Source organism: Uranotaenia lowii, chromosome 2 (assembly GCF_029784155.1).
Source record: "Uranotaenia lowii strain MFRU-FL chromosome 2, ASM2978415v1, whole genome shotgun sequence".
Lineage (NCBI taxonomy): Eukaryota > Metazoa > Arthropoda > Insecta > Diptera > Culicidae > Uranotaenia > Uranotaenia lowii.
In genome coordinates this window covers 104,146,811-104,290,989 of record NC_073692.1, presented here as the reverse complement: position 1 = coordinate 104,290,989, position 144,179 = coordinate 104,146,811, and the positions used below count along the sequence as shown (strand labels likewise).

Sequence of the window (144,179 nt, the reverse complement as noted above, 5' to 3'; positions counted from 1 at the left end):
AAAATGACAAAAATGACAAAAATGACAAAAAATGACAAAAATGACAAAAATGACAAAAATGACAAAATGACAAAAATGACAAAAATGACAAAAATGACAAAAATGACAAAAATGACAAAAATGACAAAAATGACAAAAATGACAAAATGACAAAAATGACAAAAATGACAAAAATGACAAAAATGACAAAAATGACAAAAATGACAAAAATGACAAAAATGACAAAAATGACAAAATGACAAAAATGACAAAAATGACAAAAATGACAAAAATGACAAAAATGACAAAAATGACAAAAATGACAAAAATGACAAAAATGACAAAAATGACAAAAATGACAAAAATGACAAAATGACAAAAATGACAAATATGACAAAAATAAAAAAATGACAAAAATGACAAAAATGACAAAAATGACAAAAATGACAAAAATGACAAAAATGACAAAAATGACAAAAATGACAAAAATGACAACAATGACAAAAATGACAAAAATGACAAAAATGACAAAAATGACAAAAATGACAAAAATGACAAAAATGACAAAAATGACAAAAATGACAAAAATGACAAAAATGACAAAAATGACAAAAATGACAAAAATGACAAAAATGACAAAAATGACAAAAATGACAAAAATGACAAAAATGACAAAAATGACAAAAATGACAAAAATGACAAAAATGACAAAAATGACAAAATGACAAAAATGACAAAAATGACAAAAATGACAAAAATGACAAAAATGACAAAAATGACAAAAATGACAAAAATGACAAAAATGACAAAAATGACAAAAATGACAAAAATGACAAAAATGACAAAAATGACAAAAATGACAAAAATGACAAAAATGACAAAAATGACAAAAATGACAAAAATGACAAAAATGACAAAAATGACAAAAATGACAAAAATGACAAAAATGACAAAAATGACAAAAATGACAAAAATGACAAAAATGACAAAAATGACAAAAATGACAAAAATGCCAAAAATGACAAAAATGACAAAAATGACAAAAATGACAAAAATGACAAAAATGACAAAAATGACAAAAATGACAAAAATGACAAAAATGACAAAAATGACAAAAATGACAAAAATGACAAAAATGACAAAAATGACAAAAATGACAAAAATGACAAAAATGACAAAAATGACAAAAATGACAAAAATGACAAAAATGACAAAAATGACAAAAATGACAAAAATGACAAAAATGACAAAAATGACAAAAATGACAAAAATGACAAAAATGACAAAAATGACAAAAATGACAAAAATGACAAAAATGACAAAAATGACAAAAATGACAAAAATGCCAAAAATGACAAAAATGACAAAAATGCCAAAAATGCCAAAAATGCCAAAAATGCCAAAAATGACAAAAATGACAAAAATGACAAAAATGACAAAAATGACAAAAATGACAAAAATGACAAAAATGACAAAAATGACAAAAATGACAAAAATGACAAAAATGACAAAAATGACAAAAATGACAAAAATGACAAAAATGACAAAAATGACAAAAATGACAAAAATGACAAAAATGACAAAAATGACAAAAATGACAAAAATGACAAAAATGACAAAAATGACAAAAATGACAAAAATGACAAAAATGACAAAAATGACAAAAATGACAAAAATGACAAAAATGACAAAAATGACAAAAATGACAAAAATGACAAAAATGACAAAAATGACAAAAATGACAAAAATGACAAAAATGACAAAAATGACAAAAATGACAAAAATGACAAAAATGACAAAAATGACAAAAATGACAAAAATGACAAAAATGACAAAAATGACAAAAATGACAAAAATGACAAAAATGACAAAAATGACAAAAATGACAAAAATGACAAAAATGACAAAAATGACAAAAATGACAAAAATGACAAAAATGACAAAAATGACAAAAATGACAAAAATGACAAAAATGACAAAAATGACAAAAAATGACAAAAATGACAAAAATGACAAAAATGACAAAAATGACAAAAATGACAAAAATGACAAAAATGACAAAAATGACAAAAATGACAAAAATGACAAAAATGACAAAAATGACAAAAATGACAAAAATGACAGAAATGACAAAAATGACAAAAATGACAAAAATGACAAAAATGGCAAAAATGACAAAAATGACAAAAATGACAAAAATGACAAAAATGACAAAAATGACAAAAATGACAAAAATGACAAAAATGACAAAAATGACAAAAATGACAAAAATGCCAAAAATGACAAAAATGACAAAAATGCCAAAAATGACAAAAATGACAAAAATGACAAAAATGACAAAAATGACAAAAATGACAAAAATGACAAAAATGACAAAAATGACAAAAATGACAAAAATGACTAAAATGAAAAAAATGACAAAAATGACTAAAATGACAAAAATGACAAAAATAACAAAAATGACAAAAATGACAAAAATGACAAAAATTACAAAAATGACAATACTGACAATAATGACAAAAATGACAATAATGACAAAAATGACAAAAATGACAAAAATGACAAAAATGACAAAAATGACAAAAATAACAAAAATGACAAAAATGACAAAAATGACAAAAATGACAAAAATGACAAAAATGACAAAAATGACAAAAATGACAAAAATGACAAAAATGACAAAAATGACAAAAATGACAAAAATGACAAAAATGACAAAAATGACAAAAATGACAAAAATGACAAAAATGACAAAAATGACAAAATTGACAAAAATGACAAAAATGACAAAAATGACAAAAATGACAAAAATGACAAAAATGACAAAAATGACAAAAATGACAAAAATGACAAAAATGACAAAAATGACAAAATGACAAAAATGACAAAAATGACAAAAAATGACAAAAATGACAAAAATGACAAAAATGACAAAAATGACAAAAATGACAAAAATGACAAAAATGACAAAAATGACAAAAATGACAAAAATGACAAAAATGACAAAAATGACAAAAATGACAAAAATGACAAAAATGACAAAAATGACAAAAATTACAAAAATGACAAAAATGACAAAAATGACAAAAATGACAAAAACGACAAAAATGACAAAAATGACAAAAATGACAAAAATGACAAAAATGACAAAATGACAAAAATGACAAAAATGACAAAAATGACAAAAATGACAAAAATGACAAAAATGACAAAAATGACAAAAATGACAAAAATGACAAAAATGACAAAAATGACAAAAATGACAAAAATGACAAAAATGACAAAAATGACAAAAATGACAAAAATGACAAAAATGACAAAAATGACAAAAATGACAAAAATGACAAAAATGACAAAAATGACAAAAATGACAAAAATGACAAAAATGACAAAAATGACAAAAATGACAAAAATGACAAAAATGACAAAAATGACAAAAATGACAAAAATGACAAAAATGACAAAAATGACAAAAATGACGAAAATGACAAAAATGACAAATGACAAAAATGACAAAAATGACAAAAATGACAAAAATGACAAAAATGACAAAAATGACAAAAATGACAAAAATGACAAAAATGACAAAAATGACAAAAATGACAAAAATGACAAAAATGACAAAAATGACAAAAATGACAAAAATGACAAAAATGACAAAAATGACAAAAATGACAAAAATGACAAAAATGACAAAAATGACAAAAATGACAAAAATGACAAAAATGACAAAAATGACAAAAATGACAAAAATGACAAAAATGACAAAAATGACAAAAATGACAAAAATGACAAAAATGACAAAAATGACAAAAATGACAAAAATGACAAAAATGACAAAAATAACAAAAATGACAAAAATGACAAAAATGACAAAAACGACAAAAATGACAAAAATGACAAAAATGACAAAAATGACAAAAATGACAAAAATGACAAAAATGACAAAAATGACAAAAATGACAAAAATGACAAAAATGACAAAAATGACAAAAATGACAAAAATGACAAAAATGATAAAAATGACAAAAATGACAAAAATGACAAAAATGACAAAAATGACAAAAATGACGAAAATGACAAAAATGACAAAAATGACAAAAATGACAAAAATGACAAAAATGACAAAAATGACAAAAATGACAAAAATGACAAAAATGACAAAAATGACAAAAATGACAAAAATGACAAAAATGACAAAAATGACAAAAATGACAAAAATGACAAAAATGACAAAAATGACAAAAATGACAAAAATGACAAAAATGACAAAAATGACAAAAATGACAAAAATGACAAAAATGACAAAAATGACAAAAATGACAAAAATGACAAAAATGACAAAAATGACAAAAATGACAAAAATGACAAAAATGACAAAAATGACAAAAATGACAAAAATGACAAAAATGACAAAAATGACAAAAATGACAAAAATGACAAAAATGACAAAAATGACAAAAATGACAAAAATGACAAAAATGACAAAAATAACAAAAATGACAAAAATGACAAAAATGACAAAAATGACAAAAATGACAAAAATGACAAAAATGACAAAAATGACAAAAATGACAAAAATGACAAAAATGACAAAAATGACAAAAATGACAAAAATGACAAAAATGACAAAAATGACAAAAATGACAAAAATGACAAAAATGACAAAAATGACAAAAATGACAAAAATGACAAAAATGACAAAAATGACAAAAATGACAAAAATGACAAAAATGACAAAAATGACAAAAATGACAAAAATGACAAAAATGACAAAAATGACAAAAATGACAAAAATGACAAAAATGACAAAAATGACAAAAATGACAAAAATGACAAAAATGACAAAAATGACAAAAATGACAAAAATGACAAAAATGACAAAAATGACAAAAATGACAAAAATGACAAAAATGACAAAAATGACAAAAATGACAAAAATGACAAAAATGACAAAAATGACAAAAATGACAAAAATGACAAAAATGACAAAAATGACAAAAATGACAAAAATGACAAAATGACAAAAATGACAAAAATGACAAAAATGACAAAAATGACAAAAATGACAAAAATGACAAAAATGACAAAAATGACAAAAATGACAAAAATGACAAAAATGACAAAAATGACAAAAATGACAAAAATGACAAAAATGACAAAAATGACAAAAATGACAAAAATGACAAAAATGACAAAAATGACAAAAATGACAAAAATGACAAAAATGACAAAAATGACAAAAATGACAAAAATGACAAAAATGACAAAAATGACAAAAATGACAAAAATGACAAAAATGACAAAAATGACAAAAATGACAAAAATGACAAAAATGACAAAAATGACAAAAATGACAAAAATGACAAAAATGACAAAAATGACAAAAATGACAAAAATGACAAAAATGACAAAAATGACAAAAATGACAAAAATGACAAAAATGACAAAAATGACAAAAATGACAAAAATGACAAAAATGACAAAAATGACAAAAATGACAAAAATGACAAAAATGACTAAAATGAAAAAAATGACAAAAATGACAAAAATGACAAAAATGACAAAAATGACAAAAATGACAAAAATGACAAAAATGACAAAAATGACAAAAATGACAAAAATGACAAAAATGACAAAAATGACAAAAATGACAAAAATGACAAAAATGACAAAAATGACAAAAATGACAAAAATGACAATAATGACAAAAATGACAAAAATGACAAAAATGACAAAAATGACAAAAATGACAAAAATGACAAAAATGACAAAAATGACAAAAATGACAAAAATGACAAAAATGACAAAAATGACAAAAATGACAAAAATGACAAAATTGACAAAAATGACAAAATTGACAAAAATGACAAAAATGACAAAAATGACCAAAATGACAAAAATGACAAAAATGACAAAAATGACAAAAATGACAAAAATGACAAAAATGACAAAAATGACAAAAATGACAAAAATGACAAAAATGACAAAAATGACAAAAATGACAAAAATGACAAAAATGACAAAAATGACAAAAATGACAAAAATGACAAAAATGACAAAAATGACAAAAATGACAAAAATGACAAAAATGACAAAAATGACAAAAATGACAAAAATGACAAAAATGACAAAAATGACAAAAATGACAAAAATGACAAAAATGACAAAAATGACAAAAATGACAAAAATGACAAAAATGACAAAAATGACAAAAATGACAAAAATGACAAAAATGACAAAAATGACAAAAATTACAAAAATGACAAAAATGACAAAAATGACAAAAATGACAAAAATGACAAAAATGACAAAAATGACAAAAATGACAAAAATGACAAAAATGACAAAAATGACAAAAATGACAAAAATGACAAAAATGACAAAAATGACAAAAATGACAAAAATGACAAAAATGACAAAAATGACAAAAATGACAAAAATGACAAAAATGACAAAAATGACAAAAATGACAAAAATGACAAAAATGACAAAAATGACAAAAATGACAAAAATGACAAAAATGACAAAAATGACAAAAATGACAAAAATGACAAAAATGACAAAAATGACAAAAATGACAAAAATGACAAAAATGACAAAAATGACAAAAATGACAAAAATGACAAAAATGACAAAAATGACAAAAATGACAAAAATGACAAAAATGACAAAAATGACAAAAATGACAAAAATGACAAAAATGACAAAAATGACAAAAATGACAAAAATGACAAAAATGACAAAAATGACAAAAATGACAAAAATGACAAAAATGACAAAAATGACAAAAATGACAAAAATGACAAAAATGACAAAAATGACAAAAATGACAAAAATGACAAAAATGACAAAAATGACAAAAATGACAAAAATGACAAAAATGACAAAAATGACAAAAATGACAAAAATGACAAAAATGACAAAAATGACAAAAATGACAAAAATGACAAAAATGACAAAAATGACAAAAATGACAAAAATGACAAAAATGACAAAAATGACAAAAATGACAAAAATGACAAAAATGACAAAAATGACAAAAATGACAAAAATGACAAAAATGACAAAAATGACAAAAATGACAAAAATGACAAAAATGACAAAAATGAAAAAATGACAAAAATAACAAAAATGACAAAAATTACAAAAATTACAAAAATGACAATACTGACAATAATGACAAAAATGACAAAAATGACAAAAATGACAAAAATGACAAAAATGACAAAAATAACAAAAATGACAAAAATGACAAAAATGACAAAAATGACAAAAATGACAAAAATGACAAAAATGACAAAAATGACAAAAATGACAAAAATGACAAAAATGAAAAAAATGACAAAAATAACAAAAATGACAAAAATGACAAAAATTACAAAAATGACAATACTGACAATAATGACAAAAATGACAAAAATGACAAAAATGACAAAAATGACAAAAATGACAAAAATAACAAAAATGACAAAAATGACAAAAATGACAAAAATGACAAAAATGACAAAAATGACAAAAATGACAAAAATGACAAAAATGACAAAAATGACAAAAATGACAAAAATGACAAAAATGACAAAAATGACAAAAATGACAAAAATGACAAAAATGACAAAAATGACAAAAATGACAAAAATGACAAAAATGACAAAAATGACAAAAATGACAAAAATGACAAAATTGACAAAAATGACAAAAATGACAAAAATGACAAAAATGACAAAAATGACAAAAACGACAAAAATGACAAAAATCAAAAATATAAATAAAAATGATCCTAAAAAAACCATGGTTTAAAAAATAATTATAATTATTTTAGATACCACCTGAGTCTTAACATTAGCATTAGGGCAATTTTCGAATATTTTTGTCAAGTAAAATTGGTAGATGATTTAGAACACTAATCAATTTTGGTTTAGCACCAGACTGATAGGCACAAATGGAAAACGGTAATTTACATCCATTTGAACGTGTACAGTAGATTATTTTAATACCCATTTCGGTTGCACTGTTTACTGTAATGCAGGAACAAGGGTCAGTAAAAACTTATCACCCATTTCGTACAAAGTGCATACCCCCACCGTGTATTTAATTATTTATAACCTTGTTTTAAAAATTCTTTGTTAAAATTTCACAAATACTTATCGTTTTAGGTGCCATAATTACAGATATTTCCAAATTTTTTTTTATAATTTTTTGTAATGTTTCATTGACTCACTGTACCTTTAATGTCCAAAGTTCCCCTTTCACTTTATCCTTCAATTTTGCCATCCTTGACCCCATCCGGTTTACGGGCAGTCACAGAAATCATAGTACAGACCCCGTTCGTTTTTGGCAACATTCGATTTTGGCAACATTCGATTTTGGCAACATCCGATTTTGGCACATGTGCCAAAATCGAACGGTTTTTAGAAAGAACATTACCTTTTGGTTTCTGTTATAACAGGGTCAATTTAATTTAGAAAAACACCATTAATACATTTTTATGTTCTGAAATAATGATAAATTGCAACAATAAAAACAAAAATTTTTTAAAAATTTTATAAAGCACTCAAAAATGACAAAAAGATGAAAAATTCAAAATGTTAAAAAACAAATTCAAACAAAAGAATGAAAATGACAAAAAACAACTAAAAAATGATGAAGAATGACAAAAACAGCAAATATGACAAATGAAAACAAACATTTTAAACAAAACAAGAAAAGTTCAAAATGTATCAAAAACATGATGAAATAAAATAAAAAATTACTGCAAATGGTCGGAAATTGACTAAAGATAACGTTTTTGATAATAATAATAGTTATTTTGGAAAAATAACTGAAAAAAAGTTGAGAAAAAAAACCGTTCAATTTTGGCAACATTCGATTTTGGCAACATAAAATGTACGGGCGTGTTGCCAAAATCGAACGGGGTCTGTAATAACATAGCCATGCATGAAAAAACACATTTCCCTCTGCAGCTTTATAGCAAAACGGAAACCGTTCCATCCGAAGCTTAACTTTTTGGGCCAGATTTGTTGCCAGTTAGCTTCCTGGCCAAGGAGATGCATCCGAAAATACATTATAAATGAAAAATGCGGTTTCATTCAACACAGAGAAGAACCAAAACGAGCACTGGCATAATGTAAGCCCAAGCTGTTGTTCTTCAAAACATTTTTCTCTTCATGTGATTTCTACGTTTTCGAATAAGGGTAGGTATACGATACACATATCCCAGCTAAGCTCCTGTTCCCTTCGAGTACGAAACGAAGCGAGATGTTGCTTTTGCTAGTTGCTTGCCCTAGTTCTGTTGGGCGGCGATCTTTCCTTGTCGCAAAGTATATACGAAACTTGCCTCGTTTAAGCAAATTCCCAGACTCATTTTGAAGAAATTCAAGTAGCAAAAGCTGTAGGAATAACAACAACAGCCTCAACAGGGTAAGAAGAAAGATCATACAGAAAGCTTTCGTTTTCATTATAAGACTTTCCCCGGGTGTGATTCTACTGAACTCAAGAACGTGTCAGAGCTGCTGTTATTGAATCGTCCTTGGCTTTTGGTGCAGTGGTTCATAAGAATTTTTACATTTTTACATTTTTACATTTTTACATTTTTACATTTTTACATTTTTACATTTTTACATTTTTACATTTTTACATTTTTACATTTTTACATTTTTACATTTTTACATTTTTACATTTTTACATTTTTACATTTTTACATTTTTACATTTTTACATTTTTACATTTTTACATTTTTACATTTTTACATTTTTACATTTTTACATTTTTACATTTTTACATTTTTACATTTTTACATTTTTACATTTTTACATTTTTACATTTTTACATTTTTACATTTTTACATTTTTACATTTTTACATTTTTACATTTTTACATTTTTACATTTTTACATTTTTACATTTTTACATTTTTACATTTTTAAATTTTTACATTTTTACATTTTTACATTTTTACATTTTTACATTTTTACATTTTTACATTTTTACATTTTTACATTTTTACATTTTTACATTTTTACATTTTTACATTTTTACATTTTTACATTTTTACATTTTTACATTTTTACATTTTTACATTTTTACATTTTTACATTTTTACATTTTTACATTTTTACATTTTTACATTTTTACATTTTTACATTTTTACATTTTTACATTTTTACATTTTTACATTTTTACATTTTTACATTTTTACATTTTTACATTTTTACATTTTTACATTTTTACATTTTTACATTTTTACATTTTTACATTTTTACATTTTTACATTTTTACATTTTTACATTTTTACATTTTTACATTTTTACATTTTTACATTTTTACATTTTTACATTTTTACATTTTTACATTTTTACATTTTTACATTTTTACATTTTTACATTTTTACATTTTTACATTTTTACATTTTTACATTTTTACATTTTTACATTTTTACATTTTTACATTTTTACATTTTTACATTTTTACATTTTTACATTTTTACATTTTTACATTTTTACATTTTTACATTTTTACATTTTTACATTTTTACATTTTTACATTTTTACATTTTTACATTTTTACATTTTTACATTTTTACATTTTTACATTTTTACATTTTTACATTTTTACATTTTTACATTTTTACATTTTTACATTTTTACATTTTTACATTTTTACATTTTTACATTTTTACATTTTTACATTTTTACATTTTTACATTTTTACATTTTTACATTTTTACATTTTTACATTTTTACATTTTTACATTTTTACATTTTTACATTTTTACATTTTTACATTTTTACATTTTTACATTTTTACATTTTTACATTTTTACATTTTTACATTTTTACATTTTTACATTTTTACATTTTTACATTTTTACATTTTTACATTTTTACATTTTTACATTTTTACATTTTTACATTTTTACATTTTTACATTTTTACATTTTTACATTTTTACATTTTTACATTTTTACATTTTTACATTTTTACATTTTTACATTTTTACATTTTTACATTTTTACATTTTTACATTTTTACATTTTTACATTTTTACATTTTTACATTTTTACATTTTTACATTTTTACATTTTTACATTTTTACATTTTTACATTTTTACATTTTTACATTTTTACATTTTTACATTTTTACATTTTTACATTTTTACATTTTTACATTTTTACATTTTTACATTTTTACATTTTTACATTTTTACATTTTTACATTTTTACATTTTTACATTTTTACATTTTTACATTTTTACATTTTTACATTTTTACATTTTTACATTTTTACATTTTTACATTTTTACATTTTTACATTTTTACATTTTTACATTTTTACATTTTTACATTTTTACATTTTTACATTTTTACATTTTTACATTTTTACATTTTTACATTTTTACATTTTTACATTTTTACATTTTTACATTTTTACATTTTTACATTTTTACATTTTTACATTTTTACATTTTTACATTTTTACATTTTTACATTTTTACATTTTTACATTTTTACATTTTTACATTTTTACATTTTTACATTTTTACATTTTTACATTTTTACATTTTTACATTTTTACATTTTGCTTATTTGCTCTTTTGCTCTTTTGCTCTTTTGCTCTTTTGCTCTTTTGCTCTTTTGCTCTTTTGCTCTTTTGCTCTTTTGCTCTTTTGCTCTTTTGCTCTTTTGCTCTTTTGCTCTTTTGCTCTTTTGCTCTTTTGCTCTTTTGCTCTTTTGCTCTTTTGCTCTTTTGCTCTTTTGCTCTTTTGCTCTTTTGCTCTTTTGCTCTTTTGCTCTTTTGCTCTTTTGCTCTTTTGCTCTTTTGCTCTTTTGCTCTTTTGCTCTTTTGCTCTTTTGCTCTTTTGCTCTTTTGCTCTTTTGCTCTTTTGCTCTTTTGCTCTTTTCCTCATTTGCTCTTTTGCTCTTTGCCTTTATGCCCTTTTATCTTGTGTTTGTTTGAATTTATTCACAGTTTAGCAGCCATAGGGTTTTGAGGATCTCTGACAATCAGTAGAAAATTATTAAAACACCTTTTCCGTTCCTTCTCTCTCTCACTCTATGACAATCTTAGTCTGCAGGAGACAATCCGGCAACTTTATCGTGTTGCCATAATCCCCGTATATTATTTTCTCACTTTACTGATGAGCCTCAGGTATGTTGTAACTTGTATTCTACATGCTGCTGCTTCTCGAGATGATTGTTGCATCTCACTTTAATTAAGTAGAGATACGACGACGACTGCCAGTGAATGTGTACCTTGTAAGAACCTGTCGTCTGGGTCGCCGTAAATTCAATCCCATTCAGACGTTACTGCCATAGGTACCGACTAGCTACCGTTTTGTGTTTCACTTGCATGGTGCTGCGGAATTACCAAGGCGGGGGAGAACAGTTAGTCGTTTTAAAGCATTTCTCCCACTCGAAAGGACGTCGGCATCATCCTCGTCGTCATTGAGAAGGTTTAAGAATGCTCATGCTGCACAAGCTTGATTGAGTTACATAAATGTAGCTATCTACCAACCAAACGCTCGACAAGCGTGCCAGGGCACCTCAGGTGAACTTGGGCAAAATTGAATGAACAGGTGGAGCGCAATAGTTTTACGAGCGTGTTTAGTGGCGTGCTAAGAATTGCCATTCGGTTGAAAATGCTTCTTCGGAAGGATAATGGGAATCTGTCCGGGTTTCTAAATGAGCTTAAGGTCCTTGTTTCTGGATTGCTAGACAAGGAGAAATGATTAAACCGAGAGACTCACATCGAATAGTTTGGGTTAGTTGGTCTTTAAAAGTTATTTCCAAATAAATTTTAGTAAAAAAATTGGTTGGCTTTATTATAAACTTTTTGAATCTTTACCTCAAAACATTTTAATTTAAGTTGATATTACCCCATGACGAAGAGCAAAAAAAAACGTATCCATAAACACTAAGCGAACTCTCAAAGCGGGTTATTTGAATGCCTCAGGGGAAATATTCACTTCTGCATATGCCGCCTAATTCTTTACTTTCGAAATAAAACAAAAAAATTCATAAAATTGAATAATGAATATATACACTTTTCACTCACAAAATATTCACTGTTACCCCCAAGAATTTCACTTTCACCCCATTTGGGGTAATTTACCCCGGTTCCCCGACCGCTGTTATAAACGTTCAGAAGAACGATTCTCTGGAAGAGAATGGATAAAATTCAAAAAAAAAAACTTTTTTTTTTAATTATAAAAATTTTTCAAAAGCTCCTCGAACCATTTTTAGACCATTTGTTGAAACTTCAGTCTTACATAATGAGTCGATTTCTAAAGATATAGCTTTCAGATTATCGAGAAACGAGTGTTTATCTTTACATTAACGCCCGGTTTCATGGACGACGTGTGGGTATCTGTCATGATTAATTCATTACCATCCGTGAGCTTAGGATACCAACATGCCATTCTACGAATTACCCATTTTTGCATTGTTAAATACTTATATGGGGAAACAATTCATGGGGTTTATTTACCATGGTTGGAAGGTTCTAAAAAAAATTTATGAAATTTCTTCGAAAATGTAAACAGCGTTTCATTGGAGCAGAGCTCTATAAAAGATGCAGAAGGAAGCAGTTTTGTTGGTTGTTCTGAAAAGCAGAAATGTACCAACTACGTTTGGCTATAACCTGTTTTATAATTTGTTTTAAATTATTTATAATTTGTTTATAAGATGTATCTAGTTTGAATACAAGTGGATACAAACGGTTTACCCTGCATCCAATAAACGCAACACTGTCGATTAAATCAAATGACGAAACAGTGATGATGTGCTCGATTTTGTCAAGAGTTGTTCAATTAAGACTGTAAGATACACCAGTTTCATGAATTCAATAAATATAACTCTGAAAGCTAATATTTAAGCTCTTAGCTCAAAAAATTTCAACAAAATAATTTGTTGGGTTATCGAACTTTGTTAAAAAAAATTTACGGAATGCGACTTGAAAATCTTTTTTATCACTTTAAAATGTTTCTGACATGAAAAAATTTAAACAAAAATATATATTCCCATAAATAAATCGATAGTGTAAGATGAATTTGACAATACCATGTTTTCAAAACAATGGTAAACTTTCAACATTTTTCAGATAAAATTTTCTAAAATGTTCATTATGGGTCATTATGGGTCGATCCCTAGAGTTCAAAATGGGTTTTTTTTCTTCTAAAAAGATCGTGATCATTGCTGATTACAAGATTACGATTATTTATCCAATAACTGATATTTATTCAATAAGGCCGGAACAAATTTCAAATCCTTCTTTTGTCACTCGGAGTTAGAACATCGCGAGGGGGGGACGATAGAAAGTAATGCGAAAAACAAATAAATTAACATAAACTGCACGAAAGCTTGCATGCAACAACATTGGATACAATATCATTTCACAAAATCTAAAATCAAGTTATTTTTTATCGAAAAATTCAATAAAATAAAGAAAATAAAAAGTGAAATTACTCCCATCTTTAAATATTTGTTTTTTAGTTTTGTAATCTTCAGGGTATTTGAATTTTGTTTCGAAATTTACATAAAATACTTCAAACTTTATTTATTTCCCCCTTCGGATTTTTTGAAATTTCGAAGGACGGGGGGGGGGGGGGGGGGGGGATGACAAAAGAAGAAATTTATATTTGTTCCAGCCTAATTGTCTGGCAAAAAAGCTAAAAAAAAAGTTGTTTTCATATAAATTAAAAAAAATAGCGCCTTAAAGTATGCAAGGCAATAGGATTGAGACATAGTTTTGGAATTTTCTTCTTCTGCCAATTATAAATTGTGAAATGAATAAAAACATTACCAAAATAGTCAATTGAAATTCTTTTCTGAAATTTTGTTTGATTTTTTCCAAGGAATAGGGCGCCAGGAATGAAGGATCAAGTCTCCTTTAATAAAGGATCAAATCTCCCTTAACTTCAAAAATATCGCAATTCTTTTACTTCCTCGAAAATGCTTCTTGTTTATCTATGGGTCCATGTATCGTTCAAATTTTTTTTGCATATAAACTAGAAATTACACGCTGTCAGAAAAAGACGGCGAGTTGCTAAATGTTGAAAACGCAGGTTTCAGTGGTGGAATAAAGTAAATCTTTATTCAGTTTCGTTCGTCTAGTCACTATAATAGCAAGCTTACGAATTTTGATTTTTTTTGCCCGAGTCGATTTTTTCTTTAACTCCATCCTTTTGCTGCCTGAGTTGGAAAGAGAATCCGCTCAAGCTAAGCCGGACAGATAGTACTCATTACATTAGCGATAGCTATTTGTCACTTTCCACTTCTCGTATTCCCTAACCGGGAAAATACTCATTTCTCAATGAGTACTTTGATATTTCTACTCATTTCTACCTGCCAACACTGCAGTGTAACTGCTAACCACAGTTTGGGTAGTATTGGTTCACAGTGTGATGATGTAAACATTTGTACCGTGTACATCATCACCATCTGTCATCAGCAATCACCAATGATCAATCGCTATTGTTCTCAATAGACGAATTGAACAAAAACAAACGGAGAACCAAAACAAGCTGGTTCGTCGACGGTGCAGCAGAATCTTCTGCTGCCGGAATACTTCTTCCGAAAACCGTAAGTTCAACACTAATTTTTCCAAAAAGATTTGATAAAAATAAGAAAAGTGGATCAAGTATCCCCATTCTCCCCTTTTGTTTTCTGTCGGATTATGGCGATAAGAACAGTGAACAAGTTAAAAAAAAATAACTTGAAAAACGCTGCGAAAACTACCAACACTTTTTCTAATTTTTTATTTATTTTGTTAAATTTGAAACTCAGCATGTTTGAAAAACTTAGAGCATAACCACAAGGCAGGTAGGTTATAAGAAGCACTTTTAAAACCATGTCATTCAAAAAATAATAATTCAAATTATAACACTGTCCTGAAATTAATCTGAAACTTGGAATCAACCAAAATATCCAAAGAATAACATTTTTAGCCAAGCTATATAAATTTTTCAAATCCATAGCAAAGAATGGTGCACCCAAAATAATTTTCACTTAAAAAATAAGTGACATCTGTAGTAAATTCTCGCCATACGTAATTTCATTTGAATTTTAAGTGATGGATCAAGTGAATTCACTTAAGTGACCGGTCAAGTGAATTACACTATGACGTTCGAGTGAAATTTATCTGAATTTCTAAGTAAGTTTCTAGTTGATTATCTCTTGCGTTTTTTAAATAAAAGAACATTTATAAAACACCACTTCGATTTCAAATACTTACATTACGCTTTCGCCATACATTTATTGATCGGAAAATTCCATCGTTATCCCAAGGCAGATCGGTTACTGCGGATAGTGCGACTTCTTAATCTTCCCTGCTGCAAACCGGAAAATCTGTCCGGTTCAACCCACAAACTGAAACATGATAAGTTATCATGTTTCAAGAAAAAGTTATTTAAAGGTGTTATCATTGATAACACCTTTAAATAACTTTATCTTACATCACGTTTAACACAAACTACCGCCAAAATCGCCTAGTAAAGAATTGGGAAAATCCAAATCCAGCATAAGCTTTAAACGCTGCTCTTTAGAATTTGCCATTATGAACTCTGAAAATGAACACAATTACAACCCGACATTCACTTGAAATTCAAGTGATGGAGAAGTGAATATTTTTTCTCACTTCAAATTCAAGTGACGCCTGAAGTGAATGTGGATGAATTCACTTGAAATTTAAGTGACTGCCAAGTGAAATGTATATGTCGCACTTGAATGGAAGAAAATCACTGGATCCTTGTTTTTAAGTGAAAAATCATGTGTATTTTAAGAGTGAATTTGGGTTCAGTCTGATATAAGTAACTGCTTTGTTGAAGTTATTTTTACAAAAAAAAATATTTTTACCAAACAATTAATCATTATTTATTGACGATTGAAAGGGCTTCGTCAGTCAATTGTGGGAATAAAAACAAGTGAATTTTATTACTGTAGACATGCAGTATAATTTAACATTAAATTAATCTGGGTAGTATTCAATCAAGAAAATTGACTGCTTCTATATATGACATCTATATATGTAAAAAGCAATTTCTGTATGTTTGTTTGTCCTCTATAGACTCAGCCGTCTTAAGAGCTAGAGATCTGAAATTTGGCATGGATGCTCATTAGGACCAGGAATGATGAAAAATGTTTTCAGACTTTCGGATGGCCCCCTCTGAAGAGGGTCGTCCATACAAGACAAATATTGCTTTCGCGATATTGACGTTATTTTTCGTCGGATTACGTTGAAAATTTGATCATGAGTGTTTTGAAAGACGAGTAATCGATTTCAGGTGTCAAATTTTGTGTAAGGGGTCAGCCAAAGGGTCGTCCACATTAACTATTCACTGTTAATGCGATATTGTCGTTATTATACATCGGATTCATATAAAAATTGGTACACGAATGTTTTGAGGGACGAGCAATCGATTTCAAGTATTGAATTCAGGGTAAGAAGCCGGCAAAGGGGGTCCATATCAACCTTTTAATATTTTTGCAATATCGTCGTTATCATATGTACATCGTATTGGGTTGAAAATTTGCATACGGTAATTTTCAGGCATGGGCAATCGTTCTCAGATGTCAAATGTTTTGTCAGGGGTCAACGAAAGGGGTCGTCCATATTAATTATTTTTTCACTACTTTTAGCGGCTTGTGATATAGCTCAGTTGGCAAGTCTGTTGTCTCCTGAGCCGATGTCCGCGAGTTCGAGCCCAAGAGTAAACATCGAACACAGTTGTACCGGATAGTTTTTCAATAACGATCCGCCAACTGCAACGTTGATAAAGTCGCGAATGCCATAAAGATGGTAAAACGACTATAATCGAAACAAAAAAAAAAACTACTTTTAGCAATATTTACGTTATTATGCAATGGATTGCTTTGAAAATTTGCACACGGGAGTTTCGAGGGCAGGGCAATCGATTTCAAATTGTATAAGAAGCCACCGAAAGGGGTCTAACTTTTTGGCTTTAATTGCTTTGTTATGCAACGATCGAGTCGAAATTTATACACGTGGGTTTTTTGTTACGGTCAATTGATACCGGATTTCAAATTTGAATTCAAAATTGAAAGCGAAACGGAGTTCGTATGGGATCAGCTAGTTCTAAATAATTGTGAAAGATTTTTCACTATCGAAAGAAGTGTGTTTGCTAGATTTCAGGTTATTTATCATATCTCTTAAAGTTTGTGATAACTATCCAATATTTCTTAAAAGTATTTTTTTTTGTCGATTGTTATGCTAGTGCCAACAGTTTCCGAATTGGAAGTTCAAAATGATGTTTGTTTTGCAGTTTTGCATTTAGAACATTCCAATGCATCTCGTTGCATTTGTTTATTGAAATTTTATTATTGTCCATAATCATATAAATTACTTGCTATTATTCCCACAATAGACTGACGAAGCCGTTTCACTCATCAAAAATTAAAAATAATTCAGTCAAAAAACATAATCTTAATTTATTATTATTTTTACAACTTTTTTTATTTTTATTTTGAATTTTAATGCAAGGTTTTGTAAATTATGTTTAGTGATTATTATGTTATTAAATTTTGTGTGAAATGTATACTCAACTACAAAAATCAAACTTCTGTCAAACTTACCACTAGCACCATTGGATATCGAACCGTCCAGTCGGAGGAAACATACATATATGTATGTTAATGTATCAAGCCAAGTGTAAATACGATGGCCTTCATAAATACAGCATCCGCACATCAAAGATAAATCGAGGAAACTGAAAACAGCAAAAAATGAAAAGCAAAACTCTCTCCCGAGCGCTCTTCTCCCCATTCACGAACGTAGGCGCGTTGCTGTTCATTCATTGATACTAACTTTATTATTGCATGACCAGCCTGGCAGCAGCTGGAAAGAAGTCCAAGGCAAGTCATTGCTGGTCCACGTGATTCTCCGTTTGTGATTTCCAAACTCCGGCGGGATGCTACACATTCGGTGCCCTGGCAACGGCACTCATTCTCTGTTTACATTCGGTTGTACTATGATGGGTGGCAGATCCGTGACGTCATGGATTTTCCCAGAACCACCCACCACCTTCCGTACGAAGTGCTGGTGTGCGCTGAGGAACTACGGCACAATTTCTCCGGTTAGACAACCTTCACTGGAGCTGTTTTCCAGTGGGTTGGATTCATGCGCTCTCCATCTTCGAGCAGTGCGTCCAGTCAAATGAAGCGATTAACGTTTTTATGATAGACAATGCAGCTGAAATTTAAACGTTTTCCTGAAAAGTTATAATGAAAAAAAAAAAAAAAAAAGATTCATTTGTTTGAAAGCTCAAGTTATTGATTCATTTATGTTAAAAAAAAAAAGTTAAACAAACATCAGAGCCAAAAAAGGTTTACTCGATCAGGTAAGAAAAGAGATAATTAAAAAGTAAAATTTCTGTGATGCTCTGTTAATTGGTTTTTGAGATAGTGTGCAATTAAAAAAAAATTTCGACTATAATTTTTGGGCAACACATGAGTCATCTATAATTTATAATATGAACAAACCATTTATCAAATTAAGGCTATTTTCCAACATATAACTAATAAATAACTAATTACGGAGATTGTCTGTAGGAAAAAGGTAGCATATGGAGGCAGTCTTCTTAGTATTTATTCAGCCATGTTTAGCCATTCATCGTTTTAATCGTTTTGAAACACTGAGTGATTTGTAGTTTCCACTGATAGTAAGCCTTCTTGAGTACTAGACATGAAATTCTTCAATTTTTTTTCCTTATTTATCTTAGCCTTGTTTAGTTTAAGCCACCTTGAACGATTTACCTTAAAAACTTTGGTCGAATGATTGATTTCTAGGTTTTTTTTAGGTCTCCCACTGGGACTTTCCTGGATTTTTCGCTACCCTGCACATAATATTTTGTCAATGAACTTTAGTGTTAGACGCTATTTCAGAAACCACTAGACAAATAGTCACTCAATTTTGAACACATTCACATTACATTACAAAACAAATGGTTGCATTTTTTTCGAATAGATTCCTTATATCGAGTTGAGAAGTTAAGATATTAAAGTTTTCCATCAAAAAGAGTTACTTTACAGTACCCGTAAGATGTAAAAATATCTCAGATATTATCAGAAATCTACACGACAACCCTAACATAAGAATAACTTCTCAAGATATGAATGCTTCGAGCATGATATCTAATGGAATGTCTATAAATCGAATCATTCGCTTAACAACGCCTATTTCTACATTTCGTTTTGGGATTTTTATTTAGAACTAGCTGATCCAATACGAACTCCGTTTCGCTTTTAACTTGGAATATGTCAGTATGAAAGTAAATAGTTTGTATGAAAGTCAATTGCCAAGCATTTTCCAGATGCACTTCTGAATTGATTGTTAAGTAATGCTTGCAAAAATGTTGGACGATCGCTTTTTTCTGTCGTCTGCTACTAAATTTGAAATCAGAAATCAATTGACGGTCCCAACAAAATTGACGGTGTATAAATTTTGACTCGATCGTTGCATAACAACGCGATTATTGCCAAAAAGTTAAACCCCTTTGTGCAAATTTATACAAATCAATTGCATGAAAACGTCAATTTCGCTAAAAACAGCGAAAAATAATTAATACAAACGACCCCTTTCGTGGACCCCTGGCAAAAAATTATGATCTGAAATCGATTGCCTGCCTGAAAACAACCGTGTGCGAATTTTCATCCCAATGCGATGAATAATAACGTCAATATCGCAAACACAGTAATTATTTTTATATACGATCCCTAGCCCTAATTGGGTTAATTAGAATCAATTGTATGTTTCCAATAACTCTATATACAAATTGTCATCTCAATCCGACGAATGGTAACGACAAAATCGCAAAAATACTGAAAAATTAATATGGACGACCCCTTTTGCCGGCCCCTTACACTAAATTTGATACATGAAATCGATTGCCCGTCCCTGAAAACTCTCGTGTACCAATTTTTATCTGAATCCGTTGTATAATAACGCCAATATCGCAAAAACAGTGAATAGTTCATATGGACGACCCCTTTGGACGACCCTGACTTAAATTTTGATTAGTAAAATCAATTGTTTGTTTGTTATAACTCGTATGTGCAAATTTTCATCCCAATCCGATGTATAATAACGACAATATTACTAAAATACTGAATAGTGAATATGGACGACCCCTTTTTCCGGCCCCTTACACTAAATTTGATACTTCAATTCGATTCCACGTCACTCAAAGCTATCGTGTACCAATTTTCAGCCGAATATAATGTATAATAACGTCAATATCGCAAAAACAGCGAACAGTTAATATGGACGACCCCATTGGATGACCCCTTACACAAAATTTGATACCTGAAATCGATTGCTCGTTTTTCAAAAGACTCATATGCGAATTTTCAACATAATCCTACAAAAAATAACGTCAATATCGCGAAAACAATATTTGTCTTGTATGGACGACCCCCTTCAGAAGGGATCATCCGAAAATCTGAAAACATTTTTCATCATTCCTGGTCCTAATGAGCATCCATGCCAAATTTCAGACCTCTAGCTCTTAAAACGGATGAGTCTATAGAGGACAAACAAACAAACAAACAAACAAACAAACATACAGAAATTGCTTTTTATATATATAGATTTGTTGTGCAAAACTCCTGGTTGTCCACATTGGGCCTTTGCACACCCGATCAGGAGAGGAAAACGAAATTATATCAAGATGAGATATTTTGATACTCAATTTTTTCTATCAAAATGAGTTGAAATTCAGTACTCGAAGGATGTTAAAATATCTTAAATTATAAAATATTATAATCTGGTCGGGCAATGGGCAGAAAGTATCAAAAACTGTGATAGTTTCACTGCAGGATGATGATTTTGGGCGATAAGGCTTTCTCAATTAGATTCCAATGATATTTACATAACCTAGCCTTCAGGCATGCCCTGAGAAATCTTTAAAACCTGTTGATTTAAATAAGCTTTTATGCTCTCATACTGCCGTGATATGCCGAAGTGACGTAAATGCCATTCCCAGATCTCGGCATTAAGAGTGTCTTTCTCCCTTCCCCCACTTTCCACTTCTCCACGACTAATCATGAAATGTGATACTTTCTTATCTAAGTTTATGGCATTTCGGCAAATTGAAATTCTAGTTAGAGAGCAATTAAGACAGAAATGAAAATTGATAGGTGGAAAGGTCAAAGCTAGAGCGCTTTGGGTAGAAGAAACGAATAGATGGTGAAAAATGTGAGCAGGGCATTGTGTTATCGACAGCTTTACTGCTTGTGTGATTCTTTACCCAGCAACAGCTGGTTGTATTTTCATTTCTGTCTTAATTGCTCTCTAACTATAATTTCAATTTGCCGAAATGCCATAAACTTAGATAAGAATATATCCCAGCGGCGATCAAAATAAGATAACGAAATGTGATACTGTATACAGATCACATTTTATGAGGGGTCCCGGAGAAGTGGAAAGTGGGGGAAGGGAGAAAGACACTCTTAATGACGAGATCTGGAAATGGCATATACGTCACTTCGGCATATAACGACAGCATACCCCTCTGACTGTGAGAGCTTCTTGACCCAAAACAAATAGTGATGGCAAATACAGGATCAATAAAGCTGTAAAGTAACTTGAACACTTCTTAACGAAGGAATTGATTTCTAGGATATAAGAATTGCTTCAAAATTCAAAGACTTAGAAAAATCCGAAAAACAGCTTTCCTGGACAAATAAAATTTTTCTTTAAGCAGTCTTTTCCGAAACATGGTTTCTGATATAAGTGTACCAGGTTGTCAGGATTTATCTGGATTTTCCCGGATGTTCAATACAAATTTTTGAGAAAGGCCCGGTTGAAAACCTAGGAATACCCCTGAAAAAAAGTATTATAATCCGGCTCAGTGGTCATTTCGAGATTTTCTGATTTATAATTTTGTAATACTCACAAGTTTTGCAGAAGAAGACAGGAAGATGACTTCAACCATCGTAGTCCTTCTTCCTTTTTGCCATTAATTGTATAAGTTGTGCCATCTGGATGTATCTGATTTCATCATCAAATATCTCCTAAATTTTGAGCCGATAAAAAAAAAATTCATGCCACTTTTTCCAAATCAGATTTAGCATACAAGTTCGATTAACTGACCACTTCCATTTGTTAGGCAAAAAACAACTCTTTTGCGAGCATACTGCATAACATTTGCCGTCATTTCGGATTTTAAAGCAGTTATTCGAGCACGTAGACTAGCTTAAAGTTCGACAATATTTTTTGTATCGATTATAGTAGTTTTACCATCTTCATGGCATTCGCGACTTTATCAACGTTGCAGTTGGCGGATCGTTATTGAAAAACTTATCCGGTACAACTGTGTTCGATGTTTACTCTTGGGTTCGAACTAGCGGACATCGACTCAGGAGACAACAGACTTGTCAACTGAGCTATATCACAATCCCAAAAAATAAAACTTCGTCAATGTTTTTCGGTTTGAAAGCGAAAATTTTACTTTTTGGATATGCGCACAGGAAAAAGTGGGGTGCCGTTAAATTCGTAGAAGGAGGACGCATGTTCAAATTTCCATATCTTGAAACAACGATTTTTACGATAAGCATGCTCAGTATTCACAATTGAACGCTCGTTGTCGATGAAAAACACTGCAGTTTAAGCGCATTCTTTGGGTCTTTATCGACTTATAATTAAAGTGTCATAAAAATGCTGAAAGTATCGTGTTTATTTTTTAGAAGCGGTTGATAAACTGAGGACTGGGAAGTTACTCAACGTTGAAATCGGATACATCCTTATGGCCCCCTGTATAGGAAAAAGCTGGAATACGATTGAGAGGAGAAAGAATTACGCTTAGAAAAAAACTGAAAAATTATTTTTTTGGTTCGATTATAGCCATTTTAACATCTTTTGTGTCATTCGCGATTGTATATCGACGATGCAGTTGGCGGATAGTAGTTGAAAATTTACCGCGTAGGTTTGTTTACTAATCGATGTTTACTTTTGGGTTCGAACGCATGGTAATCGGCTCAGCTGTGTTCTGCCAACTGAGCTTTATCACAAATCGGAGGATTTGTTATTTGATTGTTATTTTTGAGCTTGAGCGTGTTATCAACTACGGCTCCTCCTAACCAACCGCATAATGGTTGCACTCCGTGATTGATTCGAAATAATCAACATTGCTCAATAAATCAAGTGGAAGATTGTTGGGATCATGGTTGTCCATTTCTCCCCGAGCGGTTTGAAAAATGCAACTCAGTGAACTTTTCGTTCTGAAACACTTGCCCTGCTCTGTTAAGACGCCGGGCGTACACCCAATCAAAGAGAAGAAAACGCTTCGCCAGTGTGAGAGCAAGAGAAAAATATCATCACATTAAGTGAGTGTAGAGGAGCAGCGCTAAAGCAACGCAGTAGGCTTGGTTCTTTCCCAACAAGAAAAGGAAGAAGAAGAAGAAGCAATATCGTTTCGTGCTGTTTGTTTGCCTACTGTGGTAGGAAGAGAAGGAAAAAAAATACACTTCAGTTGTGTGTTTCGGGATTTCTCCTGCTCACACAGTAGTGTTGCTATCGTAGCACCAGTTTTGCTCGGCACTTGGCTTCGGCTGTACTCGGAAACGAGTGTAGAGCATTTCGGAATGAAGTGTGGTGCTCTACAAATCGTAGAAGATAACGGTGTGATTTACACAGCGCACTGTCGGATTTGAGAAGTGCGGACCAACCATGGTTGGGATCAAGCAACACAATCTTACTGTACATTTTTGAGAATTTCAGATTTTAATATGAACCAATAATGACGCCGGCCAAGTCCGTTTAGTCGATATGAGGAAAGGAAGTGTAGCACGTGTAATGATTTGATTAGCGGAGACCGGCTGTACACCATCCCTCCACAAAACTCACGCTGAGTGTTAAGGGGGTAAGGATAGTATGGCAAGAATAGCACCAACTCACACTTCAACCACGATCAACCATACCCAAATGAAGCTCCACAACACAACATCTACCAGGAAATGAATCAACTCGCCAACAATTCAACAACTTATAACCCGGACTCCAACCAACCGTCCACCAGCACAAATCTCCAACAAACTCCACAATCCGATCCATCCGAACAAATTCCAGCCAACAATCCTCGTCCTGATAACATCGAGACATCCAACGATCCAGCATGCCAACCAGAAGTATCATACCGATCAGTACCGTATGTACCGCTGCTCACCGATCGACAGATCCAATGCTTAGCTGCCTACTATCCCAACGTCAGAGTAGCGAGCAGAAAAACATGACAGTGGGAGACTTGTTCAGCAGAGTGAAGGACCCAAAACCAATCGGTAAAAAGTCCAACTTAATTTACCAAATTTTTATGCCAAGAGCCCTGCTCAAGCGTGTATATTGGTCTTACCAAGAACACACTAGATCAGAGGCTTTCGGGCCATCGTAGTAATATCAAAACATTAAAGGAAAAGAGATACAAAAACATAAACAAACCAATAGAAACAGAGAAAACCAGAGAGAAAGATAATACTGCTCTCATCGACCATATCATCGAAACAGGACACACATTTAATATAAGCAACACATCTGTATTAGACACAAGTTACAACAAACACACACTCAATTTCCTAGAAATGTGTCACATTTTTAATACACCCAACACCGTTAACCAGAGAACAGATTGCAAAAATCTCATCACAATTGTTGCCTATGTTCTAAGCATATTACACGAACACCACTCAGAAAGAAACGTCAAAAATTTGTCAAAAATATCGAGAGTGATAAAAAACCGAAAACAACGCAAGGAGATTCGATAGGGTAAATGATCTTGAGCGGAACTAGTCAAAATCTGATCTTGAGCGGAACCATTTACTTTTTCTAAGTTCTAGGCAATGAGTGTTTATGAATCTTACCAAATTGTTAAAAAAACACTTTTTCAAGATCTTTTCATACAAGCATTGACATTTTTGTGTAAATTTATTAACTGAAATAATGTTATTAGAAGATTTAAAAACATACCCATTTCTGCTGCTATTTTCATAAATCTACGCTGACTTTGAACGTCAATTTATGTCACCCTTGATCGTTGTAAACTGATTCTCAATGATTAAAATGGTAGAAAAACTCATAAAAAAGCATTATTCGGGTTTTTGTAACAAGTTTTCCATCAGAATATCAATAAATAGCGTAGTTTTTAAAAGTAAAATATGATCTTGAGTGGAACCATCTTTGATCTTGAGCGGAACTACTAGCTTCCGAAATAGACCGCTAGGTGCGCTGCCTTATGCCTAATGTCTCACACGCAGTTTTTACCCCTGAATGTATGCAGCACATTTGTATATTTCTTATTCTATCAACTTTAGGGAAAGAAAAAAATGTAAAATAAGGTTCGAATTGAACAAAAACTAATTAATTGGTGACACAGCGTACCAAACAAGGTACACAATCTTTCTTTCAGAGGGACGACGAGAAGGAGAAGAAAGGCTTTCATACATATTTTTGGCATAATTCGAGAACTAATGAAGCCAATAAAGTTAAGTCATTATTTCAGAATAAGAATCAATCTTCATTGCTATTACTATTCGTACTTTATGAAGTAGCTTTCTTTTAAAGAGATTGTTTTAGATGTTCGCATTCAAATTAAAAACGATATACTACTTAATAAACAAAAATTCAAATTGTTTTTTACCCCCATTCTTTCAGTTTTACAAAGTGTAGCAAAGCACACCGGGTTAGCTATTTTATAATACTTCACGATTCAATTGGTGGCCTGGTATTGAAAACCTATCCGATTCCCTTGTCCCTTGACTTTACACTTGAGCTCGAACTGGAAATCGGTTTTAGAAATAGTTTTTTTTTTATCAATTGAGATAAATAATTAATGTTTCCATAAATTTTTAATATAAATAAATGTTAACGTGATTCATAAGAAACTGGAATTTGTAATGAACTTTATTCTATGAATGAGTTGCTTACAGCAAGGTTGTCGAAATCACAGTAAAATCTGTTATTTCACAAAATTTTGAGGAAACTTTTATCACAGCATCTGTGTCACATAACACGATATTTTGAAATATTTACAGATTTCACAGAATTTTTGAATTCCGAATGGATTTCCAAAATTATAATTTTTTTGATCAATATAAAATTAAGGTTTCTTACTTTGAATTAGAAAACTATGAAAAGATTTTCAACGTAAACTGATTTTTCTCAACTAAAATATAAAAGAAAAAGTATGAAAAGACTTTCAACGTAAACTTATTTTTCCCAACTAAAATATGAAAATGACCCAATTTATCATGAATTTTCAATAAAATTAAAGGAATTAAGGGAATAGGGATTAAAAAAAATAAGATTTTTTTCTCAAAAACATTGATTCAGAGCAATGTACAGTTTTTTTTACCAAATCTGTAATTTAAGGCATCTTCTTTTGTTTTACTAACTTTGTCGTTACCTTCAAAAGTTGTTCGGGGCAGTATGATCCTAAACACGCTCATTCAAAAAATCAATCAAATATACTAACGTATTTAATTTTTGAGATTTAAAAAAACTAAAATTTGAGTTTAGAGAATCGATTCTTTCAAAATAGAATACAGTGCATCAAAGGGAAAATTGGACTTTTTTTAAGCAAGAAATAAATTCTAACGGATATTTTGAGAACAGCTTTGGAACGCAGAGTTTCTTTTTTTCACGTAAAAACATTAATTTTTGAACTTTAAAATCTTCAAAGATGAAATTTAATTGAAGTTTTCACAGTTACACAAGTATTAGGAATAAGAGCTATTAAAGATGTTGACAGAAGAAAATGGTTCCGCTCAAGATCATATTTTAGTTCCGCTCAAGATCAGCGTGGTTCCGCTCAAGATCAGAATTCTTACTTCAGTAAAACAGCTCTAGAGTTATTAGGATTTACTCTAAAATATTTTCAAAATCACCATTAGAAAGCAGAAACCAAGATCTATCCGCTGAGCAGAAAATTTTTTTGTTCGGTTAATATCCAAAGCCATACCGCTTGGTCAACTGTTCCGAGTTGCATCGAATTTAGCCAATTGGTTCCGCTCAAGATCATTTACCCTACAAGTACCGCCTGAAAGTTGATTGTTGAAATAGCGAGAACTCAAATTTAAATTATGGGCCCTATTACATAAATCGAGTCGAGTAACACGACTCGACTCCAGTCACTTTCGAGTCGAGCGAAATGTCGTATTACGGTAGTCGAGTGAAAAAACCGCGTCACGAACATTCAAGCAGTCGACTCAGTCGAGCTAATTGACTGGAAAACGACTCGACTCGACTACTGTTATACCAAAATGGCTCACACGAGTAAAATGACTCGTGACTCGTCTTATGTTATAGGGCCCTATGTGACAGACGCCTTTTTTAGTTAAGATGGAAATTTAAATTAATAGTATAATCCATTCACAGCGAAACTAAACTCAAACGCAAAATCCAGATAGTACGCTTTCACATAAAGCACAGATACAACGACCATTTTGTGAGTACAATATAACACTAATTAAACCAACAAACACTATTTTTAATTTGTAAACACATTAATACACTTGCAGAATCCCTGAGGATGGTGTTAAACGACACCGAAACGTTGGAGAATAAATAAATATCGTAAGTTCCTAAAAACTGTGACTGATATGCCGGAAAAACATGTACAGTCGACATCTCAAAAATAACATTTTTTTTTATGTCAACCAGTTTCAGGCTCGATGTTGCTCATCTACAGAACGATGTCCGGACTTTGGCACAAATCTGCTTAAAAATAAGTTAAATAAATACCTATTTGCCATTTTTACTTTAGACTCCCGTGCCTATCGAATTTTGCCAACTCTAGAAAAATTTATTGATCTTGCTACATTAACATATTTTTCGGATTTAAAACCAAATTTCTTCCCATCAAAACTCGTGAAAGACACATTAATGATATTTGTTCTTTTATCTTTGTTTTTCTTTTTTGTCGTTTCTATTATTTGGCAAAAGGTTCGTTTTTGAGAAAGCATTAAGTTTAATATTTACTTAAACAATTGTTTAAGATGGACCATTTTTTAAATATGATATTCAAACATCGCTTTTAATATATTTTTCACTTAAATAGTAAGAAACGCGAGATTTTTGAAACTCGCCTACATTTCAAAAAATTTGATAATGTAATAAGTAAATATTTCAAAAAGAAAGGTAAGATTACAAATGTAATCACATCAACCTAGAATATTCTTACCAAAAATGTATATGTATATTACTTTAACTCTGTAAACCCGTTTTGGTTTCTTCGAAAATCTGGGTACAAAATCACCCCGGCCATCCACGACAAATCCAACTAAATTCCACGTTGTAATTGCCAACTCTATCGGAACTACAAAGATCCTCTATTTTTAGAAGAGGCCAATAAATTCAGAAAGTCAGAAGGCAAGAAAATAAGAAAATCATAAGTCGTTATGTCAACAAGTTAACAGTTTACTGATAGTCAGAAAATCATTCCACCAGTGAATAAATCAAAAAGTAAAACGGCATTTCATGATATTGCGCATCTATCGAGTTCGTTGTTGATTGAAAACCTTGATCTATAGTACACTTGTTTGTTGACTGTAAATTTTTATTTTAAAAAAAGTAATAAAAATACGTAATTTAAAAAGTCATACATACAAAATGGAAGTTCAAAACAGTCCCTACTTATTCTAAGTTCAAATCTTTCATTATGAAGGAAAATTAAAAAAATGTATGAGACACATGTTTGATTCCTTTTCAAGATCTGGAAATTTTATAAGGACAAATATCCTTTTTGAAAAATCGTACCACTGCGATCTGTAAACATCTTTTTTCCTGAGTAGCCGCCAAATCAAAGTTGATTTTTAACACCATAAGGTATCATTTGAAGATTAAGCCTCCAGAATTCCAAACGAAGTGCAATTTTTTGCCACCTTGATCAGCATTCATTGAAACTTTTTTTAATTAATACTAAGTTGGTAATATTTTTACAATTTAATAATATACATGAATTAGAAAAGCACTGAATACTCCGCTTTGCATCCTCGAAAATTTAAAACTAAGACCTCCTTGGACTCCTATTTTCCATGTACCTACCAGTAGTGAAACTTGACGCAAGGCAATTGGAAACGATTTTCCGGTAAATAGAAGGATTTTCTACTTATATTTACTAATTTTCCAATTTTGAATCTTGGAGACACGTCTTTTTTGGAACACGCCTACTTAACTTCCGATTTGTTATTTTTCTGTATGTATTTTGTACATATGTTGGTTATTCACTATGGGTACACGGATTCACCGCAGTTTCTGCCTAAGTAAATGTTCACGTGCATTCTTTAGATTATTAAGTTCGATGAATCTTCAATGCAACGCGTTCGCTATACCCGGACCCCATGCCTTAGTATGAACTATAATGGAGTGAATGTTTTGTATTGATGTAGGTATATTTTGGAAGAACGAGTCAATCAGGTGGGTTTACTTACAGGTATTCCGGCATCCGTGTATATACCTGGCCAGCTGGCAACTGATTGAACATTCTTGTTATATATAGTCAGTTGTAAGAAGAAACACATCTTACCTAACGGTCATTTATGGGTTTCGAACCCAAAAGTTTTCTTGCTGATACCGGGAATCGAACCCAATATGCCTAACATACCAAAACCAGACTCGCACCAGCCTATCTGCTAGACCACATCAGCGCTTATTGTTATTTTTCTCTACAAAAAACCCCTGGAAAAGAATTTATTTCAAACTAACGTTGAGAACGATTGTTTAAAATTTGTTCGTCTCAATCAAATAAAAATAACCGGCAAATGGCATCGCTGCCAATTCCGAAATTGCGAAAGAGAGAAATTTTCCCATCGGATGGATGAACGGAACTTGGTGGTCACAGTTAATTTTCCTCGAGTAAACAACCCACTGAGTACTGACTGGCATGAGCTCTGGCAGCGATCGCGTTTCGTCATACCCTTAGTAGGTAGGGTCAGCTTTCTTCGTCAGCAGAGAGAGTTGTTAGTTAGGTTGCTCTTCATTCGAGGAGAGTGTGGTTCCAGCGCGCCAAATGAATGGATGCACAACGCGACAGACCCATCAAGAAGAGTGTACGAGGGAGTACCGATTTTCGCACCAAACAACCGGGATGATTCAGACAGCAGAGGGTCGCTGCCAGTCTGGGTCGAACACGGTATTGTACTCTGGCAGGATTCATCTCCGGTTCAGTTCTTGCGGAACCGTCGACGGGATTGGATTGTCGGAATTGAGCTTCTAGCTTCAGAAGTAGCAGAAGTGTGGCCGTTCATGGGCGCTCCGTTTTGAAGCTGGGATCAGGATTGAGTTGTGGATTGCTGAAGGGGGACACAATCTTCTTCTTCTTCTTCGGTACTTGTTGGGTTGGGTTGTTGCAGATAACCACCGAGGAGGAGATTTTTCCCACCACCCAAAACCACCCACGACGAGGGGGCTGGTAAGGTTTTTTTCTTGCTTTACTGCTCGGTCACTAACTATGGCTGTGGATTACAACTTTTACCTTTCTTCGGATGATGTTGATGCTGCACGGAGAGGACTCTACTGCTCTAGTGAATGGTGTTATACTTAGTGTCCTTGCTGGGATGCGTACTCTGGACCCATATCATATGGAATAGCTGCGTTGTTATTCAGCACGTCGATGGAGGATTCCCTGGTGAATTGTGATGCATTGGCGGGTATTCGATTACCTAGTGCTCAGTGTTTGGATGGGTGAATATTGACCGAGATCAGGGAGGGCAAGTGAGATTGATTTTTCGTTGACCTTTGGTGGTGCTACGCTATGATTGTTGACCTTTCTAGGATCACGGCAGCATCTGGTGTTAAGGGGATAAGTTGAAACGTGTTGACCGAGATCAGGAACGCCACCTGTTCTTGACACAGCAAATAAGGAAAACTGAAAGCAAATTCGGAAAATTATTCGCAAGTGAAACAAGACTGATTTGTTCGTGTCCTAGTCACGGTTACCCAGATACCAACCTCTCAAAAAGGATTTCATCAATAAAGGATTCACGGCACGTTTCTCCAGTGTTAATTCGTTGATTTGTATTCTACCTGGATCGTCCGGTTTGTCACTGCTCCGAGATTCGGGCTATCAATTGCAAACAACAGAAGTGATCCGGCACAAAACGTGGGACAGTGATGTTCTAACCCTTGGGCTCCCCTCAAAATTATAGCCCTCTGCTAAATTCCGTCAGCCTACCGCGACAACTGACACCGTGCCATAAATTAATCCTAAACGTTTGTTCGTTTAAGTGCACCCCCTTTTCGTGATTCATTCAGGAAACTGTCCTGGATTTGTGCAACAGCTCAGCTCCCAAAAGTTATGGTGTGTGATTGGTGCATCCTGCTAGTGATTTGAATGTCGAACGTGAATTGCCAGCACCCACATACACACATCAGTCAGGCGTTCAGGAAGAGTCGAAAATTATGCATTTCCCCCGGTCACCATCATCAATTTCGTTATAGGTTGTGATTGTTTGTGCTTCAGTGTTGTCCATTGTGTGATTCCGGATGTTTGTGGAAAAGGGTGAGAATAAATACCCCCACCATTAGCCAGATGCCATCGACAATTTGGCAATCGGCACGTGGAATGCGTGGATGATTAATTAAAAATTTAGAACCGTGCCTGGAGCGGCACACTTCAAGTGGTTTTTGGCGTGGCGTGGCATTGCCGGAATAGTGTTATTGTGGATAAACCGCAGCGCGCAGCGGAGTTCAAATACGCAGCAGCATCCAGGTTGGTAAACTTCATCCGCTTTGATTTATTGTTGCCCGGTTGGTTTGGTTCAGTTTGATGCGGACACTTCAATATAGAACCCTAGAGGAAGTGATTTCATAATTCATAGTGTTTGCCTCTCGCCCGAACAAAGTCAAATATTTAGTCAAGAACATCTGTTTTGCTTCCTCGTTTCGGAAGCGTTTTGAGGGGAAGTTCTAGCGATTTGGAATGATGAATTTTAGAACACTTGAGAGGTGTCTCGAAATAGTTAGATAATCCGCTCAATAGCTGAGAGAGCATCAGGAGGGAATTATGTGGAATCGTTTTCCTTCAAAATTGGGAGTACTTGACCTTAGAATGAGGGAGCTCGCTGGAGTAACAATTATCACATTGATCAGTTCTGATAAAATCAGCACTTACCAAGCAATAAATAATCCATAAAAGTATTATTTCTTAATCTCGTTCGATTAATTACGATTATGTAAGTTTTAAAGAATTATTTTTAAAAGGTTTTGGATGTTTCGAAAATTTTATCTCGAAAATATTTAAAGCATTTTAGGGAATTTTGATAAAATGGATACCTTTCTTTTTTAGTCTCATCGTGAATGAAAATGTTGTTTTTAGAATACTATGATCAATTGTTGCTCGCAAACGATCCTTCACATTTCAATGTTTAATACGAATTCAAGAAAAATGCCACAGCTTTACGAAATTAGCATTTGCTTCGAGTACTTTGCATCAAGGGTGTTCCTAACTTCGCATGTGGGCCTAATGTTAACACACCGTGTGATTTGGATTGTTTGCGACGTTATTTTCGACCTATCACAACTAAAAATCAATAAATTATATAACGGATCATTTGAATTTAATCATACTTACAATTTAGTTTTCTTATTCCTAAGATTTGGAGTAAAGACTGGATTGTTTAAAAGTATGTCCAAATTGAACGGGATTCTTAGCATGTTTCTTAAAAAAAACACGATTTTAAAAATGGAAGAATTAAAGCTAAATTTTTCAACCATTTTTCTTAATGTTTTGTCAGATTGTTCATAATCATGAATCATTATGTATAATCATGTAATTATTATGTTAAAATTATGTTTTTTTAAAGTTAAATCTTTAAAAAAAAATGCTATGTCCATAACTAGGAACACTTTTTCCAACGTGTTCCTAATGTTGAACAGAGTCTAGAACACTTTGACTATATCGAAGTCAAAGCATGTTTTTTAAATGAATATGACTGACGTAAAGTTGATAAAAATAATCTTATTTTAACTTTCGTTTCAACGAACTGTGAAATAAATTGTTTTAAGTGAAAAAATGTTAATGTTGTTTAGCTTAAGTGCATTTAGAAGCTATATCTATATGTTTAAAATATTTTTGAAAGGTTTTATGGAATGCTAGATAAGAAACCCGAGGAAGTCTCGGAAATAGACCAGAAGCTTAGGCTCGTGAGAAGAATTTGCCCATGGGGAAGGGGGTGAGGGGTTCCAAAATTTCAATTTAGCTAGAAATTATAACTATACCAAAAATGCACAACAAGTAAGAAAATTGATTCCTATAAACGTTTTTATCTCATGACCATTAGTCTGCTAAAAACCAAGAAAACCGAACAACGTCACATGTAATTAACGTTGACAGTCCAAAGCTTCTCAATTCATCCTAAAATTGAAAACCAATCTGAGAAACTTTCTCGCGATAGCAAATCACTCGAAGGCATGGTCGTTAAAACGGGGGGGGGGGGGGGGGGAGTGCGGGGGAAGGGGATACCCCCACAGCAAGCAAAGTGTTCTACTCTACACTCAAAATTTTAAACTTTTAATGAAATTTTGATGCTGGAGTAAGGTTATTCGATAGAAATAATCTCGACTCAAAAGTTTTGAAAACTGATGTCGAAACCTCTTAAAAAAAAAATTTTTTTGTTTTTGTTTGAAAAATTTTGGCTTTATTCTTGATACATCCCATCGACCGGCGCACACTTTTTTCAGTCATGATATTGATCAGTTTTTCAAACTTATACTTCGTCTGAGCGGTATTTTAGGTGGCTGCATCCTTTTCCTTCAATTTCTGCTACTTTTCGGTCCAATATTTCTCTTTTTGAAGAAACTGAGGGCAGTTTAGTAGATACAGCAGTATGGTAATTAATATAACTTGATTATTTTTGAGCCATTTGAAAGCGTTTTTAGTGGAATTTCTAATGGCAAAATTTGACAATAACGAAGCAAAACCACTACTAAAAGTAGATTGAACTAAAAGTATAATCGGGTAGTATAGATCGTGGGTTGCGAAGGGTACATACAAGATTACTCTTTTTAGGCTTTTAAAACAGCGAAAACCAAAGTTTTCGGTTTGAAAATGGTTGTTTTTTTCACCGGAGTAGAATTTTTGCTAGTCATTAAATTTTATACAAAACAACCAGCAAATACATAATTTAATCTGCTAGGGACCTTGACACGAGCAGACATGGTAAAGGATTCAAACGCTGGAATTGGTTTGAAATAGGGTTTTTCATAAGTTTTGTCGTTCATCAGAAATCATCTGTCGCAAGCCTCGGTACCGGCTATACAGCTTACAAAGCTCTGAAACTATCAAATAATTATTGTTTGAGGTGAGATTTGAATAACTTATATCTAGATTACACTTTCAGCGTATTGGAGAAAAAAAATTGAACATTTCAGCGATTTACACTTAGTTTTTCGCTTATTAAAAATTAAAAATGCTGGTATAAGAGTTAACTTCCATGATGACCCTTAACCGTAGTAGCCGTTCATGAACTTCACTCCAATGTTTGATTTGAACTTTGTGGACATTTTTGACAATGTTTGCATACTTTTCCACCACTCTCACACAGTAATTCTTTGAATAAACAACGGTTTTGTCAGCTATCGATTTAATAATGATGGATTTTGAAGAAAACTGTGCAAAATTATTTTTTTCCTTTTCTCTTGCCTCGTAAATATCTCAGAAACGCGTAAATTTTAAATTTTGGAAAAAATAGGACGGAAAGTACTTTTTACATGTAGCAAAATGCTGTCAAAATTTTTAATATCCGATTACTAGTAAATGAGCTATTAGCAAAGGAAAGTGTCCCATTTCTAAAAGAAATAAGCTTTAATCTCAGGTTCAAAGTTCTGCTACAGATATTTCAAATTTTCTCGCTTATAGTTGGTAATTTTTATCCTAACATCAAATTTTATTCTGGTTCCTTATAATCAATATCGAAATTTTATTTGTGTTTTTAAATTTCGGATTTTGTATCCAGTTAAAGACTCTTGATTTTCGGTTTGAATCATCATTAAAAATTTAAATAAAAAGCTGTGTTTGAAATCGTCGTATGAATTTGGTATTACTATTCCTTCATAATTTGATTCATGATTTTCGAAACTCAAACGCCTTTTTTACATTTAGGGTGATTTGCCAATCGTTGTCCTCTGCCCCATCGTTGCACAGGATGACAAAAATTGTTAATATTTCAGCCGTCTTTCAAATTGTACCCAAAAATAATACTGAATGATGTTTATTTGAATGTTTACTGATAAAATGAGGCTTTTTACGATATTTTCTGCTGTAAATTAGTTGTTTGACAGTTTTACTTTTACTTGTTTTTTTCGGGTGGTTTTGGGCAAATTGTTAACCAAAACCTGAAGATTCCTTCAACGGCAAATAAGGTTTCACGTCAGAACAAAACATTATTCGTATTGGTTTTCTTTATGAATCGTTTGATGGACTATTTTGATACCATGATTTCTAAAAAAAAATCACGATCCCTGTAGAACTATAGAAAATATCAGATTGTGCAACAATTGGCCCGCTCAATTTTCTCTTGCCCAATAATTGTACATCAATTTATTCTCTAGCTGGCTGCATAACTAAAACGCTTGATAAGATGCAATAATGAACTTATTACATGCATCTGATAAAATTCGAATTGTCTTTTGGGGATCCATATAAAACCTAACGCGTCTAGGGGGAGGGGTGGGAGGTAAGGTGAATAATAGCTTGTAACTATATGTTGAATTTGGTTATAAAATTTCACACGGATTTGTTACCTAGGTAGGAGGAGGATCGAAAATTATTGCATTATATTTGAACGGCCCCTTAACATGGAATGATTTCTTTTTCAGCTCAATAAGTGGAAAACAACGTTTAAGAAATGATTTTAGTGATTTCCGTGCTCTGGTCAACTGTTTTTCACTCAGAATTTTCATATTATTATCACGTAATGTTGATTTTCAATATTTAAACTTTAATTTAAAGACACTTTAAATATGATTTGAAAAAATTAATGATATTTCACAAATTCTTTTTAAATTAATTATGATGAAAATTTCTTTTCATCCAAAAATATATTTTGTATCGTCGATCCTTCAAATGGATGTTTTAAATTTACACAAATACGGTAAAAGCTTAGAAGTAGCCTTAAGGCAATTTAACTGCCTTGGTTTTGAGGGAATACTTCTATATATGATTTATCTTGAAGCCTTTCGTCCCGACCATTAACTTAAAATTTTATTCAAATAATTTAAAGATTGTTCTGCATAACCGATTTTTCTCACACTTCGAGATTATCTGCTGCATCTACTACGCAGATTGGAAGATCTGAAATACTTTTTATCTCTTGGCCTATTTTCTCAGAAGTTCAAATCAGTTGTCGAATTAGACTCACTACTCAAAAACACAGTCATTACTTCGAGAAACTGAATTTGTTCAAAACAGTTTTTCAGCTGAAAAGTTATTGGGAAACATTTCAATGTGGTGTAAATGTTTCATGAAAATTGATGAAATACTACAGGAGCTACATTCATTACAAATTATTTCATTTTCACGTTTAAAATATTTTAATAAATTTAATTTTTCTTAGACAAAACTGCATATCTTGGGCATAAATCGGTCGATTGGTTTGAAGCTTTGGACGTAGCTGAGAGCATCCTTAAGCTTTTAATTGATATTCAATATGTTAAAATAAATCAATTTCTAAGTGATACAAAACGCAATTAAAAAAAAGGCATCTTCTTCATACGGGTATAGGGGGCAATACAGATCTTGTCGTTTTATCCTTCCATCAGCAAATAGTTCCTTAAAAATATTTTACGTGTTCAAAAACCTTTTAGTTCGTTTTATGGAATAATTTAAAATTTCAGGTTGCAATAAGAAATTGCAATAAGAAATATAAAATTGAAATAAATAATATTCGTTGACAACCAAAACATCCGAATTATTATTATGGATTCATGATTGAGGGCTTCGAAACTGATTTCAATTCTTGGGCCGTATTTATAAATTCAGAAACCAATTTAATGTAAATTTCAGAAAACGTATTAAATTTCCGAAACAGATTGAAAATTCAAATTTTTATTTCAGGTTCTCAGTTTGTTATCATCGCGCTTTTGTTACATCCGGGGTTTGGATGCGAAACAGTACGGTCGATAGTCTAATAGTGACCTATCACCGATGCTATGATGTCGTGTTTTTTTTATTTTTGTTTTTTGGCCAAAGTTATTTTAATTTTATGAAGGATTAATCACCCTAATTTATACTTGTAGATTTAATTTATCTATCCACCTATATAAAAAAACACTTCATAATCTTTAGATGTCCCTACTTAAAAGGACATCACTTTTCACCGCTAGGCTGATAAATTAAATCTACTAGTATAAATTACGGTGATTAATCCTTCATAAAATTAAAATAACTTTGGCCAAAAAGGAATAAAAAAACACGACATCATAGCTTCGGTGATAGCGATAGGTCACTATCAGACTATCGACCGTACTGTTTCGCATCCAAACCCCGGATGTAACAAAAGCGCGATGATAACAAACTGAGAAACTAAACATCGATAGATGTATTTCAGGTTCAAAATCCAGATGCAGACTCAGCTCAATAATGAGTTCCATAATAATAGATAGATCGCAGGGTGAAAGTTCTGATTACTAGTTCGATTTTTAAATTTAACCAAAGTCAGTTCGATTGCACAATTCAGCTGAAAATGACATAAATTCAGAAAAATTATAGTTCATTGTGCGAAAAATCCGTTCACTGGAATTGATTTTCTATGAATATTTATTGATTATAAAGGAACATAAATCTTCTTTTACAGCAATTCTCTTACAGAGGGAATTCCATATGTTTTGGCGTATTGTTCAACATTATTAATATTGCAGGATCTTCAAGAACCAAATTTCAAACTAAAATATTTAACTTGGACCGAATTTGCATAAATCCGATTTGTACTCCAAATCTTAAATCATTTACCTGTACCTTGGAAAACTGGATTTATCTTTTGGATTTCCTTTCGAAATTGACTTATTGTTAGTTCATTTCTTTACATAAACTTATTGTCAGCCCCATTCAAATAAGCAAAATGAAGCTGGCCAGAGTACTCAGTTTTACCCGGACTTGCCCGGTTATATAATTTAAAAAAAAATGGTTCAGCCGCCCAAATTTTGTTAAAAAAAACTTTGATTTTGTTCAGATACCAAGGCCGTGTGAACGGGAGGCGGAGGGGGGGGGGGGTTAACCCCTCCTCCCCATGGAGGTTTTTTCTAATTAAAATTTTCGTGGAGTATCAAAAATTACTTGACCTTAAAAGGTGTTTTATAATAAGTGTTGACAAGCAAGTCCCTAGGCTTGAGACATTTCATTTTACGACTTTTCAAGGCGTTCACAAATAAAAACTAATTTTTTATTTAAAATTGCTCTTTAATTGACCTTTTGTTTCGAAACTCTAAATAAGACACACAAAATTGTTCCTTACCTTTATAATAGGTTTTTATTAAGAAGTGTTACCAATAAAGAACAGAGTTTGAAACGATCCATTTTAACTTCAAAATCAATTAATCGAATACTAATTTTATACATCGCCATGTTATAGGCGTTTACTTATCACGATGCTCAACAGAATTATCAATACAATTCTAAAATCTAATATCCTCTATCCTATTACAAAAAGTTTTGATTCAAAAAAATATTTTTTTAGGTGCGATGAATTCAAAACGTAATTTTGACTTATTCAAGTGCCCTAAATATATATATGCCATTTTTTTAACAGGTTTTTTTTTTATTGAAATAACTTTTCAAAAAAAGGTTAAAATTATTTAAAGAGCTTCTGCCGCTTGATGACAAAACTTGAAAATAAAAAGATTACATTTTTAAGTAAAAGATTTGAGTCATTCATCAACTTTCTTTAAGACTTCAAATAATTTTGAGTTCGACGAAAAAATTTATATAAATTTTCTATTTGATTACTTTTTCTCATTTAACGAATTTTTAAAGAAGTTTTAAACCTATTAAAATTTTAGATACTTTTTAAGCATAAAGCATCAATTAATTGAACAAATCGGACAAAGTTAACAAATCTGACAAAATTGACAAAATTGACAAAATTGACAAAATTGACAAAATTGACAAAATTGACAAAATTGACAAAATTGACAAAATTGACAAAATTGACAAAATTGACAAAATTGACAAAATTGACAAAATTGACAAAATTGACAAAATTGACAAAATTGACAAAATTGACAAAATTGACAAAATTGACAAAATTGACAAAATTGACAAAATTGACAAAATTGACAAAATTGACAAAATTGACAAAATTGACAAAATTGACAAAATTGACAAAATTGACAAAATTGACAAAATTGACAAAATTGACAAAATTGACAAAATTGACAAAATTGACAAAATTGACAAAATTGACAAAATTGACAAAATTGACAAAATTGACAAAATTGACAAAATTGACAAAATTGACAAAATTGACAAAATTGACAAAATTGACAAAATTGACAAAATTGACAAAATTGACAAAATTGACAAAATTGACAAAATTGACAAAATTGACAAAATTGACAAAATTGACAAAATTGACAAAATTGACAAAATTGACAAAATTGACAAAATTGACAAAATTGACAAAATTGACAAAATTGACAAAATTGACAAAATTGACAAAATTGACAAAATTGACAAAATTGACAAAATTGACAAAATTGACAAAATTGACAAAATTGACAAAATTGACAAAATTGACAAAATTGACAAAATTGACAAAATTGACAAAATTGACAAAATTGACAAAATTGACAAAATTGACAAAATTGACAAAATTGACAAAATTGACAAAATTGACAAAATTGACAAAATTGACAAAATTGACAAAATTGACAAAATTGACAAAATTGACAAAATTGACAAAATTGACAAAATTGACAAAATTGACAAAATTGACAAAATTGACAAAATTGACAAAATTGACAAAATTGACAAAATTGACAAAATTGACAAAATTGACAAAATTGACAAAATTGACAAAATCGACAAAATCGACAAATTTGACAAAATTGACAAAATTGACAAAATTGACAAAATTGACAAAATTGACAAAATTGACAAAATTGACAAAATTGACAAAATTGACAAAATTGACAAAATGGACAGAATTTAAAAAATTGACAAAATTGACAAATCAGGATAATTCAGGACATTTTGAAGACAAATTTTCGAAAAACAGGACAATTCGAAAGTTTTTGAAAATTTGGACAACCTTTCGAAAGTTAGAACAAATCCCGAAAAATCAGGTCACCTGGCACCTCTGACGTGCATTACAATTGTTCAGTTGTTGTTGTTTTTCTTGTGCTCAGAGGTGCCAGGTGCCCTGATTAATCAGGATTTGTCCTGATTTTCGAGAGACCGTCCTAATTTTTTTAAACTCTCGAGTTTTCCTGATTTTTGAAAATTGGTGCATAAAATGTCCTGAATTCTCCTGATTTTTATGAGAACCTCTCAAATTTAATCGAATTTGTATTTAAACTATGATAAAATCTAATAAATCTATTATAAAATAGTTAAACCAAATTAACAGACGGTAATCTTCGGTTCAGATGATATTCAAATGGTGTATTTTTTTTTTCAATATGAACTGCAGACCAGCCAAAAAGCTGCGTACTGTTGTTGCATAAATCAAGGCGTTTACAGTACCTGTATTGTACCTTCATTAATGAAATTTAAGCAGAGCTGCATATTACTTCCATAAATCAAGAGGTGTCCTGAAAAATCCCGATTTTTAGCTTCGCGTTGTCTTGATTTTTGACGAACTCACCTGGCTTGTGTTAAGCTTGAAGATAATTCCCTCAATATCCAAGGTAACTGGATGCTAGGTATACTATTCCGTTCCTTGCATATGCATTAGTAGGCCAATCAAAAAAAGTTTAAAAAATTTCATCTTCGATTTTTGTAAGATCAACATTCATTACCAGTTGTAACAACTCTTAATAAACGCGTATTTTTTTAAAATGATTAGAAAAAAGTTTGGAAATTCCAATATTATGCTAAAATACTATCGATTTCCGAAAAAAAACTGTTGTCCGAGTGCTAAAAGCTTTTGAACATAAATTTGACTTATTGCCAATCAATTTGTTTTAAAGAAAATGATTGATTACTTTTCTGGGCAATAAAAGCATTCAATGTTTCATAATTCGTTATTTTGTTCGAAACTCCGTACATATTGTACGAAAATTCATGAATACTTTTGACCCTGCTTTACAAGGCTGTGTCAATTGAGATTCAACGAAATTTAGTACCTTCTCATTTACTTATCTTGCTCAACGCCGCAGCAGACTTGAGCAAAGATAAGTAAATGAGAAGGGCGTAAATTCACCAGATGTGCAGCAAAATTCATCAGATTGCGGCAGAATTCATCAAGTGTCACTAAGTGTGCAGAAAAGTTCATCAGATGTGCGTTCCAGCTTTATTTTCGATTTACATGGGATTCAATGAATACTTGATACATATAAACATATACCTTTTAAAAAGTAGTTCTTTGAGATATATGATAAGATTTTTTATCGTAAAAAATATCAGCATATTCCATATACACATAATTTGTAATATTTCATCTATAACCAGAAAAAAAAAGTATAAAATAACTAAAATGGCACAAATAACAAATTTGTAAAAAAAAAGGTGACAAAACATGACGAAAATGAACTGAGATGACTGAAATAATCACATGACAAAAATGACTAGAATGACAAAAGTCAAATACTACGAAAATGAATAAATATGACAGGAATCTCAAAAATGTAAAAAAAATACGAAAATGAATGAAAATGATCAAAATAACAAATGACGAAAGTGACAAAAATGAAGAACATGTAAATAATAAAAATGACAAAGTTGACAAAAAATGATAAAATCGACATAATGGAAAAATTAACAAAATTGACATTATTAACAAAGGTTACAAAATTGATAAATTTGACAAGAACCCGCAGCAAAAAAAAAATTTCAGGGCAAAGGAATTTTTTTTTGTTTAGTCGCCAAACAAAGGATTTTTTTATTCTAGGAGAAATTAAAATTCCTTTGATTCTAATCTGTTTTCCTTTACTTCAAAGAATTTTTTTCTTTGAAATTAAAACAAATTTTATGATTTAAAGGGTTGTTTAGTTCAAAGAATAAACCCTTTGTTTCAAATTTTTTTCTTCAGAATCAAACTCTTAATACATTGTTTCAAATGAAAAGAAGTTTTTTTTCAATATAACCTTTTTTTTAGATCGATATCAGTTTTGTTTTGGTTCCAATACCAATTTTTCTCTGAGTGAATGAAAAAAAATATAAATACATATGTCTTAACTGACAAAATTGACCAAATTCATAAACTTGACAAATTGAACCAAAACGACAAACATGATAAATTTGAAGAAAAAAATGACAAATATAACCAAAATGACGAAATTGACAAAATGACAAACTTCACATAACTGACCAAATTTGCAAATTTTCTAAATTTTCTAAATTTGACAAAACTGACCAAAATCGCAAGAACAACAAAATTAATTTATTTTTACAAAAATAATAGATCTCACAAAACTGACCAAATTTTCAATAGACGCGTTCTTCTAAAAACAAATCTTGGGGACGGGGACGGGGACTACAGAGACTTGCATAGTGAGTTAGTTTTATATTCGGCAATAACATCTCGAGACCAATCGATCCTAACCCTTCGGATATTGTAAGTTACTCTACTTACGAATCCATCCCTTGAACGTCCCATCTAGCTGTTATTAAATGGATATGTGGTAACTTACGGTGACTTGTTGATGAAGCCTTAGCCACAACTGCGGAACGACCGCGCACCCAAGGTGGCTGCCATACATATATACATACATACATACATACATACATACATACAAACATAAATACATACAAACAAAATTAACAAAAGTTAAATTAATTGACAATATTCACAAATCTGACAAATTAGATAACAATGACAAAAATGACAAAAACTATACAAACTTAATATACAAAATCGACCAACTTGATAATATGCCTTAATTAACAAAACTGACACAAAAATGACTAATAGATATATCATGATTGAAAGTAAGTGAGATGCAAATATGCTTCCACCCAACTATTTTTTGAAAATCCCCGTATCTTGCACTTCAGAGGTTTCTCAGAATAAACGTTGAATCATTTGAAACACATGGCTGGGCATCCTTTTTTTAAATAGTATTCTTTAATATGATTTCCGGCTTTTATTAGGAATCATGTATATTGTGTCTTGCATATGCATCCAAAGATAATTAACACTCTGTAAGAAAGGCTACAATCCACTGTCAAGTGTATTAAATCGGGTTTTTAAACCTATTCTCAAACAACACATTTTTGCTTGTTTCGGAGCTCGTAAGTCGTAAGCTGTAAGGCCAGTACCGATACAATGAGACAGCCCAAGCAACCGAAAGTCTCGTTAAAAAGGCCGAACACAGCTTAATCAGCATAATCAATGTGCTGAAGTTCGTTTTATTCAGCCCAAAATTTAAGTTCTTATTGAAACTTTGAAGTTCCATTACAGATTTGAACGGCCTTCTATTCAGCCGACAAGTAAACGTTTAATCAGCAAAAACAAAAAATAATTCTCCTCTCCTCTCTTACTTTGGTCACCACCAGCTCATGTGGTGCTGCCGGTTTCTCGGCATCCATCTTTATTCCTCCCATCACCTCCTCCAATTGATCTTGTTTAATTGCTTTGTTTTTAACTTTGGGCGATACATGCCGGCACGCACGCCAGTTCTGCTACACAATTATCTGATTCGCTTACTTAAGCAATCAAATAACCTATTGGAAAAAAATTAGTCCTGGTATCAGATTTGAACCCGATCCTCCGAGATGATAGCCAAACACGCTGCCACGACGCCATGCCGGCAGCTAAAATTCAAAGTGGTTATAAGCTTCCTAGAATACCAGCCCAGAAGGGCAGCCAGCGGCCAGCAGCAAAGTCGCATGTTGATTATTACTTAGAAACATTACGAAACGGCATATAAATCAATCATCGGTTGAAATAATATCGGTTTAAAAAAATGGAATTCCATGTTTATAACTGTTGAGCTTAAAATTATACAAATTCTTGGGTTTAACTTGATATTTAATTAATGAACTGCTTCAACTGACTTTTTAAGTGTGATAAATTCGTGGTAAGTAAATTCAGTTGGACGAAATTTTATAAAGTCAAAATATTTACTCTTTTCAAAAACAATTATTTGCGAGTTAGCTTTAAGTTGTTCTGTGTTGAAGTTTCCAAATAAATTATACATTTCAACAATTTCCAAGCTCCAAAAAATTATTTATTTATTATATGCCCTTTGTTGATGTTCGTTCACATTTCATATTAATGAAATGGCGGACATGTCTCAAAAAATGCTATTTGAGGAACTTTATGGAGCTTGAAGTTCACAGAAGGCTATTTGAGACCTAATATGTAACTTTTATACTGTGTGGATGCGATTTACATGTCACAAAAAAGGCTATTTGAGAAACTTCTTGGAACTTGAAGTTCACAGAAGGCTATTTGAGGAACTTCTTGATACTTGAAGTTCACAGAAGGCTATTTGAGACCCAAATTGTAACTTTTAAACTATGTGAGAGCGATGTGTCATAAAAGAGGCTATTTGAGACCCAAATTGTAACTTTTAAACTATGTGAGAGCGATTGACATGTCATAAAAGAGGCTATTTGAGGAACTTCTTGGAACTTGATGTTCACAGAAGGCTATTTGAAACCTAATTTGTAACTTTTATACTGTGTGGATGCGACTGACATGTCACAAAAATAGCTATTTGAGGAACTTTTTGGAACTTCAAGTCCATAGAAGGGTATTTGAGGAACCTTTCGTAACTTTCAAGTTCACATTCGAGAAAATTCGGTATCAATTCCCTTTGGAACCTTTGTTCAGCGAAATTCGAACTTGGGAGGCACGAGTTTAAGTAGATATGCGACTTTTGGTTGCTTGGGGGGTTATTTCTGATGAACGACAAAACTTATGAAAATTCCAGTTTCTAACAAATTCCAGGGTTTGAATCCTATAACATATCAGCTCTTGGAAAGGTTCTTCAGATTAAAGTATGTATTTGCTGGTTGTTTTGTAAAAAATAAAATGATTTGCCAAAACTCTGCTCCTGTGGAAGAAACAACAATCTCCAAAACAAAAACTTTGGTTTTCGCTGTTTTTAAAATTAAAAAAGTACTCTTGTATGTGTATTTCACAACCTGCGATCTTAATTTACCGATTATAATTGGAGTTTAATCTCATTATAGTTTTTACTTCATTTTTGTCAAATTTTGTTAACAAAAATTCCTGTAAAAATGAATTTTAGTGGCACAAAAATAGTCAAGTTTTGAACATTTCAAAGCAGCAGAATCTATCAAATTGCACTCAGTTTCTTTTTAAAGAGAAGATGGGGCTGAAAAGTAGCGAAAAATGACGGAAAAGGATGCAGTCACCCAAAATATAGATTTGGAAAAAGTGATCAATAACATGACTGAAACGATGATCTTTGAGGGTTAGAACACTCAAACTTTGAGGCTCTTTGAGGCACCCTTAAATTTAGCCCGATTGAGTTGAAATTTTGCACCGGTCAGATTTTTGGGCCAATCAACAAAATGTTTATTGTCGGTTTTCAAAATTCGATCATGCAATATTTCTCATACATCCATTGCCACCCAAATCTCCATGTTTCTTCACCTGTTTTTGGCTTATTTCACTACCGTTAAAGATTTCAAACAATTTGAAAGAATTCAAAATTCAATGTGCAATTATAAACAAAACAAATTAAACTATTTTTGATTGTTTAAAAAGTTGAAATATTAAAACCAAAAAACATTTTTGACGTCAGTTGCTTTGTCAGAGTCAAAGTCAGAATCAGAGTCAATAAAGTTATTTTCCTTAACTGAAAAAAAATCTCTACAGATTCATAGTTCATACAGAGGGTTGAGTGAAGTTTTGTAATTCAATTAATGGAAAAATGTTAAAATTTTTGGGTTTGGAAAACCTCCATTTAAATAGCAGAAGGCCGCCCTTATAACCATATTCCAACCGCTTCTGATCCAGATAACATATTCTGAATTCCTTTGTCACCCAAAACTGTTTAAATTAATGAGAAGATAAAAAACCTAACGGTCATTTCATTTTACAACTTTGTCACGTGAACACCTAAAAGCCGCAGTTAATGACTGCACATTAAAATTCGATCCAACGGCTCGAATTGATAAACCGATATTCCAAGATTGGTTAATGATTCATATTTCATTGCAAACGGATTTTCATTTGCAGCTGCGGTTAAGCGAAAACCAGAGCTGAACCTATTACGATAATTACTTTTTTGGCCGCGCAGAGTTTGGCCAGCGATTAAGTTACAATAACATTCGATTTTGCAGTTAATTTCATGTTGAGTAGGAATACATATATTTTGTCTGTGCTTATATCATTCTCTTCTACAAATTTGGGAATTGAAAATTTGGGAAAATACGTTTTTTTTAAATAAAAATTTGAGTTTTTTTATAATAAAATTAATTTAAAAACAATAGTTAGTCTACATCGAATCGTTCGGGGGTTTCAATTATTTTTTATATGAATGACACAAAACATGCTTCTAATTTGATTCGTCTAATGGAAAACCAAACTGTCAAATCATCAATTGAAATTCCAACACCATCATAAACACAGCTAACGACTCTATTCCAATTTCCCAGATGGCGCTAGCCGTTTGGTGATTCATCTATTTTTTTCTCTCCTTTTCAAGCACCAGAGTATAAACAAGAGAAGCAATGAAAATAAAGCGGAAATACAAACAATGGCTGCAGTTGGCCGGCGAATGATTGTACTGAATTGAATGGTGCAACTTCAAACGATTTCCGCGGAAATTTGAATGTGATGCCTTTTGCCACTGCTTTGAGTTTATTATCCTGACAAGAGAGTTTTGAAGTAATTTGCGGTATGATCCAATAAATGATTTTTTTTTGACTAGGATGATGATTGTTAAAATTTTATTTAGATCACTGAAATGTGGCAATCTAGTATAAAATGATAATCATAAGTTATATCAATAATTGTCTAAGGGAATTTAGAATGTACGCAAGTGTTTTAATAAAGAATTCGCTAATCTTCTAGGAGTGACTTATCTATGAAGCAGGGATAAATGTCATTTATATTTTTTGAACTTTGTGTAGATAATTATTTTTCAATAGCAATATTTTGAAATTAAAAACCTGTAGAATGATTATTAATATAACGGTCACTTACTAGATCACAGCATATTCAAGAATTAAACTTTCATTCCCTAACCATTAGGATGTGTAAACGTCTATATTGATAACATCATGTTCCAACAAACGTTCTTTAGAACGTTAGAACTTCATCAAAAAAATCCATAATTGACTTATACTTTCGGAACCTCTATCGATTTTTTCCAATACAACCAATAATGAGAATAATCCCAACCGGTCAGCGGAAACTGTCCGAAAAAACCCTACGCTTAAGAACATCTGTCCCCCAAGTGGGAACAACTCTCGGAATCATCCTTCAGTTTTCGCTTCCTCTAACTTCTTGGAGCAGCAGCAAACGGAGAAAAAAAAACCTTTCTCAAATTGCCATAAAAATGCCGCACAACAGAAACCGTAATCGGGACTACAGAACACGTTCGGACGATAAATTTTTACTTTACGCACATCCCATCGTCGAAGTCGTCGGTTGGCTGCTGGACCAAGGCTTGATTCATGCCTGGTTCATTTTTTGTTTTCGTCGTCATCGTCTTTCCAACTGCTCCTTAGAAAGGAGCACGATGACGACGATCGGACATTTTCACTCATTGATGGAGGTGATTCACGAGATAAAGTTGGAATTCAAGAATCGTTTGACCAGGCTTTGAAGTCGATCGGCTTTGTTTTGGGAATAAAAATTTGGAAAAGAAGGGATTTAGTATCGCTTATCTAAAAATATATATTTATAAATATTATTTTTTATTGCTTATGCGAACTGTATTCATAAATAATCTGGATATTGATTTTTGAGTTTCGAGTTCAATATTGAGTTAACACAACTGAAACTGCGGAGAAAGAAGCTAGCATAAGCTTGCCAGATTGCCCGGTTTTATCCGGGTTTGCCCGGATATTTGATGCAAAATTTCGAGAAAGTTCGGTCCGGCCCGGTTGCCCGGATATCGTGAAAAAAGTCCGGATATTGCCCGGATTTTTCCACAATTTTCACAAAGAAACCAAAAAAAAATCAAAGTTTTTGAGTAAGTTTCAGCAAAATCGATTATCGGTATGGAAATTTTCAGCGGTTGTTTCAAATAATTTCGCTGATTTACTTTTATAAACCTTTAAATATTTAAGTGTTCCAAAAAGTTGTTGGAAGTGCAATTACATTACTAAAATATCAATTTAGATTTTTATGCATTTTTTCTTTGCTTTTATATACAATAACACCTAAATTTTGCCCGGTTTTTGCCCGGTTTTCTGATTTGAAAAATTGAAATCCATGCCCGGATTTTGCCAGGTTTTTTTGAAAAAATGCCCGGAATTGCTAGGCCCGGATGGGAGTGGAAAAAATTCTGGCAACCTTAAGCTAGCACAATAAGAACCAAAGGATTCAATGATTTTTCGAGTTAAATTTACATATATATTTAACAAGCCTGATTAATTCAACTGAAAAACAATTTTTTGTTGTGATTCATTTTTTTATAGTAAAGATTTAGCTGTACGAAATTTAACACCTTTTTTTATTTTACTTCATGTTTGAAAACAATTCTGAATACTTGAATGATGTTCAGAATTTTTTTTGGTTTTATTACAGCATTCAATTCATTATTTCAAAATCTCCTGAAAACTGAGCAGTGTTCGGCATTGCTAACTGCAAAATTAAATCCCTAAAACAGTGAAAGTTGCATTTTCGTGTCACATGGCCATAGTGTGAGATGACCCAAACTATTCCTATCGTCTGAGTCCAGTACGCAGAACCCTCGTAGTGAGACCATTCCAAGTTTCAATTCTCGCCTGGAGCGTATAATGGAGTCAGAAGAACACCCAATGTCTCCTAAACCTGATAGTTGACTAAAACTGTTTACATATAAGACAAATAAATGGGATTAAGCGGTCTTAAATAAGCATAACCAAAAACAAGTTTTTTAATTCGCTAGCTCAGTGGTCGGCTACCTTTTGAGTCTAAAGAGCCAAAAATTACAAATTTTTGAAGTTTACAACATGTGACAAAACTAAGAACATATAGGTACAAATCCTGTCCAGAATAACATAGCATTGAAAAATTTTTTGAAAATAATAAAAAATAAGAGAAACGAATTTTTTTCTTAGACCTTAGTACATTTAAATGAAAATATGAATTCCTTCCCGTGCCGAACGAAATTTGGTATGTGATGATAATGTTTCTTATCTTACATTTCTTCTTATTTTTTATCCGTCTAAAAAAAATCATAATTTTAAGATGTTCATACTAAAAATAAGTAAACAGGAAAATTATCAACACATTTTCCAAAGAGTTTTAAAGCATGGTAAAGCATACTTAACACGTTCGTTTGTCAAGCTAACTTTAAAATACATACATATGTCAAACTTTAAAAAACCACATCATCAACCGATGGTTTTGTTTTAGTTTCAAATACCGGCAAAATAACAGTCAGGTATTCTGTAAAAATTTCAGATTATTTTTAATAAGACCGGAACAAATTTCAAATCCTTCTTTTGTCACTCGGAGTTGACCATCGCGAGGGGGGGGATAATAACAAATAATGCAAAAAACTAATAAATTGAAAAAATGCTCGAAATCTTGTATGCAACAAAATTGCATGCCATATCATTGAACAAAAAAATTCATAAAACCGAGAATATAAATAAAATAAATAAAATAAAATTTTCATCTTACACAACTTGTTTTTTGCTCTCGTAATCTTTCGGATAATTTCCCATAAAGTAGGTACTTCAAACTTCATTTATTTCCCCCTTCAGGTTTTTTTTAAATAAACCAGGAAGGGGGGGGGGGGGCGGGGTGGAAGGTGGGGTGACAAATGAAGAAATTGATATTTGTTTCGGCCTAATGTTTTGACTTATCAAAGTTCGAAATTTGTGTGTATTCTAATGTATGTGACGTTTGGCGACAAACGTGTTACCGTCAAACGGGGCATCATGCAACAGCGGGGTTAGATGCAACATTTATATAACACCACACTGAATCAATTTTTAATTTAATTTATTGTAATAAAGTTATCATTTAATGATTACAAGAAGATGATGACATAATTTCTCGTATCTAAATTCGCATCTAGTTTTTTAAAGTTTTTTATCTATATATATAAAAAGCAATTATCTGTATGTTTGTTTGTTTGTCCTCTATAGACTCAGCCGTCTTAAGAGCTAGAGATCTGAAATTTGGCATGGATGCTCATTAGGACCAGGAATGATGAAAAATGTTTTTAGATTTTTGGACGACCCCTTCTGAAGGGGGTCGTCCATACAAGACAAATATTGTTTTCACGTTATTGACGTTATTTTCCATCGGATTGTGATGAAAATTTGCACATGATTGTTTTGAGAGACGAGCAATTGATTACAGTTATCAAACTTAGGGTCAGGGGTCGGCCAAAGGGGTCGTCCATATCAACTGATTAATGTTTTTGCGATATTGGCGTTATTATACACCGGATTGTGATGAAAATTTGCACATAAGTGATTTGAGAGACGAGCAATCGATTACAGTTATCAAATTTAGGGATAGGGGTCGGCAAAAGGGGTCGTCCATATCAACTAATTTATGTTTTTGCGATATTGGCGTTATTATACATCGGATTGTGATGAAAATTGGCACATGAGTGTTTTAAGAGACGAGCAATCGATTACAGTTATCAAATTTAGGGTTTGAGGTCGGCAAAAGGGGTCGTCCATATCCACTGATTAATGTTTTTGCGATATTGGCGTTTTTATAGATCGTATTGTGATAAAAATTAGCACATGAGTGTTTTGAGGGACGAGCAATCGATTTCAAGTTTCAAATTGCGGATCAGAAGTCGGCTGAAGGAGTCGTCCATACCCAACTTTAATGTTTTTGCGATTTTGACGTTATTCTATATTGGATTGAGATGAAAATTTCCGCATAGGAGTTTTGAGGGACGCTCTTTTGCTTTCAGGTTTCAAATCTTGACTCAGAGGTCGGCAAAAGGGGTTATTATCTGTTCACTGTTTTTACGATATTCTCTTGATTGAGCATAGAAATGTAATGAAAATTGACACATGGGAGTTTAACAGAAAAGATAATTGATTTCAGGTGTAAAGTTTTGAATCGTGGTCAAAAAAAAGGCCGTCCATGTTAGTTGCTCACTGTTTTCACGATATTGTCGTGGTCATGCATCGGATTGAGATGAAAATGTTCAGATGAGGGTTATAAACTATGAGCAATTGACTCGGCGAAAGGGGCGTCTATATTCACTGTTCACTGTTTTCAAGTTCCTGACGTTATTTTACATATAATTTGAAAAGCAAAAATGGCACAAGGGAGTTTTGAGGAACGTAAAATTGGTTTCAATTATCGAATTTCGGGCCATGGGACAGAAAAAGAGGATTTCATCGAATGTTCAGTGTTTTGTGCAATAATTTTGTTGGAAGCAGTTAATTGATACCAATTTAAGTGTGAAGGTCAAGCAAAAGAGTCGTGCACATAAACAAATAGTACATGTTTCTGCCATAACGTCTAGATTTTGCAATCGATCGAGAAGAAAACACTCTCACATAAATTTTAATAAAAAGCTAATCAACTGTTTAATTTGAATTTCAAGTAATAGTAATAGTAGCGACTTTAAACACTGTTGAATTTTTTCCCCAAAATTGTCGAAAGAATGTTTCGAATTCATTTTCTAAACTCATTTTGACGTACCAATGGTTTAAAGCGAAACGAAGTTCGTACGGGATCAGCTAGTTTTTATATAAAATTAAAAAAAAATCGAGCAATAAATGTACAAATTTTAACATTTTTGGATGTCGTAATAAACTTTACCCAGTATGAAGGATTGGCTTGATTATATTTCCTACAAACTTTTTAATGGTTTCCTCATGCTATACCAACACCGTAGTGTAAAAAATTTTTTCGAACAATCACTCATTTTTTTTATATAAATGTTTTTAGAATTCAGTTAGATGTCTGGGGTAAAATGCAACAAAATGTAAATCAAACAAACACCTTGTAAATCTCGTTTCCATGTGCTGGAATATGAATGTTTTGCATCACGCGTTTGTAAACATTCAAATTTCATTCATCGAAACATTTATTTTTATGATTTCAGTTTGTAGAGTTTTTCGTAGTATTATTTAACCCCTAAATGTATGCAGCATCATTATTTTCTAAAAGGAAAAATGTGAAAATAAGATTTTACAGTTCAAAAAATTATTGGTTTCTATGCGTAATGATCTTTAAAACAACGCAAATGTATTTAAAACTATTAATTTTCATACGTATTCATAAGATTATTCATTAAAACCTAAGGTTTTTGCTAGTTACCCCATTTTATAAGGAGGGTGAAAATAGCATGTTTTTAGAAAATTAAAAATAACTAAAGAAACCAATAATTTTTCTAATGAACCCGTTGGTAGCAGATAGCTAACGATAGTAACGTTGTCGACAAAACCCTACTCGAAAAGCAAGAGTGCCAAGGTGAGGGCAACGACCTGAATGATAGGTGAAGGTCGGTCATATGGCACTTGCTGATCCTCGTCCACTCTTCCGAAAACCACCAAAGCGCGAACATTATCTTGTGACTAAAAACACAAAAAAAAGTCAACCATAGTCGTGAACTGTGAGGAGAGTATTTTAAAAGGTGTGAATAAGGACATCAAGACCCCTTTGGCTTAGGGGCTGTTCACTAATTACGTAAGCACATAGGGGGGGGGGGGGGGGGGGTGAGGGGGTTTCACATTTGCTTACGATCTCTTACTAGGGGGGAAGGGGGGGTTTCCAAAAATCTTACGTAAATGTTAGGTACATTAAAAATTCATCACAGCCACAGCCACACGAAACCATACTACTCAGGTTTTTTTTACTCACTACCTATTTGTTGGTTAATTTTGATGTTATGTTATTTATCTTTTGATGTCTTTGAATTAATAAAAAAAATTGCAGGTTCTATAAAATTTATAGAGAACCAATTCAAACCAACATGCCAACAAAAACACTTATTCACATTATTGAAAAACATCATCGCTTTTTGCTTTCCATCATAACAATCTTTTTAATTGAGAAATTTATTGAAACAAAAAGGAAAAAAGCGCGTTGTGACACCACGATTTGAATTCATCATATTTCGAAAATGACTTCATCCAGAAAAACTCTATAAAAATCAATATAAGACGCTTTAAATAATGAATTTCTATACAGTTTTTTTTAAGTGGTGGATACTACCAACTCTAAATTTTACAAACGATTTTCCAAAAAAAATCCTAAAACTTTACCGCTTACCGCTGAATGAGTATGAGCTATTAGTTGACAACGTGATTGTCGTTAAACCTTTTTGCCCCAATGCTAGTACCTAGTATAGAATGATATATTTTTGTAAGATTTTTTTTTATGTACGTAAAAAACATAACAATTTTCCATGGTACCTTGTGCTAATCTGATCTCTCTTTTTTAAATCGGAATTTAGATTTTATATAGTTTATTCGATTGTGGATTTTTTTTTAAATTGTTGTTACCCCAAACATGCTACGTCGTGAATAATGTTTTCTATAACCGTTTATGACATTTCATCTGTTGTTTTGTTTGCTTTTCAAATACAGTAAAAAGTGCTTTGCTTTGAAGCATGTATGTCACATTTTAAATATTTTCAAGCAATTTTCGAAAAAAAACGTGTCAATTTCTCAAAGAATAAAAAACGTAAGATCTTACTAGGGGGGAGAGGGGGTTATGAAAAATCTTACTTTGTCTTACCAGGGGGGGAGGGAGGGTTGAAAATTTCCAAAATCATGCTTACGTAATTAGTGAACGGCACCTTAGGCTAAAAGCCTTTGTTTCCGGGGTGGTCGTTAGGCAAGCCATTGTTTTTGGTACCCATCGCTAGGCCGCATTGGTGAACCGATGGAAGCCATCTTGTTCCGAGGCGAAGGTAGCCTGGAACGTCCTGTCGGGGTTCCCACGATGGAAGCCCCTTTTGTGCCGAGGCGAAGGTAGTCGGGAACGTCCTGGAACGCAACCCCTCCAGGAAAAACTATCGAGGTCGCCATCAGTCCTCGAGGTTTCGTCAGCAGCAGTAAGGGAAGGTCCCTAACAGGTTAGCCTTAGTTAAGGAAGTGGGGGCAAGCAGTGTAATGTCCGGCAATATACACATAGAGAAGCGTTAAATTTGGGAGTTTTCTAGTCATTCAACCGATATTCCCTGCGATTTGTTTTTTGTGGATAAGCGTGCCGCCCTGAGGCCCAAAAATGGGAGTCTCTGAGACGCCGGCGGAAGTCAGCATCAAACAGAAACACAGAAACAAAAACAAGGTCACACGACAGTCTATTTTTTTAAATATTCGTATTGAGAAAAAAAAATTGTGCAGTGAGCTGAAGAGCCGCACGTTTACATCCAAGGAGCCGCAGGCTGCCGACCTATGCGCTAGCTCATTAGAAATTATGCGGCAAAATTAAACCGCCAACAAAAAGTTAGCGGACTGGATAGCGATTAGCGCATTAGCACTTAAACTTATTTCTACTGATTTGAAATTGAACAATTCTCAAGGCCGTATTAACGAATACTGGGATGGGTAATCGACTTCAAATTTTTCAACTCATAATCTGAACGAATTTTAGCAGAATTTTGTGCAGTGACAGAAAATCTAGAAGAAAATGATGAAATAATCATTTAAATGTTTTTATTGATTTGAAAGGTTTTGAGAAAATTTTTTTTTTTTTCAAAAAGAAATCATAATTTGCTTCCGTGTTTTTTTTTATAGAAAACGAAAATTTTGAAAGTCTTTCTATGTTTCGTAAAAAGATTTGAACCGTTTTCTGAGAAAAATCCTTCTACGTTCGGATCGATGCGATGTTATTTTTGGTCATCACTCCCATTTTGAAGTTTCATGAATCTTGACCATGGCTATTTTTTTCTGTGCCCATTTAAAGAAAAGTTTTTTCACAATTTATTTCAATTTGGTCGTGAAACCTTTTTTTTTTGAATTTCAGTATGATTGCATTGAGATGTTGAGCAAGGTTTCAAAATCCCGAAAAAATCATAAACAAAAATTTTTAACCAGATTTTTCAATGTTGCAATTAACATTCTTGATTCTAGAAATTTTTATAGATTTCATCGATTTTATTAATTTTATTTATATACCTCTGAGACAGGCTTTCTAAAGCTGATGTGGATTGTAAATTTTGAAGTATTATCACTCAATTCAATCAATGTTTGGCATAATTTGCCAATAAATTTCTGAGAATAGCATCACACGTAACACAAACAACAAAACTCACATTCTTCTGGAATTCAAGGAATCTCATAACTTATTTCGACCCAATCAGGGGCGCTGAATCCAAATATTCAATTATTTTTTTTTTCGTCAGCTCTAGTTTTAGAAGTTACTTTTAAAAATAGGTAAAAAATTAGCTATTCAATGTGTGTCCTTTTTTAAGAAAACTGTAGAGCATAAATACTTATTTGTTCAATGATCAACTTTCCCAAAGATTGCAAGCTATTTGAATTCTGAAACAAAAAAATATATGGAATTATTTTTTTGTTATTTTTTCCGAACCGCTTGAGTAAGTCAAATCACTTCGCAGTCTTCAACAAAGTTGTTGAATGTATGAAAATCTTTAAAAGACGACGTTCAATATGTTTCTTTAATGGTGTCAAAAGAAGTAGTAATCTTATGTTTTGGAGTTTTTATAAATTGTAGAATTCATTTTTTTTTAAAGCGCTGTATCTTTGATACAATATTATCTTGGCAATATCAGAGCCTTGAATGAAAGGTAGTAAATTGATTAACAATAAGCTTTTGGTTTAGTTTGGTTTGGTTTAGTTTATCAGTTATATACAATCGATTTCACCCAAAACTTTTCAATTTAAAAATTTGTTCACGCCATATCACTGAAGCTAGAAATGATAGACAAAATCTGTGAAATGTTTTGAATTAAGGACGCCAAAATCTTACAAAATCAGTTATTGTAACATAGGCACCAAAAATGCTGTTCCCCAGTATTCGTTACATATTTTTTGGGTTGAATCACAGATTTATAGATATTGTCTTTGTCGAGAAAACCGAATTTCGCTAAGTTATGTCGATAAAAAAATATATAATCGTTCACCCAGTATTACTTCCCTTACTTCCGTTATTAATCAAGAACAAAAATATTACACTTCATCACACAATTTCAACTTTGCCTGAAACGAAAAATAATATAAAAATAACCTATGCCTTTAAAAAAAACTTAATAAAAATCTTAAATCCTAGAAAAAACATATAACCCGGCTGATTATGGGACAAATGCTATTGGAAACAAGTGACTTGCATATCAAGTTATTGATATATCATTTTTTTTTTGGTTTAGTAGGGACTGCTATTTTATGATAATTTTATAATTATGTATTGTAGAATAAATCGTAAAAAAATTTTTGTTGAAGGCCCGCGAAGCTTGGGCCAACAATATCTAAAAAAAACTTTATTTGGTTGCTAAAATTAGATCAACCAGCTATCCTGAGTTTCTCTTATGAACTTCCATTCCATTCCAGTTTTAGATTTGAAATTTGAATTTAAACATTTTTAAAAAATCAACTGATTTTTTTTCTATTGGTATTCCTGGTTTTCCAGGTACTTCAGTTTAACAATTTTTCTAAAGTGAAATAAATATCGTTATTTCAGCATACCATTTTCTAATTGATCATTTTCCAAATATGTTTATCAAAAAAAACTCATAGTTGAATTGCTTTTTTCATTGAGTGATTTTCTAATCATGAATATCTTTATGTTTTTAATATTATCTTCTTCAAGTTCATTCAATTCATTGATTTTTTGTTTTCTGTTTTTTTTAGTTTCATGGGTTTGTCTGACTTTTGAGAACTTGAGTTCTTTGCTTCAGGTTTTTAACTCAAAGGACTCTTTGAAGAATTTTTTCGAAGACTCATTCTGTGTTTAAACATTTATTCTCCATTATGATGTATCTTTTCAAATATGGCCCTTAGAGTAAAAGTTTTTTTTAAATCTAACAAAATCACTAAATATAGCTTGAGATTTGAAAAATCGTTTCATTTTTGCATCCCATTTCAATGAGAATTTGGAAGAACAAGTTGGAACTTTTTTTTGTTTTTTTTTTCATCTAATGAGAATTTAATTCAACATTTAAATTTGTTATCCGCTTCTCTTTATGAAATTTCAAAACATCACACGAAAACAATTTTTTGTGCTTTAAAGATATATTGTAATGAACATTATGGTTATGAATTCTATTTGAACAATAATTTTTGGTTTATACGGATTTAAATCAAACAATTTTTTACTTGAAATACCCGACATTTCGACCATTTTTTGTGGGCTTTCTTAAGGGAACTGGAGTTTACATATTTTAAATAGTCCACTAACAATGCTCAAGATTGATTATACTCAAATAAACTTCCAGTTTCATTGAGGAAGAGCACAAAACATGGTCGAATCGTCGGGTATTTCAAAGAAAAAGTAGTTTGATTAGAATCTCATACCGCAAAACGCCAAGAATAATTATTCAAAAACATCTTCCCGGTCGAAAACATAAATTATAACTTAAGCAAATCCTGCTTTAGTTCTGAATGTAACTTTAATTTTCAATTTTGTATTATAATTTTATTTGTAATTTGTTTCATAAACTTCATTGGAAATCATGATTTCAATTAGAGATTGTCCATATTTTATGTTTCGAATATTTGAACTCTTAAATATGTATCTCCATTAAATTTCTAATCTTAATCTATCCTTGAATTTTTCTTAACCAGTGAATTTTGTATGTTGATAGAGGTATCTTTTTAATAAGTTGCGAGTTTAATGTTGCAACACAGCTCTAACAGCTCTTATCAGAGTTTTCATTTTGTTAAGCTGCTAAACTTTTTCGAAATGTTTGCACTAGTTAGACAATTTTTATTTGAAGATACCAGTTCCTTTGCACGTTTAAAACAAGATGTTTTCTCTGGGCAGAATGGCAGAATGGCATATGAAAAAAATCAAACTATAAGGGCCCCCCTAGAAAAAATGCTCCGGGCTCCCCGAAGGCTTAATTCCTCAATAAACAATTTCAAGAATGTGTTGTTTTTGAGTATGGTATTCCAAATGAGTAAAGTAAACTCTCGAAAAAAAGGGAGAAAAGTTTGTGTGCTCTTTAAAGTTTTGTTTATGGCAAAGCGGTAGGAGTAGCGAGAAAAAAGTTATAACAACCCAAACAGAGCATTCATTTTTTCATGATAAGAAACTAGTAACTCTGACAGATTTTCCGTCCGTTTTCGGAAACATTATTTCAACAAGATAGTTATAGATTTTAGAGCATTGAAATGTTTTAATGAATTGATCTATACATTATATTCTATAACATTTGCAAAAAAGTTTGGCGTCACCAGACAGTAGGAGTTGCCAGATTTAATGATTTTTAAATTTAAATCAGGTAAAACTGTCTTATTTTTCTTCACATTTAAATTTAGAAAAAAATAGGAACTTATAATTAGTCATACAAATCACATTTTGAATAAATTTTAGACTTGTTAACCTCCTCTGAAGCCTCCACACTATCTTAACCACGCGCTCGATTCCTTGTTTATAATATGGCTAGTGGGCTGGGTCAATTTTGGGTCATTTTAAAATTCTCAAACCCTGGAGTCTTAAAAGCTTCTTTCACGTTCAAAAATCATCAATGATTTTTTGTAGAATTTTTAATTAACGTTTTCATGAGTTAACTTTAATTTTTAGGTTTGTATTAAAAATTCATCTTATTTTTATTTCTTCTGTGGAACCAAGCCTGGGAATTTATTTTGTTCCAATTTACAAATTTTGCTTGACATCTTTGTGCAAAACCGTGAAAACTTTTTATATTATAAGGCAAAATGTAATTTGCTATTGAATTGATTGTTTTTCAGATCAAAAGACTCTATTCAACAGCTATTAATTTTTTGTGTTATAAGATACGAAGTAACGATCTTGCACAATGATGTTCAGCAGTGGTCCTTTAAAGAATTTATAAATTAACTCCAAAAACAATTAGCTGGATCGGTTTCACAGAAAAAAAACACAAATGATGTTGACTATTCGGAACAAAATATTAAATTTTTCCATACAAACGTAAAAGTTCGAATTGACTCATGAAAGCGTTACCTTTAAAATTTCTGTAAAAGATTGGATTTACTCATTTAAACGTTACTTTAAAATTTTTGCAAATGATCTTGGATGAGTTTTGAAAGTAAACTGAGCTTTTTAGATCCAGGGTTCGGAAAGTTCGTAAATAACAGTTTTATGTAGGGTGGTCTAACCGGTTTTACCGAAACCGGTAAAACCGTCCATTTTTTCAATACCGAAATACCGACTTATGGGACAGTAAAAAACCGGTATTTTCGGTAAATTTTTCATCATTTTTCGGTACTGTAATATAATTTACACAGCTAAATGTTCAAAATCTAAGCTCAATAAACCTTACTTTAAAGTTTATTGCTAAAACTTGTCGATTCAGCTTTTTGAATTAAAGCGATAGTGGAGTTCAAAAGAGCATTGACAGGCTGCCATCTCTCTCTCAGATGATTATTTTTATGAAACTATCCATTTCAGTTCAGCTATTGAACTAACGCTCCACAACATTTGAAGACTGTACAAGTGTACAATGATTGAAAAAAGAAGCAGCTTTAAAAAATTTAAGATTGCTTCACTATAATCACTGTATTTTTCATTGAAAAACTGGAATTTCGTTAAAAGATACAAAAATGTTTTACCTAAAAACAGGCCAAGTTTATCAAAATCGTTCTAAGCGGTGCCGGGCTATCAGAAATTTAATGTTTAAACCTAAAAATGTTGAAAACTGATTATTAAACTTATACTTTGTTTTAAAACATGAAATATTCTAACAGAGTCAGCATTGAAACACACGTGAGGATGTTTTTCTGAAATTTTCTTATCAATATTTTCAAGGTAATTGATGGAACTCTGTTGTTTTATTTTTAACGATGTTGGAGCATTTTTTTCTAAACAAAGCGGTAACAAAGTTTTTTATAAATTTGCAACAGTATTATAGAAACAAAGAGGGTATCAGGGGTCAGATCCTAAAAATTATATTTATTGCTGATTTTTGACTGGTTTTTTATTGATTTTTATTTCAATTCGTTCGTTTTAATTTTGGAAAGGGAAACTTAATGCGATCACGACCAAGGTTGCGGGGAAAACATCTGTATTTTAGACAACAATAATGTTTAATTTTGTGAGTGAACCGAAAACTTTGTGACGGTGTTTCAAGTATTGTTCATTAATTAATTAAGTCATTTTTTAAACTAAAAATAATTCTGTATATCAAATTTCATATCATTTTCATGAAAGACTATAAAAACTTTTACCAAATCTGTAAAATCTGTTCTTCAATCTGAATACTGTATTACAGAATTTAGGACAAAATTTCGTTTAAATTATATGAAACTTCTATAATTTCTGGAACCTAAGTGCGAAATTATAATAATATAATGACGATGATAAATATTATGATTACCATGAGGGTGATGATATATTTACGACACAGGGATAATTTGAAGGCACAATACCGTCTTTTTCAATTGAACATGTTGCAAAATCTATTGCGTTATATATTCCGAGCATTTTATGCCATTACTACTGCAGTTAGACGAAACCTTCTCATGAATTCAATATAATTTGAAAAATACCGGTTTTACCGGTTTTATCGGTTTTATAAATTACAAATACCGAAATACCGGATTGGAAAAAAAAACCGGTAAATCCGACCACCCTAGTTTTATGACTTTGAAACCCGGTAATTTGGCCTAAATTTACCACAATTATTGTTCCGTCCGGGCCAAATGTGTTCCCGCTGATTGAAGCTTTCGAGAATCGATTGAATATGCATCAAGCAAACTCAGAAGCAATATAATTTGAATCGATATTTCCGCTGCAGCATCGTGAAATGCAAAATCAAGAAGAGAGAGAGGAGAAGCTAACTCCAACTTTGACGCATCACAATCAAAAGGGCTTAAACTTTTTCGTGTCTTTTAAAATTGCAATCAATGAAAGTCAATTGAATTTGTTGTTTTTTCTATACTTGAATAATGCTGAAAAAACCCAACTTTGCGCATAAAGATTGATTGTGGGCCCTTTTGCAAGAAAAGTCCTGGAGTGCTGGACAAAACCTTCAACAAAACGAAAGCTTTAGGGAAAAAACTGTCAGGGGTCAGACTAAAAAGCAAGAACGATGCATACAGCAGATTTTCTGCCCCCTTGGATCCTTTTTTAACCCTCCCGGGCCATAATTAGTGCCGGGGACCAATTTGGATGAGCTGCAGAAGTTTTAGAGAGAAGGAAAAAAATCACACACGACGAATGACACCAACGAAAAAAAAATTCAACCAATATTCAACAAATGACACAGCCAGCAGTGAAGAGAGGACACATCGAAACAAAACGGCACCGCACCGTAGTCAGAGCAAAGAATTTATGCAAATCGAACGAGCAACGGTCGACGGAAATCGCTTCGGTCAACAATCGGCAATCAAAGTGCCACACTGCTGGCTGCTAGCTGTCACTGCCATCACAGCACACGGGGGGAGGTCAGCAAACAGCAACAGTTGCTTGTTGTCCCACTCCCTTTTTCCTCTGAGGCCCCACCCACCCTTTGAAGGTTCAACAAACATATGATCAGGGAGGAAAAATTGTTATCCATCTCGGGACTGCGCTCGGCGAATGACGAACGCAAACACGAGTGCATATTCCAATTTACCTACAGACGTATAGGACGTTCCATTCTAGACTGGTGGAACCAAAATAGTTGCAGAGATTTGCATAAAATATTCAATTCTAAGTGTGGTACCTAAGTTTTGATGTGGTTATGTCAATCACTTTCTTCATCAGTAGAGCGCTGATGTAATTTACACAATGTGTGACTAAACACGATTCTAAATGAACCGTTTCAGATGCTTGAGTTTTGTCGACCTTTCGAAAGAGTTTGAATTGGCTCAGAACTCCGGGCGTGGTGCTACGATGAATCTTTCCTGAAAATGGTGATCGAAGTAATAAAAAGCCACACGTATTTATCATTTTAATTTATAAAAGTTTTTTTTCCAGCGATCTAGACAAACCCAGCAATGCACCGAATGAGTAAGCTAACAAAAATTTGACACCTCTTAATATTAGTTGATTCTACCTACCTATAAAGTGAATCCACTTGGTTTAGAAGCGTGCACTTTCAAATAACGGTAATCACGCATCGGAAACGGACCCCTTGCGGCAATTGCTGCATGCCGAATACGTCTGTTTCGGTATCTACAACGTCTTGACACTCGAGGATAACAATAAGAGAATCAAAAGAATCTTTTTTCCGGTCAGCCGAGGACACTGAGCTATAAGAAGTTCCAAATGATGCCAATCAGGAAGGGTAGGAAAGGTGGCTACATAACCACGTACGTACGCTTCGCCGAGAAATCGGTGCAACCGTCCAAACAATCAAAAAGTGCCTGACGTACATGGATATACTTTTTATTAATTGTTATTTACATGGTTTACCTGATAAACAATATTCCTCCAATTCACACGGTCCATGGCAACCGTTTTCATATTTCTAGGGCATCCCACATTTGACAGATCAAGCTCCACTGCTCGTCTCATTCCTACCGGGTTTGTAGCGAACACCTGCCTTCGCCACCTTCTGGATACTGGGTTCGCCGTAGAGTCGTGCGAGCTCGTGGTTCATCCTTCGCCTCTACAATCCGTTCTCTTGCACGCAGCCACAAATTGTTCTTAACACTCGTCGCTCGAATACTTCGAGGGTGCGCAGATCCTCGAGCAATATTCACGTCTCGTGTCCGTAGAGGACAACCGGTCTAATGAGCGTCATGTACACGTTACACTTCGTGCGAGGGCTGTGTCTTCTCGACTGCAGTTGTTTGTGGATTGCGCGTAGTCTTCTGCGAACTCAGGTTTTTCCAGTCGTGCGGTATTTAATCGTGGCAGGCGTCGGTTTAATATGTTGTTCACAACGGAGAGTTTTGAGCGCATCTCCGCCATCACCAGGTAGTGGTCTGACTCGATGTTGGCGCTTAAACAGGATCTGACTTCGATAATGTCCGAAAAGTGTCTATCAAAACGCGGTCGATCTGTGATTGCGTTTAGTACGGTGATCTCCAAGTGAACTTGTGTGGGATGCGGTTCTAGAAAAAGGTACTACGTACGGGCCTTGGAAGCGGCGAAGTCTATGAGTCTTTTTTAGGCCGATTTCGTTGGCAGCTCGTGCGCCAACCACCCCCCCCCCCCCCCCGTCTTGATTTCCGGCACCTTCCCCCTCCGTCTTGATTCCACCTTCCACCTTTTGATCACCTCACGATTGTCCGTCAGGATGCCTCCGTCCTTATCCCGGCACATTCCGGCTTGCGGCACGAAGCCTCTGCGGGATGCGTTGAGTTTCTGATAGAACTTCCGTGTTTCTTGCGAACGATTCAGCTGCTCCAGCTCCTCGAGCTCCTCCTCCTCCAGACGGCGCTTTTTCTCCTGGAAAAGTCGGACTCGCTGCCTCTTCCGCTGTCGGTGATTTTCAACATTTCGACGGGTGCCTCTTTGCACTACTGCCGCCCGCGCAGCATTCTCTTCGTCCATAACCCTCCTACGCTCCTCGTCGAACCAGTCGTTCCGTCGAGTTCGCTCCACATAACCGATGACGTTCTCCGCAGCACTGTTGATGGCTGCCTTGATGGTATCCAAACAGTCCTCGAGAGGGCCTTCATCAAGCTCGCCCTCTGCCGGCAGCGCTGCTTCGACCGATTGCGCGTAGTCTGCCGCGACCACAGGTTGCTTCAGTCGTGCGATATTTAACCGAGACGGGCGCCGGTTTCGTGTTGTTCACTACGGAGAGTTTTGGGCGCATCTACACCATCACCAGATAGTGATCTGACTCGATGTTGGTGCCTCGACAGGATCTGACGTCGATTATGTCAATCAAAACGTGGTCGATCTGTGATTGCGTTTGGTACGGTGATCTCCAGGTGTACTTGTGTGGGAGGCGGTGCTGGAAAAATGTACTACGTACGGCCATTCGTTTGGAGGCGGCGAAATCAATAAGTCTGAGGCCGTTTTCGTTGGTCAGCTGGTGCGCACTGAACCTTCCAATTGTCGGTTTGAATTCCTCCTCCTGGCCGACCTGAGCATTAAAATCCCCGATGACGATCTTGTTATCATGTTTTGGGCAACGGTCGTATTCACGCTCCAGCTGCGCGTAAAATTCGTGTTTGTCGTCACCGGTACTTCCGAGATGAGGGCTGTGCACGTTGATGATGCTGATGTTGAAGAACCGGCCTTGATTCTCAACCGGCACATTCGTGAGTTGATCGGCCACCACCCGATCACGCGCTTTTGCATCTTTCCCATCACTATAAAAGCTGTTCCAAGCTCGTGTGTGTTGCCGCAGCTCTGGTAGATGGCACGACCATCTGGGTACGTTCGTACCGTGGAGCCCTTCCAGCATACCTCCTGCAGCGCTACGATGTCGAATTTGCGGCTCTTCAATTCGTTGGAGAGCACGTGGGTACTGCCCACAAAATGTATAGATCGGCATTTCCATTTTCCAAGTTTCCAATCGCTAGTCCTTTTCGATGCGTGGGTCTTTGCCGATTTCGCCAGGACGTTGTCATATTGGAATATGAAGGAAATTACTTGAAATTATAAACAGATTTTTAGATTTGGAATTGAAATTTTTATTTTGAAACTCCTATACAGAATAAAAAGTTAAGAAAGTTTCATTATGGTGATTCAGAATTGAATCAAATGGAGCAATTTTCATATTTATTCACTAGAAAAGAAAGAATTCAGATTGAAATTCAGAAATTCAGAATTGAAATAAGAAATTTCCGGTTAAGGGTTCTGATACAAATTACGCTTTTTGGAATAATTAAATGGAATTATTATCTGGAACTCAGATTCAAAAGGCATGATTCAGACACAGAATAAAAAAAACACATGAGTCTAAAAATACTTTTGTGAGAATTTTATTAAGCATTCAAATAGAAAGAGTTCGTAATTTAATAATTTTGGTCCAGGATTCAAAATTAAAATTTTATATTCAATCAGTTTTCTTTTCAAAGGTAAAAAAGACACCACCGAAATAACACTTAAAGTCTTAAAGACTTAGCAGGCTACTAGACCAAGTTTAGATTTCATAAAAGGCTTAAAGAGTCTTACAAAACAATCAGTGTTACTTGGGCGTGTATATAATCAGTTTGCAGTAGAAGGTCATTTAAAACGATAAAACCTCCGATGCAAACCAAAGATAACACACATTTACTGACACGCGTGTGCGAGTGATTGTGGCATTGTTACATTGTTGTAGATTATGGCTGAGAATCATGACATTGTATGTCCAACATTGTTTTTTTGTGGGGGTTTTATTTCATGTCATAAATGCTTCTTAGGTAAATTACTCAACAAACTTATGCAGAATGCTTCTTATCCAAAAAAAAGTCCTGATGGTGCTTACCGAAATGAGACCGAAATGTTTTTCCGAATACACGAAACATCTGGTGGTCACTTCTAAGAACAGGCAGGCCCAGAAGCACGAGACGACGTAGCCTCCTGACCACAAATTTTAAAGCTGTCTAGGATAAATTGGCTCTGGATCGTCAATACTAGAAAACTATTGTTATAACTATACGTGAAACATTCCACCCATTATCCTCAATTAACAACTTTTACGAAAACTTATGTGAATCTAAATTCTAGATCAGAATTCTTCAGGTGAAGATGGTGGTAAAGAAGACATCAAGTGAACGCTTCAATACTGCAGATCGACGCACCCAACGGTCGATGTAGAACAAATAGTTAAGAAAGATGAACCTTTTCAATTGTGTAACAATTCAAATTTCTGATTTAGTCACCTTTGTCTTCGAAGTGTGTAGATTTTGATCAAGCCATTGTTGCGTTCTGCGATACACTACTTCGACGATAAAAACAATGACACTGATTCCTACTCCAAACACAAATATGGTTAGTACCAAACGAAAGTGTTCCATAGACAATGATTGCTCAGCCATTTCCGACAGATCTTCGTCACATCCCAATTCACGATCATAGGCCATGTCGATGAAGTGGTACAGGCCGCTTTCTGCGAATGAGTCGGCATATCGTTGAGTCAACTCGATCACAGATCGCGTAGGCACTAGTTGGCCCATAAGCACTGGAATCAAATAACTTTTAGCCTTGCTGATCCTGACCATGAGCCTCAGTTTTGTTTTCCGAAAGAGATTTGCCAAAATGCATGATCCAGCCCAACAGCGCCGAAGATCAGTTGTTGAAGGCTTCCTAAGAGGTTTACCGAGTGATGTTATAATGTGTTTGAAGTCTAATTCTTGGTGAGGTGAAAACCCAATAATAAAGCAGCTGTCATTTATCAGCTGAATCGTGTCCAGCTCAGGGTATTTCGATGGTCTTAGTATGAGGGCCACAAGCAAAGACTCGTAGCTTGATATCATGATGATGCTTCCGGCGAGGAAAATATTCATTATATGTCGATCGAACGGTTCCTGAAACTCATCCCTCGGCGAATTTATCAACGCCTGCATTATGAAGAAAACCAAATCACCTATAGTATACTGCTTCCTATGAACCACTCGAAGCAGAATTGTTAAAAATGCTGAACTCAAGAGTATCATAATCCAAGTCCAAGAATCGAAGGGAGCAACTAAGGAGTATACTATGCTCTTTTTATCAGCCTTCTGAACCAAAAAACAGATAGCATGCCGAACTCTATGCATATTAATGACGATTTTGTTTGAGAAAAAGTCAACACTTTTAATTGTTCTGGGCTCAGCGTATGAAAAGTTGAATCGTTCACAAATGATACTCCAGAAATATTCAAATGATTTTCCGTTCTCTTCTCTTGGGTAACTAAGTATGAGAAAATTTTCCCAATCAAATAAGCGCGGTTTTTTCTATTTTCCGTGATCTTGTTTCATTGAAAATGTATCCACGTTCCGAAACTAGAGCATATCTCGATACATATGCCGTTTCATAAACATCGATGTAAACCGTGTCGAAGACCATCCTTTCCAACACGTTGATCGATTGTTTCGAGGAACTGAAAAGTCTCGTTATGACCAAGGTCTTCGCTTCCAGAATGATATACTTAAATTGCTTATTCTGAAAAATTCATTAAAAATAAAACTTAATACCTAGTAACCATGAACTGAGAATCTCCAACTGACCAATTCCAATCCCTCAGCAGTAAACATTATAATGCAATCCATCTTGGCAGTTTTACCAAGCTTCAGCAGACTTTCGCCGAAGGCAACAATTTTAGTAGCATTTTCCACAAGAAGAGTCCTCTCCAGAAGCCCTCCGTCGTTGGTAGCTTCGACGTGATCTAAAGACCCGTACAAATATGTGGCAGCGCCATCGCAGAGCCAACTTTTAGTCTGATGGATGAAATCGACTAACCATGTTTGTTCATAACCATTCACAAGTGAAGCACAGTAAAATGTTGCCAGGAAGGAAAACGTTACGTGCATTACTGTACGATTTTCTTGCTGTTGTGAACCCACATTTCATATTGATTGACGATTTAAATAAAAAAAAATGCGTTGAATGGCAATTATGAACTTCACGCTTCGTTTGAAAGTTATTTTAACCACAAGGAACAACTTACAATTACCATCGATCGTGAGTAGAGTGTTCTACAATCTGTTATGTCCAGGGGCAGGGTTGCCAACATTTTTTTTAAAATCAGGGAACTGGTAAAAAAATTCAGACAAAATTAGGCTACGTTAAAGTAATGAAAATCTAGCTTAAAGTGGTGAACTTTTTTTTTAACCATGACTCCACATTTTCACTCTAATATATATTGTGCGCCTATTTGGTTCGATAATTATACTGAATAAAGAAATCGAAAGATTCCCTTTAATTCCTTTGTGAAATCAGAATTGAAGGGTATCTTTCGATTGTTTTGATTTTGCCACATTTTCACTTTTAAACTTCAGCAATGGTACCTAATCCAGTTCCTTACTACCCATTTTTCAACACATTCGAAAAATCAGGCAAAATCATGCATAATTTAAAAAATCTGGGAAATTCAATGGCTTATCAGGCAAATCCTGAAAAATCAGGCACATTAGTATCTCTTGCCGTAGAAAGAACCGGGTCATGAGGGGGAGGGGAGGGGGGGGGTCTATTTTGGTTCAGAAGAAATATATTTTCCCATTGCATTTTTGCTTGATCAATGTTTACACGAAAAAAAGAATAAAAAATGTGTAAAAGTTATTTTACATTAATTGTTATGTATTTTATTGAAAATGTAAAGTTTCTTAAATAAGTCTTAGGAGGTTCCAATTTTAATGGAGATTTAAAATCAAATGAGATATTTTGAAGGCATTTATGAAACTTTTAGTATTTTCTTAAATTTTTGTATTAAGATTTTTGTTCTGAAAATTCTGCAATATAAAAAATGTTAAACAAAAAACCAATAAATTTATTCCCAGCTGAACTTTTCCTAACGAATAAATACAAGTTCTTTTATCTACAAAAAAGATTCATTAATTATTTTATATTTCATTTATAAAATCCTATGAATGAGGACTTAAAAATTTAAATCTACATTTTAGGAGAAACAAATACTTAGAAATGGATCCAGTTCTTATACAATGTCTGTGATTTTCACCAGATCAGTGTTTCCAAACTGACTGATTGAATATAAAATTTTCATTTGAAATCAAGAGTCAAAATTTCAAAACTGCGAACTCTTGCAGTTTAAATCCCAAATGAAATTTTCACATTAATATGTTAAAGTTGATTGTAAAACATAAATTTGAGCTGACTCACAATAAAAATGAATGTTTTTGGGGCCGGAGATGGTTCTTAAAATACTTTTGAACGACTTAAAGGAAGGGGAGTTCCCATACGAAATTTATGAAAAACTGATATAATTTGAACAATTTTTAGAAACTACTTAATCGATCAACGTGAAACTTGCCGTTTTCAAGACTGGGAACGGTTTTCAAAATACTTTTAAACCCCTACGAATCCGAAAAGGGGAGCGGGGGCGCCTACATAAAATTAACAAAAATTTTACACAAATCGAACAATTTTCATAAGGCGGCATCCATAAATTACGTAACGCAAAAAATGCACATTTGTGACCCCCTTCCCTCGCGTATGTCACAAATCGTAGCGCTGCAACGAATCCCCCTATGAAAATTACGTAACGCTGATAATAACCCTCCCCACCTCCATCTTCTCAAGTTTTAAAATACTGATATTCGAAGATCAAAAAAAGATTTTAACATAATTTTGTTTAACGTTCTTCAAAACGGAATTAACATCTATCCAAACCAAATCGCTTCTTAGTACTCATTGATGCTCTCTGATAAAATAAATTGATTGTCTTATTACGAGTTGTCTTGTGTATTTTCACTAATGATGTAAGCTGAAGTAAACTACTTCATTTTGTTTAAGGAGCATAACTTTTTATGCAAAATATACCGTGAAAGCACCAATGGCCGCGCATTTTCAACTTTAATCTTAATTTTCTCCGAAATTCAACAACGAAAATTTCTATGTTTCGCATTTTCGGATACCTCTGCTAGGTATCTTTCACTTGCCATACTAGAAATAAATTTATTCTGCTTTTTGAGGTCAGGAAAAAATAAAAACAAACATCGTTTTTGTCGGACCCATTTCTTCTGTTGTCCTTAGCAAGTGAGCTAAACGGGTCCCTTTTTGTAATTCAGTTTTTTTTGTTTAATTCGAGCACCTTGGCAAAAAATTTCGTACGTAAGTTATTTGTGGCTGTATAATGAATCAATTGTGAAGGAAAGTGAACAGTTTGAAGGTTTTGTTGTGGAAAACGTAACAATTTTGTTGTGCACGGCCATTGGTACACTTGATTTTTTAATGTTTCTATCGCCGCGCACGGAAAGTATTCTAGTATTTATCAGCAGTTAAACTTAGAGAACTTCTTCGGAATTTCACAAAGGTTACATAAGATTCACAGGCAAGTTTTCCAATCAATGTTTTCCTTTATATAACCGGCTGAAAAGAAACGATTATCTAATAAAAATTGCTACATAGTGTTGGAAATTTGAGGTTAGATAGCAATTCGGATCTGTTTAGTTTTAGTTAATCAGTTTCCTCGTGGATTTTCAGACAGCTCGCTGAATTTGTGATGATTTATCGAAATCGAGACCGAAAACATTGTTCCAATATATCTTCCGGCAAAATAATGCTTTGTAAAAATGGCGCCTCATACTAATTTTGCACTAGACTAGTTTCACAAATAAATGACGACAAATCGGTATTTGAAGTGTGAATCTTGAAAATCCTTACCTGAGAATAATCGCAATGAGCCTGAGAGCCATGTAAACAGCATTTTAAACTGTTTGGTTACCTTATTCACTGTTTAAACCAAATAAAGAAGTGCGCGACCATTGATACACTTGTGAGCGGCGATTGAAACAAGCATCATAAGCGTGCGCGGCCATTGGTACACCTACACTGTTTACAAATTCGCGATTTTTGTGACGTTACAATTAAAAATCTCTCACTTTTAAATTTTTCCCTTAAAGAACGTAAGTTTTACTACGTGTCAGTGCTTTTCTTTTCGGAATCGCACAAAAAACGATTTTTGTACGGCACAGAGAACATTCATCATAGCTTAAATGCGCGGCCATTGGGTCCTTCACGGTACTCCACTTAGTAATATTCATCGGAGTTCTCAAATTTGCATTTGAAATCCATTGAAAAAAAAATAGTAAAATTTCCGGTTTAAGGTTGAATTGAGTTCTTGGGGGTAAATGTACCTAATATCCGGTTTTCCTACGGTTATTTCACGGATATTCAATCACTTTTTAAGGTGTCTATCTCAGAATCTTTAAAAAGAAAAGTTTACAACTCAGTTTCAATCATGTTGAAGCTTACAAATTTTAAGCTGATTTTGGTTTGTTTATCATTCTGCAAAAATTCCATGACATCAAAATAGCTGCGATTAAGTACACTGAAATTTTTAATGATGAAATCGTTACGTAACGATGCGCATACCTCCCCCTCTCCCCCATGTCACAAATCGTAAGGCTCGAGCTAACCTTCACCCACCCCCCCCCCTTAGGAGCGTTACGTAATTTATGGATACCCCCTAAACTACTGAACAAATCAACTTGAAATTTGATGTGTAGCCATTTTCAGGACTGGGAATGGTTTCTATAATACTTTGATACCCCCCAAATAAAAAAAAAAATGGGGGTTCTCATACAAAATTATCAAAAATTTTACACAATTCGAAAAAATATCGTAAACTACTGAACCGATGAACGTGGAGTTTGATGTGTAGCCATTTTCGAGACCGGAAATGGTTTCGGCTCCCATATAAAATTAACAATAATTTGACACCATTCGAACAATTATCGGAAACTAATGAACCGATCCAACGTGAAATTTTGTATTCATCCGTTTTCGAGACCGAGGTTGGTTTTTATAATAGTTTCAAACCCCTCCAAATCCAAAAGGGGGAACTTTCATACAAAAAACATAAAATCCATAATACTCGAAGGATTATTGTTAAAAATTGATGAACGTAAGCGTTTTTACTGCATGAGATGATCAATTGAATTTAAAAACCAGTTTTAACCAAATTGGGTGATATTTTGTATTGATGGACGCTTCCCATTTTAATGAAAAAAGACCCTTATATTCAATAAATGTAACATTCGTTTTTTTATTAACAAAAACAATGTCTTAGTATTTTAGTGTTAAGTGTCTTAGTGTTATTGTATTGTAGATTCCTCTTATTTTTTCTTAAAGGTGGCTCCTTCAACCTCCAAACAATAAAGTTATGTTTAGGCTCAAAACGATCAAGAAGCTCAGATGCCATATAAAGAAGTTCGCTTTAAATAATGTTGAAATTTAATTTAAAAGAAAGTATATTTAAATTAACACACCTAATTTATTTAATGGAGGAGGTAGCAAAGCACATCGGGTCAGCTAGTTTGATAAATAATCAAAATTTGTTTTTTTGTCTGACATTTTACACAGAAAAGACAAACCCCTCAACACAGACACTCCGAGACTTCCATTCGTGAACAAACAGATCTGGTATGAAGTTTCGAAGTGGTTTGTGAACGATCTTGCTAGGAAGAGTAAAACAACGGAAGAAGTGGAGACAGTAGATACGGCGGGAAAAGTGTAGGCTCGAAAAAGATTGCATAAGAGAACTCGATGTATTACAGCCGGACTTCCATAAAGTAGAGATTAGGGCGTTTATACCTTGAATCTTACTGTTCGGTATAACGGTTATTAAAAGGAACAGGTGAAAGATGAAAGCCTTATAGAGGAGGATTTAAAGGTCCTTCTTTTGAAACAAAACGATTTATTCAGGACTCGAGAATTTTGGAAATCGGTTCGGTCGAAGTCTCAGGGTGCTCCTATTATACGGACATCTAAGACCATCATCCATTGAATCTATTGAAAAACGATCCACCAAGTGACGATCTACCAGGTAACATTCCGCTGGATCTCAATCCAAAAGATCACGATTGGATAATTTATGACCACCACGTTCTATTTTGCTCGCTATCTTTTGCAAGAAACTCTGATTTGCCATCTAGATTCAGGAGCCGATCTTGAAATCTCCGTTATCAGATGCTTGTGCTCAGCTAAGCCCTCCACTGAGCCCCAGAGGAACGTGTAGGAACTCGAGAGCTTAGGCTTGGTCGCTTCTTGATCAGGCGGTAACAAGTTATAGAAAAAAATACTATATTTATACCCCCATCCCCTTTTCCCCTTTTTTCTATAAGTTGTTAACCTAGGTGGTAAACCTTTTTACGGATTGCATTCAAAGGAATTGCGAGCCGCCACGGTTTGTTCTTCTGGGTCTATGGGTGCAATTGTACAACTCATGATACAATGGTACAGTAACGTTATACCCCGTACGCCATAAAATTCACCTGGGGCTACAGACCTTGATACCCACCTTGGACGGTTTAGCACTACTCTTTAAAAGTGGGAGGTCTATTCGCGCTACCGCGCTCCAAAGCAATACTCATAGTCGAGGCCACTTTCAGCAATACTGCTCCTTATTGCGGCTCGACGCCTGGACTCACAACTAACGACTCGATAACCGACATCTCCTCGCAATTACCCGAGGTTTTTTTTTTCCTGTAGGAGAGCCCACTGCGACCAGTAGTTGATCTATTTTGGTGTTTACCCCGCGTTACTATATGCTGTCAGGTTCACCTGCACTATTGATTGGAGTGACAGTTGATTGCTGACTAAGCATTTTATCCCAATCGGGTATGATATCAAAGATGTATGATATAACCTTCTTAGGGCTGATATGCAACTATATGTCTTGTGCGCTTATTAACTTTGCCCCAAGTACACGCTCTCTCCTAATTAGGAGGGCGCTGCAGTTGCATAGAAAATGCTCTGCAGTTTCTTTTTCGAACCCGCAGAACCGACAGTCGTCGTTTTGAATAATGTTTATCCTTTTGAGATACTGTTTTGTTGGACAATGTCCGGTCAAGAGACCTGTGTAAGTACTTAATTCGTACTTACTTAAGTTCAACATGTTTTTTGACAGTCGTGCGCTTGGTTCAATGAATCTTTTTGCCTGAGTTGCTCCCTCCGCTGTTTTCCAGTTGGAAACAATAGTGGTGCTTTCCCAGTTCTTGAGCTCCATAGTCAAGGCACTTCTCGATACTCCGCAGAAAGGTTCAGGTCCAATCAACAGTCCCTGAGATCCTTCCCTAGCTAGTTGGTCTGCTTCTTCGTTCCCTAGGATACCGCAGTGGCCTGGTACCCAGAATAAAGATACTCTGTTCCTTATGGCCAGGTTTCTTAGTGCAACTATACACTCCCAAACTAGTTTGGAGTAACATGTGAACGTACTTAGTGCTCGGAGAGCAGCCTGGCTGTCAGAGAACATGCAGATACTTGTGTACCTGTATCCCCTTTTCAAACAGGCTAAAGTGCATTCTAGAATTGCTTGAATTTCAGCTTGGAATACTGTTGGCCAGTTTCCCATAGGAATTGAGATCCTGAGTCTAGGTCCGAAAACCCCTGCCCGAGTTCTATTATCCATTTTTGACCCATCAGTGAAGAATAGGATCGATCTGGGAGGAACCGCAGGTCCACCTGACTCCCACACGTCCCTATCATTGATAGTTACATTGTATGGTATGTCTAGGTTGAAAATGGGCTCCATCCTGTCATCATTTTTCACAATAAGTGAGTTTAATTTAAATTTCTTTAGGATTTTGAGGTGTCCTGTAAGATCTCCTTCATAGAGAGTTTTGTGTTTGGAGAGTCTCAAGGCACTACGTTCCGCCTCTAACTCAATGAATTGATGTAGAGGCAGAATATTTAGTTGTGAATTTAGAGCCTCATTCGGTGTGCTTCGCTTTGCGCCAGTTATAGCTAGCGTTGCTAGTCTTTGGAGCTTCGCTAGTTTTTTCTGGGCCGTAATTTGCATAGTTTTGGTCCACCATACTAAGGAGGCATAAGAGATTTTGGGTCTTATAATAGCTGCAAATATTCAGTAGAGAGTAGGCGTATGCTGAACCGTCAGCACGTGTTTTTTTCGAGCAGTAAAAGTTATACTGAAATTTAAAAACAAAACTATATTTTCGAGGAATTTAAGAACAAATACAGTGAGAGAGTGGTTGAAATGTACAAATACAGTGCTTTTGAACAAAATTCGCGCGTGAATCAGGAGGATCCGTTTGTGAGCTGCCACAGGAAACGGTCGATGCTATGTTTGCTCCATGTGCGTTGTTGGTTTGAGCAAAATTTTATTACAAACAAGTTATTACATATAATGTGAATAAATAAAGTTTAAAATTAAAAGGCGAAACATGAAAAATATGAAAATTATCACGATTCGTAACGAGCTATAACATTAAGTGAAAATAGGGGTTTGTATGTGGGGGAAGGGTAGCAATGAAGAAGAACTCAGAAGAAGTTTATTGATGCAAATGGGCTCAGAATGGGCTAGAATAAGGTTGCCAGAATTTTCTCAGTACCTATCCGGGCCGGACAAATCCGGGCAATTTTTTATAAAAACCTGGCAAAATCCGGGCATTAGATTTCAAAATTGACGACCGAAATCCGGGCATTATCCGGGCAAATTTGGTCAAAACCCAAAAATTTTTAAACAAATATCAAGAAAAAAATTGAAAAAAAGTTTTTTCATCAAAGTACATCGACAGATTTTAAATCGTATTAGAGACTTCCAAAAAACCTTTCATGAATATCTTCTATATATATAAAACAGGGAGAGAGACAGCCCATACAGAAATGTGCGAACACGCAAAACGCTTCACTGGATCATCCGATTTGCATGCGATTTTTTTTGTTGTGTTCGTCTTTACGCGAAGAATAACACAACGGAGAGATAATTTCGAAAATGTTTTTGTGGAATTTGAAAATTAATTTTTAGTTTTTATTCGTATCAAATAAAAGTCATGGCATCCAATTTCCATTTTATTTTCATTCGAATCACCCAGAGTAGGAAGGCGCCAAAAGCAATCAAGGCTTACTGAAGTTCATCCATCTCTCTATAGGAAGTTTTGGCGCCCATTTTCGTTGCAAGTGTATTTTTTCACGTGGCACCAGTAAAATAGATACTTGGATATAATTGATCACCTTCCGTATGGGGTGAAAAAAAAAGAACGCAATAAGACGGCATGAAGTACAATACCTATTTGCTGTCATTTTTGCTTCAGCATCAAGGCAAATTTGACATTTTTTAAGCTAATTTACCCAAAACTAGCCGGATTTCCCAGTTTTACCTGGACTTGACCGGGTAATTGATAAAACAAAATTTAAAGGGCCCAGTCAAGTCGTCCAACCCGGTTGTCCGGATTTTGATAAAAAAAAATCCGAATTTTCCGGATTTAGTCATTTCATTTGTCAAATAAAAAACAATCTCTTATTAAGTTAATTTTTTTTATAAATTTTGCGTACTAAAACGAATTTTTTTGATGAACTTTTAACATAATTATCATGCATGGTTTCTGGATGCTTAACTAGATGAAAATTTCTGATGTGTTTCAAAGAAAAAAATTATCAAAGTGCTTTTCGTTTTTTTTTTTCTTTTTTTTTAGTAGTTTCTGAATTTAGCCCAAATTTGCTTGGTATTGCCCGGATTTTGGATTGACAATTTTGAATTCAAATGCCCGGATATTGTTAGGTTTTTAGATATAATAAATTTGCCTGACCAGGATACGCGCGGAATAAATTCTGATCTCTTTTATTTACTCCGTTATTTTGTTTTGTTTATTTTCCGGTTAAATGAAAGACTGTCATATTATTCAAGAAAAATAATATTCTACGTATGACTGTGGAAGTTTTGGATAACAACTGAACAGATAACAATGAAGTATTCCATTACAGAATCTTCCTTCTATAACACCAAGAGACCGTCTAATTTTTAATTAATAGAATAAGACGACCGTAAATTGATTAACTTGGTTTTTGTAAACGTCAAGAATGTAATGAGTTAGTTCGAGAATAGAATGCTATAAACTTTGTAATTCTATGTGAATTTCATCAGAAAATCAAGGAAATGTAAGATACTATCCACTTCTTCCTTTCATACTAAGATGCTAAAAAACTAAACAAAATGCAGGATATAAATAGGGTTGACTTTGAAAAAATAAAATTCATAATTTGATCCAACAATTAGTATCAGAAATCAAGAACAGATAACTGGTTCAATAACATCTTCAAATACAAGAAGCTTGGAAAATAAAAATTTTAGTCTTGACGAAAATATGATTCAAGATCCAAAACAGAGATAGTGAAAACTGAATTAGATTTGCATAGACTTTTTTTGAATTTCATTTCTGATTTTGAATTCAAGATCTCAAAGTAAAAAAAGATTTTATAACCGTTTGATTTGAAATTGCTGTGAATAAAAATTCCATGTACATACACATATATTGAATGTTCTAATTTTCTTTGTTCAGTGCCTAAGCATCCACTTCTCGATAAATATGATAAAGTTTAAATCGATATAAAAAAGATGATTTTAAAAATTAAGAGGAGATTATCTTATACAGAGAACATATCAAATGCATTATACCTAGATAACGAAAAACAGAATGGTATTTGAAAATTTGTTATTATTTATATATTTGCAGCATAGAAAAAAATCGCGAAATTTCATACCATGAAAAGTGTTGTGCCGTTTCTACAAATTTGGTACTTATACACGATAAAGAAAATTTCAAACATGGTATTGGCGAAAAAGGAAAAACAGTTTATCAAAACTGCTTAAAATGGCGACACATTTCAACAAAACACTTTTTGGCACTTATCTTAGGGTTAATAGAAATTGAACATATCGGTGTCAAGGATCCTCTGTAAATGAAAAAAAAAATGTAAAACGGAAGAAAATAGATTTTTAACTTTATCCCAGAAGATATTCACTTTCCAGTTTTGTTGGAAGTCAATCTTCTTCGAAAATTTTTGCCCCTGGAGGTAGGCACTACCATAATATGACAGAAGTATTACGAAAATAGTCAAAAAAACTCCGTTTGAAGGTAACAATCCAGGTTCATGAGCGTAAATAATTATTCACCTATTTCTGCTAATTTACATGTTCATTATTTTTGCCAAATTCAAAGGCTTAACGAAGTTTGCCGGGTCAGCTAGTTTTTTTATAAAACTTTCTCAAAAAAATCGTTTTGGAGGCATAAATTACCAATTTGTAAAACACAATTTGTTTTTTTTTGTTTTATTTGCCAAATAAAGTGAATAAATCCGGGCAACATCCGGGCATTTTCCAATGAAATCCGGGCTACCGGGCCGGGCCGGACTGTTCCGAAATTCGGTATGAAATATCCGGGCAAACCCGGATAAAACCGGGCAATCTGGCAACCTTAGGCTAGAAGGAACCTGAACAAGATTTTTGCAACTACATTTGAATGTGAGTTTTTTGGGAATTTTTGGCCTCGGGAAATTTGAGATTTCAATGCTAAATTTTGTGATTGCTGTGAACTTTTCCGTTTTTTTTTTTTGAGGGAAAGTGCAACCAACTGGGTTGCTGAAATATACCTTAGGAAATGTTCATAAGGAAATCATCATGAGCAGGAGAAATGAAAGCTAAGTACCTATAATTCCTACATCTTATAGAGTTTATTTTACATAATATTTTATACACATTAGCTTTTACGGGTTTTTTTTCGTTCCAGTGAAAATAAACAATAATTTTATAATTTCTATATGAATTTTGTGAGAAATCTTTTAAAAATGTGTTAAGCGCCTAGACGGATGTGTGTTGAATGATTTGAAACCAAAGTCGTTCCTACAAGCTTGTGGTTTTGGTTCACCTGCTGTCTCAAATTTACTATTAGAGAATGTGTCTTTTTGTTTTACTAGAGTAAGCTCCAGCTGTGCAAGAAGAAAATAATGTTTTCTGGGCCTAGAATTCGTATCCTATTAAGGCTGGAACAAATATCAATTTCTTCTTTTGTCACCCCCCCCCCCCCTTCGAAATTTCCAAAAACCCGAAGGGGGAAATAATTAAAGTTTGAAGTATTTAATGTAAATTTCGAAAAAAAAATCAAGAATCCAAAAAACTACAAAACAAAAAAACAAATTTTGGAAGATGGAAGTTATTTCACCTTTTCTTGATTTTATTGAATTTTTCGATAAAAAATTACTTGTTTTTTAGGTTTTGTGCAATGATATTGCAACCTTGTTGCATACAAGCTTTCGTGAAATTGATTCCAATTTATTTGTTTTTCACATTATTTTTTATTGTCCCCCCCCCTCGCGATGTTCCAACTCCGAGTGACAAAAGAAGGATTTGAAATTTGTTCCGGCCTAATTAGGAGCTCTGCATTTTGTTGGTCAAGTTTATAAAATGCTATTGGGCGAAGAAATATGATTCGGTTATGTGATTCGTTATGATCCCGCTGAAATAGTTGGGGCAGTGGTTTATTTTGGGAATTGTGTTTGGTGATGTTGTGGGAAAGTAAATTTTGTCGGAAAGTTAACTGTAAGTTCAAAGCCCATTTGTTTTTTTTCGTGAAAATACAATGATTTTTATCTGTTTTGGAGCTTCTTTTTCGAAATATGTGTTACGTGATAGGAGTGACGATTGTGTTAAACTAAATATCTGCAGAAGAAAAGAAGCACTCAAATCCCGAAAAGTGATTCATGAGCACTTGCTGGATTATCAAGCAACAGTGACTGGAAGGTGCAGGGATGGTCACCATTAGAACAACAGGACCATCAAATACAAATCAACCCATGGTGCCTCCTTCCTTCATCGCCTAGCAATGGACTTTGGTGAGATTGTTTCATTTTATTTTAATCAATTTATACATATTTAGTCAATCCTATTTGCCATGTAGGATTTCCCACTTAAACATCCCTTCCATAACCTTTCTGAAACAGCTTTATGGGTCGTATGAGTTCTCTGCACCTAAAGAGTTATTTTTGCTGTTTCAGATAATCCCTTCTATGATTACATTGACTTGTCACGGTGTGCATCATGGTACTACACTGATCTTCTAGAGCAGCACTTGAAATGAATATTGAATCCAGATACTCATTTTGGCATCTTGCGTTGTCCTTGATTATTAGTTGTACCTCATGTATTAACCAATGCTAGATGTGTGTAGTCACCCTATGCTATGCTATGCTATAATAGCTGCAAATATTCAGTAGATAATTTTCGGCTGTAGTCCCCATTTTTTCCCTACTCCTTTGAGGCAGACTCATAGAGCTGTTGTAGCCTTAGCGATTACAGGCTCTATCTGTGGGTTCCATGATAGCTTTGAGTCTAGTACTATGCCTAAATATTTCACTTGTGATTCGAGGTTTAACACCTCCCCATCTAATGTTAGAGGTTTTAGTGTAATTTTTCGTCTCCTAGTGAAGGCTATCACAGTAGTTTTGGAAGGGTTTATGTTTAGTCCCTCTTCCCTGCACCAAAATAGTGCGTAGTTGAGTGCAGTTTGCATTCTATTAGACAGCACATTCTCATGTTTTCCCCGAACTATAATAACTACGTCGTCTGCAAAGCCAATAACTTCGAATCCCATGGATACAAGTTTGTTTAGGAGGTCGTCCACTATCAAGGACCACAACAACGGTGATAGAACCCCGCCTTGGGGACATCCCTTCGTTGGTGTGGCTTTGATTGTAAGTCCTCCCAAGCTTGCATAAATGGTTCTGTTTATTAGCATCGCACTAGTCCAGTTAACAATTGCCGAGTGGCACCCTCGTCTTTTCATAGCTGTTTCGATTGAAGTGTGAGATGCGTTGTCGAATGCCCCTTCAATGTCTAAAAAAGAAGCGAGTGCTATTTCTTTTGCCTCTACAGTCTTTTCTAGTTTTTGTGTAAGGGTATGTAAGGCCGTAACCGTGGACATACCTTTTTTGTAAGCGAACTGGAAGTTGTTTAGCTTACTTAAGCTAAGATACTGCGATTTAATATACTCGTCAAGTATCTTCTCCATTATTTTCAAAATAATGGACGTTAGACTAATAGGTCTGAATGCCTTAGGTTGTGTTTTATCTTTTTTTCCCTGGTTTCGGGATAAAGATCACGCGCACCTTCTTCCACTGAGTTGGAATATGACAGAGGGTCATACTGGCGACGAACATCTCTACCAAGGCAGGTGTTACCATTTGTTTAGCTTGCTGTATTTGAATTGGTAAAATTCCATCTTCACCATTACCCGAGGTTCCCTCAAAAACCTCTCCTCGAAGTCTTATCTCTCATCTAACGACTCGAGATCCGGTCCCTTCTCACAATGACTCAAGGTTTACACTCATACCCCTCCTCTTGTTGACTCAAGGTTCTGCTTGAGGTACTCTTCTCGCGATACGTAATCCAAACTCTCATTGTAAAGACTCGCTGTCAAACATACCAGCCTCTCCTCCTGGAGACTCAGAGCCAGACATCTCCACGCGGGACTGATTCCTGACAAAGACGTCATCATACACAGCCAACTTTAACCATCTCCCAACAATCTCCACTGCGGAGAAGGTCTAGTCTTTTCTCCGCAGCTTCGATCATTGGAAAACGCGCTACTCAGGTACTTTCCGAAGGTGGAGCATCCTACTCACGAACGCGGGGTACCCACGGCATTTGCTATGCAGAAGATATTGCTTTATCCTTGTAGCTTCAAACCGTGGGATCGGACGCAGTCTGCCCGTCGTGTGTCGAATCGAGATCAGCTCGTTCTGGACTCGCGCCAGTCACAGCACACGTTCGGGACATTGAATGCTACGACTCGGATGTTTCATAACGGTGACGACATCCTACACCGACTCAAGAGGCTTTCCCGGCATCGAGAGCCTCTTTACCCGTGGGTATCTACCGACAGTGGTTTACCCCCTTCCTACAAGATCCGCTGCGAAGAAGGTCTTGTCTCATCTTCGCAGTTTACCCCGTAGGAAGCGGCACTTCTCAAACACTCCCCGACTCGACATGACCTTCACTACGCAGGATCTGATGCCTTGTCTTTGTAGCTTCGATCATGGGATCGGACGCCCATATGTTTACAGTAGGAACACCCATACGTTAACATTAGGAACAATTAGTGCCATATTATTTAGGCACATCGACACTCTTTAAAAAAACATTATATTTTTCGTAAATAAAAGCTGGAAATGTTTTTTTTAACCATACCCAAGTAACAATTTAAGTTTTATTCCAACCTTAACAGTACGCTTAAGACTATTTCCTGAAGCTACTTTATAAGCCAAAGCGCATTCTACGCTATTAGCCCAACTACTTTAAAGCTAACATATGGCCAAAAGGGACCATTTTGTTAACGTTTTTAAAGCTAATTCTATACGCTGTAATAAAACATCCAACAGAATAGTTTCATTCGACCTTATAGACATAGCCTTAAGAAACCTTTCAGAGCTCTTTTTAAACTATCCACAGCTCCTTTAAAACTACGTCAAGGAATCTGATAGGAATTTTACTGTGGGAGCTGTGAAATTTGATAGATACTCTACTGTGGGAGCTTTCTGTTCCGTTTATTCTCGTGTTATCACTTCCTCTCCCAAACATTTGGTGATTGGTGATGATTGCATTTAAATTATTTTAAAAATATTTTCATTTTCATTTTTAATATGTCTTAGCATAAAACTTCGTGCAACCTCAGATTTCTGGTGAAATATATACGAAATAGCATCAAAACATATGCGCGCCTCAAAGAAAATCAAGGTTGACACAATTTTAAGATTTTTTTCAATTAAAAAATAATAATTTAAGTAACATTTAAATTTGCTCAAATTATGCAATTTTTGTTTTGCATTGAAATTCATTACCTATACAACAAATAGTACCGCAAACATTGTCAAATTTGTTGAAAATGTCTAGTTTTTAGTATTATAATATTATTTCCAGCAAGATGGCGTCAGTAAATTCGATTCATTTTCACAATCAACATGGCGTTCAGTAAGTTAATTTTGAACATCTTAAGGCAGTTGTAAAACAGTTTTGAAATTGTTTTTTGCCGGTTTGAAAAATGTTGTAATAAAACAATTTCAACAAACAGTTTTAAAATGGTTTTAAGAGATCTTGAATCACAACTTCGTTTGACGTTTCTTTAAATGGAATACACGCTCATGATAGATTCATCCATTTTTGAGTAAGGGGATTTTTTTTTATTATCTGACAATTTGCGCCGGGGGTCTTCAGATTTTCCTCAAAATTGAAAATTTGGTTCATTTTTGCGACTTAAAAACACATGTATTTTTTCAGATTTCTAACATTTTTATTTTTTGAGTTAGCTTCGGTTAGATTTTTTTGTAAATAAAAAATAAACATTTTTCAAAGCTACAGTTGTTTCTCAATGGAAATTATAAAATAGCACATCAAAATGCATTGAAATTTTATCAGCTTTCTAAATAAAATAGTTGAAAAACATTAAATAATGACCTTCAACATGAAAAGTTGTAAATAAACTTTAAATGGCGTTTAAAAGTATCGTCTGCACCACCGAATATTTTGCAAAAATACCATTGTATAGCTCGATTCATGGTGCAACTTTCATCTGAAGACACCAAAGTGGGCCATTAACACCTTGAAGAGTTATGAAAGAAATAATGACAATAAATCTCTTTTTTTGCATCGAAAACAAACAATGGTCGAACAACTGCACTCACATATAGAGATAGCAAGCACTTCTAACAACATGGAAACAAAAGAACTTACCAAAGTAGGTAAAAAAACACTACTTTTTCGTGCTTTGTAGAGTGTTTGCAGCAAAACTGACTTTAAATTTTAACCAAAATTCTGAGTATCGTATTGTTTAAGTGATATAATTAATAATGGGAATGTTGCTTTTACAACATGGTCATATACTATGTAACTTATTAATTTTTCGATCAAAGATCATTGTGAAGCATAATCAACGTCAATAGTAGAAGGTTCAGTCCATGTGTTTGGGATCACAAAAATGTGATTAAAAAAATGAAATATAGACGTGCTTTACATAGTTTTTATATCGGGAGCTAAGCACTGGACACCAAAATCCTTTCCCATTGATCAAAAAAGTATGAGAAAGTGGCACAAATGTTGTAGAAATAATCAAAGAGCTCAGTATGGCCAGCCCAGGCTGTAAAATGATGCAAATATGATACTTTTACCGTATTCGTTTTCTACATTCGCCCAGTTTTGAGGTTTACCATACTGGAACGAACATAATTCGTCGTCAGTGTTTTGCTACCTCGATCGCTCACACACGAATCTTCAGTGTTCCACCGTCCATTTTAAATCAAATCTGGGGAATTACGGATGCAAAACTTGTTGTGACCTGGTGCAAAACTGGGTATAAACCAATACGTTATTAGATTTTTGGACATAACATGAAGTCAGCTAAGCTGCAACAATCTACCGCCCCTACTTTCATAACAGTCCCATATACAAAAATAAGCAAGCGAGACAATCAGCTTTCTCTGTTTTGGAATATATTTTTAAATTGTGACCACCACTTTCAGCATAAACGAAAATCGTTTCTAGGTTGTCATAATAAATCGTTAGACCTGAAATTTTCGAAATTCGGTTATTGGTAAGGTCGAGAGCACCATTTTTATTCATTATGGGACTGTTAATCGACCATATTTGAAACCTTTTTCGAATCTACTCGCATAACAGTCCCATACAAAATATATTTTTCTCACCAAGCTACTTTCTGAACTTCTTAATGCAATTGTCAGGAAAAGAAACATACTTTTGCAAAACAAAATATCATGAATTCCACATTGTAAGTTGAATCTTTTTACGATTTTTGATTGCATCCGATAGTTTTTCGCTCAGGAAGTCATTCCTAAGAAAGTCAGACCTGCCTTCGAAAACTAGTGTGCATTATTCGACATCAAGTGAGTTAAAAAAATGTTTAATTGATTCAAAGCAATAAACCAAAGACTATTTCGCCGAAAGAAACATTGAAAAGTAACCAAATCCGTGGTATTTCACATATGGGACTGTTATTCAGGTATATTTCATATAGGACAGCCACGAATTGATATTTTTTTTCGAAATTTCTAGAACAAAACCTCTTTTTTTAGTCTTTAATGTTGAAGCCTTATGTTTGACCTAAAATGACGAAAATTCACATGGGACTGTTATGCGAGTAGGGGCAGTCTGAAAAGGACGAAAAATAGGGTTTTTTTACCAGCTTTGATAAGTTCTTTTGTTTCCATGTTGTTAGAAGTGCTTGCTATCTCCATATGTGAGTGCAGTTGTTCGACCATTGTTTGTTTTCGATGCAAAAAAAGAGATTTATTGTCATTATTTCTTTCATAACTCTTCAAGGTGTTAATGGCCCACTTTGGTGTCTTCAGATGAAAGTTGCACCATGAATCGAGCTATACAATGGTATTTTTTGCAAAATATTCGGTGGTGCAGACGGTACTTTTAGACGCCATTTAAAGTTTATTTACAACTTTTCATGTTGAAGGTCATTATTTAATTTTTTTCAACTATTCTATTTAGAAAGCTGATAAAATTTCAATGCATTTTGATGTGCTATTTTATAATTTCCATTGAGAAACAACTGAGTTATGTAGCTTTGAAAAATGGTTATTTTTTATTTACAAAAAAATCTAACCGAAGCTAACTCAAAAAATAAAAATGTTAGAAATCTGAAAAAATACATGTGTTTTTAAGTCGCAAAAATGAACCAAATTTTCAATTTTGGAGAAAATCTGAAGACCCCCGGCGCAAACCCGTCAGATAATAAAAAAAAATCCCCGTAAGATAAGTTTGTCGCAATAAATGAGATCATTTCGATTTGTTGCTTGGCAAAAGGCATTCATAAAACTTTTCGTTCTGTTTCCTTTTGACTATGATTAGAGGATGGTCAATTACCTTTAAATAACAAGTAGGTATTGATATCAAATAATGTCAGACTGTTTAGAAATAGATCATTTTCAATATCATCAATAATAATCCGTATAATTGAGGATTATAACCAAGCGATTTCTTAAATCGACAAATGACGATTTGATGAAGCGCAATAACTCGTTTAGCAAACGATTATAGAAATAGTGAAATACATTGCCTGAATCGTGAATTCCGAAATAATTTTATTTTGAATAGATTGAATTTTATTTTGAATAATTTTATTTTGAATATGTATGTTAGGTTATGTAACTGTTAAAAACTGTTAAAACAGTTGTATGGCAGAACTTTTCTGCAAACAGTATGCAAACGATTTAGGTAACGATATTATTAATAGTATGCAACATATAAAATTATAATGGTTATTGTTGCATTTGGAAGCGATAAATCGATTTTATAAAACGTGCATCGGATATTTTGCTTACGATAATCAAAACTACGTTACGTTTCAAATAAATCGTAATTTTCAATGATCGGCCATTGCTAATAGTCTTCATCCTGACTATTTATATCATCTGAAACTTATTGAGGCTGATGAAAGTATAGAATGAGCATTTTCACTTGTAATGAAGCTCAATTTCTCCGTCTTTGCTGAGGAGAATCCGGTGGCTGCAGTCTTCTAGAACTTTTCAAGAGTGGTCGTTCCGGAAAGAATTTGGTAAACTCTTGATTGGATGACGTAACTATAGATTAACTTCGCATTGAGAGACAGGGACAGATAAATAAAACAAGTACTTTATTCGGCATACTTGTAAATTAAATGTCTTATACATTTATTCTTATCGATTCTAAAAAAAGCGTTCATTCACAGTGTGCTTTTATTCGAACCCTACGAATTGATCGTATATCGATTTGCGGTTGTTTTGAAATTTGAATGCGGATACAACAAATTTGTTTTTAATTTTCAGATGAATTTAGCTGGGTTAATTTATATCATTTTGATAGCACGTCTTTCTCAATTTTGAGTGATATTCCTTTAACAACAGGTTATGCTATCTCAAAAAGAGGTAAACAAGTTTAAGCGTGTATACGTTCTTCTCGATTGTCAAATCATCTGTCACTTAGTTTTATCATGCCTATATCCAATGTTCCAATAAAACAGTTTTTCAACTTGGCTTGAACGCTAGTTTTAAAAGCGCATTGAGCGCATTATTAAAACTGGTACCAAAGCTCTAATAAAAACAGGAAAGTATGTGCTTTATTAAATCTTTAGCAATACTTTTGAAACATTTTTACAACACTCTTAAGATAGTGTTTTATTCAAGCTTTAGCAATACTTTTAGGGCTCTTTTAAAAGACACGATAAATGAAGCATTTCCTATGTTCAATAAAACCGTTTTAAAAATTCGAAACCATCGAAAAGTCTTCATAAAACAATATTAAAACTCAAAAAGCCAATGGGCTTGATCTGTGTTACTTGGGATAATAAAGTTCAGAAAAAAAATTGGAACTTAGTTACCAAAAAAAAACTGTATTTCCAAGAATTCAAGATGTGGCCTACTTATATCAAATCTAAAAACCTCTGACAAAATATTTGGGCTCACGAAACCTACATAGTGTGAAGTATAGATGGAGCACGCGCCTCCTAAAACTAAAAGTCGATGCACTTCTTCACGATCTTGACAGATCGTCACAAATTTTGCACATGTAAACATTACAGATTCACTGGAAATTCATCTATTTCCTTCCATGCATTTAAAAGTTACCCACGAAGCCAAGTGTTGCATTTATTTCGAATACACTCCTTAACCATAGAAACATTTCTCTTAGCCGAATACCTTATCCTGCTAAATTTCAATTCCATTTGCAAAAAATGTATGAAACCTTACTTTCCCTTTCCTAGGGAGGAGGAAGGGGTTTCAATAGTAATTGAAACAATTACTATATCCAGTTCCAGTAGTTTAGTTCTCAAGTTATAGAAAAAAAATGTTTGGGAGGCTCTCCTCCTACTTTTTTATTTCCTCGCTGGAAGGAGAAACGGATACAAACCCATCATGGAAACGTCCCTCGTTCCCAAGTACATTCTCCTTTCTAATTTGGTGCCATTAGCATGATCAATATTCGAGTTATGCAAACATGTCACTTTAGTTTGGAGATCTCCTTCACCTTCCTGTGACAGGTTTTGTTTAAATTTTGTTACTATTTCCAAATTTAATCTTGATTTTTCATTAATTCTGATTCCAAATGCTCTTTGAAATGCCTATTCAATCATAAATTTCTCCATCCAGCAAATCCAAGCTTAGCTAATTTTGTTTTCCTTGCATTAATCCGGTTTCCAACTATTTACCCGCTAACGTTTCAAGTCCTGACAGCGCGTTTTTTTTATATTATTAGCGTACTCCAGACTTTTTAGACCCAATTACATCTAGTTTTTCCTGCACCCAACCGTTTTTTTTCACTTTCGCTGGTAGCTAGTACACGAGGTAACGAAGACAAATCGCATTGAGGCCCCGCTGTCAGCTTGCTTACATCTTAATTACGGGATAGAACACAAACTTAGTTGCCCGCCCACGCCCCTTTTCCCTTCACCAGACACAGCTCCAGAAAGATTGGCTTCGAATTATCCCAACAAGAAGCGGGAAGAGGTGTGGGAGGTTATTTCTTTTTCTGCACCCGGTTTTCCGTTTCGAGTCAAAGTCTAAAAGTTATACAACTGTGTTGTAGGTACTTAGCATTTTGCCACTTCTGCTTGCCCATCACCATCAGCCGGGATTTGGCTCGTTCGAGTTGGAGTAGGATTCCAGAGAATATTTGCTGACTTGAGAGCAGCCGGAGAAGTTGGATGAAAAATTCAGCGTCTAATTAAAAAGTTTTCTCCTAACCCGATTGGTGAAAAGGTGAAGGAGAAGCGCTAATGGTGGTTAGCCAGGAGGTTGGAGTATTAAATGTGATTTGCACTACTACAAACCAAACCAACAATAATTTTGCCGGGACCGATGTCTGGCTGCTGCTGGTGGAGAAGATAGAAGAAGAGGAACAAAAAAACACGAAAGTAGAAAACAGAATTTGCAGAATGGCACAATAACCGGGGATACTTTGATAATGAGCGTGCCAAGTGCAACGATTTATGCAGAATGCTGAATGAGAAATGGAGCTGACTTACTTTTCCGACTGGAACAATTGTTTCAAGTCGAGTTGCAGTTGCAAGCCAAACGGGGGCATAGAAGAATTTTTCTTATCTTTCCGTTCGAGTTGTTTAATGTTAATTTTTGACCTTCTTCATACAACGACCGGTTGCATGGAACTTTTACAACTATTGTTCAAGCATCAGCAGAAAGTTCATTGGAATAACTTTTTAACGCAATCGCTAGATCTCTGTTATCTGGCGTGATATTTGGATGCAGCTTCTAAATATGTGCTGCCATTTGAACACACTGAGGTCCAGATTTACTTGATGAGCTTTTATAAATTATAGATTATAGATAGATGATTAGTTGAATCAATATTTAAAATTTTATATTACAACTAGCTGATCCCCGGCTGCTTTGCTACACCTTCCAACAATAAATGTAACTAACTTGTAAAAAAGTATTGAAATTTTGATTTTTTAGTCATTATTTTAAGTCAAACCTCAACACAATTCAGAAGCAACAAGTTTAAAATGATAGCTGCTGTTGGAGTTCCGAATTACAATACAAAGATAATTTCATATTATTTACTGAAACTTTATCACTAAATTTGTTTTCCAAGGTCCGAAATTTGAAGTCTGTTTTTAAAGCTTCAGGATTACTAAAATCAAGCCAAAATTTATGTTTTACTCGTATGGATTCTCCACTCTTTTTCCCAAAATGGGAAATTCACGAACTTTCATAAAACATTTTTCACATTTATTTCATAAATTTTCGTGTTTCGCCAAATATTCATACTCAAAAAACCTCTCGTGTAGTATATGCTCACTTTTTTTGGATCACTCCATTTATCTTCTCCCATTCCATTCCGTCCCCCACTACTGGAAGGAGGTTGGCTTTTTCACCCTGCACGAGTTTATATGAATAATTAAATTGAAATGGATAGATTTTCATTTTGTAATTTATTACATACTATCTGATCCCATATGAACTCCGTTTCGCTTTCAACTTGGAATATGTCATGAACAGTTTGTATGAAAGTCAATTGCCTAGCATTTTCCAGATGCACTTCCGAATTCATAGTCAAGTAATAGTTGCAAAAATATTAGACGATCAATTTTTTGTCGTCTGCTACTAAATTTGAAACCAAGAATCAATTGACCGTGCCAAAAACCACCGTGAATAAATTTCGACTCGATCGATGCATAACAACGCAATAAATGCCAAAAAGTTTAACCCCTTTCGGTGGCCTCTTTTACTATCTTTGACATCTGAAATCGATTGCTCTTCCCTCAAAACTCCCGTGTGCAAATTTTTAAAGCAATTCATTGCATGGTAGCGTCAATATTGCTTAAAGAGTGAAAAATTAATTAATATGGACGACCCCGTTTGTCGACCCCTGGCAGAACATTTGACATCTGAAATCGATTGCCCGTCCCTGGAAACTACCGTGTGCAAATTTTCATCCCAATGCGATGCATGAAAACGTCATTATCACTGAGATATTGAAAAGTTAATATGGACGACCCCTTTTGCCGGCCCCTTACACTGAATTTGATACCTTAAATCGATTACACTATCGTGTACCAATTTTCTTCTTAATACGATGTATAATAAAGTCAATATCGCAAAAACAGCGAACAGTTAATATGGACGACCCCTTTGGCTGACCCCTTACATAAAATTTGACACCTGAAATCAATTGCTCGTCTTTCAAAACATTCATGTGCAATTTTCCAACACAATCCGACGAAAATTAACGTCAATATCGCGAAAACAATATATGTCTTGTATGAACGACTCCCTTCAGAAGGGGTCATCCGAAAATCTAAAAACATTTTTCATCATTCCTGGTCTTAAGGAGTATCCATGCCAAATTTCAGACCTCTAGCTCCTAAGACGGCTGTGTCTATAGAGGGCAAACAAACAAACAAACAAACATACAGAAATTGCTTTTTATGTATATGGGTCATTCCATGTCAAGTGTGCACAGCGAGAAAAAAAATCTTATCGAAAATTCGCCAAACTTGTCCGAAAGACTTTCTGAGGCCTACAAAACAAATCCTCAATTTTTGAGAATGATCCGCCCACCTGTCGTTTCAGGACTCTCCCTTCTTTTTTACAAGACTTTGAAAAATTCATCATTTTTAAAATACAATATCTCCAGACTGAAAAATCATACCAAAATGGCAAAATATGCGTTGTGTAGATTTTATTAAAATCTATCGATTGATGTTATTCATTTTTCGAAATAGTGACGTTTGAAACGTCAAAACACAGCTCTAAAAATAAAACGTTAATTTTCTCAAGGAGAGTATATTTTTTTCTTGAATTTTATGATTTCATTGTTTTCTTGAGAAAATTTTACGTAAGAACCAACTAAAACCCCAATATAATATTTCTTGTTTTCGAGATATGAAAGATTTAAGTTTTACTGTCCATCAAATATTTTCTTAAAGTAGATATTTGACACTTCCACTCACAATGTTCTGGACGAATTAAATTTAAAATCAGCATATTGAAGTTACCTTTAATAAGCAACAAACTTTTGCAAAGAAAATGTGCTTAAAAAATCAAAATATCACTTTTGCGTTTCAATTCGTTTTGCTGTTGGGTAACAATTTTAAACATTATAAATCTGTATTCCATCATTAAGTAAGTGCTCACTCAGCGGATGCTGCGGGTGAAATAATGTGGGACATGCCATTAAAATTATGTTATCAATTATATCGGCGATAAAAATCTTAAATCAATTATTCACAAATAATGTGTGAATCTCGAGAATCTGCTCGTATGTTGATTACAAAACATTCATAAATTTTGGCTTTTTTGTATTTTGTCTGGGATTTTAACATTCTCGTGTTATTCATTCCCTAAATGTACTATGGCGGAACTGATATAAGAACATTGACTATTGACGTACAGTATTTCTTCATTGTATATCGCCTTTATTTATACAACTTAAGCACATCAGTTTTTTTGTTGATACCGAGTGGAGCACTGAACAATAGCGATTTTTTTAAGTGATTCACTGACCATTGTGAACGAATTGTTGTCGCATTTGCTTGCAACACACTCGCTTGCTGCAACTTGCTAGTAGTTTTGAATACAACTTCTTGAATCGAAGATTGCGGTTGAAATTTCCAGTTGCTTTCTTTAACTAAATTAGTACGAATTTGTTTAAGTGACTCACATTGTTCAGCTCCTAAATAGTCGGGAACAGACTTGAGTTTTCCGAGCATGGCAAAAGCAACGTGTTCAATTGGAAAAGAACTTCATGAGCAATTTTCAGTGGATAAATAACTACAACAACAACCAGGCATCGCTACATTCATTTGAGATGTATCACTCCGATGATTCAAAAGTAATTGCAATAAACTTCGTGATCATCTCAAATTGCTTGGAGCATATTATTTCTACAGTGTAGAATTTCTCAAAACCACGTTCAATGAATTGGAGAAAATGCTCATTTTTCTGATGGAGCAGTTTCTCAATACAAAAACTTTTTCAACATGATAAACCTGTTACACCATGAAGAAGATTTCGTTCGTTTTATGCCGCAATCCGGTATTGGAAAAATTGGAATGAAAATATTTTCAAGCATAACGAAATTTAAAATATAAAATGTATGCAAAATTAAAAGACAATTTGAAGATGATTGAACTTGCAGTGTTGGAACGAAAAATTATAAGGAAAAATATAGTTATTTTTGGAATTATAATATTTCATAAATCGATTTTTTTTTCTTTCGTTCAAAATGTTGTTTGAAATTTTTTTAGTTATAAAACAAATCTTGAAAACAAATAATGTGTTCGAGTATGAAAGATGTGGTTATAAATTTGGACGAGTTATGCAGTTTAGAGAAATCACTGAGTGCTGCGAATAAATATTTGTTAGACAATCCAACTTAAATCTTTCATATTTCGAAAACAAGAAATATTATATTAGGATTTTGGTTGGTTCTTACGTAAAATTTCCTCAAGAAAACAATGAAATCATAAAATTCAAGAAAAAAATATACTCTCCTTGAGAAAATTAACGTTTTATTTTTAGAGCTGTGTTTTGACGTTTCAAACGTCACTATTTCGAAAAATGAATAACATCAATCGATAGATTTTAATAAAATCTACACAACGCATATTTTGCCATTTTGGTATGATTTTTCAGTCTGGAGATATTGTGTTTTAAAAATGATGAATTTTTCAAAATCTTGTAAAAAAGAAGGGAGGGTCCTGAAACGAGAGGTGGGCGGATCATTCTCAAAAATTGAGGATTTATTTTGTAGGCCTCAGAAAGTCTTTCGGCCAAGTTTGGCGAATTTTCGATAAGATTTTTTTTCTCGCTGTGCACACTTGACATGGAATGACCCATATAGATATATATGTAGATTTAACTTTATGGAGAGAGAATTTCGAGAACAGATCAATAGCGTGAATCGGGACAGTTTAATGAGTTTTTTCCTAATATTCTGCCTTATGAGCACTTCCAGCTCCCGATTAGCTGAAAATGGTGTATTTTTTGGGCTGAAAAAATAAGCTATAGAAATAAAAAAAACGGTTGAGATGTTTTTTTCAATAACCATATTCGAACAGCTTTTTTCAGAATCCTTGCCCTTCGAAGCAATTTGAGTTAATATTCCTTTTTTCCTCTAAATTATGATAAAAAAATATTTCGCCATATGTCAAACTGGTGTACATAAGACATTACAACTTGAAGTGTTCCCTAACGGGTATAAAACTGACAATTTTATGCAGTGCGAATTACTTTTCTTTAAATAAATTAATTCAACCATTAAATGAAAAAAAATTCATATAAGCTTCAACCCAATGAATCGTGGAAACCATTGGTTTTTGAAGAAGAAAAAAAAATATTTGAATTTTCTTATTATTCGACCAAATAACAGCAATTTTCTTTGTTTTGTCGTAAAGAATTGTTTGTTTTTATAAAAAAAAAACATAGAACTAGTCAAGAAAAATTTTGCTTAAAAAAGTTTAAAATTATCACTGAACCCACAAATTAAGAAGCAATTTTTTATCATACATCCCCTCTTTTTAAGCTTATCTCATTATTTCTGTAATGTGAGCTCATTGAAAATCAATCATTTATCCCTGATTAAAATTCCAATCAACAGTAGGAACATCCAATCGACCTTCCCAGCCGTTAATTCCCAGCATTTGAAAATTATCCTCGTTGTCAACATGTTTTTCGATGCTGTTTCCGGCGCGAGAGAGCGACAACGATCGACGCGGCATAATTGCCGGAAAAACCCGCCCTGCCAAGAACTAACCGTAAATCATAAAGATAATAGGACTATTATGGGATGGAATTAACTTTCGCTTCCTTCCTTCCGGTTTTCAGCTTGAATGTTTGCTTCCATGGAAGAAGGTATTCCAGAGGCTTACGATGGTTGTGGAAGGACTGCTGCCTCCTAATCTGGTTCGATATTTCGGCATCGCTTTAAAGCTAAAAATAGGCACGGAATTAATTTGCTTCTTCTGTAAATATTCCCCAACATCCTATTTTGCATTGATTATGAGTGGAGATCTGCTTCGCCGTTTGATCCTTACGGCTATATTTGTGATACAATTTTGATGGAAGTGTACAACATCGAAATTCGCAAACTCGTAATCCGTTTCACTTAGCAAGGATTTGTCTGGGTTAGCTAATGTTTGAGCTTGTTTTTCTTTCAGATAAATAAATAATCTCATAAAGATGATTTGTGTAATAAGTAGTTATTAAAGTTCATGACGAAGAAAGTGAAAAAAGATTAACTTTATTCCACCACTAAAACCTGCGTTTTCAACCCATTTTTCATCAATCAAACTTTAAATTACACCAACCTTCCCTTCTGATAAAAGCCAGTTTTCTTTTTTCTCCACATTTCAAATGCGTAAAAGAGCATGAATTTGTTGACTCCATTTGCGTGTCAAATTCCCACTCCTCCAACAAGAGCAGAATACCTACTTATTTCCATAGTTCCGAGCTAAGCGAATGACAATCGGTAATTTTTTTCATCGCCAGCGATTTATTCGTTTGATTCGGTGGGGGCTACCAATATTTTCGAACTTCGTTTTCAGATGGAAATGGAAAAATTTCCGACTCCAAAACGCGGAGACGACACGCTGTCAAAGTAATACCCGGCGAATAGATTTGGTATCCTTCCGGAGTAGGTCCTCGTATTTCCGTGCTCAGGATGCCCTAAATTGGAATTCCTGCCGAATGCAAACCATGGCTGGACGCCACCGAGTCATCAGCAGGCAGTAAGTGATTTTTCCATCCGGGCCAGAGTCGAATGGCCAGAGACCGGGGCGGAATATTCAAATGGGTTTTTTTTCTGAGCACGAGCAAAACAATTCCGATGAGAGCTTTTCACAAATAGGCAAACGGTTAAGCACTTCGTCGTTAACAAATGGCCCTCCGATATTGGCGGGTTGTAAAAAATCAGCGAAGCTTGTAAACCCAACGAAGCGTTTTATTGTGCGAATAATAACGCTCCTGTTTGGGGGAAATGAGGACATTCCTCACGTAGTAATGATGCTTCTGCTTCTGCGAAATGCCAGTTCAGTAGTTTATCTCTTTCGTTTGTTTACTCACTCTTCAATAATTGATTGTGAGTGCTGGGAATGTGCACCTGGGGAAAAATTAAATTGAGCAAAGTGAAATTCCACGGTGCAAAGTGGAACAATCGTTCCACAGCTGTTAAGGATAGGTAGTTGAACGATTTTTGAGCTTCAATGTTGTTGGGCGTATTCCCAGTATTATACCGGTACGATAGGATACGCATTTTTAATGTTTTACCATTTTATAACAAAAAAAAGTTTATGGTAACCTTCATCACTTGCTTGCAAATGGCGTCTATTAGATATAAGTTTTTTTTACAACGTCAACGCGTTTTATTTGAAATTTGAAGAATGATCTCTACTTCCGTGTAACTACCAACTCATTTCCTTCATTCAGTAAGAAAGTCTCAATCTTTCACCCGCTTCACCCGTAGAATATTTAATAGCTCATCGCAACAGAAGTAAAAAGAGCGGATGCTGCTGTTTGAGTTCGTCTTCACTTTATTTTTTTCCCAAGGAAATTATTATAAATTAAGCTTGCCAGATTGTCCGGTTTAATCAGGACTTTCCCGGATATTTAATGCCAATTTTCGAGTAGATCCGGTAGCTTGGATTTTTTTTAGAAAAATTCCCGGATTTTTCCTGGATTTATTCATTTTATATCCGAAATATACAAAATGCTCTTATTAAATTGTAATAATTTGAGATTTTTGCTTCCAAAAATTTTTTTAAAACTTTTTTTGATCTTAGCCTTTACCAATATAATCTTGAACGATTTGAAGTCTTACTTGTCTTTTCGGACCCTTTTGAGCAACCCCGTTTTTTATGGATGCAGCTAAAAGCTAATAATTCAATTTATTAAAGGTTTCACAGGTAATTGTGAGATTCAACTTACATCGAGTGACCTAATACAATTCCAGCGTTCCAATCAGTTAAGCGATCCGAAATGCCAAGACAATCTATGCCGTAACAAAGCGTTAAGGAATTATTTATCGGTTAAACAACTATTCTATGCTTTTTAGTACTAACAACTGCGAAACCTAACCAACAAACTATCACCGGTATCAATTCTGCCGCACTGATCTACCTGTGGACTGAACTATCGTAAACGCATTTACTCTTCGCTATTTCCAGGCTCAATTCAATCCGTAGTGGTACTTACAGGCAGCCGCTATCACCGAATTATTGAAATTTATTCGTTTTAAAAATTGTATACGCATAAAATCAGATTGTCCACTCCGCAAGCTCCGAAAACTGTGTAAAATGCCTTATCAGCTATTTCAATATTTTGATTCTATTTTCGCTTACTCCTAAGGCTATGATCATTTAGTATCCGGGCAGTTACAAACGAATGTATTTTAAAAACTATTCATTTGATCGAAAAACTTTCTATGGAGGAAATGAAGGTGTTAATATGACATTTAATATTAAAATATAAAAAAATATATTTATCAATGATTTCAAGAAATAATCTTACTTTTTCATAAAATCTCTTTTTTATCTTTGCACACTTGTGTCAGTCATGTATTGATCTAGTATTTTTACCACAGAAGTAAAACCTTTGCAAAATTATGATATTTTACACAAACTCACCTGGAAAAAGCAATTGGAATCTGGTTGGAACCTTTTCATTAGTAGGCATCTCGAAAAATTTGATCTCTTAAATCTGGTTTTAACATAAATTTCTTCGTCCATCAGAACACATCTGTCACATTGCGTAAAAACCGGTTGCACATGTTGCAATCTAAGGAACTGTTCACTATTAGTTATTTACTAGGTATCTACTAGTCGGAAAACACTTTTTGACTGACGGAAATGGATTAATTGCATTATTTAAGGGGTCTGCATTCAGTTATCCCCAATAACTATAGACTTTTTACCATATTTAAGATCAAGGGTTCCATTTCGATGCTTGATTTGAACTTCGTGTGGATTCTAGAGTGGCTCCTTATAATTCTTAACCATTCGGTCCAAAAAAGAATCAGAAAAAAATCAACAGTTTATGAGTTTTCAAGTCGAAAATGAAGAGTTTTCGAGGCGCAAAATGCACAAAAGGCGCAAATTTGTGCAAAATTATTTTTACCATGTCTTTTTGCATCTTAAATATCTCAAACACACATTAACTTAAAAATCTGGCAAAAATAGGCAAGATAGTCTTTTTCATAACCAATACAACAACTGCTAAAGTTTTGTATATCCGAACTCTAATAACGTAGCTATCACCGAAATAAAGTTCCCGGAAACTAAATGATCATAGCCTTAATTTTCTATCATTCGACAACTGTTGTCATTCTGACACCGTGTCCTCAGAGTTTGTCCCTGTGGGCTGTCGAAGTAGCAGCAACATTCACCCTTTCGTAAGGTGAGTCTTATTCCGAAGCCTTACAACCATCCACCTCCAGTAAGTAATCTTCGACGCCGGCCTAGTCGTGGGACCCGATGAAGTCTGTACCACCGCTCGGCGAACTCGTCCATCAGCACCTTCAATCGTCCACATGATTCGGCCTCGCTGCCATCCGTTTCGAACCGCCTCGTCGAAGATCACCAACAGGTCTCTGGGTTGTAGTGATTCCGATTCTTCAAACCACTTCGTGCATTGAGCATTGACCGGGAGATATTCCTTAATCCAATTATTCCAAAATATATCAGTAAGATGACAACTGGAGCTCAGGAAAATAAAGTGCTTAGGCGTCAGCGATTCTTGGTCTTCCGACTCCACCGGACAAAGGTTAATGGTCTGGAGTTTACCACCGATTCAGCTTCTGTTAACAGTATTCCAAAGGTCTCCTCGTTCGGGTTCTTCGAAGTGGATATAGAGTAGAACGCCGTCTTAACTGATCGAACTAGCCGCTCCCAGGCTCCGCCCATGTGGGGCATCGAAGGTGGGTTAAACTTCCATTGCGTGGTGGAGTTAGTGAAAATGGTTCCCACACGCTCTTTTATTTTAACTCAAAATTAAGTACGACCGAGGTTCAAAACATAGTTCGATTCTATGAACTTAAAGTTTAGTACCCTTTTTCCTCCCTGCGATGGTTTAAAACGGAGTTCGAACTGCGAACTCAAAATTGATCCTTTTTTTCCCTTCAGCGAGGGAGCAAAGCTGAGTTTGACCTTATGAACTAAAAATTGAGCTCTCTTTGTGGGACTGAAAACACTTAGCGAGATCATTTCAAACCGAAACAGCAACCAACGAATACGACGCAAAATTTCCCATGGACAGTAACATCCGAAAGTTTTCTTTGACCGGGAGTGTCAAAACTTTTCACCGCTCTGTAATTGCAATACAATGTACCGATACAGCAACATCCGGGTACAAAAGAAAATTCCCTGAAAATAAGCAACCCTCGAATAAAAAGGATAAGTTTGAGTTCGGCTGCCGAACTAAGTATTGAGTATGCCTATCAGAACTTAGTTTTGAGATTGCTCAGCCAAACTCAAAGTTGAGGGCTGCCACTGAAGTGCTGTTTTGAACCAAAACTACGTAATTTTGAGTTTACAAAAAGGAGCGTGCAGTTTTCGGTTGATGTCCTCGATTTCACTGAGTATAGTTCAACCGGAGATTCTCGCCGACCGATGAACGCCGCACTGCCATCTGACAGGAAATCGTTGTAAGTGTACTACCTCCAGATGAACCACCCGCACAGTCAAACATATGAATAGCGCAACTCATCTCTTCATGGTGCTGCGGCCTACCCGAATAAGCATTGGCCCAAAATAATCGAATCCGACGTAGGAAAAAGGATGACAAAACGGTTTAAGTCTCGCCGTAGGAAGAGGACTCACTGGTTTGGCTTTGTAGACTTTGCTATGTGCTCATTCTTTCGCTATCCGACGAACGACCGATTTGAGTTGCGATATGTGATATCTCTGCCGCAGTTCATTAACCACAGTGCCAAAATTGCCATGGAAGTATTTTTCGTGGTATCACTGCACCAGCAGCTTCGTCAACCGAAGCTTCGGCGGGAGTATAATAGGGTTTCGAGCGTCATACAAAACGAAAGCGGCTGCGCTAATCATCGTCTCTATCCTGATGACTCCGTGCTCATCGATGCAAGGTAAAAGCTTGATCAGCTTACTGCTACGTTTCAGGTTCTTCTTTCCAGCTCGATCCGACTCCAATATGGATACTATACTAGGATACTCCTCCCTCTGCGCCGTCCAATAAATCAACCTCTCAGCCGCAACCAACTCATGTTGTTCCAGTGATTCAGACCCCTAGCTTCTCTGCCGAGATTTCCCACGTAGAGGTATACATCGGCAAATGTGTGAACCAGCCGGTTCCACCGAGAAAAATTCGCCCAATTGATTCGCCAGATCCAGCTATCGACTTCACGATGCACTCCCACAACTTCTCTCTTCGATACGCGAAGCTCCTCCGTCGGTTCTTGAGATATCGTTTCCTGAACCGGCCAATTCTCTTCGGTCTCATAGAGAATATTCGCCCCACTTTGTTACATCGTCCTCCACGTTCAACGTGCTGGGAATCCATCGCTATTCCGATGGGTTCGTTTTCTCGTTGATTTGGCCTATGCGACACGATACAAACTGATTGTAACGTCTGAGATCCGAAGTAGTCCACGCCAGAACGGTGCGCGAATCGGTCAAATTACTCGTCGAGTGATTTTCAAAGAGTGGTCGTTGACGATGTTGTCGATCAAGCCGCCATCAGTTCCGCCCGTGGAATCGTCAATGTTTTCAACGGTGTCACTTTCGCCTTCGCGCGATAAAAGCGCACACTCGACTCTCCCATCTAGGGTAGGAACGGGCTATATGCGCCTATTAAGCGGAATACAAATTTAATGAAATAGTACATCGAATATGTGTACAAAAACTTTATACACATGAGCAGACATCTGTTTTTTATACATTGGAGTAATTTTTGTATCGAAATTTCCTTCAATTTTTGAGAAATCGATTTTATTATAACTGTTGTCAAAATTGCCGAAACTCAAACCGTGTGGGCAAAATGCGCCTATTTATGTTTTAGGCAAAATTTCGGTTTTTTGGCAATATTTCCGTATAACTTCATTGGAAATGCTAGAAACTGATAACTTTCATATGACAAAGCTGAAGTTTTATAAAAATCTGTTTCTTTTATTATTTCATAGAATAAAACAAAAGTTAGGGTTGCCATATTATGGAGGCAGTTCATCCATAAGAAAAACCTTATCAAATCTGTTTTGAGATCTTCAATTCTCTCTTAAGCTGTGAATAAGAGCTTAAATTCTAAGTTTTGATGATAAAGATCATATATTTATTCTATTTAATCTGATATTTAAGGATAGCGGCATTTTACAAACACGATGGGGGCATACAAAAATACTCTCTTATTCCACATTCCAATAATTATGAAATCATCAAAATAGCTTAAGTTGGTTTGACTTCTAAGGTTCATTTGAATAAGAAACAAAAACCAATTAATTTTTTGTTTTGAGCTTCTTTACGTATAATTTTTAAAAGTCAAAATATTACATCAAAAGGTATCAAAACCTTGTATGAATTTTTAAATTTTTTCGAAGTGGTTTATTCATAAAATTCTTTTTTACCTTATGTTTAAAGCGTATCACCCTCAAAATGCATTGCAATTGATTAGATATGTTGTCTTGTCAGCCATTTCGTCAAACGGCCGAAGGGTTGTTCAACCAGATAGGCCCATTTAGGAAACCTTTCCCCTATTTCTGTCCGCAAGTATACGGCGCATGCGTAAGCTGATTCGCTTGCGTCTACAAATGCGTGTAATTGTAACGCTCTAAGATCGCGGCAAGTTCAACTGGGGAAATATGCACAGGGTATGCGAATCTCGTTCAGTTGCGGGAATAAAGCAATCCATCTCTCCCAACGTTTGTGGATGTCCTCCGGAATTCCTCCGGATCTTTCCATGGATGGTAAAATGGGACAGGAGACCTAGGGGGTCGTAGATACTCATGACTGGTGGACCAAACTTGTACACGCCCAAGGCTGGAAAAGAATGTAAATGCATCTTCCGCCCGGACCCAAAACACGCCCAAAATTCTTTCGGGAGAAACGGACTCAGTGTCACTTATTTTAAGCGGATTTGTGCCAACGTAAGAACTTAACTACACAGTGTCGTGTCCTGTAATACGTCGTGTGTTAAATACGGACTCAGTGGCATCGAAAAACTTCACACAGGAAGGGTCGGATTCTCCAACAGCTCGCAAAACTGCATCGGTGTTCGAAGACCAAGAATGAATTAAGAATCCTGCTTGGGAATGCACGAATCGGACTTGTAAAGTAGTCTCCACTGCTTCTTCTGGATTATAAAAGCTCTGGAGGTAGTCGTCCATGTAATTATGATGAATGATTGACTCCAGTGTTCCGAAAATCACACGGAAGAAACGCTCAGGATAGGTTTCTAGTTGGAAACATTCAAAGCTGATTGCTGCTGCCTGTAATTCCCTAGAGAGTCGGCAGAGCGACAATGCGAAGTCAATGTAAACAAGATTCAAAAGCGAGAGCGGATTCGCATCTAAGTCGATCTCTCAAGCTTACTACCTGGTGTATCAGAAGTGATTGAGACACTTACTGATACAAGATCCAATTCGAAAATTCACTCACTCACTCACTCAAACTCAATCAATGCGGCCTTGCACCGGTTTATACTGCCTGCGTACTTTCTGCCTAAGCGGCAGATACATATGTTCATACATACTGCCTGCGTGTTTGAATGACTATTTTGGTTCTCCCCAACAACAGCAACAACAAAGCAAGATGTATCAGACAGACAGCATTCGATCATCGATCAGTAAACGAGTGAGTGAGTGAGTGATTGAGCAAGAAAAGTTATTGACTGAAAGAAGAAACTGAAAGTTAGGTAGCTCCTCACTCAGTTGAGAATTCCAACTGGAGAAGGAACGTCTGTCTATCAAATTTTATTTCTTTGATTCTCGGAGCAGCGCTGTCGAACACAATCTTTGCCCAGCTAGGAAATAAACCAACCGACTAATTAGGTTTTGCTTTCGCTGTTGAAAACGTGTTAGTGTCTCTCATGAAAATTGAGTGATTTTCGGAACACTGATTGATTCTGCTGCTCGTGGAAATCTTTCTTCATGCTCTCGAACGTTCGCGTTTTTGACGTACTGTGCGGAACACGGAGAGCAAGAAGCATCAAAGGTGGCCACTTTCGTCAACAGTATCTCAGGTTGCTGCTCGGGATGCGATCTCCAGACAATCTTTTGCGCATGGATGTCTTCGTTGCGGATAAGCACTCGGTGAAAAATCTCGTGGATATCGGCACACACCGCGATCCGCTTTTCTCGGAACCCGCACAACACCTTCGACAGCGACACCAACAGATCCGAACCTTTCATCAGTATGTTCAAACAAATGCCGTCTACCTTGGCCGCCGCGTCGCAGAAGATTCTGACCTTGCCGGGATTTTTGGGATCGACGACAACACCTAGCGGCAAGTGCCACGTCCGTCGAGGATCCGCCGCTTCTATCTCCGCCTTTGTCGCTTTGATCAAGTACCCCTTCTCTTTATATTCTTGATTACAATCTGCTTCTTGACACTTATGCCAATGATAGGGCCAATGAATGCCATTCGTCGCTCTAAGCAAGACAATCGTTTCACCGTCATCATGAAGTTATCCGAAAATTTAAAGTAGTCGTGTTTCTATTTCTGGCTACTCGCTTGGTGATCTCTATCAGGATTCGGTGCGCTCTTCGGTCTTCGTCGGATTCTTGACTCGGGTACACGGCGATTCCTAAGTAGTCCACGGCAAACGACTGCTTCAACATTCCGTGCAGGCCACTCAACTGTGAAGAACATTCGCAAATATGGAAACTGTAGTTGACGAGAGCTTCTCCAGGCTTCGACAAAGATGGATGGACCATCCATGGCGTGATTTTGTTGCAATCGGAGAATGAGGCTCGCCTTCCCGCTTCCGAAGAATGAGCATCGTCGTTTCCAATAATGATCCAGGGAACAGCACCTTCGTAGTCGCATATCGGTAGACCATACAAATGGGAAAACGGGGCGACAATCGACGATATTCGAGTTATTGAACCGGCAAAAAAAATTTTCTCTACCCCTCGAATGTTCGTTAGGGGGAAACACCTGGAGCTGCCTTGTCCCGAAACATCCACAATCCGAAATCCTAGCTCCCACATCCTAATATTAGTCCAATTAATTGTGAAAGAATCCCTGTGAAGTTTAAGCTCAATCGGATTACTCTAAGGCGACCCTGAAAAAACTTTTAAAATTTTTAAGAAAGTTTTAATGAAAAAAATGGCATTTTGACAGAAGTAATCATGAATGATACCGGCAACACTGCAGAAACACAACAACTTTGTGATATAATGTTGATTAGACAAACAACTTTGTAGAAGACTTTCAATCACTTTGATGTACGTGAAAATAGTTACAGAGCTTTATACTTAATTTTAAAATTTTATATTTATATATAAAACAAATAGAACGAAAGTTGTGAAAATAAAATATCTATATATATAAAAATGAATGTTTGTCTGTCTGTCTGTTCCCTATAGACTCGGAAACTACTGAACCGATCATCGTGAAACTTGGCATCTAAGGGTTTTTGGGGCCGGAGATGGTTTCTATAATAGTTACAAACCGCTCCGACTAAAGGGAGAGGATGCTCCCATACAAAATTTGTAGTTTTTCGAAACAAATTAAAGTCATGACATCCATTTTCTTGAGATTTTTTTTTTCCTTTGGGCGGTTTGTTTTTCGTCTCTATGGTCGAGGCGTCGCGGCCAACGTCGCAAAAGGATAGTAACCCAGGCATAGCATACTGATCAGTAGGAATATTTTGGCGCGTATTTCTCAACCAAGCATATTTTCTTTGAGGGGTTTGTTTTTCGTCTCCATGGGCGAGCAAACGTCGTCGCAAGAGGATGGTAACCAAAGCACACTGTTCATTGATTGCTGGAAAATTTAATAATAAGGCGCCTGTTTCTCAAACACGTGGGGCGATATGCAACCTAGATGTGTTTTTTTCTTGCTTATTTGATTTGTACACAGCACGTGGTAATAAATGACGCCTAGATGTGACACGGATTGATATTTTATTAATCGAATCAAAACCAATTGAAAGATTTGCTAAAATACTTCCATATTTAGTTCGTGTTAATGTAGGTAGCATTCGACTTTTCATTCAAGGAACATTAGAACATGTTCAAAAGTTCAACTTTTTCTGTTAAAAAAAAAATTAAAAATTAGGTTTTCTTCTAGAAATGGTTACTTCGGCCCAAAGACACAACTGAAACGAATTTAGAAATAAAAATGGGAGCTTTTTATTTTAAATAATTCTGAAAAAACCATTGTACTTTTTGCTTACATACCAATTCAAGTACGTACTTAACATGAAAAGTGTTTTTGTGTTACATGGCTGCATAAAAGAGACTTTTAATTCGCTTCGTTTTTGAAAAGCGAGACTTTAGAACCGATATTCAACTGGACGCAAAATTTTTAAAAGAAATTTTTAGTTTACCCTTAAAGTGTAAAAAACAATATTCCTCTCTGTCAACTTACACGGTGGGGCAAGGGCAAACGTCGAACTTTTAAGAAATTCATCTTCAAAATGATTCAATATGTTGGAAAGACCAGAAGGGGTATTCCGAATGTTGAAACTGCAGCGGATATTGAAAACTCTTAAATGTCTTTGTAAATGAAGGTCATTCCCTTTGAACAGCATTCGTAAAAAGTGGAGTAACAAACATAAATTTATATTGCAGGAATACTGCAGAGGTATCAGTGAAACTTGATAAAACAAAAAACAGGAATTCGTATTAAATCCATTTTAAAGCCATTACTCTGACGCATCTGTAAATAAGCTTTGCATTGACACTTGCCCCAATATGCGGGACAAATGTAAACTTAGAAATTTGTTTTTAACTAAATTTTTCTAAATTTGACTTTCAAAGAAAAAATAAAAAAAAAACGCTGATAACTTATTTAGTGATGCAACTGATATTTTTTTAAATATTAATATGTTTACCGTAGTAAATTTATTAAAAAAAAAGAAATTTGCACTGTTTTTAATACATAACTAATTTAATATATTTTTCATTACCATGATAAGTGCTGTTTGGGTATCGAGCCGGTTAAATTTGCCTACCTTCTTCAAGCAGTGGGGGACAAAATTGAAAAAGATGGGAGAGCTCCCATGTAAATTTAAGATAAAGAGCTTTTCAAAGAAGGGACGATATTTAAAAAGGTTTTTTTGGGTACAGAGTACAAATTTCAGATCTTGAAAAACGAGTTTAGAGATCAGTAAATAATATATACCATCTTTAAATTGCTATTAAGAACTGCAGCTGCAGCTCTCATTTCAAAGTTGTTGGTTCTGAAGTATGATGAGGTTTGATTTAAAACAATGGTCTCTAAAATCTAAATTTTAATAAATTTTTACAAATTACATTTATTTCCGGAAGGTGTAGCAAAGCAAAATGGGTCAGCTAGTATTTTATAAAAACCAGGAAAATCCGGCTTTTGATTTCAACATTTCAACCTAAAAAAAGAAAAAATCAGGAACCATTCAATAAAAATCAAGAAAAGAAAACATTTCAATTTATTTCTCATTTAAAAAACAAATATGAAAAAAAAGATATATTAGGGCGTAAGCGCTGAGGTCAAAACTACTCGTTTTGTTGCAGCGTTCCCAGTATGATTTTTTTTTTAAGTTTAAATGTTCACCATCTTTCTATAAAATTTTTCAACTTCTTGCCTTGAGGGTCACCTAAGAGCTATCCAATTTGAGTGATATTTTGTGCATCTTCTTATTTTGAATGTTGGGTTCATTTTAGAGGATAAGAGCTGCCAAATACTGGCTTTTAAAAAGCCCCATCTAGCAAGGCTGCCAAAAATATTTCCAGCGCGTATACGAGCCTGGAAAATCCTGGCAATTACTTATTAATTTTGGTAGTATCCGAACATTTCGTTTAAAATTTTCAATCCAAAATCCGAGAAATGTTTTTGAAATATAAAAAAAGAAGAAAAACAGTTGTATCGCACTGTCCATTTGAATAATTTTTTTTAGAAACGTCACTACTGGTGAACTGGCAACCAAACACACACTTGCGACGATCTAGTACTTTACTTTTCTTTGTTGGAGGTCTGTCGGAAGTCCAGACTTCCGAAGTAAAATGTAGTGCTGATGCGATAATATTTCAGGCTTCCAAAAAACCGTTCATGATTGTTTTGATGAAACTTGTTCAGAAAATTTCGTTTTTGATCGCAAATATCTAAATTTTCGATAACTGAATTGAGGTTATAAGTTCGTTTTTTAAAAAAGAAAATCCGAGCAAAATCCGGGCTATATTTTAAGAAATCCGGTCAACCCGGTCGCCAAATCTGGATACAACTGAGGAATCTGACAAGTATGAGCTAGGAGTCAACCTAAAATGTATTCATTTTATGGACAGATAAATGTTCAGTTTGTTCAACCATTTCATATGTATTTTTAATGTTATGCTTTGAGTTTATCAAAATTGAACCACAAAAAAAATGTTGATGATCTTAGTAAATTTATAATGGAACTATACCTGGTGTTGTTATTTTCTCAAGACAAACGTCTGAAATCTGTGGTTCAATTCGTCAAGCGTATGGTTAAAGTTCTTGAACCAGTAGATGAAGGCAACAGTACCTAGAAGGAAAAACTGACAAAAAGTCCTGCTAGGAGAATCACGGCTAGCTTTGATTATTAAAATTACTTCGATGTTGACTTTTCAATTTGACTTTTCTAGTCCTAAAAGATTGAGAAGAAATAAATGCTTTTCCAGTTTTGATTGAGAAAATGATAACTTTTGTGTTTGAAATTTGATGAATTAATATTAAAAGTCCTGTAATTAAAATAAAGACTATGAGTTTTTGAAGAAAAGTTGAAAACATCTCGAAATCACTCTTTCTTCTAACAAATAAGCAAAGTGGAAAAGGTCATTTTTCCTTCGAAGAAATGGTGGGGCCCAGATGTGAATCTCCTTAATTTATGAAGTGTGACGTAATTCGACTAAGATGAATCGAGTTAATAGCAAATTGAATGTCACGAAAGAGGGGGAAAAAAGTTTTCAGGATTTATGAGGATGCGCTTGACTTAGTAGTGGCTATTATTGAAAACAGTGAAATTCCTTCTACTTACCCCTTTTTTTTATATTTCTTGAAAGCCTAGTTTAGTTTGTACAAAAAAAAAATACTTTAGAGTTTTCCATTTTATTTATCAAGTACTAACATTTGCCAACGTATGGAAATATGTATGGGAAAAAAGGCTCAGATTATTTTAATACAAAAGATGAGGAAATAGACTACTATGAATGTGTTTGCGAGTATTTATTTTAAGAAATTTAGAAGCGCGAAAATTTAAAGACAATTGCAGGACAATTTAGATACATTTTGAAAACATATTCGGGACAATTTCGAAGCAATTGGGAGAGAATTTTGAAACAATATTGAGAAAATTTTGACAATTGGGAAACATTTATGAGACAATCTGGAAACGATTTTAAGAAATTTTTTAAAAATTTAGTCAATTTTGACAATTTTGACAATTTTGACAATTTTGACAATTTTGGCAATTTTGGCAATTTTGACAATTTTGACAATTTTGACAATTTTGACAATTTTGACAATTTTGATAATTTTGACAATTTTGACAATTTTGACAATTTTGACAATTTTGACAATTTTGACAATTTTGACAATTTTGACAATTTTGACAATTTTGACAATTTTGACAATTTTGACAATTTTGACAATTTTGACAATTTTGACAATTTTGACAATTTTGACAAATAAGACAATTTTGACAATTTTGACAATTTTGACAAATAAGACAATTTTGACAATTTTGACAATTTTGACAATTTTGACAATTTTGACAATTTTGACAATTTTGACAATTTTGACAATTTTGACAATTTTGACAATTTTGACAATTTTGACAATTTTGACAATTTTGACAATTTTGACAATTTTGACAATTTTGACAATTTTGACAATTTTGACAATTTTGACAATTTTGACAATTTTGACAATTTTGACAATTTTGACAATTTTGACAATTTTGACAATTTTGACAATTTTGATAATTTTGACTATTTTGACAATTTTGACAATTTTGACAATTTTGACAATTTTGACAATTTTGACAATTTGACAATTTTGACAATTTTGACAATTTTGACAATTTTGACAATTTTGACAATTTTGACAATTTTGACAATTTTGACAATTTTGACAATTTTGACAATTTTGACAATTTTGACAATTTTGACAATTTTGACAATTTTGACAATTTTGACAATTTTGACAATTTTGACAATTTTGACAATTTTGACAATTTTGACAATTTTGACGATTTTGACAATTTTGACAATTTTGACAATTTTGACAATTTTGACAATTTTGACAATTTTGACAATTTTGACAATTTTGACAATTTTGACAATTTTGACAATTTTGACAATTTTGACAATTTTGACAATTTTGACAATTTTGACAATTTTGACAATTTTGACAATTTTGACAATTTTGACAATTTTGACAATTTTGACAATTTTGACAATTTTGACAATTTTGACAATTTTGACAATTTTGACAATTTTGACAATTTTGACAATTTTGACAATTTTGACAATTTTGACAATTTTGACAATTTTGACAATTTTGACAATTTTGACAATTTTGACAATTCTGACCATTTTTTAAATTGCCACAGTTTTGTTAATAACGAGAAAATCGTTGATGATTTTTAAGATTGTACGCTCAAAATATACAAAAACATTAAATTCAGCTGATAATCCACGTAAATTTTGATAACCTTTGTTTAATTTTGCAAAATATATCATAAAACTAATACGCCACTGAGATTTTACATGATTCAAGTTTGAGTTACGATTGTTTTCTTAGCATAAAAGTAATCAAAAAGTATCTCGTTCCATGGAAGGAAAATGCTCAACGTTTTATGACCCCAGATCTGTAGTTAACACGAACCCATATATTGCAGTCCACGGCAGAGCCACGGGAATTGCCGCGTGGGCTCATGACAAAACTCTTGGCGGATGAAACAATTAAGACCCAGATGCAGAATGTCAGATAACGTTAATTGGAAGGCGTCGACAAAAGCAGAGACACCCAGGAAAAAAAAATGAAACAGAAAGTTTACCGGTGTTGGATTGCTGAATCTGACGTTTACCACAAGAAGAAAATCTGCAGCGGTCGGGCCAGTAGGAACGGGGAGAAAACAATATAAAAGCTCAACCACATCATGCGGATTTGTGTGCCGGGCAGGAGGATGGAGAAGCGACGTGCATCGCATATCAAATTATCGTGGTCAATCGGCATACAAGCCCAAACAAGCGCTTAATTAAGCTAATTCCCCGGCAGGTTCTGACTGACGATCCCCGGGAATACACGGGGTGTGAGTGTTGAAATCCTTTAATCTAGCGATGGAATCTGGCTCGTTGCTTTAAATGCCGAACACGGTTTCTGGAATCGCTCACTCACCAAATTAACTGCTCGGGACTTGTTTGATTGTCCAACATTCATCAGCACTGAAAAAAGTTCAAAGGGTTCCACGGTGGAAAAGGATATCACACATGGGCGTCCCTCATGGGACTGGAAGAAAAGGGTAAAGGGAGGGGGGGCGGGCTTTTTGGGGAAAATCCCATGAACCTTCTTGGGGGGTTCATGGACACTTCACGAGGTGTCCAAATGAACACAAACTAAATTTTTTTAAATGTACTAGCTGATCCCGTACGAACTTCGTTTCGCTTTAAATCATTGAAACGTCAAGATGAGCTTAAAATATTGAATCCGATGCATATTGAGTAAAACATTCAGCTGTGTTTAAAGTCGCCACTTTTTCTTGTGCTTCAACTTCAAATTCAAATTAAGATGTTGATTTGCTATTTAATAAAATTGAAGTGAAAGTAAGTTCTTCTCGATCGGTTGCAAAATCACGATATTTAGACAGAAACATGTGCTATTTGTTTATACGCACGACTCCACTCCTTGGCCTTCACTCTATAATTGGATGCCAAGTATCAATTGACTGCCTCCCACAAAATTATTGCACAAAACACTAAAATTTTATTGTGGACGACCTCTTTTACCGTCCCATGGTCTGAAATTCGATAATTGAATCCAATTTTACGTCTTGAGGGACTCCCTTGTGCAATATTTTCTATTCAAATCCGATGCATAATAACGTCAATTACTTGTGATAACAGTGACCCCTTTTGACGACCCGTGATCCGGAACTTGCTACCTGAAGTCAATTGCTCATAGCTCAAAACCTCCATCTGGAGTTTTTCATCTCAATTCGATGCATAATCATGACAATATCGCGAAAACAGTGAACAACTAACATGGAAGACCCCTTTTTGAACCAGGATCCAAATCTTGACACCTGGAATCAATTGCCTTTACTGTAAAACTCTCATGTGCCAATTTTCATTACAATCCTATGCACAATCAAGACAATATCGCAAAAACAGCGAAAAGATAATATGGACGATTCCTTTTGCCTACCCCTGACTCAAAATTTGAAACTTGAAAGCAATAGAGCGTCCTTCAAAACTCCTATGTGGAAATTTGATTCAATCCAAGGTAGAACGTCAATATCGCAAAAACATTGAAAATTTGATATGAACGACACCTTTGACTTCTTGATGACAAATTATTTTCTAAAACGTTTCTGCTTAAAAAATGCATACATAAAGAATCCTAAAAAATGCGATTTTTAGAGTATCTCATTATTTGGCTGTAATTTTTTTTATAATAATGGTTATTCATTTGAAATCAATACTTTCAAAAATAAGTTCAGTTTTTTAAGCTCTAAAAAATAAATGATGTATCTTGAAGACTTCATTCGGAAGAAATGCTTGTTTGGGGTTCAAATAAGCTTAAATTTCAACTCTAGTAAACTCTATACATTCAAATTTTACTTTAAATCCTTTTTTTAAAGTATCTACAAACCAATAGAATTTAATAACTTTTGATAGTGATTTTCACGTAGAGTCTTTAAATATCTATCAACAAGAGGATAATTTAAGAAAAACTGTGGTAAAATGTGTACCTGGGATAAGATTTTGACGTTTTGTACTTAGTTCTGAGTCGAGATTGTTACTCTTGATTCACTTTAGTTTGATTGAGAATTCAAAATTTTGAGTTTTGCATTGACATTTTGCTTGACATTTTTTGGATCCTCTTTGAGGGGTTTAACCTAAACTTGCCAGATACATTCAGAAAAAAGCGGGACATTTAACTACAAAAAAGCGGGACATTTAATGACAAAAAAGCGGAACATTTGAGAAACTCATGAAAAAGCTTAATTGTATTGCCAAACTTCACGTAAACCACCAACCAAAGTTATTCATAGAAAGTACACTTGGGATGTTATAAACGTGGATTGGTTTTGCTCAGTTTTTCTTACATGACTTCTAATTACACGGTTTTTTGCCATAAGCAAGGTTATTTTCTATGGTTCTCGCAAATTAACACGTTATATGAGAGAAATATTTCAAGTCTTACCGGCTTTATAAACGGCTTATTTGATATCGCGTAAAAAACCTTTGTTGTGGGATAACAAATACTCCAAAAACGCTCAACATGATTGATGCCTATTGATGCCTATTTTAAGAAAAAAGACATATTCGAAATTTTGTTAGTGTTGTGTTGCTTATTTAAAAAAAACAGGTATTCGGAAGATTTTTTTTGTGTTGAACCAATGATAAAGTCTGATTTTTTTCCAGTGTAAGTCAGTGAACTTTGTAAAAGTTTTCCATGAAAAAGTCGGGAAATTTTGCTGAAAAGGCGAGACAGCGGGACATTCATAAAAAAAGCGGGACATGTCCCGCTTTTGCGGGACGGATGGCAACCCTAGTTTAACCCGAATCCCCCCATTCCTACGGCCATGCTGAGGTGCTAATTCACTTAGTTTTTACTTTAAATATTTTTAAATTGATCTGGTAACTCAACAGCTATTAAAACAAAGAAAATTGCTTAAACAATATCTTCTTATCCTAAAATCTGCTGGCAAATATGGTCAGCAGCATGAGAGTAACAAATTATCTGAAATTATTTGAATTATCAGGAAAAATATCAATCCATTTGTGAATTCATTTGAATCCATTATCTTCAGATTTTCTGATTGTGGCAACACTGGAGGGAATTTTATTTAAAAACAAGCTCAATTATTAAGAAATTCAGTTAATACTACGAAACGCTATAACTTTTGTGTGATAACGCTTATTGTGATGCGATCTAGAGAAGAAACGTTTTCCTTAATTTAAGCTTCGAAAAGAATAAGATAATGAATATTCAAAAGTTAACGATCCGTTAAAAACAAATTTTGATGAGAAATCAGTTTTTATACTTCTACTGAGTAAAATGCGTTTAAATCCCATTCGCCCTTCAGACTCAATGCAGATCGCTAAAGCAGTTCACTCTAGCTCAAATTTGGCATGTTACTTACCTTTGATACAATGATATTTATAGGTCAGGAATTTTATTAACGTTTTATTTTTATTATTTTCTAGCCCAATTTTAGAAACCCTGCAGTACATTGTAATTCTTCCATTTTATTCAAAGAGCTAGCTTTACTGTTAAAGTTAAATAATCTTAGCTTCTGCAGTAGACTGGCCCATAACAAAAAAAATCTTTGTATTCCACGCGGCACCCCCTAGGTTGGTGCCTTTAGGTGAAAAAAATACTTTCTGAAAGTTTGAGGTCATTTGACAGAAGCACGAGCTGGCGCAAAGGACTTGAAATTTGTATGGAGATTTTCGGCAAAATGTATGAAAAATCGTCATACTTTCACTCTTTGTGTTCTAAAATATGTTTCCAGTATGCTAGAAAGCTCAGAATTTCAGGAATTATAGTTCAAACAATGACAAACAAGTTTGTAGAAAATTTTGACGCGATACGAGTTGACTGTAATGAGTTATCCGCAATTGGATGTGTGATTTTTTTTCGCATTTCTTTGATATATCGTGAACGGTGTATGGGCTAATAATCGCACTAACTTGATCGCATTGTCACACAATGAGAATAATAAATAGAAAGTGTGTGTTCTCGGCAAAGTTACGAAAAAAGCTTCGATAAACATTATTTTGGGCATCAAGACCTTCTTGCATTCACAAACTTTCTATCTGTTATTCTCATTGTGTGACAATGCGATCAAGTTTGTACTAATAATCCACATATACACCGTTCACGATATATCAAAGAAATGCGAAAAAATCACACATTCAATTGCGGATAACTCATTACAGTCAACTCGTATCGCGTCAAAATTTTCTACAAACTTGTTTGTCATTGTTTGAACTATAATTCCTGAAATTCTGAGCTTTCTAGCATACTGGAAACATATTTTAGAGCACAAAGAGTGAAAGTATGTCGATTTTTCATACATTTTGCCGAAAACCTCCATACAAATTTCAGGTCCTTTGCGACAGCTCGTGCTTCTGCTAAATGACCTGAAACTTTCAAAAAGTCATTTTTTCACCTAAATGCACCAAGCTAGGGGGTACCGCGTTGAAAATTTTTTTGTAAAAATCATCCCATACAAATTTGGGCCAGTCTATTCTACAGTTTCCAACACACCATATTTTTATAATATCCTCTCCAATTCTTTGATTGTAATAGTGTTTAGGAAATTTTTATTTTTTCATGGATGAATCTGGTCTAAAACTGTGAAAAATTTTTAAATTGCGACCCAGAGATGGGTCTTGACTCACATTTCTGACGCATCATTTCTCATCATAACTGACAACCCGTGCAGGATATGAGAAGGCAATGCAAAACTTGCCGTGCTTAAAAATGTCCAAACTTGATTCCAACTACCGTAAGATGAAATGATGGGAATAGAAATAGACCAAGAAAAATGATTATGATCACATGGGAGAACTATTCCCTTCATCCCGATAGACATCGACACTCAACCAGTATAATATTCATACGCCAGGTTGGTCTCCTGTAGTAGAATGTTAATACATGGGCCCCGGAGAGGCGCAAGATGTGGGTTCAAGTCTCACCGGGAGACAAGGCGAATTTTTTTCGCATGTTTTTCAACATCGATTTTCTCTTATCTAGTCCCTGAAATTTCATCTAAGTTGGATTCATTTCTCTACAAAAAAAAACACTGTGAAAAATTTTGAAATTTTTCAAAAAAATGCATTTTTCCTTTTTGTTGATCTTAAATTTACAAAAATCAATAGTATTGTTAACAAAAGTTAATTAGAAATGATCGATCGCAAGCTAGCCTGCAGTGCGTAGCATTGATCATATTTTGTTCATTCCTTACTCATTTAAGTTACTATACTGTACACTGAAGTTCTTCTTTTTTATATAATAGAACATGAATGAAGCAAAAATGTTATAGTAAAACAATCATAACTTCTACAATTTTATACCAATAATGGTGAAACCTCTGGGAATTATTGGTTTGAATAAACCAAAGAATGCCATTAAAAAACTAAAATTTGCCAATGCATAAATATGGTCCAAAACCGACGGTGAAATTGAAATTTCTCCTGAAAAAAATCATTTTTCATTGTTTTGTTAATCATTATTTCAAATATATCAACAGTTCTTCTACTCTTAAGCAAGAATGAAGTTCAAATGATTGATAGAAAATGTATTCCCCTTTTGTATGAAAAAAAGATATTTGAAATGTATGTTATGTAGTCGAAGATGTACGGATTTCAGTCCAAGTACTTTAACTTTCAAATAAATTTTATATTTTAGACTCTATTGAAAACTTAGTTATGATTAAATTTAACCAAGGGTAAACAAAATTCAAAAATGCCTTAAACGAGTGGTTTCATCAAAAGTTTTTTTTTCTTAGGTGCGTATTCATACGTTAGAGCCTACAAATATTGTGGAATTATTTCAAAGAACAAGTTTCATATAAAAATATTTTTTCAGAAAACCCGAATCTCTTATTTCCAAAAGTTGACATTTTTTCATCAAACTTCAATAAAACTAAAAAAAATTAATTTTTGAAGAAATAAATTTCAACTCCATTGCACTGGAACAATTTTGAACATGAAAATTTAAAAATATGGACCACAAATCTTCACAAAAACAAAACGTATTCTAAAAATGATTCAGAAAAGGCTAAATTTTTCATTTCTGAAATAATTTGAGTTACTGCTTTTATTCTTTTAAACATCTTCTATAAAGACATCGTGCTCTATTATTTATTCTACAGGGTGTTCAATAAGTTTGAATACACATTAAAACCACGAGAAATTTTAATTCACTCGTCAGAATTCATAAATTTTTTATCGAATTGATAGATAGTGTAAAACTGCTCAAACACACCAATTATCGTGGAAATTCTTTACCACAAACTATTATAACGAGCTTCAGACAATTCTGAAGTTTATGGAATGCTCCTCCGTTATGAAAATTTAGCTACTTATATAAACGAAAATAATTTTGAATGAAGACAAAATAATTTCTAGTATTTGTTTTTTTCCTGACAACATGTATGATTCGAAGAATTAATGCAAAAAAGATTGAGGGGACTGGGAATCTTTTGTTTTAAGATTAAATATGCAAAAACACATTTTTTCTGCGTGGAACAGTCTGTAACAATTGACACTGCATGCAAATGGATTCAATAGCACAATAAAATACCCATGTAAACTTTTTACAAAGTAACATTAGGATATTTTTGATGTTTATCTTCTTTATATGATGTTGAATAACTCTATTCACCATCATTTTGACAAGCTTTTAGATGAAATTCAGTTGGCACGCAACTGTTTTTCGACATTCAGTACCACAAACGAAGAAATAAGGTTTTGAATGAGACTAGTTTAGGAATTTTGTACTCGTTTATAGTTTACTACATCAATGATTACGAGAATTAAGCCAAAACCTCACCCTCCTTTTAGATCTTCCCGAAAATCCCGAAGGGGAAAATAAACACAGTTTAAAGTTTTATAATGAAAAAAAAGATAAATTCATCGAAAATTAAATCAGTTCCAAAACCTGAAACTTTAGATGAACGGAATTGTTTCATATTTTGTGTTCAAGTTTTTTTTTTAAATTATCGATCTATAAAAAAAATTTAGGCAAATATGGTCCATGCAAGCTTTATTGAGCTTTGACTATTTATTGAACTAATTAGTCCAATTTGTTAAAGTTTATTTCATGGTCGTCCCACGTAGTGATTTGTTCAAATGTGCTTCGTAAGGGTGCTTAATCGGAATAGCGCACGGCACCCTTTCAAATAAACGAATTTCAAATCAAAAATCAAATATGCTTCTAGTAGCATTTCCAAGGGATTTATTTGAATTTTAGTATACTTGTGTACGCAACTTTTAGAAAAACTCGATTTTTTTGCATTCAATTCATTAAGAAACTATTTCGTCTCTTATTTATATAACGTTAAACGGAAACTCAAGAAAAGGTACCGTTTCAAAGTCATCTTAAACGGTTCATTAGCCAATCTCGATCAATATTTTCTGCAGAATGAGAATCGTTCGCGGATGTCAGTCGTTCGGTCCGAAGCGTCATAAAAACCCGCACTCGGTCAATAATCGTTTCTCTTTTTATTAAATTATTAAAATCTCATGTTCTCTCGTTGTAGCTGTCGCATTAACCGAAATTTATCCCGCCATAAATAATTTTATTCTTGTGCTGTGCACTGCCAGGCCGCGCGCTCAAATCGTTTGCGTTTGTCGATTTGTTCGAACGATTCGCGTGCAGTTTTTTTTCTGTTACTTACTTATTCTGCACCGTTTGATCTAATGTTTTTCTCACGTTTTTCTCAATTTCAGATCGTTCTGCCACAACAACGGATTCCGGGACCAGGGCAAAATTTGGGGGCCCCCGTGTGCGAAATTTTACCTTTTTGTGTTGTGGGGCGCATTTTTACGCCGGCCGACGATGAAGCTGAGGCGTACCGGAGAAGAAATTCATAAATACGTGGCTTTACGAGCTGCTGCCAACGCGACGCGGAGTGATCTTAGTGCTGCTGCCGGACGCCGCCGGTTATTGTCGTCGTCGTTGTGTTCCAAAAGCGCGTCGATTTGTGGCCAAGTTCTGCGTTCCCTCAGTTGAGGCCAGGGCAATCCTTGTTCTCTTGCGAGTAGTAAAGATATTCAAATTAAACGGATGATGTCCCATAAATCAAGCGTTAATATGAATTCCGAGCGCTGGAATGCTTTCATTTCCAGTCGTAAAGTGTGATTATACTAGATGCATTTGGAATTGCGTTCGTTCGGTTCGTCTGCACATCTGTGATATTTTTTGGGAGATGGAAAGAAAAGCAAATAGTGTCGTTCGCAGCTGAGGTTTTTGGGTCAACCGAAATTTCAGGCAAACAAATAAACGTTGATATTGGGTCCGCCATCTGACATACCGCCCAAATAAAATCCAACTCGAGCAGCAGCAGCAACGTCCTTTGGCCAGGCAAAACGTTCCACCACAAGATACAACACAATGTTCGTTCAACCCAACCTTAGCCATCAGAACGGAAATCAGTGCATGTACAGAAGCTATCCTGTCCTTCCACAGAATTCCTTTCCCCAGGTCCATCAGCCATATCTATACCACTCGATGACCCTTCCATGACAGTACAGCCAAAATAGACAGACCCGTAAAAACAATTGCTATTACTGCAACAACAACATCAATCTTACTTGCACCTGTCTCTCGTCGAGTGCCCTAGGATATTTCTACTCGACGTCACAAACCCTCAACTCAGCACCATCGACACTTCCCAGAAGGTCCCGTAGATCCAATCACCACAATCTGCCCTATTGCTATCCACACGGTCCCATTCTACCCCCTTATCCCTTCCAACAGCATCAACAATCACAACATCAACAACAACAACCACAAACAAAACCACCCCCACAACAATCTCAAGCCCAACCCCAACTCCACCCACATCTGCTGGAAACGGCAACGAAAGCCACCAGCACCTCCTCAACCCCACCCGTTTTGCACGACAAATCGGCCCAAGTGAACGAAACCATGCTCGGCATCAAGGACCAGGAGGACCCCCTAGATTCGCCGGCCCTCTCGGCCTCCCCTCCGCCGGCCACGCCCCCTCGGCCACCCCCGGTCCGAAACGGGTGCCAACGCTGTCGGTTCAATGCCTCGGTAATATCCGCTGCGTCCAGCTTGAGCCGATCCCACCAGCATCTGCCGGCATCCGGAAGTGCCAGCGCCAGCAACACCCTGACTCGGGGAAACACGCACAACTCAAGCCTCCGGGAGACGTCAACTGGTGGTGCTGGTGCCGGTCGTACCAGAGCCGGAAGTGGACCGGGAACGGATGGAATGCCAGGGCGGAATCATATTGCAACCAGCACCGGGCAGCTGCATACGTCGGCTTCGGTGGCCAGCAATCACCATGCGCAGCACAACGGTGGCATCAGCACCTATACTGGTAAGAATCTCTCTGGTGATAATTTTAAAAAGATTATCTTTGAACGGAATGGTTTCAGGTCCGTGTTCGGATTTATTTTCAGGCGCTCGTGTAACGAAAGAACTCGCTTCTGTTAACTTCATTCAGCAATCGTTTGGCTCTTATCTAAACATAGTTAATCAAAAGCCTAAGTGTCAGTAGTCTTAAATTGATCCACTAGTCATATTAAGAAACTGTGCAAAACTACACGAAAATTAGAACTCTCCTAGTCGCCTTATACTCTTGAATGCCTTAAAAACAAAAATTTGTGATAAAATTTGCAAGAATGTAGCCTTTCTGAAACATGCAGCTTTTAATGAACTTCGACAAATATGATGGCTTACCAACCTGAAGTGCAGTAAAAATATGTCTTGGCTTTTAAACTGAGGATTATTTGAGATAAAGGCTATCAAACAATTGTTTGAAATGCTCCCAATTCTGGCCCCCGCTCATCAGCTCAGGAATCAACTGACTTGCCAACTTCTTCATGAAAAAAAATTGGCATGGCCTAGTACTATTTTTCCGTAAATTTTAAATAAATAACCTTCAATCAAAAATAAATTTTAACGGTTTCTTTAAAAGAAAGTATTTGAAATTTTAAACAGGTTTATGAAAGTTTTTTGTTCTAGCTTGTACATTAGACTGAGTCGATTTGGGGTCATTTTCAAATTTCTCAAATCCTGGGGTCTAAAAAACTTCGTTTGTATGAGAAAATTAAATATTTTATACTGAAAAATCTATTGCGTAATGTGGTGAAGAGAAATCTGAGTGAAAAGTGTGTAATTTTGTCTTGGTACATTTAGGAGAAAAGATGCTACTTTCCGTACCAAAGGTGCCAAAGTTGTCCTGATTTTTCAAGATGTGTCCTGGTTTTTGAAAGGCCGTCCTGATTTTTCAAAAACTCTCTAACTGTCCTGTTTTTGAAAATTGGTATTTAAAATGCCCTGAATTGACCTGATTTAGAAAATTTATAATTAAGTGTGTAGTTAAATGATGAGAACATCAAATAAACAGTTTAACCTTTTAAACCGATATTAATCTTTCGTTCAAATGATATTTAACCCTTCATTTCATGATTTTTTATTTTTCCTTAAAAATAATTTTTAACAGTTGGAAACAATGAGTACATCAAGAAAAAAAAATTAAAATTAAATACGATCTTTCACTTTTTCATACATTAATTGTTGCAAATTTGTTACTTTATGAAACGAAGGGTTAAACGGTGTTTTTTGATATAAATATCCCAAGTAACACAGATCAAGCCAATTGGCTTTTTTGAGTTTTAATATTGTTTTATGGAGACTTTTCGATGGCATCCAATTTTTAAAACGGTTTTATTGTAACATGGGAAATGCTTCATTTATCGTGTGTTTTAAAAGAGCCCTGAAAGTTTTGCTAAAACTTGAATAAAACACTATCTTAAGAGTGTTATAAAAATGTTGCAAAAGTATTGCTAAGGATTCAATAAAACACATACTTTCCTGTTTTTATTAGAGCTTTGGTACCAGTTTTAACAAAGCACTTGATGCGCTTTTAAAACTAGCGTTCAAGCCAAGTTGAAAAACTGTTTTATTGGAACAGTGGATGTAGGCATGATAAAACTAAATGATAGATGATTTGGCAATCGAGAAGAACGTATAAACGCTTAAACTTTTTTACCTCTTTTTGAGATAGCATAACCTGTTTTGAAAGGATTTGAGTGAATGACTTTGAGAAGAACGGGCTCTCAAAATGATATAAATTAACAATAATTCATCTGAAAAATAAAAACCACTTTGTTGCATCCAAATTCAAATTCCAAAAGATCTGCAATTCAGTCCACATCATTAATCGCTCTACTCTAAGTGTTCGAATAAAAGCACACTGTGAATTAATTAATTTTCTTAATAAGACAATTAATTTGTGCTTGATTGAATAATATTTATTTGTAATTCTAAATATGCTCTTCCAGTTGATTAAAAAGGGTATTTGAAGATCATATAACGACAGTATTGAATCCAGTGCGAATGGAGTTTAATTATGAAGACATAGTTCTCAGAAAATGCTTCATTAAACACCGAATAAAGAACTTGTTTTATTTATCAATCTCTGTTTCTTCCTGCGAAGTTAATTTATATCTACGTCATTCAATCAAAAGGTAACAAAAAAAAATTCCGGATAAACCGCCCTTGAAAATTTCTAGAAGACTGTAGCCACCAACTTCTCCTCAGCAAAGACTTTGAAATGGAGCATCATCACAAACGAAAACGCTCATGCTAAGCTTTCACCAGCCTCAACAATTTTCGAATGATATAGTCAGAATGAACACCACTAGCTTTGGCCAATCATTGAAAATTACGATTTATGTAAAGCGTAATGCAGTTCGGATTATCGTAAGCAACCGAAGCACGTTTTATAGAATCGTTTTATCACTCCCAATCGCAACAATAACCATTAGATATAGTTTGATATGTTGTATATTATTAATTAAAGGGTTTCCTAAACCGTTAGCATACTGTTTGAAGAATAATTTTCCCATACAACTGTTTGAACAGTTTTTAACAGTTACATAACCTAACTACATATTCAGAATTCAATCATTTTGTAATTCACGATTCAGGCAATGTATTTTACAATTTCTATAATGGTTTACTAAACGATTTATTACTAACAAATCGTCGTTTGACGGTTTAAGAAATCGTGCGGTAATAATCCTCATTTATGCTGGTTATTATTTAGCTTCGAGGCCAGGTTGTTGATGACTGAAAATGATACATTCCAAAACAGTCTGAGATTATTTGATAACAATACTGTCGTAACCTTAGCTATATTAAATTTAAGTTTCATTTTATTACATTTTATTACATCTTTGAGGTGCGCTTATGCTTTGATGCTATTTCGTATATATTTCACCAGTAATCTGAGGTTGCAGGAAGTTTCGTGCTAAGATATATTGAAAATGAAAATGAGAATATTTTTAAAATATTTTAAATGGAATCTTTACCAATCACCAAATCCTTGGGAGGGTAAGAGATAACACGAGAAAAAAACACGGAACAGAAAGCTCCCACAGTTGAATTTCTATCAGATTCCACAGCTCCCCTATAAAAATTCCTATTAGATTACATGACGTATTTTTAAAAGAGCAGTAGATAGTCTTAAGAGGGCTCTGAAAGGTTTCTTAGAGCTGAGGTCGAATAAAACTATTCTGTTGGATGTTTTATTATTGCTTATAGAATTAGCTTTGAAGACGTTAACAAAACAGGGCCAACTAGTCGATATGTTAGCTTTAAAGTTTTTTGGTTTTCACAGAAAATTTAAACAGATTCGTTCAAAACTCAAAAGAAATCCGGTCACTCAAACCTTGAACTCAATAACTTCACACTCTGTTGGATTCAAACCTTCTATCACTGTTTTATATCTGTTTTTAGAAGATTTTGGCGTCCTGAACTCGAATTTTTTGTCAGATTTTGTCGATCGCATGAAGGCGTTAGCTGATAACAGCTTTTTGATAAATCAATCAATGATACCTTTTCATTATTTTTTACTTTAACTAATACTTTGAAAAATATCAATAATTCATTTTGGTTTTGAATTTCATTGAAATTCCGTTTTAATAGAACCGGGACAAAATAATTAAAATATCTTTTACTTCAAAGTCAAAATAACTTGCGGTATTTGGGAAAGTTGATTATTGCAAAAAAAAAAATAATTTTTAAAATCATGTTCTTTTTTACAATTTTGCCGAAAAAGTGCATAAACTTTTTAAATTAATTTTTACCTTCTTTCGAAAGTTTTTTCGAAAACCAGAGCTGGTAGAAAAAATCTTATTGCGTCTCCATATTAGTCCAATCCTACTTTCAAATTTTTGGCACCTCGGAAAAATTAGCCATTTGTTGCCTTGAGTTATCGCACCTTTATCTGAGTCAATTTGATATTTCTAAAATATATGTGAGTTTATAAATGAGAGCGCTTGTGAGTTAATTAAAATTCTTTCAAACTACAACATGTATCATAGATATTGTTAAACTCCTTATCAAAAGCTGTACGTTTTACGGAAAAACATCAAACAATTTATTTCTAAAAAGCGCTGAACAAATATTGTGGCTCAATTTTAAATAAGCAATCAGGCTGAAAGAATTGCGATTCTCCTTATAAAAAGCTGTACGTTTTACGGAAAAACATCAAACAATTTATTTCTGAAAAGCGCTGAAAAAATATCGTGGCCCAAATTTTAAATTAGCAATCTGTCTGAATGAAGGCTTCCAAAATCCACTAATTTAAGTGTCTTCAGTTTTTAATCATCTTGAATTGAAGAAGTTATTCAGCGAACGTCATCAAACGTCAATTGGCATATCAATAAAAAAAAACAATGAACAATCTACCCATTTTTATCCTGTTGAAATGTTTTCTTTTATTGCAACTGCCCCAAACTTTGAACCTCCGGCTTGTTGGAAGCATGCCGCAGTACGCAGATCCAATCATGAAGTCTAAGGTGCGATACAAGTTTGTCATTCTTAAGCGACCAAAATGCCTCTCAACCGAAGATTTATTTTATGTAAAGTTTAGGAGAAATGACCTTTTTTCAATTTTGGGTACCAAAAATCCAATTCGTGAAATAAGGGAAGAGGGAAAAGGGAAACAAAAATTACCCTCTCATTTTAACCAAGCCGTCATCTTGTATGACAGCTTTACCACTGTTCATAGGTTGTCAAATTCCAACGTTCAATGTTAAAAACGATTTTCCAACTTCTCTTCCAACTTAGACTTTTTTTAAGCATGGTTTCAGCTTATCTTTATTCAGCCAGTAAGCTGAAACAGCAATTACGCTTTAGCTCAGCTTTTGTCCAGCAAATTACCTTTCTTAAGCAGCCAAAATGTTTGTTGGGAAATAAGTATATTTAGAAACGGAATGGATGATTGATTTGATTTTCGAAGTCAGAAACTTTGGCAAATGTATCTACCTTTTATCAAAATTAATTGACTAGAAAATTGATGACTGGAAAATACGGTTATCGTATGCAAACATTCGTTTACATTTCCATAAAAATTATTGCCATAAAAACTTTTGAAATCTGCCAAAATTTAAGCCTAACCTCGCGAGAGCTTCTATGAAGAATTTTTATAAAAGGCTTTGATTAGTATCACAAATATTAAAGTTTGAATGAAACAAGTCCAAAAAAGTAAATTTTCAACTGCTGAATCACATATCACATATTTGAAAACACTTTATTTCGTCAGAAGTGAATGCTGGTCAATCTTTGAAAGAAAATATGAATAAAAGGCTGAAAACAAAAAAAATTATCGCGTTTAAAGGTTGAAGTGGCAGTTAGCATTTAGCTAATTTATAGGAATTATAAACTGTGGTACTGTGTATCAGTCCCACAACATTTTTAAACGGTGACCAAAAAAGGTACTATAAGCTAGATCATTTTATGTTAGCCTGATCTATTCAGATTTTTATTTTCAAGCTCCCTGAATTTAAGAAGAAAAAAAAATGTTGGCAACCTTGGCGCTCTTGACTAAAGGGCGAACACGAAATTATTGCGACACATTCAACAGTGCATAACGTTTTTACCAATGGGTAATAATCAACCAAATTTTGCACACTTTCTCATTGGTGTGTACCGTCAAACGGGGCATCATGCAACAGCGGGGTTCGATGCAACACTTATATAACACTACATTGAATCAGTTTTTTGTTTAATGTATAGTAATAAAGTTATCTTTTAATGATAACAAAATGATGATGACATAATTTCTCGCATCTTAAGCTAGTTGTCTTAAGTTTTTTATTTTTATGTAAAATTTGAAAAATCGAGCAATAAATGTACAAATTTTAACATGTTTTGAAGTCGAAAAAAACTTTACCCAGTATGACGGATCGGCTTGATAAAATTGCCTACAAACTTTTTACAGGTTTCCTCATGTTATATCAACATTGTTGGTGTAAAAATATTTTTCGAACAATCACCCATTTTTTTAAATGAATATTTTTAAAATTCAGTTAGGTGTCTGGGGTTAAATGCAACAAAATGCAAATCAAAGAAATACCTTGTAAATCTCGTTTCCATGTGTTGGAATATGAATGTTTTGCATCACGCGTTTGTAAACATTTAAATTTCATTCATCCAAACATTTATTTTTATGATTTCAGCTTGCAGAATTTTTCGTAGTATTATTTAGCCCCTAAATGTATGCAGCATCCTCATTTTCAGAAAAAAATGTGAAAATTTGTTATTACAGACCCAAAAACTACTGCAATTGGTGTTGTCATGCTTAATGGTCTTTAAGGCATCGCAAATGTATTAAAAACTATGATTTTTCGTACGTTTTCATAAGATTTTTCATTAAAAACAAAGTTTGTTGCAAGTTACCCCATTTTCTAAGGAGGGTGAAAATCGCATGATTTTTGAAAAATAAAAATAACTGAAGAAACCAATAATTTTTTGAACTACGCCAATTTGATGCCCCAGCATCCTTAAAACTGTTGATGCATAAAGGATACGATTGACTGTGAACATAAGTTTTTTAGAAGCCATTGAAGTTGAAAATTGTTGCATGTTGCCCCAGTTGACGGTATTGCTTATATGTTGTCAAACTCCAAGTCATGTTTTTCGATTCAACGAAAATGGAAGTGAACCAACGAGAGTCGAGAGAACAAATTCTTTTCAAACACCTGAAATTATCTGACCTGTCACACCGGCAGTTGGGAAAAATGTTCAACATTCACCATTCAACCGTCTCCAGAGTGTTAAAACGGTTGACGTTGGACCACGGCAAAGGAGCTGGAAGAAAATCGGGACCGACACTGTAAAGATTTTGATAGAGGGCATCAAGCAAAAATGCGTTCAATTTTACACTCAAGGCACGATAGACTTCCTTTAATTCAACCACGATCTTCGATCTTTAAATTTGTTATGGTTTTATGATAAGTGAACGTGTTCAATATTTCAATCGAATAAGTCTTAAATTTTAAAGATAAGTCCACGAACAAAGTGCTAACTAACTGTTGAAATTGGAAAATATTTTTTTCACGAAAAATGTTAGAAAACTGTTGTTTTCTTAAATTTATTTGTTAAGAAATGTTAGTGAGATTCCGTCATTTGTAGAAGCCCCAAGTGAGACGTGATTTGCTCAATTTCTCACGTCTCACTGTTACACCGTTCTTATTATAGACACTATAATTTCATATAGTCTGGCAAAGAGAATGACGGGAGCCAATCGAACTGTCATTCGCGTGGAGCCAATCGAGCTTTCTATGATAATGTTCAAGCTGTTCATAGCTCTCTCTAGTTTCAAAATAAAAAATAGTTTCTCAGATTCTTAAATTACATGCTATGTTTGTCACTTCAACGCGAAATCGCTTTTAAAAATATATTATGATGTATAGGTGAAAAAATAGGGAAAACTTTGCTAAATAACTTTAGTTAATGTTACTAAAAAGCCATAAAAGCTTAGTGAATCACAATACTTCAACCATGATTTTGCAATAATGAGTAAGTTTGCTCGATTGGCTCTCGCTAATGACAGTTCGATTGGCTCCCGTCATTCTCTTTGCCAGACTATATGAAATTATAGTGTCTATAGTTCTTATGTTTGATAGAGATCCAGAGAGCCGAACTGGAAGAAAAACAAACGGCAAATATACTAATCAAGTTTCGATCCAATCACCAAACCATAAAGTCGCGATTTCTGATGATCCGAAAATCCACCACCGGGTGAAACAAAATTGCTCCCCCAGCGTCGGAAAGGGGTGAAAGTGATACTTTGCAGCCAGACTGTCCCTTAAAGTGATTTTTGATTCGAGTGTTTACAGTCCACTCTAGTTTTATCGAACATTTTTATACTATTTCTGATTGCGACTAGGGAGCCAGCATAAGTTTATTTAATAAGATTAAATATGTAAGAGATTTCAGAATTTTGAAAACACAAAAAAAAAATTAGAGATCAATCCATTAGATCACAGGAATCATGTGATGACACGAATAAAGCATAAGACACATTCCACCGTGACGTGAAATCTTTTTTCCGAACTTTTCTGAACAGTTATCATTCTAGAAGTTAGTTGAAAGTGAAAAAAATTGTAGCAAACGGTCGCACATTGATTTTTTTTTTCAAAATGAAAATTCACGCTAGAATTGATAATTTTTTACTTCAGTACAAACAACTTTGAATTCCTGTTCTCTTTGTGGAAATAGAGTGTCTTCAAATGAAATGTAGAAAAAACGCAATTACCCACAATTTCATGTGCGTAATTTCTCGATCGAACAATAACGAACGAAGTTATGCTTATTTAAAGTTGTTACGTGAATTCATTCACTTAAATCAGAACAGGGTAGTTGACTGAATTCACGTAACGAAATATCAAGTTATTCTGAACCATTCTTTAGAACGTTCAAATTTTATGAGTACTATTAAAAACGACATTTTGTTGCTCCGACTTTCACAGTTATAAATTTTCAGTATCTTCACCTAATTTTTTCTTTATTTTGATTGGCACTTCTTGAATAGCAACATATTAAGGATCATACGTTGGAACTCGGCTTGTGATATAGCTCAGTTGGCAAATCAGTTGCTTCCTGAGCCGATGTTTGCGAGCTCGAGCCCAAGAGTGAACATCGAACACCGTTGTATCGGATAATTTTTTCAATTACTGCCTGCCAACGATAAAGTTGATATAAAGTCGTGAATGCCATAAAAATGGTAAAACGACTTTAATCGAAACAAAAAAAACGTTAAAGTAACTGCTGTTTCTCACAGTCTCCGTTTAAAGATTCTCAAAAACAAAATTAATTTTTTAATTTGTTTTTGTATTTTTATTTGAAAACAACAAATTTATTGAAAGAATCAACTAAATTTTGGGCGATTTGTAAAAATCCGACCATCTTTAGAGGGTCAAAACAGTTTTTAGAGAATATTCTCCCTATGAAATTTTACAAAAATCGAATTTTGTGACGTGAATCCACTCATTCGCGCTGTTGTAACTCAGCTTGATTCCAACCGATTTCTATCTAATTTAGTGATTTGAAATCGTCTTATCATTTTCAAAGAAGATCCCATTTTTATGTCAGAAAATGTCAAAGTTTACTCGTAAAATTAAAAAGTTCCCTGTTTTTGTGACGTGAATTCACTCATTTGCGGCTGTTTTTGTTCGCTTTTCGAAACAACTACATTGGATTTAAACAAATTCTATTTTCTACAATATGAAGCAGTGTTTTTTGGCTTCAAAACGTTCTGAAAAAGTTTTCAAAACAAATTTATCCAAATATTTTAATAAATTATTTTGGAAAAGTTGTCACAATTACCACTTTTCCAACAAAAAAATTGATTTTCAAAATCATATAAAACATGTTTAATTTTTTTTCTCTTTTTTCCGTTGTTTTTGTGTGATTTGATTGGTCAGATTTATAGACAAGTTTGAAATTTTTTGAAACGCGAATGGCTAAAAATCACTTTTGAGCGGTACGAGCGCGTGGAATGTGTCATAAGAAAAGGTTTTTGCTATTTTCGATTTATTCTGTGAGTCAAATTCTTCGACTAGCATGAATATTCATATTCCGGAATATATGTAAGGTAAATTATTCGTTGTTCTTCTTCAAACTTGGTTAAGCAAATACTTTCATATTTTGCGGTTCGTAACTTCAAGCTACCAGAGCAACTGCATTTTGCATATTCATATTTACCACCTGATATTATGTACATTCGTGATTTTTCATCAACGATTTAGCTAGTGAACTTATATTGAAAACCCTTTCCGTTGCTGCTTTATCCACTTTCTAAATACTTTCGTTAAGCTTAAGCTGATGGTTATTAAAACTCACTTCAAAGTACGCTTCGAAGATTGAATCGTTTCTTTATTGTAGTGCGCCGTATATCCCAAAACATCTTGTGGCGATGCACTTTAAGAATTAACATTAAAACGAAATCTTTCCAAGCGTTCCATCTGTTACACGAAGCTCCGCTGCTGGCTAAAATCCAAAAACAATTGTCATTAAAGTATCACTAAAACCGTTCTTTTTCTGTTGCATCTTTTCCTCTACTTCCAGGAGGAGGCGGAGGAGGAGGAGGATACGACCGGGGCCGGCTGCTGGAGGAGGAAGATTCCGCGTACCCGGCACTGCTGGAACGAGAGCTGCACTCGCTGCACCGGAATGTCCCAGCGCTACGACGTGCCGGAGTCGACACCACAGCAATTAGACAGGTGAGAACCATTTTGCATTTCAAATGGCGGGCCAACTGGCTTCACCGTTTCTCCAATGAGAATGTCATCCTACTATATGGGATATGGATGAAGGTACTTACCACGTGGCCGTTCCACGCTTCGTGGACACCATCAGGGGAAAAAGCGCTCTAGAATCGGCATCCCGTGTTGGACGACATAAAGATAACACAAGATAATCCCGCAATTTCACTTCACTGCTAATGTGGGGAACGAGCGGCGGATACTAAAAGGTAAATTTACTCGCACTCTAAACTAACTTCATCTTCCATTCATTTCCGGCTTTCGGTCCGGACATTTCATCGACGGCACCACAAAACCGAAATGTCACTCCGGTGTACGGGCAAATCTGACCCGGGGGAAAATCTTCGACGGTGCGCCTGGATTGCTGCAGCACTTCTACCCGGACGGAGGCTGGGGCTGGATCGTTTGCGGTGTAGCGTTTTTGGCCCACGTGCTCACCACAGGGTTTCAACTTTCCTACGGTTTGCTGCTGCTGTACGCGATACGACACCTGGGTCACGAGGTGAATACCGAAGCAGGTTAGGAAAACTGGACACTTTTGCACTCACCTTTTCGCCATTTTTTACTTTCAACTTTCTCTCTCTGTGGAATGCACGCCGCCGTCCGGTCATGTGATATGTTTGAATTAGTTATAAACTGCAGGGGAGGGGTTAAGGTTCTTCAAAATTATGAACATGACGCTCGAGCTACACGGCACTGGGCACACAGGCTAGAGAGTTCAAATAAAAATTTGAAATTTGTCGACCGAGTAGCATGAAATGTTTTCTTTCTCTGATAAATTTCTCATAACTGTCAGAATGAAATTGTTGGCAATGCTGCTGAGCAAATTCAATTTACAACCTACAATATTCTTTTTTAAAACCATCAACTGGGGCGTCATGCAACACTTTTCAATATTCATGGCTTCTTAAAAGTTAATGTCCACAGATAATCATACTGCTTGCACATCAAAAGTTTTAAGGTTGATGGGACAACAAATTATTAGTTTTACCAGTTTTTTTTACATTTTTAAAAAGATGCGATGTTCACACTTCTAAGACAAAGGGGTAAGTTGCAACAAACTGAATGAAAAATCAAATAAAAGAGGTTGAAAATTTATAATTTTTGTTATATTTGCAGTAATTTTTGGTTTTGTTCGTATAAAGTTATACATTTTTTCCCTCAAACATTTTTTTAAAGAAAAGCCATAAAGGTGATGTAAACATTAAGTGGAAAAAATACTACACAAAAAACTACTAGCTGAAATCATAAAAATTATTCGATATTCAAAGAATTGTTACAGATGCACTGTGATCCAAAAGGGCTAAAAGTGGAACTTTTTTCGTAGCGCCTCTGTCTTTTATCTTATTTCTTAAGTGTCTTCAGAACATTTGCTCCTTCAAACATGCTTCATAACTTGAAAGCATAAAAAGTTATTCAAAGTTCACTATAAAAAAAAATTGAAAATTCGAACTTTTTTATTTCAATAGATAGAGCTTTACTTTATACTACAAAGTTGTAGAATACGTGAAAATATGAAACTTTGTTGAATAAATCAAAACTCTATCTCTTTTCAAAGCAGAGTTATAAAGGTTTTTGTTTGAAAGTTATTTAAAAGTTAGTTTTTTAAACTTAACTATAGTTAGATGAGGATTTACATGAACAAGATGTACTGAACATTTGTTGAAGCATTCAAATCACACGTTTAACAAAAGATTTCAGCATTCTACGACGTTTCCTAGCCAACTTATTGCAATTTTAAGTTTTATTTTTACTCAAATTCACGAGCGCATATTGCAAAAATGTGCGAGTGAATTTTTAAAACTAATGATCCAAATTGAAGCTTAAACTAAGTACAACAAATTGGTGTTGTTGTCATTTGTCTACACGCGCTTTTATTTGAACACAACAAGCATATATTTGACGAGTTTTACGTGTTTTCATACAAAAATTGTTTTCAACTACCTTCTGCCTTCGTTTTGCGTGGCATTTGCGTAGGTTGGAAATCAATTTTTCCATTGAACCATTATATTTCCATTCAAACGTGTGATTTGAATGCTCATATTGGCCCGTCAGCTCAAAAGGTTGCTCACCCCTGTTTCAAAGCGTTTTGATAAAATAATACTCTTAAAAATGTGGACAACTTTAACTTAATTTGATAGAATAGTTTATATAATTTCATAAAAAAATTAATCAGAAAAAAAATCTTCTAAAATTTTAAAATACTAAGCTTTTCACTTCATATCCAGTATTGATTTTCAAATATTTAGGAATACTTAGCAATTTCTAATTTTTTAGTTCTAAAAATGACTTTTTTTTTAAATTTTTCAACATTCAGGTTTAGTCTTCAAAAATTTTCAAATTTAAAACCTGTGCTTCAAAACTTAAATAAGTTATAAATAATTTTTTTTTAAATTTACTTTTGCGCATCGATCATGATTTTGAAAATCATTCATGAAAAGTGAGAAAAAATATTCGAATAACATAGAAACTTTTAAGCTGAATTTTGATCTGAAATGTTTTCTGAATTTGTGTATTTTTGTTCTTTTAATTTTTAAAACCAAAATTGTAATTTGAGATTTCTTACCAGATTTTCGTTTTTCATTAAATTTCGATTCATATTTCAAAAAATTAAGGTTTTTTTCTATATGAGTTTCAATGATGATTTGAACGAATATATTTTTTTTGTTTCATATATAAAATTTTATTATATGAATTTGTGAACATAACAAAGTTTTCGAAAATAAAGGCTTTAATTCAATGAAATTCTCTCGAATACCACAAGTTATTATGGCTGCTGAGAAAATAGTTAGGTATTTAATGGTTTCTTTTTGCCATTCATTCCCAACTCTGCATAATACGAGAATGTAAGCGATTTTGAATAGTTGAACCTAGGCTTACCTGATACTTTCAGAAAAACAACATTTTAGAAAAGTTTAAGAACCTAATTTTATGACCATTCCTATACATAAGTATATGTTCCTTCAGCTAAACTAGTCAATAGAAGGAATGAATCTGTTAAGAGTTAAGAGTAATTCAAAATCCGAAATTTGAAGATTTTTTTTTATATTTTCAAACAGCCGTTTTTGTCATTTACCAAGTTTATATGATTTATTTTGCCCATTTATTAATTGTTTGATAAAAATAATTTTATTTCATTTTCATTAAGTGTATTCTTTTGTATTTTAATTGAATAAATTCGTGTTTTTTGCCGAATTTGGCCGGATATTGCTTTAATTTTGGGTTGAAAATTTTGAAATCAGAGGCCCAGATTCAGCCAGGTTTTAAGATAAAATTTCCGGATTCGTCGGGTCCGGAGATGTCTGATTTTTTTTCTGGTAACACTAAATGCTAAGAGTTAAACGAGTTCTTTAATCTTGTATAATACATGATCTTTGAAAAAAAAACGCTGATAATTTGAAGAAGAAAAAACGCATTTTATTTGAATGATTTTTTGTATTGAACCCAAGAAATTAAATTGAGACTCAATTAGGGATTTTCCCGCGTAAGTTAATGAAACTTAATAAAAGTGTTACCTGGTTAATTTCCACAGCCTTATCGGTGAATGTCATGTTCTCTTAGAAAGAACATTTCGAATTTTGAACATCATAAATGAATAAAAGAAGGTTAGAAAAAATGACAGGGGTTGAAAATGATCGAGGAGATGTAAGGTGATAAGGTGATATCCTTTAATAGAAAAATTGGATTTAATTTTTCTTTATTTCTTATGAAACTCGTATAATTTGTTAAAAAATTTTGTGCAAATTTTGATATTAATTTCGTATTAACTTTATGTTATTTCAAAAGTATTGAAATTTATACTGCTTTCAGTGATATTCAAAGCAATTTGCTATCCAAAGGCCCAATAACACTTCACGCGAGAATGAACGCGAAAAAATTTCACTCGAACTGTAGACCGGACTTATGAAAAAAGAATTTGAGTTTAATTTTTTTTAAATAAATTGCCAAAAATAAACATGAATTTGAAGATTTAAGTCTGCTTTTTTTGTATTAATTAATCTTCATTTTTTATTTAACTTTTTTTTAACAGTGTTTGTTATTCTTGTATTTTTGTCATTTTTGTAATTTTTGTCATTTTTGTCATTTTTGTCATTTTTGTCATTTTTGTCATTTTTGTCATTTTTGTCATTTTTGTCATTTTTGTCATTTTTGTCATTTTTGTCATTTTTGTCATTTTTGTCATTTTTGTCATTTTTGTCATTTTTGTCATTTTTGTCATTTTTGTCATTTTTGTCATTTTTGTCATTTGTGTCATTTTTGTCATTTTTGTCATTTTTGTCATTTGTGTCATTTTTGTCATTTTTGTCATTGTTGTCACTTTTGTCATTTTTGTCATTTTTGTCATTTTTGTCATTTTTGTCATTTTTGTCATTTTTGTCATTTATGTCATTTTTGTCATTTTTGTCATTTTTGTCATTTTTGTCATTTTTGTCATTTTTGTCATTTTTGTCATTTTTGTCATTTTTGTCATTTTTGTCATTTTTGTCATTTTTGTCATTTTTGTCATTTTTGTCATTTTTGTCATTTTTGTCATTTTTGTCATTTTTGTCATTTTTGTCATTTTTGTCATTTTTGTCATTTTTGTCATTTTTGTCATTTTTGTCATTTTTGTCATTTTTGTCATTTTTGTCATTTTTGTCATTTTTGTCATTTTTGTCATTTTTGTCATTTTTGTCATTTTTGTCATTTTTGTCATTTTTGTCATTTTTGTCATTTTTGTCATTTTTGTCATTTTTGTCATTTTTGTCATTTTTGTCATTTTTGTCATTTTTGTCATTTTTGTCATTTTTGTCATTTTTGTCATTTTTGTCATTTTTGTCATTTTTGTCATTTTTGTCATTTTTGTCATTTTTGTCATTTTTGTCATTTTTGTCATTTTTGTCATTTTTGTCATTTTTGTCATTTTTGTCATTTTTGTCATTTTTGTCATTTTTGTCATTTTTGTCATTTTTGTCATTTTTGTCATTTTTGTCATTTTTGTCATTTTTGTCATTTTTGTCATTTTTGTCATTTTTGTCATTTTTGTCATTTTTGTCATTTTTGTCATTTTTGTCATTTTTGTCATTTTTGTCATTTTTGTCATTTTTGTCATTTTTGTCATTTTTGTCATTTTTGTCATTTTTGTCATTTTTGTCATTTTTGTCATTTTTGTCATTTTTGTCATTTTTGTCATTTTTGTCATTTTTGTCATTTTTGTCATTTTTGTCATTTTTGTCATTTTTGTCATTTTTGTCATTTTTGTCATTTTTGTCATTTTTGTCATTTTTGTCATTTTTGTCATTTTTGTCATTTTTGTCATTTTTGTCATTTTTGTCATTTTTGTCATTTTTGTCATTTTTGTCATTTTTGTCATTTTTGTCATTTTTGTCATTTTTGTCATTTTTGTCATTTTTGTCATTTTTGTCATTTTTGTCATTTTTGTCATTTTTGTCATTTTTGTCATTTTTGTCATTTTTGTCATTTTTGTCATTTTTGTCATTTTTGTCATTTTTGTCATTTTTGTCATTTTTGTCATTTTTGTCATTTTTGTCATTTTTGTCATTTTTGTCATTTTTGTCATTTTTGTCATTTTTGTCATTTTTGTCATTTTTGTCATTTTTGTCATTTTTGTCATTTTTGTCATTTTTGTCATTTTTGTCATTTTTGTCATTTTTGTCATTTTTGTCATTTTTGTCATTTTGTCATTTTTGTCATTTTTGTCATTTTTGTCATTTTTGTCATTTTTGTCATTTTTGTCATTTTTGTCATTTTTGTCATTTTTGTCATTTTTGTCATTTTTGTCATTTTTGTCATTTTTGTCATTTTTGTCATTTTTGTCATTTTTGTCATTTTTGTCATTTTTGTCATTTTTGTCATTTTTGTCATTTTTGTCATTTTTGTCATTTTTGTCATTTTTGTCATTTTTGTCATTTTTGTCATTTTGTCATTTTTGTCATTTTTGTCATTTTTGTCATTTTTGTCATTTTTGTCATTTTTGTCATTTTTGTCATTTTTGTCATTTTTGTCATTTTGTCATTTTTGTCATTTTTGTCATTTTTGTCATTTTTGTCATTTTTGTCATTTTTGTCATTTTGTCATTTTTGTCATTTTTGTCATTTTTGTCATTTTTGTCATTTTTGTCATTTTTGTCATTTTTGTCATTTTTGTCATTTTTGTCATTTTTGTCATTTTTGTCATTTTTGTCATTTTTGTCATTTTTGTCATTTTTGTCATTTTTGTCATTTTTGTCATTTTTGTCATTTTTGTCATTTTTGTCATTTTTGTCATTTTTGTCATTTTTGTCATTTTTGTCATTTTTGTCATTTTTGTCATTTTTGTCATTTTTGTCATTTTTGTCATTTTTGTCATTTTTGTCATTTTTGTCATTTTTGTCATTTTTGTCATTTTTGTCATTTTGTCATTTTTGTCATTTTTGTCATTTTTGTCATTTTTGTCATTTTTGTCATTTTTGTCATTTTTGTCATTTTTGTCATTTTTGTCATTTTTGTCATTTTTTGTCATTTTTGTCATTTTTGTCATTTTTGTCATTTTTGTCATTTTTGTCATTTTTGTCATTTTTGTCATTTTTGTCATTTTTGTCATTTTTGTCATTTTTGTCATTTTTGTCATTTTTGTCATTTTTGTCATTTTTGTCATTTTTGTCATTTTTGTCATTTTTGTCATTTTTGTCATTTTTGTCATTTTTGTCATTTTTGTCATTTTTGTCATTTTTGTCATTTTTGTCATTTTTGTCATTTTTGTCATTTTTGTCATTTTTGTCATTTTTGTCATTTTTGTCATTTTTGTCATTTTTGTCATTTTTGTCATTTTTGTCATTTTGTCATTTTTGTCATTTTTGTCATTTTTGTCATTTTTGTCATTTTTGTCATTTTTGTCATTTTTGTCATTTTTGTCATTTTTGTCATTTTTGTCATTTTTGTCATTTTTGTCATTTTTGTCATTTTTGTCATTTTGTCATTTTGTCATTTTTGTCATTTTTGTCATTTTTGTCATTTTTGTCATTTTTGTCATTTTTGTCATTTTTGTCATTTTTGTCATTTTTGTCATTTTTGTCATTTTTGTCATTTTTGTCATTTTTGTCATTTTTGTCATTTTTGTCATTTTTGTCATTTTTGTCATTTTTGTCATTTTTGTCATTTTGTCATTTTTGTCATTTTTGTCATTTTTGTCATTTTTGTCATTTTTGTCATTTTTGTCATTTTGTCATTTTTGTCATTTTTGTCATTTTTGTCATTTTTGTCATTTTTGTCATTTTTGTCATTTTTGTCATTTTTGTCATTTTTGTCATTTTTGTCATTTTTGTCATTTTTGTCATTTTTGTCATTTTTGTCATTTTTGTCATTTTTGTCATTTTTGTCATTTTTGTCATTTTTGTCATTTTTGTCATTTTTGTCATTTTTGTCATTTTTGTCATTTTTGTCATTTTTGTCATTTTTGTCATTTTTGTCATTTTTGTCATTTTTGTCATTTTTGTCATTTTTGTCATTTTTGTCATTTTTGTCATTTTTGTCATTTTGTCATTTTTGTCATTTTTGTCATTTTTGTCATTTTTGTCATTTTTGTCATTTTTGTCATTTTTGTCATTTTTGTCATTTTTGTCATTTTTGTCATTTTTGTCATTTTTGTCATTTTTGTCATTTTTGTCATTTTTGTCATTTTTGTCATTTTTGTCATTTTTGTCATTTTTGTCATTTTTGTCATTTTTGTCATTTTTGTCATTTTTGTCATTTTTGTCATTTTTGTCATTTTTGTCATTTTTGTCATTTTTGTCATTTTTGTCATTTTTGTCATTTTTGTCATTTTTGTCATTTTTGTCATTTTTGTCATTTTTGTCATTTTTGTCATTTTTGTCATTTTTGTCATTTTTGTCATTTTTGTCATTTTTGTCATTTTTGTCATTTTGTCATTTTTGTCATTTTTGTCATTTTGTCATTTTTGTCATTTTTGTCATTTTTGTCATTTTTGTCATTTTTGTCATTTTTGTCATTTTTGTCATTTTTGTCATTTTTGTCATTTTGTCATTTTTGTCATTTTTGTCATTTTTGTCATTTTTGTCATTTTTGTCATTTTTGTCATTTTTGTCATTTTTGTCATTTTTGTCATTTTTGTCATTTTTGTCATTTTTGTCATTTTTGTCATTTTTGTCATTTTTGTCATTTTTGTCATTTTTGTCATTTTTGTCATTTTTGTCATTTTTGTCATTTTGTCATTTTTGTCATTTTTGTCATTTTTGTCATTTTTGTCATTTTTGTCATTTTTGTCATTTTTGTCATTTTTGTCATTTTTGTCATTTTTGTCATTTTTGTCATTTTTGTCATTTTTGTCATTTTTGTCATTTTTGTCATTTTTGTCATTTTTGTCATTTTTGTCATTTTTGTCATTTTTGTCATTTTTGTCATTTTTGTCATTTTTGTCATTTTTGTCATTTTTGTCATTTTTGTCATTTTTGTCATTTTTGTCATTTTTGTCATTTTTGTCATTTTTGTCATTTTTGTCATTTTTGTCATTTTTGTCATTTTTGTCATTTTTGTCATTTTTGTCATTTTTGTCATTTTTGTCATTTTTGTCATTTTTGTCATTTTTGTCATTTTTGTCATTTTTGTCATTTTGTCATTTTTGTCATTTTTGTCATTTTTGTCATTTTTGTCATTTTTGTCATTTTTGTCATTTTTGTCATTTTTGTCATTTTTGTCATTTTTTGTCATTTTTGTCATTTTTGTCATTTTTGTCATTTTTGTCATTTTTGTCATTTTTGTCATTTTTGTCATTTTTGTCATTTTTGTCATTTTTGTCATTTTTGTCATTTTTGTCATTTTTGTCATTTTTGTCATTTTTGTCATTTTTGTCATTTTTGTCATTTTTGTCATTTTTGTCATTTTTGTCATTTTTGTCATTTTTGTCATTTTTGTCATTTTTGTCATTTTTGTCATTTTTGTCATTTTTGTCATTTTTGTCATTTTTGTCATTTTTGTCATTTTTGTCATTTTTGTCATTTTTGTCATTTTTGTCATTTTTGTCATTTTTGTCATTTTTGTCATTTTTGTCATTTTGTCATTTTTGTCATTTTTGTCATTTTTGTCATTTTTGTCATTTTTGTCATTTTTGTCATTTTTGTCATTTTTGTCATTTTTGTCATTTTTGTCATTTTTGTCATTTTTGTCATTTTTGTCATTTTTGTCATTTTTGTCATTTTTGTCATTTTTGTCATTTTTGTCATTTTTGTCATTTTTGTCATTTTTGTCATTTTTGTCATTTTTGTCATTTTTGTCATTTTTGTCATTTTTGTCATTTTTGTCATTTTTGTCATTTTTGTCATTTTTGTCATTTTTGTCATTTTTGTCATTTTTGTCATTTTTGTCATTTTTGTCATTTTTGTCATTTTTGTCATTTTTGTCATTTTTGTCATTTTTGTCATTTTTGTCATTTTTGTCATTTTTGTCATTTTTGTCATTTTTGTCATTTTTGTCATTTTTGTCATTTTTGTCATTTTTGTCATTTTTGTCATTTTTGTCATTTTTGTCATTTTTGTCATTTTTGTCATTTTTGTCATTTTTGTCATTTTTGTCATTTTTGTCATTTTTGTCATTTTTGTCATTTTTGTCATTTTTGTCATTTTTGTCATTTTTGTCATTTTGTCATTTTTGTCATTTTTTGTCATTTTTGTCATTTTTGTCATTTTTGTCATTTTTGTCATTTTTGTCATTTTTGTCATTTTTGTCATTTTTGTCATTTTTGTCATTTTTGTCATTTTTGTCATTTTTGTCATTTTTGTCATTTTTGTCATTTTTGTCATTTTTGTCATTTTGTCATTTTTGTCATTTTTGTCATTTTTGTCATTTTTGTCATTTTTGTCATTTTTGTCATTTTTGTCATTTTTGTCATTTTTGTCATTTTTGTCATTTTTGTCATTTTTGTCATTTTTGTCATTTTTGTCATTTTTGTCATTTTTGTCATTTTTGTCATTTTTGTCATTTTTGTCATTTTGTCATTTTTGTCATTTTTGTCATTTTTGTCATTTTTGTCATTTTTGTCATTTTTGTCATTTTGTCATTTTTGTCATTTTTGTCATTTTTGTCATTTTTGTCATTTTTGTCATTTTTGTCATTTTTGTCATTTTTGTCATTTTTGTCATTTTTGTCATTTTTGTCATTTTTGTCATTTTTGTCATTTTTGTCATTTTTGTCATTTTTGTCATTTTTGTCATTTTTGTCATTTTTGTCATTTTTGTCATTTTTGTCATTTTTGTCATTTTTGTCATTTTTGTCATTTTTGTCATTTTTGTCATTTTTGTCATTTTTGTCATTTTTGTCATTTTTGTCATTTTTGTCATTTTTGTCATTTTTGTCATTTTTGTCATTTTTGTCATTTTTGTCATTTTTGTCATTTTTGTCATTTTTGTCATTTTTGTCATTTTTGTCATTTTTGTCATTTTTGTCATTTTTGTCATTTTTGTCATTTTTGTCATTTTTGTCATTTTGTCATTTTGTCATTTTTGTCATTTTTGTCATTTTTGTCATTTTTGTCATTTTTGTCATTTTTGTCATTTTTGTCATTTTTGTCATTTTTGTCATTTTTGTCATTTTTGTCATTTTTGTCATTTTTGTCATTTTTGTCATTTTTGTCATTTTTGTCATTTTTGTCATTTTTGTCATTTTTGTCATTTTTGTCATTTTTGTCATTTTTGTCATTTTTGTCATTTTTGTCATTTTTGTCATTTTTGTCATTTTTGTCATTTTTGTCATTTTTGTCATTTTTGTCATTTTTGTCATTTTTGTCATTTTTGTCATTTTTGTCATTTTTGTCATTTTTGTCATTTTTGTCATTTTTGTCATTTTGTCATTTTTGTCATTTTTGTCATTTTTGTCATTTTGTCATTTTTGTCATTTTTGTCATTTTTGTCATTTTTGTCATTTTTGTCATTTTTGTCATTTTTGTCATTTTGTCATTTTTGTCATTTTTGTCATTTTTGTCATTTTTGTCATTTTTGTCATTTTTGTCATTTTTGTCATTTTGTCATTTTTGTCATTTTTGTCATTTTTGTCATTTTTGTCATTTTTGTCATTTTTGTCATTTTGTCATTTTTGTCATTTTGTCATTTTTGTCATTTTTGTCATTTTTGTCATTTTTGTCATTTTTGTCATTTTTGTCATTTTTGTCATTTTTGTCATTTTTGTCATTTTTGTCATTTTTGTCATTTTTGTCATTTTTGTCATTTTTGTCATTTTTGTCATTTTTGTCATTTTTGTCATTTTTGTCATTTTGTCATTTTTGTCATTTTTGTCATTTTTGTCATTTTTGTCATTTTTGTCATTTTTGTCATTTTTGTCATTTTTGTCATTTTTGTCATTTTTGTCATTTTTGTCATTTTTGTCATTTTTGTCATTTTTGTCATTTTTGTCATTTTTGTCATTTTTGTCATTTTGTCATTTTTGTCATTTTTGTCATTTTTGTCATTTTTGTCATTTTTGTCATTTTTGTCATTTTTGTCATTTTGTCATTTTTGTCATTTTTGTCATTTTGTCATTTTTGTCATTTTTGTCATTTTGTCATTTGTCATTTTTGTCATTTTTGTCATTTTTGTCATTTTTGTCATTTTTGTCATTTTTGTCATTTTTGTCATTTTGTCATTTTTGTCATTTTTGTCATTTTTGTCATTTTTGTCATTTTTGTCATTTTTGTCATTTTTGTCATTTTTGTCATTTTTGTCATTTTTGTCATTTTTGTCATTTTTGTCATTTTTGTCATTTTTGTCATTTTTTGTCATTTTTGTCATTTTTGTCATTTTTGTCATTTTTGTCATTTTTGTCATTTTTGTCATTTTTGTCATTTTTGTCATTTTTGTCATTTTTGTCATTTTTGTCATTTTTGTCATTTTTGTCATTTTTGTCATTTTTGTCATTTTTGTCATTTTTGTCATTTTTGTCATTTTTGTCATTTTTGTCATTTTTTTGTCATTTTTGTCATTTTTGTCATTTTTGTCATTTTTGTCATTTTTGTCATTTTTGTCATTTTTGTCATTTTTGTCATTTTTGTCATTTTTGTCATTTTTGTCATTTTTGTCATTTTGTCATTTTTGTCATTTTTGTCATTTTTGTCATTTTTGTCATTTTTGTCATTTTTGTCATTTTTGTCATTTTTGTCATTTTGTCATTTTTGTCATTTTTGTCATTTTTGTCATTTTTGTCATTTTTGTCATTTTTGTCATTTTTGTCATTTTTGTCATTTTTGTCATTTTTGTCATTTTTGTCATTTTTGTCATTTTTGTCATTTTTGTCATTTTGTCATTTTGTCATTTTGTCATTTTTGTCATTTTTGTCATTTTTGTCATTTTTGTCATTTTTGTCATTTTTGTCATTTTTGTCATTTTTGTCATTTTTGTCATTTTTGTCATTTTTGTCATTTTTGTCATTTTTGTCATTTTTGTCATTTTTGTCATTTTTGTCATTTTTGTCATTTTTGTCATTTTTGTCATTTTTGTCATTTTTGTCATTTTTGTCATTTTTGTCATTTTTGTCATTTTTGTCATTTTTGTCATTTTTGTCATTTTTGTCATTTTTGTCATTTTTGTCATTTTTGTCATTTTTGTCATTTTTGTCATTTTTGTCATTTTTGTCATTTTTGTCATTTTTGTCATTTTTGTCATTTTTCTTTTGTCATTTTTGTCATTTTGTCATTTTGTCATTTTTGTCATTTTTGTCATTTTTGTCATTTTTGTCATTTTTGTCATTTTTGTCATTTTTGTCATTTTTGTCATTTTTGTCATTTTTGTCATTTTTGTCATTTTTGTCATTTTTGTCATTTTTGTCATTTTTGTCATTTTTGTCATTTTTGTCATTTTTGTCATTTTTGTCATTTTTGTCATTTTTGTCATTTTTGTCATTTTTGTCATTTTTGTCATTTTTGTCATTTTTGTCATTTTTGTCATTTTTGTCATTTTTGTCATTTTTGTCATTTTTGTCATTTTTGTCATTTTTGTCATTTTTGTCATTTTTGTCATTTTTGTCATTTTTGTCATTTTTGTCATTTTTGTCATTTTTGTCATTTTTGTCATTTTTGTCATTTTTGTCATTTTTGTCATTTTTGTCATTTTGTCATTTTTGTCATTTTTGTCATTTTTGTCATTTTTGTCATTTTTGTCATTTTTGTCATTTTTGTCATTTTTGTCATTTTTGTCATTTTTGTCATTTTTGTCATTTTTGTCATTTTTGTCATTTTTGTCATTTTTGTCATTTTTGTCATTTTTGTCATTTTTGTCATTTTTGTCATTTTTGTCATTTTTGTCATTTTTGTCATTTTTGTCATTTTTGTCATTTTTGTCATTTTTGTCATTTTTGTCATTTTTGTCATTTTTGTCATTTTTGTCATTTTTGTCATTTTTGTCATTTTTGTCATTTTTGTCATTTTTGTCATTTTTGTCATTTTTGTCATTTTTGTCATTTTTGTCATTTTTGTCATTTTTGTCATTTTTGTCATTTTTGTCATTTTTGTCATTTTTGTCATTTTTGTCATTTTTGTCATTTTTGTCATTTTTGTCATTTTTGTCATTTTTGTCATTTTTGTCATTTTGTCATTTTTGTCATTTTTGTCATTTTTGTCATTTTTGTCATTTTTGTCATTTTTGTCATTTTTGTCATTTTTGTCATTTTTGTCATTTTTGTCATTTTTGTCATTTTTGTCATTTTTGTCATTTTTGTCATTTTTGTCATTTTTGTCATTTTTGTCATTTTTGTCATTTTTGTCATTTTTGTCATTTTTGTCATTTTTGTCATTTTTGTCATTTTTGTCATTTTTGTCATTTTTGTCATTTTTGTCATTTTTGTCATTTTTGTCATTTTTGTCATTTTTGTCATTTTTGTCATTTTTGTCATTTTTGTCATTTTTGTCATTTTTGTCATTTTTGTCATTTTTGTCATTTTTGTCATTTTTGTCATTTTTGTCATTTTTGTCATTTTTGTCATTTTTGTCATTTTTGTCATTTTTGTCATTTTTGTCATTTTTGTCATTTTTGTCATTTTTGTCATTTTTGTCATTTTTGTCATTTTTGTCCATTTTTGTCATTTTTGTCATTTTTGTCATTTTTGTCATTTTTGTCATTTTTGTCATTTTTGTCATTTTTGTCATTTTGTCATTTTTGTCATTTTTGTCATTTTTGTCATTTTTGTCATTTTTGTCATTTTTGTCATTTTTGTCATTTTTTGTCATTTTTGTCATTTTTGTCATTTTTGTCATTTTTGTCATTTTTGTCATTTTTGTCATTTTTGTCATTTTTGTCATTTTTGTCATTTTTGTCATTTTTGTCATTTTTGTCATTTTTGTCATTTTTGTCATTTTTGTCATTTTTGTCATTTTTGTCATTTTTGTCATTTTTGTCATTTTTGTCA

General features: G+C 33.1%; 1 protein-coding gene across 1 annotated transcript; it reads left to right on the top strand.

Annotated features, from left to right (window-relative positions):
• Positions 1–31,156: 31,156 nt before the first annotated feature.
• On the top strand, positions 31,157–130,321 carry LOC129741740 (synapsin-like). Its single transcript, XM_055733520.1, has 4 exons — positions 31,157–32,685; positions 117,937–119,555; positions 129,602–129,756; positions 130,169–130,321. The coding sequence occupies exons 2-4, from the start codon at positions 119,138–119,140 to the stop codon at positions 130,319–130,321; spliced, it is 726 nt and encodes a 241-aa protein (XP_055589495.1). The 5' UTR covers positions 31,157–32,685; positions 117,937–119,137.
• The last annotated feature ends 13,858 nt before the right edge of the window (positions 130,322–144,179 follow it).

Bases quoted from the DNA above. Each gene is read 5' to 3' on its own strand.
- LOC129741740 (XM_055733520.1), top strand. From the start codon at position 119,138: ATGCTCGGCATCAAGGACCAGGAGGACCCCCTAGATTCGCCGGCCCTC. The intron at 119,556-129,601 runs GTAAGAATCTCT...CTCTACTTCCAG, and splicing joins TGGCATCAGCACCTATACTG to GAGGAGGCGGAGGAGGAGGA. The intron at 129,757-130,168 runs GTGAGAACCATT...GGATTGCTGCAG, and splicing joins ACACCACAGCAATTAGACAG to CACTTCTACCCGGACGGAGG.